At 57.2% G+C, this 118,107-nt stretch overlaps 4 protein-coding genes, 1 long non-coding RNA gene and 2 other non-coding genes across 26 annotated transcripts in view; 4 read left to right on the top strand and 3 right to left on the bottom strand.

Annotated features, from left to right (window-relative positions):
• The window catches only part of SPATC1 (spermatogenesis and centriole associated 1), a 34,349-nt gene extending 21,390 nt beyond the window's left edge, over positions 1 to 12,959 (bottom strand). Inside the window, exon 1 of the mRNA XM_043484455.1 lies at positions 12,749 to 12,959. Coding sequence (XP_043340390.1) covers positions 12,749 to 12,959 — 211 coding nt within the window. The remainder of the gene's footprint in view (positions 1 to 12,748) is intronic.
• TRNAG-UCC lies at positions 500 to 572 on the bottom strand. Its single transcript has one exon. It is a non-coding gene; the product is annotated as a tRNA-Gly (tRNA).
• LOC122451475 lies at positions 4,584 to 29,188 on the top strand. The gene is made up of 3 exons (XR_006272415.1): positions 4,584 to 4,741; positions 12,751 to 12,945; positions 28,539 to 29,188. It is a non-coding gene; the product is annotated as an uncharacterized LOC122451475 (long non-coding RNA).
• Positions 29,105 to 29,211, top strand: LOC122451571. The gene has a single exon (XR_006272465.1). It is a non-coding gene; the product is annotated as a U6 spliceosomal RNA (small nuclear RNA).
• A 2,925-nt stretch (positions 29,212 to 32,136) lies between these two features.
• GRINA (glutamate ionotropic receptor NMDA type subunit associated protein 1) lies at positions 32,137 to 35,445 on the bottom strand. The gene is made up of 7 exons (XM_043484402.1): positions 35,278 to 35,445; positions 33,867 to 34,254; positions 33,674 to 33,786; positions 33,406 to 33,606; positions 33,161 to 33,289; positions 32,919 to 33,062; positions 32,137 to 32,839 (listed from the first exon to the last, which is right to left on the bottom strand). Exons 2-7 carry the CDS (start codon positions 34,228 to 34,230, stop codon positions 32,690 to 32,692), a joined length of 1,101 nt encoding a protein of 366 aa, XP_043340337.1. The 5' UTR covers positions 34,231 to 34,254; positions 35,278 to 35,445; the 3' UTR covers positions 32,137 to 32,689.
• A 2,831-nt stretch (positions 35,446 to 38,276) lies between these two features.
• Positions 38,277 to 45,322, top strand: PARP10 (poly(ADP-ribose) polymerase family member 10). The gene is made up of 10 exons (XM_043484266.1): positions 38,277 to 38,667; positions 38,744 to 38,998; positions 39,070 to 39,306; positions 39,385 to 39,968; positions 40,083 to 40,304; positions 40,424 to 40,520; positions 40,709 to 41,356; positions 41,445 to 41,578; positions 44,498 to 44,669; positions 44,741 to 45,322. Exons 1-10 carry the CDS (start codon positions 38,490 to 38,492, stop codon positions 45,085 to 45,087), a joined length of 2,874 nt encoding a protein of 957 aa, XP_043340201.1. The 5' UTR covers positions 38,277 to 38,489; the 3' UTR covers positions 45,088 to 45,322.
• Positions 45,323 to 45,579: 257 nt separating this feature from the next.
• Positions 45,580 to 100,064, top strand: PLEC (plectin). Of its 20 annotated transcripts, none has more exons than XM_043484195.1 (34): positions 45,580 to 45,780; positions 47,030 to 47,228; positions 77,221 to 77,282; positions 77,559 to 77,573; positions 77,658 to 77,747; positions 78,557 to 78,634; positions 78,715 to 78,807; positions 79,634 to 79,800; positions 80,432 to 80,547; positions 80,619 to 80,725; positions 80,811 to 80,930; positions 81,009 to 81,104; positions 81,276 to 81,403; positions 81,645 to 81,738; positions 82,194 to 82,348; positions 82,424 to 82,694; positions 82,783 to 82,860; positions 82,953 to 83,114; positions 83,392 to 83,496; positions 83,674 to 83,769; positions 83,971 to 84,096; positions 85,017 to 85,169; positions 85,247 to 85,401; positions 85,481 to 85,607; positions 85,780 to 85,963; positions 86,053 to 86,210; positions 86,326 to 86,504; positions 87,210 to 87,348; positions 87,449 to 87,805; positions 87,878 to 87,961; positions 88,117 to 88,221; positions 88,332 to 88,430; positions 89,270 to 92,650; positions 92,748 to 100,064. In XM_043484195.1, exons 2-34 carry the CDS (start codon positions 47,036 to 47,038, stop codon positions 98,958 to 98,960), a joined length of 13,686 nt encoding a protein of 4,561 aa, XP_043340130.1. In that variant the 5' UTR covers positions 45,580 to 45,780; positions 47,030 to 47,035; the 3' UTR covers positions 98,961 to 100,064. The 20 variants fall into 20 exon arrangements, with proteins under 20 accessions (XP_043340130.1, XP_043340129.1, XP_043340137.1 ...); XM_043484192.1 differs by lacking the exons at positions 45,580 to 45,780; positions 47,030 to 47,228 and adding exons at positions 69,689 to 69,788; positions 70,337 to 70,405; XM_043484202.1 differs by lacking the exons at positions 45,580 to 45,780; positions 47,030 to 47,228 and adding an exon at positions 48,779 to 48,911.
• The last annotated feature ends 18,043 nt before the right edge of the window (positions 100,065 to 118,107 follow it).

Below are 118,107 nucleotides of genomic sequence, written 5' to 3'. Positions count from 1 at the left end.
TCATAATAGCCAAAAGGAGGAAACAAAAGTCCATGAACTGCTGAATGGATAAATGAATGTAGTACATCCATTAATGGAATATTATTCATCCATAAAAACAACCTCCCCCATCTCCCACCTAGAAGTACTGATTCATGCTATAACATGGATAAACCTTGAAAACATTATTCTAAATGAAAGGAGCCAGCCATAAAAGCCACTTATATATGAATCCACTTATATGGAATGTCCAGAACAAACAAATCCATAATAGCAGAGAGTAAATTAGTGGTTGCTTACAGCTGAAGAGGATTGAGTGGTAGGAATGTAATTGCTAAAGGATTTCTTTTTGGGGTGATGAAAGAGTTCTAAAACTGATTATGGTGGTGTTTGTACATATCTGTGCATATATCAAGAAATATTAAATTGTACACTTTAAATTGGTGAATTGTATGGTATGTATGTGAATTATATATTTTGTTTGTTTATTGGCCTTGCCTTGTGGCATGAGGAATCTTAGTTCCCTGACCAGGAATTGAACCTGTGCCCTCTGCGTTGGAAACGCAAAGTCTTAACCATTGGACCACCAAGGAAGTCCCATGAATTATATCTTAATAAAATTGTTATTAAGAGATACCTGAAGTAACAGGCAAATTTGGCCTTGGAGTACAAAATGAAGCAGGGCAAAGGCTAACAGAGTTTTGCCAAGAGAACACACTGGTCATAGCAAACACCTTCTTCCAACAACACAAGAGATGACTCTACACATGGACATCAGATGGTCAATACTGAAATCAGATTGATTATGTTCTTTGCAGCCAAAGATGGAGAAGCTCTATACAGTCAGCAAAAACAAGACCGGGAGCTGACTGTGGCTCAGATCATGAATTCCTTATTGCCAATTCAGACTCAAATTGAAGAAAGTAGGGAAAACCCACTAGACCATTCAGGTATGATGTAAATTAAGTCCCTTATGATTATACAGTAGAAGTGAGAAATAAGGGATTAGATCTGACAGACAGAGTGCCTGAAGAACTATGGACAGAGGTTCGTGACATTGTATAGGAGGCAGTGATCAAGACCATGCTCAAGAAAAAGAAAGGCAAAAAAAAAAAAAAAGAAAAAGAAAGGCAAAATGCTTGTCTGAGGAGGCCTTACAAATAGCTGAGAAAAGAAGAGAAGTGAAAGGCAAAGAAGAAAAGAATGATATACCCATCTGAACGCAGAGTTCCAAAGAATAGCAGGGAGAGCTGAGAAACCCTTTTCTAGTGATCAGTGCAAAGAAATAGAGGAAAACAATAGAATGGAAAAAACTAGAGATCTCCAAGAAAATTAGAGATACCAAGGGAACAGTTCATGCAAAGATGGGCACAATAAAGGACAGAAATGGTATGGACCTGACAGAAGCAGGAGATATTAAGAAGAGGTGGCGAGAATGCACAGAAGAACCATACAAAAAGGATCTTCATGACCCAGATAACCATGGTGTGATCACTCACCTACAGCGAGACATCCTGGAATGCAAAGTCAAGTGGGCCTTAGGAAGCATTACCACGGACAAAGCTAGTGGAGGTGATAGCATTTCATTTGAATTATTTCAAGCTCTAAAAGATGATGCTGTGAAAGTGCTGCACTCAGTATGCCAGCAAATTTGGAAAACTCAGCAGTGGCTACAAGACTGGAAAAGCTCAGTTTTCATTCCAATCCCAAAGAAAGACAATGCCAAAGAATGTTCAAACTACTGCACAACTGCACTCATCTCACACGCTAGTAAATAATGCTCAAAATTCTCCAAGCGAGGCTTCAACAATACATGAACCAAGAATTTACAGATGTTCAAATTGGATTTAGAAAAGGCAGAGGAACCAGAGATCAAATTGCCAACATCTCTTGGATCATAGAAAAAGCAAGAGAGTTCCGGAAAACCATCTACTTCTGCTTCATTGACTATGCCAAAGCCTTTGACTGTGTGGATCATAACAAACTGTGGAACATTCTTTTTTTTTTTTTTGGAACATTCTTAAAGAGATGGGAATACCAGACCACCTTATCTGCCTCTTGAAACTTCTGTATGCAAGTCAGGAAGCAACAGTTAGAACTGGACATGGAACAACAGACTGGCTCCAAATTGGGAAAGGAGTACATCAGGGATGTATATTGTCACCCTGCTTATTTAACTTATATGCAGAGTGAGTGAGTGAGTGAAAGTTGCTCAGTTGTGTTTGAGCCAGTGAGTGAGTGAAAGTTGCTCTTTGTGACCCCATGGACTATGCAGTCCATGGAATTCTCCAGGCCAGAATACTGAAGTGGGTAGCCTTTCCCTTCTCCAGGGGATCTTCCCAACCCAGGGATCAAACCCGGGTTTCCCGAATTGCAGGTGGATTCTTTACCAGCTGAGCCACAAGGGAAGCCCTATATGCAGAGTACATAATTTGAAATGCCTGGCTCAATGAAGCACAAACTAGAATCAAGATTGCTGGGAGAAATATAAAAAACCTCATATATGCAAATGACAGCACCCTTATGGCAGAAAGTGAAGAGGAACTGAAGAGACTCTTGATGAAAGTGAAAGAGGAGAGTGAAAAAACTGGCTTCAAACTCAACATTCAAAAAATGAAGATGATGGCATCCGGTCCCATCACTTCATGGGAAATAGATGGAGAAACAATGGAAACAGTGACAGACTTTATTTTCTTGGGCTCCAAAATCACTGCAGATGGTGACTGCAGCCATGAAATTAAAAAATGCTTGCTCCTTGGAAGAAAATCCATGACAAACCTAAAAAGCAGAGATATTATTTTGCATATAAAGGTCAGTCTAGTCAAAGCTATGGTTTTATCAGTAGTCATGTATGGATGTGAGAGTCAGACCATGAAGAAAACTGAGCACCAAACAACTGATGCTTTTGAACCGTGGTGTTGGAGAAGACTCTTGAGAGTCCCTTGGACAGCAAGGAGATCCAGCCAATCCATCCTAAAGGAAATCAGTCCTGAATATTCATTGGAAGGACTAAAGCTGAAGCTGAAGCTCCAATACTTTGGCCACCTGATCGCAAGAACTGATTCCTTGGAAAAGACCCTGATGCTGGGAGAAGGGGACGACAGAGGATGAGATGGTATCACTGACATGAGTTTGAGCAAGCTCCGGGAGTTGGTGATGGACAGGGAAGCCCGGTGTGCTGCAGTCCATGGGGTCGCAAAGAGTCAGACACGACTGAGCCACTGAACTGAACTGGAAATTGTTATTAACAAAAAGACTCATTGACGGCATTTAGGGTTGCAGTGAAGACACTGTCAAGGTTCAGGGGCCAGTTAAGTGCATCCCTGGATGGCACTGCACGATGTGTGGGTACAGCTCCTGGGGGAGTGTATATCCACTGCTTGGAGCCAAGACTGTTGTGGCCTCAGTTGTGGACACAGTGTCCACAGGTTTTTGACCCATAAAGGTCAGCGATGAGAATCTCAGGATCAGCCTGTTGAAATTTTGGCTGGGGGTGGGGATACTTGAAAGCACAGAGTCCTCACCACTGGACCACAGGGGATTCCCATGAACAGGAGTGTCCTGAGCCAACAGTGTCCTTGATCCCAGATTAAGCCTTGGTTTAAGGGATTTCAGTCCTATATAGTTTTGTATTCTCAAGCAAAATGTGCAGGTGATTGATTGTTTTAACCTTACTATAATTTATGTTTTACTGATTTAGATTTGTGAGTTGAAATGTTCCTAGGTACTTTACTACATGTTTTGTTGTTTAGTTAATTCGTATCTGATTCTTTTGCAGTCCCACAGAGTATAGCCTGCCAGGCCCCTCTGTCCATGGGATTTCCCAGGCAAGAACACTGGAGTGTGTTGCCATTTCCTTCTTCAGGGGATCTTCCTGACCCAGGAATCGAAGACACATCTCTTGCATTTGGAAGCTGGGTTCTTTACTGCGGAGCCACCAGGGAATTCCCATGTTACTACACACAGTGTTAGAAACTTAAAGAGAGCCTAGATTCACTTCACTTATTTATTTTACACATAAGAATTGTTTAGGGTTCCGAAAGCTTTGTTTGTTACATAGAACAATTAAAGTTTTTTTCTTTTTGAAAAGCAAATGTCTTATATTTACCAATGAAGTTTACAGTGTTTTAACTGTTTCCTACTCGGGTCTCCTGCCCCTCATCGCATCGGTCAGCAAGTGGCCGCCATATGGTCCCGCCCTCGGGCAAGCCCAAGCGTCTTCTCCCCGGCCGGCCTCGGGCTCTGGGCGACTGCGCCTCGGCAGCCATCGCTCCAGGGCCTGCCCACCGTCCGCGGCCTCGCCGGCCTCCGGCCTCGGAACCCTGCCTCCCGCACGAAAATGCCGGCCCCACGAGGACCCCGCCCGGCCCACACCCGGGTAAGGGCGGCCCGGCCACCAAGACCCCAGTCCTCGTGGGGACGGAGACGTGGGACAGTCGAGGTGGCGGAGGTCCAGCAGGGTGCCCGAAGAGGGTTGGGCGCCCTGGTGGGCCCTGACGGGGCGGGGCGCGAGCGTAGGGGCGGAGCCAGAGCAAGGGGTCCGCTCGAGGGGCGGGGCCTGTGGGCGGAGCTAGAGCCCAGGGGCTGCCCTGGGGGCGGGGCCAGAGGGTCTAGCAGGGAAGGTGTTGCTTAAGGCAAGACCTCGGAAGGCCCAACCGACCAGTGAGCAAAGGCTGCCGGAGCCAAGATTCAGAGGGCCAGCGGGCGGGAGGACGAAAGAGAGGAGGGTGTTGACAGATCCTGAGAGGCGGCGTGTTGTGAGGTGGGGGCAGAGGTCCTGAAAGGGAGGCAAGGGCTGAGGGTGGGCTTGGGTCCTGGGGGGTGGGTCCCTAGAGGGTAAGTTCTGAGCGGGGAGGGTTCTGAGGGAGAAGGATTCTGGGCGGGGAGCTTCTGATGGCGGGTGGGTCCCGAGAGAGGGGAGGGTTCTGAGGGGGGTGAGTTCCGAGGAGGGACGCATCCTGAGGGGACTGGTTCTGAAGGGAGACAAGGGTTCCAAGAGGAAGGCAGTTCCTGAGGGAAGGATGGCTTCCCACTAGGGGTGGAGCTAGGCGGGCTTAGGTTAACTCCCTAGGGTGGGGTGTTGGGTCAGGGGTGGGGTGTAGGGTTGGGGTGGGGGGATGGGGGTAGTATTAGGCCCGAGGTAGGAAACTGGGACTTGGGGGAGGATGGGTCCTGATGGGGGGACCACAAGAACACCTCCTGAGGTGAGGAAGGAGGCCCTGACCTGGTGACAAGGTAAAGACCTTGGGTTAATGAAAGCTCCGGATTCGGGGGAGGCAGATGGAGATTGTGTGGAGCAGTGCTGGTAAAAGGCCTTTTGAAAAGAGGGGAAAGACTGCTACCTGCCTGAGGAAACTTCCACTAGCCTGCAGACCTCAAGGGAAGACAAGGGGCAGCAGGAGTGGGGGCCTGGGTGAGGACAGGCTAAGGTGAGGAAAGAGTTTTAAGTAGGGGAGGGTGCCCAAAAGAAAGAGCAACAGAAGCTCCTGCCCTGAGAGCCCTTCCTAGCCTGACCACCTGCCCTGTCCTGACCACCTCTGTAGGGAGGAACCACTTTGACGGGCAGTCACTGTTTTAGTGACTTGAGCCTTCAGTGTAGTCCTCATTTCCTCTTTGCTCCAAATGCCTTGAATCTCCATCCATCTTCAATCTTCGAGACATCCTGACACAGTCCCTGAGCCCTCAGGAACACGAGGCCCTGCAGTCTTAAACCCATCCTGGCTCCACCTCCCACCTGCCCCATTCACAAGGCCAAGGCATCTCTTGGCCTTTCTTCCCTGTGAAGTTAATTCAACCCATAGCCAATAGTTTACTGATTTCCTGTCACTCAGATTGCCCAGTCTGCCCACAAAGTTGTACCTTCTGCCTTGCTTGCAAGATCCCTGCCAGCCTCTAGATCTCTAGTACCCTGGTCTCTTTATTTTCATCTATCTGACAGCCCAGCTGGTTCCTGATTCCTTCTCTGATGTGCCCGAACTCTTGCTGAGAGGCCCTTAGCTCCGCCTGCCTGCTTTCCCCAGTGTCTGCCCCCACCCCACCCATCAAATGCTGCTGGAGAAGGTTGGTGGCTGCTGCCTGTATAATCCATATATGCCAGCATCATTTGGGCCCATTACACACCTCCCAGGTTCTCCATTCAGTTCCTTCTGCCATTTTTACTTTATTTCAGACTTTCCTCATCTTTTTCTCTCCACCACTGCTCTCAGAGAATGAAAGTTTTACAGAGAAAATTAAAGCCATGGTTCTGGAGTTTCTTTAGCTTCCCACCTGGCATTCTCATGCCCCTTTCCTTCCTCCTTCCCTTCTCAGACAGGGGAAGAGATGTTCTTCCTTCAGTTAAGGCAGCTCTGCTCTAGAAATTATCCCTTTTTTCTTTCGTATCTTCCTTCACATCGAAATAAACTCAGATCACTGCCGTCCGGAAAAGCAGCTCTGGACTCCAGGCCCCTCTCCAACTAGTGCCCCTCCAAACCCTACTTCATGAACTAAGTGTCAACCATCTATTCTCTCCATTTTCTCATTCACTCGTCACCTCACCTGGTGGGGCTTTCCTACTTATGATGGGGTTGAAGTCACTCTAGTCAAGGTTAATAGTGCCAAACCATTAGCACTTTTCTTGCCTGACCTCTCAGGCAGCCTTTACTTTGTTGACGATTCTGTCCCCTTTGAAGCTGTCTCTTGGCATAATGGTGACATCACATTTTCGAGGTTTCCCTTGTCTGAATGTTCCTTTGCCAGCTTCTCTACCTGTCCTGACTCAAAGACTTGTTCCCGCAACCTCTTATTACTGTTCCTCTCTCTTCGCAAATAGTCTCACCCCCTCCTGTGACTTCAGTTATCAACAACTCTTGGATCTTTTCTCTCTAGCCCTGACTTCTTCTTTGAGCCTCAGGCTCATATCTCCACTGCCTCCTAGAATCTCCAGGTGGGTGTCTTGAGAATATCTTAGAGCAAAATACAACTTATTCTCTTCCTCCAAGACTGGATTTCCTTCTCCCAGGCTCATCCTCATCAAGAACACTAATGGAGGCTTTTATATAATATGTCAAAATAGTTAAAAGTTATCAATCAAGCTAACAAACTATTAAATTATGTTCTATCTGCTTACCTGAAAAATAAAGCCCTGTGACAACCTGGAAGGTCAGATTTGATAAGACTCTTGTACTCCCTGGGGTTCTGTGCCGGAATGTGGTGGCTTGGGGAGAGCCACCCCCTGGCCCCTGGGCCTCATCCTACACCCCTTCTCTTTCACCTGGGCTCTGTCCTGCACCATGAGGGGCCTGGCACACATGCTGTGAGCACCCACAAGCCCAAGCTGACATCCTGTGTTCCTCCTAATGGGAGAAGGGTCAGAGGACTAGACTGCAGGGTTTAGGAGGTTGTGCTGTGCACAAGAGTAAGGGAAGAGAAGAGTAAGCCCAGAAAGAGGAATCGAAGGTCAAATTCATAAGAGCATGTTGAGACTAAGAGCCTGACTCTATGAGGAAGGCCAAGCACAAGGAACAGGCAGGGGGAATAGGCAGCGTGGGGAGGTGAGCGGCTGAAGATCCGCTGAGGCAGCTGCAGAGATCAGCCCCGGCCGCTGTGGGAGTAGGGGGCTAGGCAGTTCCAGGAAGTGAACTTCCTCAGTCCCTCAGTCCCCTCAGCCAAAGAAACAGACACATTCTGGACTCTCATCCCTCACATCTCAGCTGTTCATTTTCTTACTAAGTCACTTGACTCAGTCTCTCGCCACCGCTACTTCACACCATCATCTCCTATCTGGATGACCCAAGAGCCGCAGTCTAATTCATTTCCCTACCTCACTCTCATCTCCCTTGACTCTATTTCCCCACAGCAGCAGGAACGGTCTTTCTGAAGCACAAATATGATTACTCCTTGTAGGAACCCGCCAGCGTCTGCTCACTGCCTTTGGGAGCAAGTCCAGGCTCCTCAGTATGTCATTCACAGTCCTCGGCATCTGAGCCCTGCTGGCCTCTGACTGCATTAGCACCTCTCACTGACCCCAGCTCCCTCAAGTACACTCACAAATGCAAGCAGTACATACACACCTCACACTAGCACATAGCATAAACATACTCTAATACCCACACACCACACACTCATACATGTCCCACACTAAAACACACATTCACAAACGTACTTACACATACTATTCTATTGTATCAAAGTATATGATTACCCACATACTATACACTTAGCAACTCACAAGACACTCACATATGCCACACATACTGCACTCACACATTCACACGCACACACCTTTTTTCATACTTGTGCAACACACACTCCCAAGGCACACATATTATGCATACTATTCACTTACCCACCTATACCACACACTCCACACATACATCACACTGTACACTCATGGGTCATACACACTAACACCATGTTCACATGCTCACACACACCCCCCACTCTATACCCACACCCACACACTAAACACCATGCACACTGAAGGCTTTAACCACACAATCTATTTCTCACTCCTGCAACCTTTGGCCCAGGCCTTTGCACAGACTATTCTTCCCCCTGGAATGTCCCTTTCCCCCTTCAGGGCTGGCTGTCTGGGCTCATCACCAGAAATCTTTTCCTAGCCCTCCAAGCTTGACCCTTCAGAGTTGGGAGAGCAGAAGTGTCCAAGAATTCTCTCAAGAACCAAACCTAAAAGGAGAAGGCTTGCTTGGTTAGCTTGGGAGTTGGGAATCACAGTCTAATTTCTTAAAGTGTTCAGTTCAGTTCAATCACTCAGTTGTGTCTGACTCTTTGTGACCCCCATGGACTGAAGCATGCCAGGCTTCCTTGTCCATCACCAACTCTGGGAGTTTACTCAAACTCATGTCCATTGAGTTGGTGATGCCATCCAACGATCTCATCCTCTGTTGTCCCCTTCTCCTCCTGCCTTCAATCTTTCCCAGCATCAGGGTCTTTTCAAATGAGTCAGTTCTTCACATCAGGGGGCCAAAGCTTCAGCATCAGTCCTTCCAATGAATATTCAGGACTGATTTTCTTTAGGATTGACTGGTTGGATCTCTTTGCTGTCCAAGGGACTCTTAAGAGTCTTCTCCATCACCACAGTTCAAAAGCATAAATTCTTTGGCGTTGTTTTCTTTATAGTCCAACTCTCACATACATATATGACTACTGGGAAAACCGTAGCTTTGACTAGATCTCTGCTTTTTAATATGTTGTCTAGGTTGGTCATAACTTTTCTTCCAAGGACCAAGCATCTTTTAATTTCATGGCTGCAGTCACCATCTGCAGTGATTTTAGAGCCCAAGAAAATAAAGTCTGTCACTGTTTCCACTGTTTCCCCATCTATTTGCCATGAAGTGATGGGACTAGATGCCATGATCTTAGTTTTCTGATTGTTGAATCTTAAGCCAACTTTTTCATTCTCCTCTTTCACTTTCATCAAGAGGCTCTTTAATTCTTCTTTGCTTTCTGCCATAAGGATGGTGTCATCTATTTAACTGAGGTTATTGATATTTCTCCAGGCAATCTTGATTCTAGCTTGTTGCTTCATCCAGTCCAGTATTTCTCATGATGTACTCTAGCTGAGTTGAGTTGAGTTCAGTTCAGTCGCTCAGTCGTGTCCGACTCTTTGCGACCCCATGAACCGCAGCACACAAGACCTCTCTGTCCATCACCAACTCCTGGAGTCCATCCAAACCCATGTCCATTGAGTCAGCGATGCCATCCAACCATCTCATCCTCTGTCATCCTCTTCTCCTCCTGCCCTCAATCTTTCCCAGCATCAGGATCTTTTCCAATGAGTCAGTTCTTCACATCAGGTGGCCAAAGTATTGGAGTTTCAGCTTCAACATCAGTCCTTCCAATGAACACCCAGTGTATAAGTTAAATAAGCAGGGTGACAATACACAGTCTTGACGTATTCCTTTCCCAATTTGGAACCAGTGTGTTGTTCCATGTCCAGTTCTAACTGTTGCTTCTTGTCCTGCATACAGATTTCTCAGGAGGCAGGTCAGGTGGTTTGGTATTCCCATCTCTTTAAGAATTTTCCACAGTTTGTTGTGATCCACACAATCAAAGGCTTTGGCACAGTCAATAAAGCAGAAGTAGATTTTTTTTGGAACTCTCTTGCTTTTTCGATAATCCAGTGCATGTTGGCAATTTGATCTGTGGTTCCTCTGCCTTTTCTAAATCCAGCTTGAACATCTGCAAGTTCACGGTTCATGTTCTGTTGAAGCCTGGCTTGGAGAATTTTGAGAATTACTTTGCTAGCATGTGAGATAAGTGCAACTGTGCAGTAGTTTGAGCATTCTTTGGCATTGCCTGTCTTTGGGATTGGAATGAAAGGCAGGACTTTTCCAGTCCTGTGGCCACTACTGAGTTTTCCAAATTTGCTGGCATATTGAGTGCAGCACTTTCACAGCATCATCTTTTAGGATTTGAAATAGCTCAACTGGAATTCTATCACCTCCACTAGCTTTGTTCTTAGTAATGCTTTCTAAGGCCCACTTGACTTTGCATTCCAGGATATCTGGCTCTAGGTGAGTGATCACACCATCGTGATTATCTGGGTCATGAAGATCTTTTTTTGTATGGTTCTTCTGTGTATTCTCGCCACCTCTTCTTAATATCTTCTGCTTCTTTTAGGTTCATACTGTTCCTGTCCTTTACTGTGCCCATCTTTGCAGGAAGGTATCTCTAATTTTCTTGAAGAGATCTCTGGTCTTTCCCATTCTATTGAAGTGTAACATTTCTTAAATATTGTATCTCCTCGAGCATATAATTTTTGTTGCCCTGTCTGTTATCTCAGAATCATGGATGATAGACCCTTTCAGAGGAGAGAGACCTTTGTGCTTGTGACCAGTAAGGGAGGACTGTGAAGCCCAGTTCCAGACCACAGCCAGGCTGGGAGGTGGGAAACCCAGTGTGTAGAAAGCAGGGGGAGGCAGCTTCCAACTGGAACTGGACTGTAGGGGAAGAAGCCCAGACCTGAGGGGGAGTAGCCTCAGGTCAAAAGGTCAAGTTCTTAATCAGGAGCATGCCTAGTTTAGAGTGAGCTGAGTTCCAGGGACTCCTTGGCCTGATTACCACTTCTGCTGCTGCCGCTGCTGCTACTAAGTCGCTTCAGTCATGTCCGACTCTGTGCAACCCCATAGACAGCAGCCCACCAGGCTCCCCTGTCTCTGGGATTCTCCAGGCAAGAATACTGGAGTGGGTTTCCATTTCTTTCTCCAATACATGAAAGTGAAAAGTGAAAGTGAAGGCACTCAGTCATGTCGGACTCTTTAAGACCCCATGACCTGTAGCCTACTAGGCTCCTCCGTCCATGGAATTTTCCAGGCAAGAGTACTGGAGTGGGTTGCCATTGCCTTCTCCAGATTACCACTTCTAGTGGAGAGAAAAGCCCAGGTGGGCAGGCTGGCTGGAGGGCAGGGCCTGAACCAGACTAGGAGCTGAGATGGGGGAGGATGACCCAGCTGAAGGTGTTCTTGGAACTCAGAAAAAGGAGGGTTATCAGTCCCAAGTGCCATGCAGCGACTTCCCTGGCAGTCCTGTGGTTAAGACTTTGCCTTCCAGTGCAGGGGACATGAGTTCAATTTCGATCCTTGGTCAGGAAGCTAAGACCCCACATACCTCACAGCCAAAAAACCAAGTGGCATGCAGAGTTTGAGAAGGATGCGGCACCTAGGAAGCCACCTTTCTAGAACAGCGGAGTGTCAAGGTCCGCCGCAGAGCTATAGAGCCTTAAGTGGTAGAGACTGAAAGAGCAGAGTCCTCTTTCAGTGAAGGAGGCTGGCCTCACACCTGTTGATGAGCGGAGTGGAGGTGGGGGCAGCAGGATGGCAAGGAGCAGGTCCTTTGAGGGAGTGGGGGTCTCCACATGGGCGCTTGGGCGCCAAGTGTGGGTGCAGAAGTGCACTGGGAAGGAGGCACACAGCTTTCTCCAGGACAGGAAGGAAATTGCAGAGAGGGAGAAGATGTGGATATGACAAATGCGAAGGCATTTCGTCACCTCCTTACCAGCATGCTCTGACACCCTATTGCCATACCCTGGGAAGTTCTCTGATTGCTTCAATACCAGCCATTCTGTGCTCACAGCTTTCTGTTCTTTTGGTGCATCCCTTTTTGCCATCCCCACGGTCAACTGGCTTCCTGGCCTCTGGCCCAGTCCCTAAGCTCCATGCCTAGCCCTGAAGGTCATCACTTTAACTGCTTTTCTGCAAACAGCTCTAACTTCTTTGCTGGTTTTTCTGTCTCACCCCGCTCTCAACATCCTCTCCAGCCCCAGGGGTGTCATGCATTAGTGATTTCAAACCTCAAGCCTCAGTTCTGGTTTCTCTCCTTGGCTTTTAGACTCAGGTGGCTAGTTGCCTTCTGGTCACCTCTGAGTGGAGAGGAACGGGGGAGAGGCCTGGGGTGCTGAGGGAGGGACGGAGGGGAGGGTGGAGGGGTGGGGTGGAAAAGCTGAGGGTGGGTGCTGTGTCGGGTCCAGTGGGGCAGCACGTTTGGGTTTCAGAGCTGGAAAATTCAGTGTGTGGAGCTGCTTGCAAGTTCACCTGAGGGGAAGGTTCGGGCAAGGGTTCCTGCTGTCAGGTGAACGGGGCTGGTACCTAGTTTTGTCCTTTTATCTTGACTGTCCTATGTCCTCACCCCTCCCCTCACCAGGGGCCTATGGACCCCGAGTTTGTTGCTGTCTACACCCTTCCACCCAGACCTGAACACACAGACTCCCTCCCTTGTGGTTACAGTCTCACCCTTCCCTCCCTGCTTTTCTTGAACTCGGGCCTCTTGCAGTTACCCTGGTGTGGAGATGCACTGGCCGCCGCCTCACCAAGCCCGCTGCTGAACCCGCTGATGCCCAGGCCGCCCGCCTGTGTCTTGATCGCTGACTTGAGCTCGTAATTCTCCCGAATGAGCCGCACCAGCTTCTTCAGTTCCTCATTTTCCCGCACCAGCCTCTCGATCTGATGCCGAAGCCCCTCATAATTGGTGAGTAGAGACATGCCCCAGGGCAGAGGGAAGGGTGCGGCCCTCAGGAGGACGCTGCACCTGGAGGCTGCCCAGGGCCTCGGGCCTCGCCCGGGCTGGAGGAGGGCACCAGAGTTTGCAAGTCGCAAGGCTGGCCCAGTGGGCCTGGGTATTATGAGGTCAGAGACTGCACCTCCTCCGTGCTGTCTCTGCTCTAACAGGCTCAGCTCTCCGTGCCTCCGGGACTATGCGCCGGCCCCCTGCAGCCTGGAATGTTCCACCCCTTCCCTGTCCAGCCAGCTTTCCTCTCAAGGTGCCTCCTCTGTGGAGCTTCCCCATCGCTGCCCTCTAGGCTGCCCCCACAGATGTGCCCTCTGTCACAGCACTTGCCTGGGCCTATGCAGTTAGCTCTTTAGCCCATTTCACTCACTTCACGTCGAGGGCAAGGACTGTGTGACTCACCAGCATCCAGCAAAGGGCTGGGTGCCGTGAAGGTAGATGACCAGTGAACATCTGTTGAATGAAAGCTCGCCACCTTCCTTCCTGGAGAGGGTGCCCTTTCCTCGGGATCTTGGATTTAGTTGTCAGCCTCCTCCTGGAGACATTCTGTCTTGGACACCTGGACATCAGGCTCTGCTTTCTTCTGGCCCCAGGTGCTCAGAGCCTTTCTCTGGTGGCTGGCCCAGGGGCTCCCTTGTCCAGGTACTCAGCTTCCTACAGCTTGGAGTTTCCGTTTCTGTTGACTCAGCTCCCCTATTCCAAATTCCCCTGTGGTGCCCCTCCTGTGCCCGTTATTCTCCGGATTCTTGAATTTTCCTATTGTCCTTCAAGAACCCAAGACTGTATTCCTCATCAGTTTCTAAGAACGCAGATTTCTGAGTCCTTATAGCACTTCCCTGTTTTAGAGCCATCTACTGAGAAATTTGCAGGTCTAACCTTGGCAGCTGAGTGAGGCCATGTCCTTGTGACCTCCACTGGTTCTGCGAGTGTCTGCTCTTGAACAGGAGGAGGTGGTGACATCTTGGTATAAGTCAGAGTGCTCACACTTGACAAGAGAGTGGGGGTGAGGACGCACTCGAAGATCAGCCAGGGCTGGGGTCAGTCTGAGCTGAGCATTCTACCTGGACCTCACAATGGGAGGCCTACCCCCACCCTCCTCCGACACCCCAGACTGTAATCCAGGCTGAATCACTCTGGCCCTGGGGACCAGGGCTGAGCTTTCTTCAGGGGAGATCTCTCCATGTGCTCTGCTTTTAATAGAACATCTCTGCTGGGATCTCCTCCAGCGTGTGAAAATAAGCTTATGATGGTCCAAGCCTCTTCCACCTCCAGTATTATCTCACTGTTGGCCTCTCCTTGGGTTGATGCTTTCTTTGCCGTCTGTGATGCTTACATTTTCTGGGTCAGCTTGGCTGGGCTATGGTGCTGCCTAGGAATTTGGTCAAACACTAGCCTAGTCATTGCTATGAAAGTTGACTTTAAAGTAAAGTAGATTATCCTCAATCATGTGCGTGGGCTTTATATTGGGTTAACCAACCAAAATCAATCATTCAAAAGCCTTAAGAAGAGAAAACTGAGGTTTTTCCAGGGAAGAATTAGTTGTGCCTCAGCACTGTTTTAGAAATTGTCTGAGTTTCCCGTCTGCTGGTCTGCTCTGCAGACTTTGGACTTGCTATTTCCAATTGTGTGAGCCAGTTCCTTAAAATAAATCTCTTAATATGTAAGAACTCTGATACACCATCTGTATTTCCCTTTGTACCAGTACTGCTTTCTTTATATATATATACATATATATATGTATATATATATAGTGTCAACTGTATGGAGGGCATTGTGCTAGAAATTGAGGGTTCAATGTCATAATCAGGCATTGTTCCCACTTTACTGGCCATATTGAGTACAGAGGAGAGCAGCTGTGAATTGAACAATCACACATAAATGTCAAATTACTGCTGTGATGAATGTGTGGTGCCCAGAGAAGGTGGGTGGGTTAGACCCAGTCAGCTAAGGGTAGCCTTCCCAGAGGAAGTGATGATTGAAATGATATGAGGGAAGTCTCTGGTGGGAGAAGAACTTTCTAGCAGGCATGACAGCCCATGCAGAGGCCCTGGGGCAGTGTGCTCCACGGAAGGAAACGAAAGAGGCTGGCTGAAGTGATGGGCCAGAGGAGGGGAGTTGCTGAGTGTGCGGAGGAGGACAGAGGGCCCAGAATTTGACCGGGTCTGGTGGCCGTGGGACTGTTGATCTTCATCCTAAGGGCCTTGTGAAAGCTTGAAGGGCTTTAAGAAGGGAGTGTGGGAATGGACTGGAGAGAAAGCCGCTGAGTGGAACACAGTAAGGAGGCCGCCATTTACCCAAGCAAGTAACACAGGTGGCTTGAACACGGGTGGTGCCAAGGAGCGAAGTGGATGGGGTTGAGAAAATTTTGGTGGGTACTGGGTGGACTGGTATCCAGCATGGGTGTGAACAGGGGCAGCATCACCGTTGCTCGTATGTGTGCTAGAGCCGCTGGTGACACCAACCCAGAGGGAACAAGACCAGGTTTAGAGCAAAGACCCCGAATCAGGTTTGGAAGTGGTGCTGAGAGTGGGTGCCCTTGAAACCTCAAGGAGTTCATTCAAGGAGGCAATGCTTCCTGCTCCGGTCCCAGGGGAGAGCCCGCCATGTATGCTAGAAAGATATCATTTGGGGTTCATCAGCTTTTAGACGGCAAATGAAGCCATGGGAGTGGGTGAGGTCACCCAGGAATCAGTAAGTCAGAAAGGCAGGCTTTAGGCCTCCTGTGCCTCAAATAGCAGCACAAGCCTGAAGACAGCACAGGGCAGAAGTGCCGCAGGGACTTGCCTTCCCCTCAGGCTCAGCAGGAATTCTCTGCAGACAAAGCTTCAGTGTTTTCCCACTCACTTATGCTGAGTCAGACACCCCCTGGTGTTGGGCCACTGGCTTTTGCACAGTTTGTCCCGGTTCAGATTTACCTCATTAGATTCTGCTCGGCGTGCCAGCTTGGCGAGGCCCTCGGGGATCTTTGCTCCCGTCTTGGCTGAGGATGCTTTGTAGGTTTAACAAGCTTCCTTTGAAAGCCATCTTCTCAAGAAGATGGTTGAAGAACAGGGAACTTTATTTAACCTGGAGCCCTCTGTCTGCACCCCCTTTCACTTCCCATACCCCTTGTGGGGAGGGATCAGTCGGCATGTGGCCAGTGCACATCGAGCAATACTGGCCACCTGATCATTTTAGCCCTGTTTAACCGCAAGGTCTGCGAGCTTGCAGTCACATCTGGTGCTGATGGGGAGCTCCTGGGAGGGCTCTGCCCACTCTGTGCCCCACATGGTCAGCTGGCTCCTAACTACCAGCACCCTCCAGTACTGCTGACAGTCCTAACACCTGCTCCTCACCCCAGGCAGATGGTACAGACACCTTCTCCTCTGGGCGAGGCACCGAGGCACCACCCTCCAAGCACCTGGGCTTCCCATGTCCCCATGACCAGCCCATGCTTCCTGCCTTTTCCCAGTTGTCAAGGTCGGGGTTTGGGGCAGGCTGCCGAGTCTCTGGCTTGCTCTTCCTGCCTCCAGCCTCAGCCTCTCTGCACAGCTGCCAAGAGGTCTTTCTGGCCCCCTGTTGGATGCAGGCTCCACTTGGGGAAGACTCGGGTGCTGTTGTGGGAGGACGAGGGCCACAGCACACACTGCCCTGCGTCCCTGAGCCCGAGACAGGCCCTAGAACAAAACAGGTGCTCAAGAAACACACAAACTTTTTTCCTCTTTTCTCAAAGAATTCCCACCACAGAGCTGGAGAAGACGCATTGGCTCATGGTAGAAACAGGCCAGGTGCTAGCTGAGTGTCTGAGGACGAGCCTCTGGGTTTCTGAGGGCACGGCTGCCCCTCCCTGCGTCTAGAGGCCTGGGGAGGCAGGGGCCTGGGAGGAGCAGGGGACTCTGCGCACCAGCCTGGGGTCCTGCCGGCCAGAGTCAGGGAGAGAGCCTCAGAGGAAAGCCTCTCCAGGTGCTGGTTAGAGGCAGAGTGTTCTGGGAATGAGACCTTGGTCACCAACGGGGGTCATCCCATCACCCGTCGTAAAGGGTGGGAGTTAGAGGCCAGGACAGGGCAGGAGGGCTCTGTCAGGCCCTGGAGCCCGGCAGCATCTCCTGTAGGGCCCTCTCAGCCTTTCACCAAGCATCATCTAAGGGGAGCCAGAAGGAGGAGGGCGGGGCAGCGCTACAGAGAGGAGGGGCTGGGGACCCGGGCTGCTGGGGGTGTGTGGCTGGGGTTCAGGCCCTTGGACTCCAAAAGCCTCAGCCCAGACCTGTGTCACTCCTCACCCTGACCCTCCGTTGATGTCTGCTCCTACTGCAGATCCCAGTGTGGGAGCCCGCCTCAGGTCCTCGCATCAGCAGCGTCAGAGTGCTTGCGCGTCGGGCCTCGGCTTGGCCGCGTGACCCCAGCAGCCCCCATCTACGTGCCTCTATCCCTTCATCTGTCATGGTGGGCGATGTGCTACCTCCTCCTCCTGCTGTGTGAGGCCCAAATGAGGTGACGTGTGTAATACAGCAAGGGCTGCGTCTGGCGCAGGGGAAGAGCTAAATGCATTTTCTCACCAGCCCAGAGATCTTGACAGCCTGCCAGGTGCCAGGCATATTGTGGGGACAGCAGGGAGCAAACAAGGAACCTCTGCTCTCTCTGGCTCCATTTCCATGGCCAGCAGCTGCCCAGGGCAGGGCAGGCCTGAAGCTGGAGGGGGAGCGGGAACCCCAAGCTCCCTGGCCCTGTTCCTTGACTGGAGGGCACTCTCAGAGCCTGGGAGGGGAGACAGAGGGGCATGGAGGTGGGGGACCCTAGCCAAGGACTGCCTGCCAGTATGGGTGAGGGGTGACTGTGGACATGTGGCCTTCTGAAGCCTCAGTCCCCGTCAGCTAGCCCGTGACGCTATCTCGCAAGGCTTCTGTCAGGACCATGCATTCGGTCATCTGCCCCACTGCCGGCGTCGCTGCCATCTCTCACCGCTGCCCAGAACCCAGCAGACGGCTGCTGCCTGCTGGCGGGTGCGTGGGCTAGCGACTGAGAGAAGGAGGTGAGGTGGTGGTGATGCAGGGCGGCGGGAGGAGGAGTGATATGGGGAAGGGTGAGTAGGTGGAGTTGAGGCCCGCAGTGCAGAGAGGTCAGAGGGCCTCTCTGACAGGCAGCTCTTGGGAGGAGACTGGAGGTGGGTGTGGGACAGGAAGTGAGGGTGTTGAGGGCAAAACCTTCCTGATGGAGGGACAGCCAGTGCAAAGGCCCTGGGCATACGAGCAGGTGTGGTGCACTTTTGAAGACCAGCCAGCAGGCCTGCAAGGTGGAGGGGAACGAGCCCTGAAGAGAGAGGTGGCCACGTAGAGGCAGAGGTGAGGTGTCGAGGGGAACACAGGGACTTTGGATCTTACACCTGGTGAGATGCTGAGGCTCGGAGGTTGTTGAGTAGAAGAAGGAGCTTAACAGGCAGTTCACATGATGCTATGACCTGGGACTGGGGCTGCAGGACCCTCGCCACTGTTAGGTCCTTGGGTCCACTTCCAGCACTTCCTGGGCTCTAAGTGAGCCCCACAGAGCAAGTTCATGGGCCCTGCCTGGCCCTGCCTCTGCCCTCGCTCCTCGGCCCCTGGGTAATGTCCCGACGGCCCCGCCTGCCCACCCCTCCCCACCCGCACCTCCTCGTACACACCAGCTTCTGCCTGCCACATGCCTCCCCAGCCCTTGCACAGCTCCTGTGAGCCGTGTCCATCCCTTGCTCCAGGTGCCTCTGCGACAGGCCCTGGCCAGCCCTGCAGCTGAGGGCAGATCCGCTCCCAGCCCTCAGCTCAGCCCAATCTGAGTAGAACCGTCGGGGGCCTTTCATCAGGAGTCTCTGTGAGCATGGAGGGAAGTGGCAGGGGACAGGGCCACCTGGTTTTAGGCCTGAACCTGGAGAGCAGTGTTTAAATCTTTGCTTGCCTTTTGCTGGATGGCTGGGAGAGACACCATGAGGTCACCGCAGGCAGGGCTGTCACCTTTGGGGAGTGAGTTTGTCTTGAAAGTCAGATGACCCAGAGGTGAGGTCAGGGCCTGCATGTGGGGCTCGACACCCAGTTGCGGTGACAGACTTTGGACACTTGGGATCTTCATCTGCCTATGCTCAGGGCTCGCAGAGGAACAGCTGCTGTAATGGGAGCAACTTGAGGCCGGCAGGCACACACCGGGTTGCGCTGATAAGGTCACCAAGCTGAGGGTCAGATAGTGGGATTGACACAGGATTAGAGCCCAACCTGAGGGCATTGGCCATCCCCATCATCTGCCACTCAGGCCTCCTTGCCCTTGGCCCGGAGGCCTCCCCAGCTCCCATGCCTGCAAGTGAGAGCCCTGGGTGAGGATCTGGGCCAGGGGTCAGCTTGTTCACCGTCACCTGGGCTCTGGCTGGATCTGGGTGGCACACTTGCCCCTACTTCTTCCTGTGATTTTTTTGGCCAGCCCTTACTGCCTCATCCTAGGAACATGTCTCTTCTCTCTTCCCTTCTGCAGCAGATGAGAAGTAAAGACTTTCCCAAACCAGTTTCCTCAGAATCTGCCGTGGAGTCCCGGGTTTGTGACCTGAGGCCCTTTCTAGAGCTAGGCTCATTTGCTTGGTGATGGTGACGGACACCTACTTGGGCCAATCAATGTTCAGCCTCCCTGCTCCAACCCTCTCTCACTAGCATCTTCCACCACAGCACTTCTGGCCTACATCCCTCAGGTGGAGACTCTGATCCCAGGACCCTCTTCAGCCTGTGTGGGTCCTTGGGCCACAGCCTGAGGAATTTCATGATACAATTTCATGATGTCGTTGTTGTTGTTATTTAGTCTCTAAGTAGTGTCAGACTTTTTTGCAACCCTATGGGGTTGCAAGCCCACCAGGGGTCCTTTGTCCATGGGGTGAGTACCCTTATTTGGTTCAGCTAGATCTCTTAGTTTGTGGTATTACTGGAAAAAGTCTGGTTATAGGAGGGAATCCTAAAAAAATACAATTTTGCTAAAATGCTTGTTTTGAAAATGTGAATTTGTTTCAACATGATTGATATATTTGGGAACAATTTGAACACAGCCAGATTTCTTTTTCTCTCTTTTTGGCTGCACTGTGTGGCATGAGGGATCTAAGTTTCCTGACCAGGGATCGAATCCATGCCCTCTGCAGTAGATGCGTGGCGTCTTCACCACTGGACCTCCTGGGAAGTCTCAAACTTCCTTTGTTTACATGAAATTTTGTTTATGAGAAATAGGTGAAAACAGAAAGTAAAAACTGGACCCAGCTGAATGGACCACAACCACCTAGAAAGGCGCAAGACACACACCTCAGACATCTGCCAGCTGCTTCAGTTCACCAGTCAGCACTGTGCTGAGCCACACCCCCTACATCCATGTTACAGTTTCCCATCCGATTTCAGACACTGCACAATAACCCACAAGCCACAACCTTTCCCCCACCCACTTCTGTAAACTGGCTTCACGTCTTCTTCAAGGTAAATCCCACATTTATTGTAGTATTCCTGTATTTCTTAACCACGTAACATGTGTAAACCTGGGTTGTCATTTTTATCACGTTGTTAAGACTTTTTGAGTGTATCGTTGGTGACATTTTTGCATACTGTACTTCTAGCCCCATTTTCCTCAAAAGCCTTGTGGCTTTTCCTGTGCTGGTTGGACACAGCGGAGCTGTTGCTGGACTCTGGTGGTTCCCGAACCTCTGGAAGCCACAGTCTGTGAACTGATGCTCAGCATCCTGCCTGCTGCCTCCCGACGTCCCCGGGATGGAGTGCTTCTCCAGGCGGCCGGGACACTCTCCCAGGCCCCTTGAGAGAATCCTTGGGAGGACTAATCCTTTTTCTGTGGGTGTCACCTGCACCTTGAGGGAGCTCTCCCGTTGCCACCGCACCTCCACACTGGACTCTGACAGTGCTGTGTGCTCTTTAATACACAAAGCAATCCAACAGGGACGAGACTTATTGAGCACCAGCTGTGTGCCGTGTACCCTGCTGGGCACCCAGGTGACTGTGATGGTACCACACACTTTATGGAGAATTACAGTAAGTGGGGCACACAGGCCAACAGGCAGACAGCGAGCACACGGCAGGCGAGGGCTTGACTGGGGACACTGCAGCAAAGGCCATCTGGCCCTGGTGGGGTGTCAGGGGCTCATCCCAGAGGAGTGATTTGATGTTTGACTTACTTACCAGCAAAGTGTGAAGTGATCCAGCTGCTATATATCTTCTCCAGAACTCAATGTTGTCAGACTTCTTTTTTTCCAGTTGATATTAACTAATATCTCGTTGCAGTCTTGATTTCATTCAGCCAGTCAACAAATGTCTATTGAGTGCTTACTTTGTGCCTGGCACTGCTTTAGGACTAGATGTGCAACGCCTTGATAATTTATGAGATAAACATGTCATCATGTTTCATGGCCATTTGTGAGATACACATTGCTGTGTCTATCAGGGGGTCTTCTTAGTCTATTAAATATCCAGCCCCATCTTCAAGACGACCAAAGACCACCCTTGCAACCATCTGTTCAGACATGCAGGGAACACAGATGGCCAGCAGTGGGGCTACAATCATCTTTTTCTGAAACAATCATGGAGTGATCTTTTAAAAAACTATTTATTTGTTTATTTGGCTGCACCAGGTCTCAGTTGTGGCACGTGGGATCTTTAGTTGAGGCAGGGGAACCCTTAATTGCTGCATGTGGGATCTAGTTCCCTGACTGGGGATCGAACCTGCGCCCCCTGAACTGGGAGCACGGAGTCTTAGTCTCTGCACCACCAGGGAGGTTCCCATGGAGCAATTTATATAGCCATCAAGACTACGTGTTTGGATCTTAGGTGCTAGCCCACACACAAGAGGATGAGATCCACACTGGGCAGGGCTTCCAAATCCTACACCTCACAGGGGCCATATATCTTGCAACAGTTGCATAGACCTAGCTTCCAGAGTCTCCGTAAGGGACACGCTCTGCTTCAGGAGTCACTTTCCTCCAGGAAGCTCAGGGTTATGGCTTTTCTCAGGCATTCATGGTTCATTTCTAGTTTCTCCCTGTCTACACGCAGCAGCTTCCAATAGGGGCGATTGTTACCATAAGCAGTGTCCCTATTTAAATCATTAACACTCTACCTGTATCTGGTTACCAGGGAACATAGCTAGAGAGTTAACCAAAGGTCAAATTCTCAAGCAGAAGAGGAAATGGTTTGTTAACCTTTTGCCCACATTCATTGGAAACAAACAAACAAACAAACTTTATTGAGGTGTAATTCTCACTCAATAAAATGTACCTGTTTTAAGCGAACAGTTTGATGAGCTTTGGAAAAAGTGTGTACCATGTGATCACCACTACAATGAGGTATGGAATTTTTCTGTTACCCCCAAAGTTTCCCTGTGCTTTTTTCTAGTAATCCTCACTTCCCATCCCTGGTCCTAACAGGTTAGTCTTCTTTGGAGGTGTACATTCCTTTGTGTCTGGTTTCTTTTGTTCAGCCTGGCGTTTTTGAGAGACATCCTTGTGGTTGTGTGCATTACTAGTTTGTTCCTTCTTATGGCTGAGTAGTATTCTGTTATATGACTATCACAATGAGTTTATTCCTTTACCTGTCCCTGGACATTTCAGTCATTTCCTTTTTTTGGTTATTATGAATAAGGCTTCTATGGACACTTGTATATAAATCTTTGGATAAAAATATAGGAATAGAACTGCTAGATCATACAATTCAGTTCAGTTCAGTCGCTCAGTCGTGTCTGACTCTTTGTGACCCCATGGACTGCAGCAAGCCAGGCTTCCCTGTCCATCACCAACTCCCGGAGTTTACTCAAACTCATGTCCATTGAGTCGGTGATGTCGTCCAACCATCTCATCCTCTGTTGTCCCCTTCTCCTCCTGCCTTCAATCTTTCCCAGCATCAGAGTCTTTTCAAATGAGTCAGTTCTTCGAATCAGGGGGCCAAAATATTGGAGTTTCAGCTTTAGCATCAATCCTTCCAATGAATATTCAGGACTGATTTCCTTTAGGATTGACTAGTTGGATCTCCTTGCAAGGGACTCTCAAGAGTCTTCTCCAACACCACAGTTCAAAAGCATCAATTCTGAGGCACTCAGCTTTCTTTATAGTCCAACTCTCACATCCATACATGACTACTGGAAAAACCATAGCTTTGACTAGATGGACCTTTGTGGACAAAGTAATGTCTCTGCTTTTTAATATGCTGTCTAGCTTTGTCATAGCTTTTCTTCCAAGGAGCAAGCATCTTTTAATTTCATGGCTACAGTCACCATCTGCAGTGATTTTGGAGCCCAAGAAAATAACATCTGTCACTTCTTCCCCATCTATTTGCCATGAAATGATGGGGCCAGATGCCATGATCTTTGCTTTTTGAATGTTGAGCTTTAAGTCAGCTTTTTTACTTCCTCTTTCACTTTCATCAAGAGGCTCTTTAGTTCTTCTTTGCTTTCTGCCATAAGGGTGGTGTTATCTGCATATCTGAGGTTATTGATATTTCTCCCAGCAATCTTGATTCCAGCTTGTGCTTTATCCAGCCCGGCATTTCACATGATGTACTCTGCATATTTCTTTGCATTGATCACCGAGGAAGGCTTTCTTATCTCTCCTTGCTATTCTTTGGAACTCTGCACTCAGATGGGTATATCTTTCCTTTTCTCCTTTGCCTTTTGCTTCTCTTCTTTTCTCAGCAATTTGTAAGGCCTCCTCAGACAACCATTTTGCCTTTTTGCATTTCTTTTTCTTGGGGATGGTCTTGATCCTTGCCTCCTGTACAATGTCATGAACCTCTGTCCATAATTCTTCAGGCACTCTGTCTATCAGATCTAATCCCTTGAGTCTATTTCTCACTTTCACTGTAAGGGATTTGATTTAGGTCATACCTGAATGGTCTAGTGGTTTTCCCTACTTTCTTCAATTTAAGTCTGAATTTGCCAATAAGCAGTTCATGATCTGAGCCACAGTCAGCTCCCAGTCTTGTTTTTGCTGACCGTATAGAGCTTCTCCATCTTTGGCTGCAAAGAACATAATCAATCTGATCTCAGTATTGACCGTCTGGTGATGTCCGTGTGTAGAGTCTTCTCTTGTGTTGTTGGAAGAGGGTGTTTGCTATGACCAGTGTGTTCTCTTGACAATCTCTGTTAGCCTTTGACTGCTTCATTTCGTACTCCAAGGCTGAACTTGCCTGTTATTCCAGGTATCTCTTGACTTCCTACTTTTGCATTCCAGTCACCTATGATGAAAAAGACATCCTTTTTTTTGGTGTTAGTCTTAGAAGGTCCTGTAGATCATCATAGAACCATTCAACTTCAGTTTCTTCGGCATTACTGGTTAAAGCATAGACTTGGATTACCTTGATATTGAATGGTTTGCCTTGGAAACAAACAGAGATCATTCTGTCATTTTTGAGATTGCACCCAAGGACTGCATTTTGGACTCTTTTGTTGACTTGAGGGCTACTCCATCTCTTCTAAGGGGTTCTTGCCCACAGTAGTACATATAATGGTTATCCAAATTAAATTCTCCCATTCCAGTCCATTTTAGTTCACTGATTCCTAAAATGTCAGTGTTCACTCTTGCCATCTCCTGTTTGACCACTTCCAATTTACCTTGATTCATGGACCTAATATTCCAGGTTCCTATGCAATATTGTTCTTTACAACATCGGACTTCACTTCAATCACAAGTGACATCCACATCTGGGCGTTATTTTCGCTTTGGCTCCGTCTCTTCATGGTTTCTGGAATTATTTCTCCACTCTTCTCCAGTAGCATATTGGGCACCTACCGACCTGGGAAGTTCATCTTTCAGTGTCATATCTTTTTGCCTTTTCATACTGTTCATGGAGTTCTCAAGGCAAGCATACTGACGTGGTTTCCCATTCCCTTCTCCAGAGAACCACATCTTGTCAGAACTCTCCACCAAGACCCGTCCATCTTGGGTGGCCCTACACGGCATGGCTCATAGTTTCATTGAGTTAGACAAAGCTGTGGTCCATGTGATCAGTTTGGTTAGTTTTCTGTGATTGTGGTTTTCCTTCTGTAAATATCTGTTATAAACTGCCAGATTGTTTTCCAAAGTGGTTATACCGTTTTACATTTCTACCAATGGTAAATGAGAATTCCAGTTGCTCTGCATCTTTGGCAATATGCTAATGTTAATCTTTTAATTTTAGCTGTTCAACTGAATGTAGAGTGGTATTTCATTGTAGTTTTAAATTGCGTGTCCTTGATGGCTAATGATTTTGTAAATAATTCATGTGCTTACTGGCCGTTTGCATATCTTCTTTTTTAATATGTAGTTTTTAAACTTGATATATTGTATTTCCATTTTTATTCAATTAAAGAAATTTTCTTTTTTTTTTTTTGGCTTAGAGGCTTGCAGGATCTTAGTTCCCCGATGAGGGATCAAACCTGCACCCCCTGCAGTGGAAGCACAGAGTCAACCACTGGACTGCCAGTGAAGTTCCTATGTATCTTCTTTTATGAGCTTCCTAAAAATTTTTGCCCATTAAAAAAAAATTAGGTTGAGTGTCTTCTAATTATGACGTTCCCTGGTGGCTCAGAGGTAAAGAAACTGCCTGCCAATGCAGGAGACTGGGTCAGAAAGATCCCCTGGAGAAGGAAATGGCAGCCCACTCCAGTATCGTTGCCTGGAGAATCCCACGGACAGCGGAGCCTCATGCACTGCAGCCCAGGGGGCTGCAAAAGAGTCAGACAGGACTTATCAACTGGATAGCAACAACAACACTTGTAAATCTGGATACAACTGTAACCCTTTGCAAATACATGTATTGCAAATATTTTCTCCAAGTGGTGGCTTGTCATTTCATTTCCTTTTCAAGAGCAAAAGCTTTTATCAAAAAATTTTTTAAATGGTCTGTGCTTTTTGTGTCCTATTTAGGAAGTCTGTCTCCATTTTATCCAGAAGTTTTTTTATAATTTTAGCTTTCATATTTAGGTCTATGGTCCATTTCAAGTTAATTTTTGTATCTGCTGTAAGGTAAGGGTGGAGGTTCTTTCTCTTTAATACCGATATCTAATTGTTCTATTACCATTTGTTTAAAGAAATATGTATAGTATATTTCTGGATTTTCTATTCTGACCACTGATCTGTATGTCTCCCTTAGGATACTATTATACTGTCTCGATCATTACAGCTTTACAGTAAATTTTGAAATCAGGTCCTCCAACCTTGTTCCTTTTCAAAATTGTTTCGGCTTTTTGAAATCTTTCATGTTTCCATATATACTTCAGGTGTTTGTCAATGTCTACAATAAAGCCTGATAGGATTTTCACTGGAACTGTGCTGAATTTCTAGATCAATCTGGAAAGAACTGATATCACTATTGAGTCTGATGCGTGAACATGGTACATCTACTTATCTTTCAAAATCTCAGAAATGTTTTGTAGTTTTCAGGAGACAGGCATTGCACATATTTTGTTGTTTACCACTGTGAAGAGACAAAGCAGACGTGAGACTGCCATTCTTAGAAGGGTCTGCTTGGCCTTGGTCATCTGGGAATTTTTCAGAGAGTTCCCATAGTTCTCAGAACTGATAAACTGATAAGAATGGCATGCTGTGCCCAACTCTTGGTTCAAACAATGAGGCTTATGCTGAGCTTGTGATCTCCTTCTGAGAGCCTGGAATTTTGGTTGCTGCTGGGCAGAGGGTGCCTGTATGACACCGCCTATGAGAAGCTCAGCACTAGGTTTCTAATCTGCTTCCTTCATAGACAACATTGCACACGTATTGTCCCAACTCATTGCTCAGAGAATTAAGTTCATGCTGTGTGACTCCACAGGGAGAAGACTCCTAAAAGCTTGCACTGGGTTTCCTTCACATTTTGCCCCAAGTCTTTTTTCAGTGCAGATTTTGCTTCATATCGTTTCTGTGTAATAAATCATTGCCATGAGCAGGAGTATAGCTGAATCCTGAGTTCTAATGAATCAACAAACCTGAGAATGATCTTAGGGAGCCTCTGCCACAATCTCTGTGCATTCTATGGTTTTGTGATATACATATAGTTTTAAATTTTTATGTTTGTGGCTATGTATAGTTTATGATTTTTTTTTTTTTTTAGTTTGTGATTTTTTTATTGTTGACCTGTATCCATGACTCTGTCAAACTCTTTTGTTAGTTCTAGTAGGTTTTCGGTAGATTTCTTAGAATTTTCTATGCACATGATCATGTTGCTATAGATAAACATGCCTTTTTTTCCTTGTCCTATTTTGCTGGTTGGGGCCTCCAGTATAATATTTTGCTGTTGTTTTTGAGGAAAGCTTTAGACGTCTTTATTGCTTGGGGGGCAGGGCCTGGGTATGGGCAGTCAGCTTCCTCTTCCCCATCACAGGCGTCCTGTGGGCGGCACTGTGCTCCCAGGTGCAGAGGGTGGCCCTCATGGTTGTAGACAGTGGTCCACATGCTGGATTCCCGATTCACAATGACCTCAACGACCTTGCCACTGTCTGTCCTGTGGAGAATCCACCTGTTGTAGTGGAAAGTGTCTCAGGGCCGCAGATGAGTGGGTTCCAAGCCAGGCGTCTGCTGGTTCCTCTTCATCAGGAGGCTGCAGCAGTTCTGCGAGACCATCCACGCTAATGCAGGGACCTGGTGGCAGAGAAGGTGCCCGTGTCCAAGAGTCCCCTTTTTATAAGGACACCAGTCATGTTGGATTAGGGGCCACCTTACTCCAGCACAACTATCTTTTTTTTTTTCCCAAGTAGAAGTATAGTTGATTTACAATGCTGTGTTAGTTTCAGGTGTACACCAAAGTGATTCAGTTATATACGTATAACGCACACGTGTGCTCAGTGGCTTGTCATGTCCGGCTCTGTGCAACTCCATGGACTGTAGCCCACCAGGCTCCTCTGTCCATGGGATTCTCTAGGCAAGAATACTGGAGTGGATTGCCATACCCTCCTCCAGGGGATCTTCCTAACCCAGGGATCAAACCCGCGTCTTTTATGTCTCCTGCATTGGCAGGTGGGTTCTTTACTCAGCTCTCTGGGGTCAAACCCTGTTTCTGGATTGTTCACATCCTTGATTCCTGGTTCACCTTAAGGAGTGGCAGATGGCTCCTCAGCAATCACCGTGGGGGTGGTGGCATCTGCTGGGCCCCAGGCATCGCGTTCCCTTTTGGGAGCCCTCACTCACATTTGGAGGCCCGAAATAGCTGATGGCTGTGACATTTCTTGCCCACCAATATGGCAGGAAATCTTTCATTTTACAAGGCTTTATGAAAGTGGCATAGATGGGAGTTGAGATGTTCGGCTGTGTGTGTGTGTGTGTGTGTGTGTGTGTGGTGGGCGTTGTTTGCATCTAGGGAGTTCTGCAAGGTCCGCAGTTCCTGACAAGCCTGAGACAAAGCAGAACTCAGGAACACAGAACGTTTTGGCGGCAGATGGGCCAAGCCATGCTGCTGCCTGGGGCGCAGTGTCTGGGCCCGGTGGGGAAGGGCAGCCTGGGGAGCCACAGCACCGGCCATCAGTGCCTCCCCTCCCAGCACCCCATGCCCCCCAGGCCAGGTCCTCACTGTGGGCCTCACTGTGGGCCTCGCTGATCCTCCTGCCTTTACTCAAACCACTTCCAGGCTCTTCACTGGAAGGTCCCAGTGGTTCATCCCTGCCTGCAGAAGAGTCTGGACTCGAGCTCTGTGTCCACAGCTGACACGCCAACCTCGACCCTCCACTACGCTCTCACCTCCTCGCTCTTCTACCTGCTCCCCTAGATGGGCCTCCACAAGTGTCCTGGGCTTTCAGTTCTGCTGCCTGCACTCAAGTGCTTCCCACTGATGCTGATGCTGACCAGAGTCCAGAGTCTGCAGTGCTCTCTGCCCAGTCTTGGGGCAGTTGGTGCCTGGGTGGCTCACGCCGCATGGAGTTCCCCACTCCTTCCACGGTCTACGCCGACAGCACACCCACTCTGGACTAGATGCTGGCCTGAGTGTCAGGATGTGCAGGTCGCGTGCCTGTCCTGAAGGCTCCTCCAGCTCCAGAGGCTGAGGGCAGCACTGGTTAGCAGGGCAGGCGGCACAGGGCAGCTGCGGGCTGCTGAGCGCGTGGGGGTCCTGTGCTGCCCACACGGTGCTTTTCATCAGGCGCAGTGATGGTGCTGAGATTCTGTGTCCTTTAATCTTTCTTTAAAAAATAGTGGTTAGTGCTCGCTTCGGCAGCACATATACTAAAATTGGAACGATACAGAGAAGATTAGCATGGCCCCTGCGCAAGGATGACCCGCAAATTCGTGAAGCGTTCCATATTTTTTGGGAGGGGGGATCGGGGTGGGGAATACATGTAAATCCATGGCTGATTCATGTCAATGTATGACAAAACCCACTACAATATTGTAAAGTAATTAGCTTCCAACTAATAAAAATAAATGAGAAAAAAAATAGTGGTTGATGTGGCTGCGCCGGGTCTTAGCTGTGGCCCAGGGACCTTTGGTTGCTGGATGTGGGATCCAGTTCCCTGACTGGAGATGGAACCGCCTGCACTGGGAGCATGGAGTCTTCACCTCTGGAGCACCAGGGAAGTCCCATGCATGGTTTAATGGACTTACACAATTAGTCGTGTAAATAAACATTTTGATTGAAGAATAAATTAGTCCTCCTCAAGGCTCCAGAGGAAGCCCACCGACACCCTGTCCCTGGGTGTCTTACACAGTAAGACAGGCTTACTGTGTATCTCTGGGGGGCCCAGGAGGGGACACAGGAAGGACTTGTTTGGGTGAACAGGGTGGGGAACTTGTCCTGAGACTGTGTATCTCAACAGCAACTTGTTGGGAGGACAGACTAGGTAGGGGCCAGCTAAAGCTGCCCACTTTGAAGAGCCAGCAGCTGCTCAGATGAGGCAGGACAGGAGGCACACAGTAGGTCTTCTTTATGGCATGGACAATGCCCACATCTGGCCTGTGTTCAGACGTTACGACAGAGCAGTCTTCTCTCTCGATCCGATCTGGCACAGAGGGGCCCTGTCTGACCTGGTCTCATGTGAAGCTGCACGTTCTACACCGGAGACCACCACGGCCGTATCTGAGTGCGCCAGGCCAGCTCCAGGATCTGGGGGCTGCCTCAGCTCACCTGAACAGTCTCCCTGGCTGACCTCACCTCTCCTGTGGCTTCTTCACACTCACCCACCCGGTTAGACACAAGCTGCCCCGTATCTCCTTCCCAGCGGCGGAGGACACAGCAGACAGCAGGCCAGACTCCATTGGCAGAAATGCCCTGCCCGCCTCGACTGGGCCCCTGTGGCCACTGCCAGCCGCCCTGAGCCTGCTCCCGTCTGCCATCTGGTCTGCTTCCTCCCTGTGCCTGTTGGAGCCCAGCCCCTCTTCTGGACACTCTCTCCCTGGACTCATCTTCCTGAGCACACGCTCAGCGGTGGCTCCTGCCAGTCCCCTTCCCCAGCAGGGCAAGCTCAAGGCCTCATCCGTGTGCAGCCCTGACCTCCCCTTCCGCAGCGGCCCAGCTTCTGGACCTTGGCCGGACCCACACCTCCGGCCCCTGATGGTCCCCAGGAGCCTCCGCCAAGGATTCGCCTAGCCAAGATTTTGTCCTCCTTGCATTCCCTGAGCAGACACTGGCCCTGCACACTTGGCTTGGGGTTCACTCCTGAGCTGCCCCTCCTGCCTCTGCTGGGGTTCGAAGCCCAGGAGCGCTACCTGGAGCAGGTGTCTGCATGCTTGGCTCCCGCAGGCAGGGAATCCTGGATGAGAGCCGCACCTGCTCCAGGAGAGGTAGGGGAGGGGAGCGGCGACACCTGCCTGGCACGTGAACAAAGCAGAGTGACTGAGGGTAGTGGTGCTGGCATGGAGCAAAACCGCCGTGCAGGGAGCTGGACTCTGGGAAGGCAGCGTGCAGCCTGCCCAGGGAGGTGGGGCCTGCCCGCGGCTCAGGACGAGCAAGGTCCATTTCGGGTTGAGGGGCATAGGGACAGTGGAAGGCCAACTCAAGCAGCCTTCAGGGAACATGGACTTCGTGCTGCCGGCTGCTATCAGGTGTGGTCCGCGTGTCGGTAGCATGCCTGGCAGCGGGCAGACGCTTGGTGGGGGTGAGCTGTCAGCTGAGCATAGGAGGCCTCGGGGAGGGGCCGCAGGTGGGGAGGGGGTGGGGCAGGATGGACGAGGGCGGAGGGGACACGCGTTTCTGGCCTGGGGGGGCCTGTGGACGCTGACAGGGCTTACGTGGGAGCGGCAGGGGCGGCGCAGGTCATGATGAGGTGCCTGTGAGCGTGGGGGTGCTGGTGGAGAGCGGGCGTCCATTCAGAGATGCTGTGGTACTGGCGCTGGTTAATGGACTGGGTTAATGGGGTGGCGGGTAGGAGGTGGGGCAGCCCTGGGAGAGGGGTCTCAGGCCAAGTGGACAGCAGGTCCCACGGGCGAGGGCTGGTCAGGAGTGTCCACTGGGCTGGGGGCTCAGGAGGGCTCAGGGCCACAGTGGGACCCCTCTGTGAGGAGGGCGGGGATAAGGGCAGCTGGCTGACAGCGGGAGGAGGGCGGGGATAAGGGCAGCTGGCTGACAGCGGGTGCACATGTCAGAGCTGAGGAGGCAGGGGTAGGCTCTGGAGGGGGGGGACAGTGGGAGCCACAGGAGGCCATGCAGGACCAGCTGGGGCTGAGGCCACGGAGGGGTGGGGTCTGGAGAGACTGCTGGAAGGTGCCAGAGGCATGCCAGAGGGCCTCAGGGTCTCCATCCCACTTCACCCTGGGGGCCCTGGTCTGCAGGTGTCTGGGGGGGCATGCAGTGCCACCTGTCAGGTGCCCACTGATGGGCTCCTGGAGGCCTTTCAGAGCCAGAGGAGCAGGACAGTCCTGCCTGGGGGGGGGGCAGTCAGTGACCCGTGCCGCTGCCCCTCAGGCCTGGGGGAGGACGGTGAGGTCTCACAGGACCCTCCGTCATGCCAGGCAGGTCCCAGGCATGAGTGGCAGACAGCATGTGATCTGGGAGCCCCGGGTCCCGTCCATCAGCCGGGCCTCCTGGCACAGCACGCAGGACATGGCTGGGAAAGCTGCAAGGAGGTGGAGGCGTGGAGAGGCTGCTGCCCTCACCCTCTGCCAGAGCCAGGCCCTGCCAGCAACGCCTGTCCAGCTCCTGCCTGTCCGGGTCCTACTCGCCGCCTCACTCTGCTGACGCCCAGACCCCTCCCTGCCTCGGGGAGGAAGTGGCAGTGAGGAGTGAGGAAGGGAACACAGAGCGCAGAGGGTCCCGTTTATTGGAATTTTACAGACAGCAGAATGAGGGGAAGGCACCCTCCTGACCTGGACTGTTCCCTCCTCTCTGCCCTCAGGGCTAACATAGGGACGAGACCCTCACCCCGCAGGTCCCCCAGAGGGCAGCACTCCAGTGGGGGGTGGGAAGGCTGTACGCCAGGCCGGGGAGCAGGGACAGGAGGGGAGACGTGCACCCTCACCTCGTGGCTCCATCGCTCGCCCCTGAGGCCTGGTGTTGCCCCCAGACCCTGGAGTAGACTGGCAGACAGGGCTCATGCAACACTGGGTGGGCGGGAGGGGGCACGGAAACCCGGCCCCGCTGCCCTGTGGCAGGGTGGGACGGCTGGGAGGGGCCATGCTGGCCGCGGCGGGTCCAGACAAAAGTGTCTGCGGTGTACACACGGGAGGGTCGGGTGGCTCCCTGTCCCAGGCAGCACACGGGGATGAGAGAGGGGAGCTGAGAGGAGCTGCCACGCTGGGGCAGGGGCCAGGCCGGGCATGCCACCTGAGAGGCCCCATGTGAGCGGGCTCAGGCTACTCCTTGGCGCGGCCAATGATGGTGAGGATGTATAGGAAGATGTTGATGATGTCCGTGTAGAGGTTCAGCGCAGCAAACACATACTCCTCCGGGCTCAGGGACAGCTGCTTGTTCCCCAGCAGCAGCTGAGTGTCCACTGCCAGGAACTGGGGGTGACAGAGCGGCCGTGTCAAGGAACATGACCCCTGCCCAGCCCCCCGCCTGGGCCACGGCTCCGGCACTCACGCAGGTGAACAGCAGAGCGCCCAGCGAGGCATACACGATCTCCAGGATGCGGTTCCGGATGAAGATGCAGAGGATGGCGAAGAGAATGAGCACTACCATGCTCACCAGGAGCACGCCCATGCAGGATGTGAAGTCATAGCGGGTCTGCGGGCACAGACGCACACAGGAGCCACTGGCTGCCGCCGCCCCAGGGGGCCTCTGGGCCCCGGGGGTCGGCAGCCCTGCCCCTGGGGGCCCCTCACCTGCATGGAGAAGATGACCACTGTGAAGCAGACGGTTGTGGTGATGCCTACGGCCATGATGACCGCCTCGGTATTGTAGAAGCTGGCGATCATGCCCACCATGTAGGACAGGCTGACAGTCAGGATCGACTGTGGGGAGATGGTGTTTCAGCACCCAGAGCCACGGCCCCTCCCACCCCGCCCCATGCCCTCTGTTGCTCCAAAGCCTGAGACGTGGGATGCACAGGCAGGGCCCTGGGAGTTACCAGCGCAACAAGGTTCCAGGGGTGCTTCCGCCGGAAGTCCCCACAGCAGCTGAGGACAATAAGGGAGACGAAGAAGACGGCATAGGAGACATAGTAGGTCCAGACGTTTTCCCGGACAAAGCCCTTCACCTCCCCGACGAAGGTGAACACAGCCACGGTGGACAGGGTCACGGACAGCTGCAGGGTCAGCACCAGGAACACCTGGGGAGGGAGGCGGCTCAGAGCCCCGCCAGCACAGCTGCCCACATCCCCAGCCCCCAAGGCCCACCTTGCGGATGAAGGCCTGGCGGATGCTCTTGTCGTCCCAGTTGGTGGCAGGGAAGTCCTGGTTGTCATAGTAGGATGGTGGCCCCTCCTCGTGATAGTTCCCATGATGAGGTGCTGAGGAGCAGGACGGGCAATCAGCACCCCTTACTCATGTGGGAACCCCTGCCCGCTCCCTGCCCCGCCCCGATACTCACAGCCAGGGTCCTGTGCTGGGAAGGCCTGTGGCTGTCCGTAGGGGTTGGGGGGAAAGGGGCTCTGCGGATATGGCCCCTGAGGGTAGCCCCCTGGTGGGTAGGGGCCCTGGGGGTAGCCCCCTGGGGGGTAGGTGCCCTGGGGGTAGCCCCCAGGGGGGTAGGGGCCCTGAGGGTAACCACCTTGGGGGTAAGGGCTGGGGCCCTGGGGATACCCTGGCTGGCCATAGGGGGATGGCTGGAATGGGGCCTGTGGGTAAGGGGCCCCTGGGTAGGGTGCCATGGAGGGCTGGGGCCCTCCGGGATATCCAGGGTTGGGGGGAGGATAGCTGTCCCCAGACACCAAGAAACTCTTTTCATGGGACATGGCCTCAGCTTCTGTGGTCTCCCCCTAGAGGACAGAGAGAGAACAGTTAGCCTGCCGCGACAGAAGCCAGCGGGGGAAGGAGTGGGGGGCAGGGGGCACCTGCTGCCGGGATCCAGGACGGAAGGAGGGGGATTATGACCTCTGCCCTAGGGCAGTGGGGAGTCCCAAGCTGGGGGCCAGGAGAGGCGGGTGGGGGCCGGGTGGCTGCGCGGGCGGCTTCAGGAGGGGCTGCCACAGGCCGACCCCAGAGGGGAAAGAGGGGAGGGAGGAAGGGATGACTTTGTCAGCCTCGGGATTCTGGGGCTTCCGCGGTTTCTCACAAGCACCTCGAGGGGCCCTGTAACCGCTGCTGGCGTCTCCGTCTCCGGGGCAGAGCTCATCCTGGGTGTCGGCCGGGGGCGCGGTCGGGGAGGTGTTGGGGTGTGCCCGGACCCTCCCCTTCACATCCCGCCCCTTAAGCAGCTTTAAGGGGCCAGGGCAGGCGGCTATTTCTATCCCAGGAAATCCCCACGCCATCTGTGACCAACCAGAGCCCTGAGCCCCTCTCCCAGAGCAGGGCCCGACCGTCCCTCGCTCCCGGGTTGGGGCAGCAGGCCTGGATCGGCTGCCGGGCTGCCTGCCGGCGGGGTACGCCAAGAACAGAGGGTTGCGGGGGTGTGTGGGGGATGGAAGAGACCAGAGGGCGTGCAGAGGAACAAAGCGGACGTGGGGGCGAGGCGGGCGGCGGCAGCGGCGGCCACGGACCCCGCACCGAGGGCGGGGTGGGCCTTCTTGCCCGTTTGGGGGGCGCTCGAGCGGCGGTCCTACTGTCCCCGCAGCGCGCCGCCCCCGCTCGCCTGCCCGCGCGGGGTCCTCCGGCTCCCCGCCCCCGCCGCCGCCGCCGCCGCCGCCGCACCCCACTCCCGGGGCCCTGCGGGCCGCGCGGCGGCCGGACCGACAGAATGACCCACCGCGACGCCCTTCGGCTGCGCAGGGCTCGCGCGGGGGTGGCAGCGGCCGGCCGGCTGAACCGGTAGACACGCGGCTGTGCTACGGCCGGGGACTCACCAGTCGCGGGGCGCCTCAGGACGCTGCGCCCACTGTCCGCTGCGCGGCCGCGGGATCGGCCACCGCTTCGTCCGCACTCGCACCCGCACCCGCACCCGCTACGCTGCCGGCTCGGCTGGGCCTGCGCCTGCGGCTCGGGAGACGCAGCGGGGCCGTGTGACGGGGCGGGCCCTGGGGCGGGGCCTGGGGCGGGGCCGCGGGCGAGGCGGGGCCGCGGGCGGGGCTCTGCGGGAGCGAGGCGCCTCTCCGGTTGGACCCTGTCCCATTCCCCCGCCCTGCTGGCGTCTTTCTCGCGCTCCGTCCACCGAGAGTTGGGCTTGGGCTCAGAGCTGTAGACCTGTAGGCTGACACCTACTTGGGTCAGAGAGTTGAGAAATTTATTCCTAAATTTGGGATTTGCTGTCTTGACTAGCACTCTCCGTCCCTCCTTGACCTTGAAACCCCACTTTCCATTTCATTCAAATCTATCCCAGATCAAGAGACCTAATTGTATAATTGCTCAATCCTCTCTATTAAGCTAGTCTAGGTCCCTACTAGACCATTTATTCTCACTTCACAAACTCACAAGCAGTAAGGGTGGCGTTGTTAGCCCTGTTTCTCTGCTTCGAGATGCCCCAGGACCAGAGGTCAAGTTAACTTCCCCCAGCTTCAGTGGTCTTGACATTGTGTTATACATTGTATAGACATGGTATTGTACATTGTGTTAGAGCGCAATGAGTTCCACTTCAGTTCAGTCGCTCAGTCGTGTCCGACTCCTTGCAACCCCATGAACTGCAGCACGCCAGGCCTCCCTGTCCATCACCAACTCCCAGAGTCTACCCAAACTCATGTCCATTGAGTCGGTGATGCCATCCAACCATCTCATCCTCTGTCGTCCCCTTCTCCTCCTGCCCTCAATCTTTCCCAGCATCAGGGTCTTTTCAAATGAGTCAGCTCTTCTCATCAGGTGGCCAAATTATTGGAGTTTCAGCTTCAACATCCGTCCTTCCAATGAATACTCAGGACTGATCTGTTTTAGGATGGATTGGTTGGATCTCCTTGCAGTCCAAGGGACTCTCAAGAGTCTTCTCCAACACCACAGTTCAAAAGCATCAATTTTTCTGCACTCAGCTTTCTTTATAGTCCAACTCTCACACCCATATATGACTACTGGAAAAACCATAGCCTTGACTAGATGGACCTTTGTTGACAATGAGTTCCATGAGAAGACAAAGCATAGAGCAGGCAGGGGTGACTTCAGGTTTTGTACAACTAGAAGCTCATACAATTTGAGGGCCCTTTTTTAAAGAAAAAAAAAAAAACTAAAAATGACAAATGTGAAGTCGAGGTCAAGGCTTTAGGAGGGTCCTTGAAGACTTTTAAGTTCAAGTTAAACCTGCCACCAAGAGCCTAGTAAGGTGAGTTGGGGGGAGGGGTGGCCAGGTGGCCCTGTGGGAAAGGCTGGTTTAGAAGAGGGAAGGGCCAGTACAAAGGCATCAGGGAGGGAGGGTCTGCTACACTGGACGGCAGAGCGTGGGGGATGCAGGGGGCTTTCGGCCAGCAGGGACTGGGGCCTGGTCAGTCCAGCCTGGCAGGTCTTCCAAAGGACTTTGGCTTTACCATGGTCCAATCTTTAGCAGCTGTTGGTGTGACTTATAAGGCACACCCTGCCCTCTGTTGAGGATGGACAGTGCAAGAGGGCAGGAGTGGCAGAGAGAGATCAGTTCAGAAGTCAGAGACATGTCTAGATGAGAGATGACAGAGGCTCAGACCAGGGTGGGGACAGCTCAGGGTACAGGCTGGACAGGCCCTCAATCCCTTGCAGAAGTAGCAGGGGTTGAGCGGAGTTTTTGTGGCTGAGGGCTAAGTGGGGGGGGTGGGTGGGTGGGGGTGGAGAGCACTGTGGGCACAACTCTTCCAGAGGCTGGAAGCCAATGGAGTATGGGCACCAGGGAAGGGGCGACTGGGTGGCAAGAGGGAATGTGGGTTCTAAAGGTGCAGCCAGGCGAGAGGCGTGGCAGTGCTGTGGGCCAGCAGTGATGGGGATGTACCCCTCCAGGGTCAGGAGCTGAGCTGCTCGCCCTTGCAAGGTGGGAGGTCAGCCACCTTTGAGTTGTTGAAGGGTGAGTGCAGGTGCGAGTTGAAAGCCAGCCTCATTCATTTGAATCAGTTCTAATGAGACGGATGAAACTGGAGCCCATTATACAGAGTGAAGTAAGCCAGAAAGATAAAGACCAATACAGTATACTAACGCATATATATGGAATTTAGAAGGATGGTAATGATAACCCTATATGCAAAACAGAAAAAGAGACACAGATGTACAGAACAGACTTTTGGACTCTGTGGGAGAAGGCGAGGGTGGGATGTTTAGAGAGAACAGCATCGAAACATGTATATTATCTAGGGTGAAACAGATCACCAGCCCAGGCTGGATGCATGAGACAGGTGCTCGGGCCTGGTGCACTGGGAAGACCCAGAGGAATCCGGTGGAGAAGGAGGTGGGAGGGGGGATCGGGATGGGGAATACATGTAAATCCATGGCTGATTCATGTCAGTGTATGACAAAAACCACTACAATATTGTAAAGTAATTAGCCTCCAACTAATAATAAATGAAAAAAATTAATTAATTAATTAAAAAAAAAAAAAGAAAGCCATCCTCAGCCAGACCCAAAGTCTCTTCAGTGGGGGAAGCGAACACAGAGGCTTGAGGTCTTTGAGTTGGGGGCAATGGCTCAAGAACCCAGGCGGATTTACTAGGGAGGGTGATTGGCTTGGTGTCTTGAGGTTCACAGGGAAGGGCCAGTGGGAGGGGAGGACCTCCAGGGGCCACTCGCCACATCCTGCCAGCCACTGGGCGGGGGTGAGACAGATGACAGGACAGGTGGGCTGAGGGCTGAGGGAGTGGGGGGCGGGGGGCAGGGCTGGAATATCCTGCAGGAGGAGCCTGAGGAGGGAAGCACCTGAAAGGCCACACTCGCCCAGCACTGCCGGCTCCTCCCTTCCTGCAACAGTTTCACTTTTGCTTTCCTGTCCTAGGGTGCGGGGAGGGAGTCCCGGCTGAAGGCCCAGACTGGGGCGGCCCAGGCTGGGGTTGGGGAGCATAAGTGGGGGGATGTAGGTCGCCTGCACGGTGAAGGGGGCGTCAGGGAACGCTGCCAAGGGACCCGGGCTGCGTGAGGCGGAACGGTGGGGCTGCTGCCTGCCCCCTCTTCCGGCCCCAGGGCAGCGATGGGGGAGGCAGAGGCACAGGCGGGAGCGGCCGTGGAACTCAGTGGTCTGCCCCCCAGCGTCCAGGACGAGCTGCTCATGCTCTACTTCGAGAACCGCCGAAGCTCGGGGGGTGGGCCTGTGGCGAGTTGGCAGAGACTCGGCCGCGGGGGCATCCTCACCTTTGAGGAGCCTGCAGGTGAGGGACCAACGGAAAGGGGCAGCCTGGGCCCCGCTGGCCACCGGCCCTGACTGCACACTCCCCTCGCCCACAGATGCCGCGAGGGTCCTGGCCCGGCCGGAGCACACTCTCCAGGGGGCTCGGCTGAGCCTGCGACCAGCCCCACCACGCGCCCCTGCACGCCTGCTGCTCCAAGGACTGCCTCCAGGCACTGCACCCCAGCTCCTGGAGCAGTACGTTCAAGCTCTGCTTTGTGCCGCCGGGCACCCGGAGCAGCCTTGCCAGGCCCTGGCCAGTCCCCGACCAGATCGCGCTCTGGTGCAACTGCCCAAGCCCCTTTCTGAGGCAGGTAAGAGGCGGGATTGGGGCGGCCTTCCTGTTAGGGGAGGCACCCTGCGCTGACTTGCATCCTCCCCACAGAAGCTGGCGTCCTGGAGGAGCACGCCCGGGCCCTGGGCCTGGAGGGGGCTGAGGTCTCCCTGGCCTGGGTGCCCCAGGCCCGGGCAGTGCGTGTGCTAGGAGGTGGCCCCCCTGCAGACCTGCTGCTGCTAGAGCTGTACCTGGAGAATGAGCGCCGCAGTGGCGGGGGGCCCCTGGAGGGCATGCGCAACCTCCCGGGGCACCTGGGCACCGTGGTCTCCTTTCGGCACTGGCAGGGTGAGTGGGGCAGGACAGGGCAGTCCCCCACCATGGCTTGGAGCCCTGATGACCTTCTGTTCTTTCCCTTCTTCCAAGTGGCCGAGCGGGTGCTGCAGCGGGACCACCGGCTGCAGGGCTCAGAGCTGAGCCTCGTCCCCCACTATGATGTTCTGGAGCCTGAGGAGCTCGCCGAGGATGCCGGTGGAGGGAGCCGCCCAGGAGAGCTGGGGCCTGGGGCCCCCGGGCATGTTCTCCAGGAGGCAGGAGGACCAGCAAGGGTACAGAATCATGCTGGGGATGTCACACTGGGCTCTGAGGAGGCGCCAGGGCAGTCAGGAGCCTCTCTGAGCACAGGCCCTCGCTGGGACAGCTCATTCCTGGCACGGGCTGGGCCTGTCAGCTCAGGGCCCTGGGGGTCTTCAGAAGAGGAGGGGCCGGGGAGCCCGAGGACTGTGGGGTCTCTGGACCCAGTGGAGATCGCCGTGAGGTCTTCAGAGCAGGTGGCGTCAGCGAGCCTGGGGCCCGCGGGGTCACTGGGGCAGGAGGGCCTGGTGGAGACGGTGCTGGCGATGGAGCCGGGAGCAATGCGCTTCATTCAGCTCTATCATGAGGACCTTCTCGCCGGCCTGGGAGACGTGGCCCTCTTCCCGCTCGAAGGATCAGATACGACTGGATTCCGGGTGAGCAGCCTCTGAGGAGTCCTCACCTTTGATCCTCCTCTGCCACTGGGGGCTCCGGGTGTCCTTCCTGTACGCTAAACCTGCCAACTGCCCCCGCACCCCATGGTCCTGCAGCTCTGTGGAGCCCTGGCCCCATGCCGGGCAGCTGAGGAGTTTCTGCAAAGTCTGCTGGGCAGTGTTAGCTGTCACATGCTGAGCCTGAAGCACCCAGGCAGTGCCAGGTTCCTGCTGAGCCCAGAGGGGCAGCACCTTCTCCGGGAGCTGGAGGCACGGTTCCAGTGCGTCTTTGGGACAGAGCATCTGGCTGGGGCCGTCCTGGAGACAGACCTGGAAGAGGTGGACAAGGAGCCTGCCCCGCCCTCTGCTTGTTATCCCTGCCCGGCGCTGCCTCCACCCTTGCTCAGACGCCTTGGGGGGGCAGGTGTTCCAGGGGCCCTGATACTCTCTTCCAACAGGTGGGCCCCACTGAGGCCCTGCAGGCCCTCCCTGGCCTCTCCTCTACCCCGTGGCCTCCAGATGATCCAGACGGTGACCAGGAGAACGCAGGCCTGGGTAGGGCTCCCTGGGGCCCCAGGACATCCTGCAACCCTTTCTTGACTTCATCTTCCATGCTACTCTGCACTGTGCCCATCTGCTGAGCAGATACCCTCCAACCCCTGTTTCCGTCTTCCTCCCGGCCCCTGACTGCCCCGTCCTGGCTGGGTTCGACCCTTGACCGGGTGCCTCTCCCTGCCCCCCAGAGGAGGTCCAAGAGCTGCTGGCCACCCTGGAGGGCCTGGATGGGGAAGACTGGCTGCCACTGGAGCTAGGGGAGGAGGAGCCTGAGGGGCAGCTGGAGGAGGAGGAGGAGGCGATGGCCCCCGGATCTGGGGAGGGGCCCTCAGCCCCCAGCACAAGAGAGCCTGGGCGGCTGCAGGAAGAGGCTGAGCTGCAGCTGGCGCTCTACCGGTCCCTGCAGCCGCGGGGCCAGGCGGCCGAGCAGGAGGAGGCTGTGCTGCAGCGGGCCCTGGCCCTCTCCCTGATGGAGCCGCCGCCCCTGAGTGGGGGACAGGAGCTCCTCCGGGGCCAGGGCCCGGGTGGCTGGGCCCAGCTGGAGGTGCACGCCGCCTTCGAGCAGGATATGGATGAGCTGGACCGGGCCCTGGAGGCTGCCTTGGAGGTGCACCTCAGGGAGGAGCTGGTGGGGGCCCCGAGCTGCATGCTGCCAGCGGAGCTGTGCGCCCACCTGGAGTGGTACCACGGCGTGAGTGTTGTCCTGCGCGGTGGCCACATCGTCCTCCGCGGCTTTGGGGTCCAGCCTACCCAGGCGGCCCGCCACCTGGCAGCGCTGCTGGCTGGCCCCCGGGATCAGAGTTCGGCCTTTCCCTTGGTTGCTTCCTGCTCCACGCGTGAGTCCGCAGCCTGGAAGGGGACAGGGAGGACAGGGGCGACTGGTGCCCCGGGCATGGCCCGCAGCCTTTTTCCTTCCTGCCTCAGTGCCACAGCAGAGGCCGAAGGAGCCCCTGGGCAGGCTGGAGCGTCTTGCTGAGAGCAGCAGTGAGTTCCAAGCAGTGGTGCAGGCCTTCTGTGACACGCTGGACACGGCCCGTGGCAGGATCCACGTGGTGCGGGTAAGGCCACTCTGTCTTGCCGCCTCTGGCCTCCGGGCTCCTGGCATATTTTGCTTTGCAGAGCCCGTGGCCAGAAGCCGCCCAGCGGGTTGAAGGCCATGATGGGCAGGGGAGCCCGGGCTTCCTTAGCTCCTTTTCCTGCCAGAAGGGTGTTCCCAAGTGTGGAACAGGGAGACAGAAAGCTGTGGAAGTTGGGGGTCCCAGCCCGGGTCCCCACTCTGCCAGTGACAGGTGCCTACTGCAGCCTCCTTGCCTAGAGCGTGGGGTGCTGGCGCCATCTCGTGGCTGCTCTGAGGATTGCGCCTTCTGCAGACTGCACCTCTGGGGGCTCCTCTGCCTCCCACGGGTGTGGCTCCAGCAAGAAGAGGGCTGGCTGCAGCCTCCTCCTGCATTCACTTGTAAAAAGTGGCAGCTCTGAGCCTGGTCTCGTTGCAGAAAAGGCTGGGAACTACTGGTGGGGGGCCAGAAGGAAAAGGAGGCTGGGATGGAGGGGCTCGCGAGGCAATGGGGTGGACAATGGAGGCAGCGGTGTCCCGAGGGCCGGTAGGGCCAGAAGGAAGGGCTGAGGAGGAGGCTGAGCCGGGCTGGTCGGCTGGCGCGAGAGTGTGAGAGCAGTGCCCAGAGACAGGATAACTGAGCACGAGCTGGGCTGCACGCTCACGGCCGAGGGGCAGGGATCTGGGGCCAGCCGAGAGCTGGGAAGCCAGGCGGCCCCTTGACTCTTGAGGCACTGAGCTGTGGTGGGTGGGCCTGGGAGTGGGGGTAGCATCATCAGCAGCCTGGATCTGGTCAGAAATGCAGAACCCCAGGCTTTCCCCAGCCCTGGCCTGGTCAGCCAGCAGCAGCACCACCACTCTCCTGGTTCTGCTGCTGTAACTCCAGGGGGAGGACTCTGCTTCCATTTCTCGACTTAGCAGCCATCACTCTTGCCCTTTGCGGCGGACAGACCTCCTGCACTCGGGCCCCAGGCTCCTCTTGAGGTTTGGCTAGTTGCCTGTGCAACTTCTTCCAGCAGGACCTCTGTGACTGACGTGGTCTGCTTGAGTCTTTTCTCCACTTAAGTTTAGAGACTGTCTCTTGCCTCCCTCCAGAGAAGATGTGGAGGACAGGCTTCCCTTCCCCCCATCATTTCTTCCCTCTTCCATCTCACATTTGGTCAGTTACATTATTTTTATGTTGGCAAGGTTGACAAACCAACATCATCGTCTGACTGTCATGAAGCTCCATGCTTGGGCCATCAGTTCAGTTCAGTTCAGTCACTCAGTTGTGTCCAACTCTGTGACCCCATGGACTGCAGCATGCCAGGCTTCCCTGTCTATCACTAACTCCTGGAGCTTGCTCAAACTCATGTTTGGGCCTTAGGTTGATCAATATATTAGGTTGATCAATATATTATGATAATGAAAAAATATTTACCACTGGACCAGAGAGGGCAAAGGGGAAGGAAAAACCTAGTTATTAAAACCACGTTGCCTGAAAGAGAATATTCTAGGAGTCAAGGATGAATGGCCATTAACTTCATTTACTCTGTTCGTTTTTCTTTGTGGTGCTTGGCTGCTGAGTTTCTCCTGGTGACTCCGTCTCCCTCTTGCATAGATTCCTTTTCTGTTTAGTAGAAGTATCTCCTTGAGTGAGTAATAAACAACTTAGACTTTTAAATTTATTTTGCCTTTTGCAACTACAACTTGATATTGATATTTTTTCAAACAAAACATGCTATGTGTTTATTAAAACATTTCTATGAACTTAAGCACAGCTGATTCTTATGTGCCTTAATCTGTACTTATTTTGTTTGCACCATAAATAGTGTGGCTGGGTATAGCAATCAGGATGAAAATATGTTTTCCTTCAGATCTTTGGAAGATCTTTTTCTTTTTCTTTCCTCCTTAAAATTTTTTTGTTCTTGGAAAGGTAAGAAAAAAAAAAGAACCAACAAAACCCTTCTGTGGCCTCTTAGCATCCAGTATTAGCGGTGAGAAGCCCAGTATGAGAATGTGAGATTTTTTTCCACCTTTGTATATCGACTTTGGTGTGTGTGTGCGTGTGTGTCTGCTCTTGTAGAGTAGTTTCCTTTCACTTTGAAGGCTGATGTTTTCCCAGCAGGTAGGGGCCATAGGTGTGCCTTTCCCATTGTCCTTGGTGTTTCTTCCATCTGAAGATGCCGCCTTCAGCTCAGAGAAACTGTCTTCCATCAAGCCCTTATTTGCTCCCATCACCTGTCTGGCGTCTTCTCGTCGAGTTCCTACTACTGAGATGTTAGACCTCCTGGCCCGCCCCTCTCCCACATCAGTCCTTTCACAGTTCCCAACTCTTTCTTTAGCTCTGCATTCTGAGTCACTTCCTGATCTTTATCTTCGTCTTATTATTTAGCCTACCCACTGGATGCAGTTCAGCAATTCCATCCTTAATGTAAGAACACTCTAATTTTCAGACTGTTTTTTTTTTCACAGTAGGTAGTCTTGTTTCATGGATACAATATTCTTTTGCATCTGTCTGAAGTGACTAGAATTTCTTTAGAAACTTTTTGAGTCCCTGAGTTGGCTCCTCCTTGTTGACTACCAGGTCGGTCACCAGGTCTCCCATCACTGGGAAGTCTGGGCTATCTCCTGGCGTTGGGGGTGAAGTTCTGCCCGCAGTGCAGGCATGGGGCTCAGCTTCTCTCTGTAGAGGCCTGGCTGTGGGCTCTGGGTTTTGGTTAGTGGATGGGCTGTCCACCTGCAGGCCCCCTGGAAGCCCTCCAGTGCCACTTGGGGCCCCGCGGAGGTGGCGAAGGTCAGCCTCATGTGGGCTACTGAGTAGAGCACGGCAGGAGCTCTGAGGTCTCCCCAGGCTCTGAACTCCTCCCAGAGGGCTCCTTGGGGCTCAGCCCTGTCACAAGCGGCCGGGCCCTGACTGATTCCCCACGCCCACCTGCCTCAGGTGGAGCGCGTGATACATCCGCTGCTGCAGCAGCAGTTCCAGCTGCACCGGGAGCGCCTGGAGCAGTGCTGTGAGCGGCAGGCCGAGCAGGTCCTGTACCACGGCACAACGGTGCCCACCGTCCCCGACATCTGCGCGCGGGGCTTCAACCGCAGCTTCTGCGGCCGCAATGGTGAGGCCTGGGTCCCTCCGGGGCGTGGGCTCTGCTCCCTGGAACCACCCTGACCCCCCCACCCCCCACAGGTGCGCTCTACGGACAGGGCGTGTACTTCGCCAAGCGCGCCTCCCTGTCGGTGCTGGACCGCTACTCGCCCCCGGATGCCGAGGGCCACAAGGCAGTGTTCGTGGCACGGGTGCTGACCGGTGACTACGGGCAGGGCCAGCGCGGGCTGCGGGCACCCCCTCCGCGGCCCCCCGGGCACGCGCTCCTGCGCTATGACAGCGCGGTGGACTGCCTCCACCGGCCCAGCATCTTCGTCATCTTCCACGACACCCAGGCGCTGCCCACCCACCTCATCATTTGCAAGCACAAGTCCCGGTCTCTCCCCGAAGACGCTCCTGCGCTCCTTAGCCTCTCCCCAGCTACCTGACCCTAGAGGCCCCCCTCGGCCCTGCCTCCCGCTCCCTAGGCTCCGCGCCCCGCACAGCCCTACCGCCCCGCCTCCTGTCGCGGTGCTGTGTCCCCCCCCTTGGGCGGGGTTTCCCCCACCCCGGCTTGGGCCGGGCCGACCACCAGGGGTCAGCAGAGCCCGGGAGGAGGGTGGCCGGGCCAGACCTCGCCCGAGCGCGATTGTGTCGTTTGAATAAACGTGCCTGTGAAACCTGGCTTGGGCCCTGCTGGAGCTCCGGGTCAGGCCTCTGTTTTGAGGGTGGCTAGGGGCGGGGCCGAGGCAAAGCCACGGGGACTGGGGGTCAGAGGCCGACCCGGCGCGCCCCCGAGCGACCCCGCGTCGCCCTAGTGTCTCGCACGCTCCCCTAACGACGTCTCCTTGGCGACGGGCCGCCCTCTGCGCGCGGGGAGTGGGCCGTGCCCGGCGCTGGAGGCGGGGCCGGGGGGGGGGGTGGGGTGCTGTCCGAGAGAAGCTGCGCTGGCGCTCCGGCCCCGCCGCCACGGGGACCCCCAGCCCCGCACGCACTCGGGCGCCAGGACCGCACGGGCGGCGCTCGGTTAGGGGCCGGGGCGGGGCTCTGGGCTCGCCCCGCCCGCACAGCCTGCGCAGCTCTCCCGGCACCAGCAGTCCGGCCGCACGGGCCGAGCCCAGCAGAGCTGAGCCATAGCGCGCGTAAGATCTGGGCCGGGACGGGGAGGCACGCGGCGGGCGGGAGCCGCGCTTGAGGTGGGGGCAGCCCGGAACCAGAGGCTGCGTCGAGGCCCTTCCTCCCTCGGGAGGATGCCACCTCCGCGCGCGGAGACTGCGGAACTGGACGGGCGGTGCCTGGGGTGTGGGCAGGAAAGGCTGCCGGCGGGGTGCGGCTGGCGGCGGGGCGCCGGGCGGGGGGCTGGCCGGGAGGCAGGGTGCGGAGGGGCTGTGCGGGGCGGGGCGGGCCGGGGTGGCCCCCAACTCGGTGCCCACCGTCTCCTCCCAGCCTACAGCCTGGGGGCAGAGGCACAGAGCCCACACTGGGCGGCCAGCCCAGCCGCGCCAGGACGGAGCCCCATTCACCTCCTGCTCGCCCGCGCGTGGGGGCCCGGGCGCTGAGGGGCGTGCGCGCGTCGGTGCCCGTGCGCTTCTGCGGCCCCCGTCGGGCGTGTGCGTGCCGCGCAGGGTGGGCTGCTGGAGCGGCGGCCCAGGCTCCCTCCCAGCCTCGCTGCAGCAGAGCTTCCGCGGCCCACGCCGATGCGGCTTCAGTTATTTATAGGGCTTCACTGCGGAGACCGAGGTGGGGCTGCGCTGGGGTGGGGTAAGGCGACGGGGAGCCCTGTTGGCTCGGACAGCTTGCAGGTAGAGCTAGTGTCCCCGGTTTGAGGTCTGGGTCCTTCCCTGAAGGCCTCTGAGGGGAGGGGCAGCAGCCAGTGGTTCCCCATGGCCTGCCTTGCTTGCTGATCGGAGGATTAGGCGAGACAGGGTCCAGGTTTGGCACGGAGGGGCCGGAAGCCAGTGTCCGAGCGATGGGGTGGAGGTTGGGATCAGTGGCCTCTGATGGGGTGAGCCCCTGGGCGATGGTGTGGAGGGGCCAGTGTTTGGGTGACACAGACAAGGGAGTGGCAGTGAGTGTTGGGGGTGTCAATGTCTGGGCGCTGCAGGGAGTGAGGTCAATGTCTGGGGTGGGGGGTCACTGTGTGGGTGTCTGAAGGACGAGCTGGAGGGGTGAGGCCAACCGTGGATGGTGGGAGAGGGTCGTGCGTCCTGTCCCGGTTGGGAGGCTTCAGCGTGTGGAAGAAGGGGGACGTAGGAGTAGCGTGGGTGTTAGTGTCCAGGTGACAGGGTGCCTGTGTGTGGGGGGGTCCCTGTTTAGGCTGAGAATGTGTAGATCAGTGTGGGGCAGTGTGTCCCCACACACAGGTGTGATCCCCTCCTGCTTTCTTTCCAGGAGGCCATGTCGGGCGAGGACCAGGAGGTTCGGGCAGTGGTTGAGGATGGCTCCAACGGGGGCAGCGGCTCGCCCAGCCCTGGGGACACGCTGCCCTGGAACCTGGAGAAAACCCAGCGGAGCCGGCGAGGTGGAGGTGGCCCCGGAGGAAATGGGAGTGTCTTGGACCCTGCCGAAAGAGCAGTCATCCGCATTGCAGGTAACGCTCAGGAACTCGGCCTGTCCGGTTCATCAGCTCTCGCCCGTTGGCTGAGCCCTGCTGTGTGCTCTGTGCCGGGCTTCGGGATTCGGAGGAGAGGCCCGAGGGCGGCTTGCCTCTCGGTCCCGGGTGACTGAGCGCAGCACAGCGCCACCTGCTGGCCGCGCCCGGTTAGCTGCACCAGGCCGGAGGTGGAGCTCGCGGAGGGTGCCTCGCCGCTCTCAGGACGAGCCCTCAGGCCCCAGTGATGGTGACACTTCCTTAGGTTGCTGGGGCAGAGCCGCCTCCCAGGGAGTAGAAACCTGTGAGGGCAGGAGAGGAGGGTCCACCTGGTTGGTGGAGCCCCAGCCCCTCCCCGAGCCAAGGTTCCGCCTGGCCTCCAGTAGCTGCCATCCTGGAGGAGGACGGGGAAGGTCCGGGGTAAGGACCCTGACCGTGTGGGCTGGCAGCGGACAGCGGCTGCGCCCTCTGGGAAGTAGGTGACCCAAGGCCAGAGGCGAGGGGCGGGATGTGCTGCGAAGGGAGGAGCCAGCTGGGGGTCTCCAGGTCAGCCCCGTGGGCAGGACAGAATGATGATGAGGGGGTTGGGGGGGGTGGCGCGGCGGACGGCGCCCCTGCAGGAGGCCGGGAGGGTGGGCCGACGTGGGTGGGAAGAGGCCAGGAAGCCCAGTGCTGGGCGGGACGGTGCAGGAGGCAGCGAGGGACGTTGTGGGTGGGAGCACAGGGACAGCTTGTGGGGGTGCGGGGAGCTGGAGGGTGCCGCTCCCCGGGGCCTTGTGGGCGCGGCGGGACTGCGATCTTTTTCACATGTCACATCTGGATGCGAAGGAACGAGGCCCTCTTTCATCCAAGGAAGGTGAATCCCGAACGTGCTATCGCAGCCCGGACCCCGGCGCTGTCAGCGCCCCCACCCCATCCCTCCGTGCCGTCCCGCGAGCCCTGGAAGCCGGGGCTTCTGTACATGGGGTGCGCAGCGTTCCCAGCTGGAGGGGCGCTGCCGGGGCGTTCCGGGGGAGGGCGTTTCTCAGCCCTGGAAGACGGGGCTTGCCAATCTGATGGGTAGCAAAGACATTGTCTTTTTAAAAAATCATATTTTCTTCTGTACATTCCCGATTATATACGTTTTATTCGTAGTTAATTTTTTTTTTCTTTTTAGCGTAAGAATTTCATACTGAAAACACTCGGTCTCCAAGGTTACAAAGGAAAGCTCTCGGTAGCGACGGCGGGGGCGGAAGCGGGTGGGCGCGCCAGGGGCGGCCAGGTGAGCTTGCTGGGTCTGGCGGACAGCGAGGAAGGCGGCCCCTGCCGGGCCGGGCGCGCAGATTTCGGGACGTCGTTGGGCCGACGGCCGGGTCGGGGGCGGGAAGGGGGTGTGCGCCCGCCGGGAGGCGCGCGGGGCGGAGACTAGGAGCCTCGGACGCCGGGAGGCGCCGGGGCGCGCGGCCGCCTCTCCCCGGGGCCCCGCCCGCCCGTGGGGCATCCTGGGTGCGGGGCGGGGCGGGGGCGGCCCCTTTAAGCGGCGCGCGCGGCCGCAAGGGCCGAGTGGCCGCCGGGGACCAGAGGCCGGCTCTGCGCGGCAGCGCCCCGCGCGTCCCGCGCCCGCCGCCGCCATGGCCGCTCCGCCGCCGCCCGACGAGCAGGACTTCATCCAGGCCTACGAGGAGGTGCGCGAAAAGTACAAAGGTACGGCTGCAGCCCCCGCCCACCCTGCGGGCTGCCTGCCGGCCGGCCCTGACAAACCCTCCGGCCAGGCAGTCCGGCCTCTGACACCTCGTCTGCTGGGGTCGTCCCGATCGGAGCCCAGACCCCCGGCCACCCCCCAGCCTCACTCGACCGGCGCGGCCGCCGGCAGCGCGCTCGGCGGAGCCTGGTGGTCATGCCCTTAATAGGGCATGGTGCGGCGCGGGCGGGTGGGGTGGGCCGCCCTGGCCAGTGTCCTGTGTCCGGCGTCCGTGCACAGCAGACACGTGGGTCAGCCTGAGCTGTCCCCTGCCCCTCGGCTGGGCGCGTCCCCTAGGAGCGCGGGTAGCCGCCTATGTCTGGCAGTGGGTCGCATAGCTGCTGTCTTTCCTCACCTCCCCAAATTGGTGAGCACCTAGGCCGGCGCCCAGCCTTGGCAGGGACCCTGTGATGCCCCTTTACTGTCCGCTGGGGAGCAGCCGTGGGCTGGGGAAGTCGGGTCAGCCCCCTCTTCCTCTCTACAGGAGCCCACTCGGGGGCTTTGGCAGACCCCTGCCCCTGCTCAACCCGCCAGGGGCCCCTGGGTCTGCCCAGGCCTTGCTGCTGTCTGCTGCTCGCAGCCCAGCTGCCTGGGGCGTGAGCTCTGAGCAGGCATGGGCGCAGTCCTGGCCCCTGGCCCGCGGAGGCTTAGCGAGGGTTGAGGTGGGGCGCTGGGCAGGGCTCACCCAGAACAGGTCCCAGTGCACATGGCTGGTTATGCTGGCTCTGCCCCCAAGGGCAGTTCAGGGAGAGAGGTCCTGCTGGGACCTTGCCTGGAGCCCTGGGCAGCCGCTGTCCACCCACTGACCTCACCCAGGCAGGGGAGGTTTCACCGGGCCCTAGGCTCATCTCTGCTGGGCGGTCGTCCACTCACAGCTTCCCAGGCCCTGGCCGGGTGGACGTGCTGTGTGCTTCTCCCGCCAGCACTGTGGCTGGCCCGCTTGCCTCTGTGACCAGTTGCTTGGGCTGGAGACACTGCTTTGACTGTGAGCTCATGAGCCTGCAGGGAGGGAAGGTGTGTCTTGGGCGAGCTGGCCTGGCCCAGGGGCATCCGTCTGGACACATCCAAGGCAGGGGGCAGCTGCCCACCTGGGCCGCAGCCTTCCTGGCAGGCCCCAGGATGGACTGTTCGTGAACTGGCCGCTCTGAAGGAAGTGGGGATGCCGCACAGGACGAACAGCGCTCTGTCCAGCACCTTCCCGTGTGGCTCCAGAGCCCGTCAGGGCATCAGGCTGGAGTGTCCCGGCCTGAAAAGCCCTGGCCCTCTGCTCCCTGGGGTGGCACCCACCTCTCAGGAGCGAGGCCTGACAGGACCCTGCGGGCTTCGAGGACAGGTGTGGAACTGCCTTGGCCGTGCCCCTCCCCGGCTGGCCTGGTTGCTGCCCGCGGGTGCAGGGCGCCGGCCCGAGGTGGCCAGTGCCGTGGCTCAGCTCTGAGTGCGGCACGGGCCTGGGGCGGCTGAGAGCGGCGAACTGGGGAAGCAGGTGTGGGGGCTGCTGGATGGGATAGGGAAGGCTTCTGGGGGACCCGAGTCTCTCAGCTCCTGGCTTGAGCCTTGGGAACAGGTAGGGGGCTGGGCTGGGCCCTTGCTGGTCAGGGCCATGGCCAAGGCCCGGGGATGGCCTCGAGGAGGCAGAGGAGGCCGGGCTGTGGGCTGTGGGCCTGAGGCTGTGAGCCCTTTCGGCCCATGGAAGCCTGCGGCCTGGCCCATAGGCCCCTGGCGTGGAGGGCTGCCCTCCGCGGGGAAGAGGGGTGAGGCCTGTTGGGCTGGAGGCAGGGAGGAGGCAGGGGTTCTCCTCTCGGGGGCGCAGTGAGCACTAACAGACTTGGCCCTCAGGGACCCCTGCTCAGCTCTGCACACCCATTCCTGGTCACTCACTGGCTGGGGAGGGCCTGGCGCCGCCTCCTGGCCTTGTCCCTGCTGGCATTCGCCCTGCCCCCACCCTTGTCCTGTTTGCCCTCTTGGATGCACCTTCCCCATCTGCCTCCAGAATCCAGCCTCTGCAGACCTCCTGCCGTGACCTTCGTGCCCTCTCCAAACCCCGGGGCACCTCCCTGTCCACACTGGGCCTCACTGTCCACACTGGACATGTCACTCCCCTGGAAACCCCCTGCGCTCCCCAAAGCGTCCTGCTCCTCCCAGGGCCTTCTCCACTTCCTGTCTGCCGGCCCCTGGCTCCAGAGCAGATCCCAGCGGGGCTGGAGAGCTAGGCTGGGCAGCGGGAGGCTGCAGAGGCCCGTGGTCTCTGTGGGAGGGCAGGGGTGGGGAGTTCAGGTGATGCAGGCCAGGCTGTGGGGGTAGGGTATGTGGTGAAAGAGCCCCCCAAAGCCCCATGGCGGCCCTTTGCACATGGGTCCAGAAGCCTGTCCAGGCAGATGGGACACAGAGTCCAGGAAAGGGGGTAGGCGGTCCAGTCAGGAGGGTCTGGGCAGCCTGTAGAGAGTTCAAGGCTGTGTCTCAGGGCTGGGAGCCTCAGTGTGGATGGGGAGGGGGGGCTGGAGGGTGCCCACCAAGCTGCTGCGGTGGTTCTGGAGGGGGCACAGATGTGGAGCAGGGAGGGCAGAGGTGAGCAATGTCAGCGGGGGTGTTGTGGGGGCAGGTCCTCCAGGCAGGGCTGGGGTAGAGGGTCTGCTGGAGGCACCCTCGGGAGACCGTCTGGCTTAGAGAGGGTGGAGCTGGGAGGCAGCGGCAGTGGTGTGGGGAGTGTCCTCGCATCTACAGGATGTGTGCCCGGCTGGAGGGCTTCCCTCACCTCCCTGTCCAGCCCTGGGCATCCTGTCACGTGTCCCACCCTGTCCCATCCTGGACTCGGTTATCTGTGTCCCTGGCACCAGCCCCAGGCTCTCAGCCAAGATTCAGGGTGCTTGCATGGGGGAGCAGGTGATCGCATGGGGTGTCATCTCTGGTGGCCAGAACTCAGTGGGCAGGATTGGAGTCTGGCAGTTATTTGGGATTCGTTGGAGAGGGCTTTTGGTCTGTTTATAGTCAAAAGCTAAAAACAGACGGAAAAGCACTATGAGAATATAAAGAAAAAAGGTGAAAGTCACACTTTGGGTCCCTAGTCTCACTGGCTGGGGTGACCATAGTGTGTGTGTGTGGGGGGGGGGGAGAGAGAGAATTCAGTGGTTTTAGCAAATTAGTAGACTTGTGAAGTCGTTCGCACCATTGATTTCAGAACATCTACAGTCCCCAGCTCCTGGCAAATGCTGATCTACTTTAGGTCTCTGTGGATTTGCCTGTGTAGGACATTTCATATTAATGGAATCATCCCACTTTGTGTCTGGTTTCTTTCGTGTGGTGTAATATTTCTTCCATGTCATAGTGCGTGGTTCTTCATTCCTTTTTATGGTGCTATGATATTCTGTGGTATGGATAGACTCTGTTTGGTTTGCCTCTGCCTGGGGTGATGGGTTTGGGGGCTGTTCCCACCTGTGGCTGTTATGAGTATGCTGCTGTGAACACGTGTCTGCGGTGTTTGTGTGGATGTATGTGCTCATCTCTCTTGGGTACCAAGGAGTGGAATTGCTGGAACATGTGTTAATTCTATATTTAACTGTTTGAAGGACTGCCAGATTGCTTTGCAAAGCAGCTGCACTGTTCTGTGATCCCATGAGCAGCGGGTGAGGTTTCCCGTCTTTTCACGTCCTCACCAGCACTTATTATTATCTACCTTTAGGGCTCCCCTGGTGGCTTAGACGGTAAAACGTCTGCCTGCAATGCGGGAGACCCCGGTCTGATCCCTGGGTGGGAAAGATCCTCTGGAGAAGGAAATGGCAACCCACTCCAGTATTCTTTCCTGCAAAATTCCATGGATGGAGGAGCCTGGTAGGCTACAGTCCATGGGGTTGCAAAGAGTTGGACACGACTGAGCGACTTCACTTTTGATTATAGCCATGCAATCCTAGTGGGTGTGAAGTGGTTTCTCTTGATTTTGAGTTGCATTTCCTGACGATGTTGAACATCTTTTCTTCTGCATATTGGTTATTTCTGTGTCTTCTTTTGAGAAGTGTCTGTTCAGAGACTTTATCTGTGTTTACCTTGGGTTTTTTTCTTGTTATTATTGAGTTGTTAGTGTTCTTCATGTATTCTAGATATAAGTTCCTTATCAGATAGAGGATTTGCAAAAATACTCTCTGGTTCTATGGGTTGTCTTCTATTTTTTTGATGATGTTCTTTGAAGCACAAGAGATTTTAATGGCGAGTCCAATTTATCTATTTTTTTTTCTTGGTTGCTATGCTTTTGGTGTCATATTTAAGAGACTGTTGCCTATTCCAAAGTTATGAAGATTTATATGTATGTTTTCCTCCAAGAGTTTTATAGTTTTTGCTCTTACATTTTGTTCTTTTATCTATCTTGATTTTTTTAATATGGCATGAGGTAGTGATCCAACTTTATTCCTTTTTTTTTTTTTTTGGTTGATTCTTTGTTCCCAACCAAGGATGAAAGCCAGGGCTCCCACAGTGAAAGCGCTGAGTCCCAGCCACTGGACCTCCAGGGAAGTCCCTCAACTTTACTCTTTTGCTTGTGGATATCCAGTTGTCCCAGCATTATTCACTGAAAAGATTCTTCTTCCCCCACTGAATGGTCTTGGCACCCTCATGCTTTTTAGTGGATACAGTACTAAGTATTCCATTATGTGGAAGTATTACCTCACCTTATTCATCTGGTCCCTTTACATTTGGACATTTCAGTTCAGTTCAGTTGCTCAGTCATGTCCAACTCTTTGCAACCCCATGAACCGCAGCATGCCAGGCATCCCTGTCCATCACCAACTCCCAGAGTTTACTCAAACTCATGTCCATTGAGTCGGTGATACCATCCAACCATCTCATCCTCTGTTGTCCCCTTCTCCTCCTGCCCTCAATCTTTCCCAGCATCAGGGTCTTTTCAAATGAGTCAGCTCTTCTCATCAGGTGGCCAAAGTATTGGAGTTTCAGCTTCAACATCAGTCCTTCCAATGAACAGCCAGGACTGATCTGTTTTAGGATGGACTGGTTGGATCTCCTTGCAGTCCAAGGGACTCACAAGAATCTTCTCCAAAACCACAGTTCAAAAGCACCAATTCTTCGGTGCTCAGCTTTCTTTATGGTCCAATTCTCATACCCATATATGACTACTGGAAAAACCATAGCCTTGACTAGACGGACCTTTGTGGACAAAGTAATGTCTCTGCTTTTCAATATGCTGTCTAGGTTGGTCATAACTTTCCTTCCAAGGAGTAAGCGTCTTTTCATTTCATGGCTGCAGTCACCATCTGCAGTGATTTTGGAGTCCCCCAAAATAAAGTCAGCCACTGTTTCCACTGTTTCCCCATCTATTTGCCATGAAGTGATGGGACCAGATCTCATGATCCTAGTTTTCTGAATGTTGAGCTTTAAGCCAACTTTTTCACTCTCCTCTTTCACTTTCATGAAGAGGCTCTTTAGTTCTTCACTTTCTGCCATAAGGGTGATGTCATCTGCATATCTGAGGTAATTGATATTTCTCCCGGCAATCTTGATTCTAGCTTGTGCTTCCTCCAGCCCAGCGTTTCTCATGATGTACTCTGCATATAAGTTAAATAAGCAGGGTGACAATATACAGCCTTGACGTACTCCTTTTCCTATCTAGAACCAGTCTGTTGTTCCATGTCCAGTTCTAACTGTTGCTTCCTGACCTGCATACAGGTTTCTCAAGAGGCAGGTCAGGTGGTCTGGTATTCCCATCTCCTTCAGAATTTTCCACAGTTTATTGTGATCCACACAGTCAAAGGCTTTGGCATAGTCAATAAAGCAGAAATAGATGTTTTTCTGGAACTCTCTTGCTTTTTTGATGATCCAGCGGATATTGGCAATTTGATCTCTGGTTCCTCTGCCTTTTCTAAAACCAGCTTGAACATATGCAAGTTCATGGTTCACGTATTGCTGAAGCCTGGCTTGTAGAATTTTGAGCATTACTTTACTAGTGTGTGAGATGAGAGCAATTGTTTGGGCCTATCATTAAAAGTGATTGTATTTTGGGACTTCCTTGGTGGTTGGTCCAGTGATTAAGGGTCCACCTTCCAATGCTGGGGACTCGAGTTCGATCCCTGGTTGGGAAGCTAGGACCCCACATGCCGCGGGGCAGCTAAGTCCATCTACCACAACAAAGATCCCGAGTGCTGCCACTGAGACCCGATGCAGCCAAATAAATGAAGAAATATTTTTAAAAAATGATTGTATTTCTAATTTGGCCCCTGGTGTAGATGAGCCAGCAGGGCTTGCTCCCCTTCTGTCTTCCTCCCCACTCCTCCGGGGGAGCTTGGGTCTTGGATTAGCTGGGGAAGGGTCTTCCCAGCTGGATGGTCAGCACTTGGCAGGGACTGTTCCTGCTGCCCTAGGGCCAGGAAGGAGGAGGGGGCGTCTGCTACCCATATGCATCCTGGGGTGGGGTGCATCCAGGGCCCGTGCTGCAGGGAGGAAGGGCCTGGAAGGACCCTGGAGGCTGGGAGATCTTGGGCAGGCTGGTGGTCAGATGGGCCTGGGGCAGCATGGGGGCTGGGGGCCATGGAGTGGGGAAGGCATGGCTTGGGGGGCTGGGGTGCATGGCTGGGGTGCAGGGGAGGCAGGCGCCAGGAAGTCAGAAAGAAGTGTCCACATCAGGTGTCTTTGGGTGGGTGTGTGGCTTTTATGATCTTGATCCAGGTCTTATTTTGTCTTTCAAGTGAGTGTATATTTTGAAGTTTTGAAATGTATCTTTTTCCTCCTTTCTTATTAAATAAATGGCTACATGGGAATTTTATCAAACAGACACAGGGTTAAGCCTCAAGGGGCACGCCTGAGCTTTACTGTTATTACCACCACAGGACCTCGTGGGGGTTTTCACAATACAGATACCCCCCAGCATACCCCCTGCTTTGGGTTCCTGTGGCTGCTGTAACAAATCACCACAATCTGGGTGGCTTAAAATGACAGAAGTTTTCCCTCACAGTTTTGGAGCCAGAAGTCTAAAGTCTAGGTGTCGGCACGGCCGAGCACCCCCAGAAGCTTTGGGGCAGTTTATGTTTCTGGCCCCCCCAGCTTCCAGTGGCTGCATCACTGCAGTGGCCCCTCCGTCTTCAGTATGGCCTCCCTTGCATCTTCTCTTCTGTCTCTTGTAAGGACACTTAGGACTGGACTTAGGTCTTCCTGATAGTCTAGGATGATCTCATCTCAAGAGTCTTAACTAAGTTAAAACTGCAAAGACCCTGTTTCCAAAAGTAACTTTCACAGCTTCTGTCTGTTTTTGGAGTCATCCTTCAGTGCACGGCCACCTGCCTTCTGAAATTCATGTCTGTCACGTGCAAAAGATATTTGCCTCTCCCAGCATCCCCAAAAGTCTTATAGCCACAACACTCAGTCCAAAATCTCACCTAAATCTCATCCAAAGCCCCACATCTCATCTAAGTTGTCTGTATCAGGTATAATATAAGTAAGATTCTGCATACGGTCCACGCTGGGGTGAAACCTGTCTCAATTTGTGGACCTGTGAGCTAGAAATCAAGTTGTATACTTCCAAAATACAGTGTTGGAGAGGCAGAGAGTAGACAGCCCCACTCCCAAAGGGAGGAAGAAAAGATAAAGGGGTCACCAGTCAAGCCTGAAACCCAGCAGGGCAAGTTCCAATATGGCTGAAGGCCTGAGAACACCCATCTGGGGCTTGATGCTTTGCTCTCTGTACCTTCATCTCTGCCAGCCTCTGTCTCTGGGCCCAAGGCTCTGCCCTTGGAGTCATCTTTCACTTTTTTTTTTTTTTTAATCTATTTATTTATTAGGCTGCTCTGGCTCTTAGTTGCAGCATGTGGGATCTAGTTCCCTGACCAGGAATCGAACTTGTATCCTCTGCATTGAGAGCTCGGAATCTTAGGCACAGGACCACCAGGGAAGTCACGATTTTTCCCTTGATGGGCGGCATATGTTTGAAGCTGAGTAGCTGCTCTGTCGCCCCATTTCTTGCCTGCAGAACCCCTGAATTCCAACATCTTTCCTTCATCCTCTTCTATCCAAGCTGGCAGTGTTTCTGCTGATACAGCACCCTTTTTGACCGTGTGGGTCTCCCGTGTATGCCACAGGGACCCATGCCATCAGGGAGGAGGCTCCTCCTTCCCAGGCGGCCCCTCTCTGACCCCAGCTTGTGCTGAGATGGTTGGATCTACGAGTCAGACATCAGCTCTTTTCAGAGGACGACTGTCTAGTCACGTCATTGGCTTTCTGTCCTCACAGCGAGTCTCCCCACAGTCAGCTCTCCTGAACCTGAATAGGCGTGAAGTTCCCGGATCAGCAGCACTGGCTCTCTTCTTGTTTCACAGTTCCTTCCACGATTGACGTCCTTCCTCCTGCACTTTACTGCAAGGAACAGGTAAAAGCCAGGTCACACCTCCCAAACTTGGCTTGGAAACCTCCTTAGCTAAAGATCCAAGTTCATCTCTTGCAAATTCTACTTTGCACCTGGCAGTGGAACTCAGCTCAGCCAAGTTGTTTGCTGTGTTTAATAAGGACCACCTTTCCTCCAGCTTCCGGTGATTTGTGCTCAAGGCAGTCCAGACTTTTTCTACCACACTCCTCAAGTTCTCCAGCCTCTTCTGTTACCCAGTTCCAAAACCAGCACCACGCTTTTAGACATTTGTCACTCCTGGTAAAAATATCTTCATTAGTTTCCTGTGTCTGTCATAACAGATGACCACAAACGGGTGGCCTGAAACAGCAGAAACTTCCTCTCCCCTCTGGAGGCCAGAAGGCCAGAGTCAAGGTGTTGGCATGGCATTGGCTTCTCTGGAGGCTCCAGGGAAGACCCTGCCTGCCTCTGCCTCTTCCAGGGTCTGGGGGCTGCAGCATGCCTTGCGGCTGCATCCTTGCAGCCTCCGCCCCTTCTTCACGGGCCTGTCCTCTGGGAAAATCTCTTCTGCCTCTTATAAGGGCACTGTCATTGGATTTAGGTCTCACCCAGATATGCCAGAGTGATCTCGTCCTGATACCCTGAACTTAATCACATCTGCAAAGACCCAATTTCCACTTAAGGTCACAGTCACGAGCACCAGGGGGCTTGACGGGAGCACACCTTCCAGGGCTGCTGGTCAGCACCGTCCCTCCGGGTTGCCTGAAGTGGTTGGTAGGTGTTCTGTAAAACCTCCGCAGCTTTATGTTTTATGCTTCTTTTTAAGAAAAATGTGCACAGTATTTTATAGTATAATTTAGTTTATGTGTAACTTGGTAATCTAATATTGTGAAGTATTTAGGTGCAAACATAATTACGGTTTTGGACTCTGAATTTTAAATCATTATAACTAAGATCAAACACATCTTTATTAATCAAAATAGGAATGATTACAATCAACACATTTTTGCCAACAAGAAATAAGTTTATTCCTATAGTGTAAAAATCCATGCTTTGGGATTCAGTGAACTCTTGGAAAGCATTTTCTGCCTCCTCCTGGCTGTGGAAGCGTTTTCCCTGCAAAAAGTTGTCAAGATGCTTGAAGAAGTGGTAGTTGGTTGGTGAGAGGTCAGGTGAATATGGAGGATGAGGCAAAACTTTGTAGCCCAATTCATTCAACTTTTGAAGCTTGGTTGGTTGTGTGATGTGCGGTTGGGCGTTGTCATGGAGAAGACTTGGGCCCTCTTCATTGATCAGTGTTGGCTGCGGGTGTTGCAGTTTTCAGGGCATCCCATCGATTTGCTGAGCATACTTCTCAGATGTAATGGTTTTGCTGGGATTCAGAAAACTGTAGTAGATCAGATGGGTAGAAGACCACCAATCTCTACCATGACCTTTTTCTGGTGCAAGTTTGGCTTTGGAAAGTGCCTTGGAGCTTCTTCCTAGGCCAGCCACTGAGCTGGTCGTTGCCGGTTATCATATAAAACCCACTTTTTGTCACTCGTCGCAATCTGATCAAGAAATAGTTTGTTGTTGTTGCGTAGAATAAGAGAAGACAATGAGGACTTTTTTGATTTGCGATCAGCTCACGTGGGCTAAGTCAGCTCATGAGGCACCCACTCATTCAGTTTTTTCACCTTTCCAATTTGCTTCAAATGCCAAACGACCTTAGAATGGTCGACATTAAGTTCTTTGGCAACTTCTCGTGTGGTTGTAAGAGGATCAGCGTCGATGATGGCTCTCAGGTGGTCATTGTTGTTGTCAACCTCCAGTGGCTGGCCACTACGCTCCTCATCTTCAAGGCTCTCATCTCCTTTGCAAAACTTCTTGAACCACCACTGCACTGTACATTGGTTAGCAGTTCCTGAGCCAAATGCGTTGTTGATGTTGTCTCCTCTGCTTTACAACCCATTTTTAATGCGAATAAGAAAATTGCTCCAATTTGCTTTTTGTCTAACATCATTTCCATAAGTCTAAAATACAGATAAACAGCAAGTAATACATTACTAGCAGAAAAACAAAAAGGGGGAAATGCACATTAACATGATGTATAGCATAGTCACATTTATTTAAGAAGGTATTCTGATATCAAACAGCAAATGTCAACAGTGCAAAAACCACAATTACTTTTGCACCAACTTAGTGTTTTAGACATGTGTGACTTGTTTTTATTTAATGTTACAACAAATACGATCCTTCTATGGCATTAGTTCATGATTTGCATGATAATCATACCTCTTTATTTTGTATTATTTATGTATTTGTGTCTTTGGTCGGCGGCAGGTGTACTAAGGGAGAGAACGCACACGAGGCGTCTCTTGGGCAAGGGGAGTTGGTCCTGCACCGCCGCAGCGTGTTAGCGGCCGGCGGAGGAGCGTGACTGGGCTCAGGCACACATGCCGCCCGCTGGTCTCAGCACCGCCTCACTGTCGTGTCCTTGGGCAGCTTCCCGCTCAGGACCGCCTCCTATTGAAACTGATCTTCTCCCGTGGACCAGTAGATTTGGTCTAGTGCAGCTTTTGTGCTGTTGGAAACTGCTGCATAGAAGAGCTGTGTTGCTGGATCATGTGTGTCTATGGCTGTTGTTACAAATGGAATTTCTGGGTCAAACCAGCAAGATTTAAGCTCCAGCTGCACCATGGTGCCGTTTTGTTTTTGTTTTGTTTTTTCACCTATCAGATTGGCAGAATTCCAGAACCCCGGTTTCTGGATTGTATTGGTGAAATGGTGGGAACCAGGCCAGTGAAAGTGTCTGTCAGGCCTAAAAACCGCAGTGCGTCTAAGGGCAGAGGATGGGGGCAGTGACTGAGGGAGGGTGGGTGCAGGTCTGCAGCGGGGGACCTCCCGACAGTGCAGGCAGAGGGTCACTTTTTGTGTTGAAAGAGGGAAAACCGAGAATCATGTTTGTGTTTACTTGATTTTTTCCCCATAAAGAAATTTCAGAGATTTGAAGAGGAAGCCAGTCCTGACCGTGAGTTGCATACTGTGTGCAGGGCAGGGAGGGGACGAGATGGGGGCACTTTTCCCTGTGTCTGGGGAATAATTCCTATTCAAACACAATGTTTTTACAAGGTCCTAAGGTGTCTGCTCTGGAGTAGGAAATAGCAACCCCCTCCAGTATTCTTGCCTGGAAAATCCCATGGAGAGAAGAGCCTGACGGGCGACAGCCCATGGAGTCGCAGAGTCAGACACGACTGAGCGACTAATACACACAGGTTGTCTGCCAGGTTCTGCAGTGCCTGAGAGGGCTCGCTCCCCACCCCCACCTTGCACCCCGAGTCAGGGCTGCAGACAAACAGCAGCGTCTTGCCGATCTGATATGAAATCATGTGAGCAGGTAAACGAGGCAATTATTAACAGAGTTGGCGTGCGGGGCAGGTGTGCCTGTCAGGAACGCAGTTCTAGCTTGGGCGCAGTGGTCCTGTGGGGTTGGACCCCTGCACTGGGAACGTGAGTCTGCACATGGGTCTGGGTCTTTCTTTGTGCTTGTGGGGCTTTCTGAATTTAAGTCCTGACGGACTTTTATCAATCTGTGCCAGAGAAGTTTATATCGTGCGCTGCGAGTGCAGGGTTTCTCCCACCCTCTTTTTCTAACTCACCATTGTTAGCCTATAAGAAATCTCTCCAGTCTTCAGAAGGATGTTGCAGGCTGGGCGTTCTAGTGAGCTCCCTGTTGGTTCTGATGGGTGGTTGATGGTGCTGGTTTAGGTGCTGAGGAGGCAAAGGACATTTGTCATCACTCTGTGGTCAGAGCGGTGTGTGTACGGTTTCCTTTCCTCCTCACGGGCCTGGATCCACCTTGCCAGCAGCTGAGCCTGGAGGCTCGCTCTGGCCTCTGGCCGCGTGGCTTTGGGGACATCCCAGCCACCATGCTGAGTCTTACCGCCCAGCTGCTCCTGCTTCCAGTACTTCCCACAGGGGAGGCCTCTGGGGCAGTGTTGCTGTCAGACTCAGACGGAAGTCTGGTCTCCTGTTAACAGCTGGCCCTCCCCACCCGTGGTTCGGCCACTGGGGACTTTAGTAATTTAAGGTCCAAAAAGTAAAACTTGAATTTGCTGTGGGTGCTGTTTACATAGGATTTACACTGTAGTCACAGTTATCTGTGTGCTTCCAGTGGCTCTGGCTCAGACAGTAAAGAATCCGCATGCAGGGCAGGAGACCTAGGTTTGTTCCCTGGATCGGGAAGATCCCCTGGAGGAGGAAATGGCAACCCACTCCAGTATTCTTGCTTGGGAAATCCCATGGACAGAGGGGCCTGGCAGGCTAGTCCGTGGGGTTACAAGGAGTCGGACACGACTGAAGAGACTGACACTATTTATGTAGCACTTGCACTGTATTAGCCTATATGCAAACACATCTTCAGTTTTTATAAGGGACTTGAGCATCCAAGGATTTGAGTGTTGGCTGGGGTTCTGGCACCAGTTCCCCTCAGATCCTGAGGGACCCCTGGACCTCCTTTCCCAGTTTATTGGGCCACTTTGTGAAAATCAGAAATCCCAGTGAGTTTTTATGAGTTGTCAGCAATTTTGAGATTGATACATAGGTTTTCTCCTTTAATCTATTAATGAGGTAAACCTCCGTTAATAGAGTGCCCCCGTATGATTACGGGGAACCCTACATAGAAGCCGTCTGTGGCTATCACCTGTCCACCAGTCACTAGTGAGCCGCCGCAGGGCAGGCTGTCCCGGGGTGGGCGCAGCATGAAGCTGGGGAGTGCTGGTGGGGAACGCGGACTTGAGGGCAGGGAGGGCCTTGGGAGCAGCGGGACGGTCGGGCTGGCAGGCGGGGTGTGTGGGGGTGGGGTCCCCCTTGCCTTTGGCCCGGGGCCACACCTGCCAGGGTCTCAGGAGACTTGTGGGGCACTTTGTCCCAGACAGAGGGGCTGGGAAGGAGGGGGCCTGGCTGTGGTGGAGGAGCTCAGCTCCAGTCCCAGGGACCAAGGGGGTGTGAGCTGCTTCTTTGCTCATCAGCCTGTACCTGTGGGTGCTGCTGGCTTCACCCCTGTGGTGTCATCACGTGCCCCCGAGTCCAGACCCAACACCTGGCGGGCCTGCGGCAGGAAGCGTGGACGCCTGAAGGTGGCAGCCCGCCTGGGGAGGGTGTGGGCCCCCAGGGAGGAGCCTTGGGTGAGGACGGAGGGAAGACTGGGGTGTAGGCCTGTGGGAGCCCAGGGTGCCTGTGCCCCACAGCCCCGCACAGAGGACCAGGGTGGAGCAGGAGGCGCAGCCTGGGGCTGACCTTGAAGCGGTGTGCCCGCGGCACCATGAATGAGGCCGAGCTCACCCCACTGGCCAGTGCCAGCCGGAACATTCTCCCCAGGGTGCCGGCAGTGATGCTCGGTGTCCAGGAGGCTGATCCTGTTAGCCGTAGGGCTGGTGGTGGGGACCCCGCAAGATGTGCTGGGACCCAGTTGGTGGCAGATGGACAGACCAGACGGTGGAGCCACCAGGACCCGTGGGGCTGACCCACGGCGGGATGACCCCAGAGTGCTGGCTGGATCTGCTGGGTGGTGGGTGGTGGCACCTCCAGAGCTGGGAGATAGGAGCACCCCGAGACAAGCCTGGTGGGGACCTCCCAGTGGGGAGGCGGGGGCTGGCTGCCACTTGGGGGGGGTCATGTCACCCGACGGGCTGAGGTGACCCAGAGGAGCAGGTGGGTGGAGGAGGGCCCCCAGCTGAGGGATAACGTGGAGAGCATGGCAGGTGGGGAAGTGAGCCGTGATGAAGCGCCCTGCCTCTGCCCAGTGGGACCCACCATTGGGCCTCACCCGGAGCGCTGGCTGGGAAGATCGCCAGGAGGTCCAGACTGTCGGGCCTCTCCTGCAAGGAGTGCGTGGCCATGATTTCGAGGTCAGGAAAGCCACGTGCAGAGGCGACTAGCAGGACACTCCGAGGGTGGCCAGTGGTGAGGGTCGGGGACTGTGTGTGGGGGCTGGGCCTGCCAGGCGCGCCTGGATGCAGCTTGCTGGCCTGGCAGTCTGGCTGGGGTCAGCGGGGTCAGGAGATCGAGAGCTGGAGGCTGGAGGGGTGAGGGCTGCGTCGGATGGGAGCATGCGCTGGCGGCCAGGCCCTGCGCATTGATTAGCCGAGGCCCCGCCCCGGCTGGAAAGCCCCGCCCCGCGCCTCCCGGCTCCTCCCCCAGGCTGCGGCTCTGGCCTGGGCAGTGCAGTGCGGGGCTGGACTCTGCGTGGCGGCGGCCGCGCCGCCCTCAGCCCCAGCGGAGACATGGACCCCTCGCGAGCCATCCAGCAAGAGATCAGCTCCCTCAAAGGTGCGGGCCGAGGCCGGGGACCGAGACAGGAGATGGGGTTTGTGGACCAAGCTCTGACCTCTGCCTGGATGCACTCCCCACAGAGCAGCGGTCGGAGTCTGCAGCTCTGGGCGCAGCTTTGGGAGTGGGGAGCTGGAGCCTCAGGAGGCCCGGCCCATGCCCCGCCAGGACTGCACCTGGTGCGAGGTCCTCCCGAGGCTGGCTGGGAGGGCTCCAGCGGCAGTCCCGCGGCCCCGCAGCCCTGCAGCCCTGCAGTGTGTCAGGGGGCGGGGCGGCTGCGGCGGCGGCGGGGGCGGGGCGGAGGCGGGAGCTGGCCTCTGCTGGCGGTCGGGTCGGCACTTTCTCCTCCTGCACTCTGTCGAGTCCCCGCCCAGCTCGTCGGCCTGCCCCCAGCGTCCGAAGGGACTCGGCCGGGCCTGGGGAATCACTGGGGGGAGGCTCCAGGCGGGCTGGCTCCGGGCAAGTCCACACTGCAGTTCTTTGTTCTGGGATGGGGGGGGGGGCGGCTGGGGGCTGCCCAAGGGCGCCGACTGGTTGCCCTGGAGACCCGGAGGGGCCTGGAGTGGGGTGGAGGGGGCCGCCCTGTCTGCCCGCCCAGGCCCTGCCTTTGCTGAATCAGCGGCTGCGGTTCCCGCAGTGTGGGGGCTGGGCAGAAAGGGGCGTTCTCCCCCCTGGGACCTCGGAGGCGCGGGGGGTGCGCTGGGAGTAGGGCCGAGGGAGGTGTGCCGCAGCCGGCTGCGCGGGCCAGGCCGGGAACATCCTGCCCCAGGTCCCTTCCTGCTCCTCCCCTCAGCCGGCGAGGCCGGGCTGGTGGGCGGGAGGGGGACGCCCCTTCGCGCCCCGCCCCCTTTATTGAGCACCGCGAATTGCTGCCCTCTCCTGCCGGGGATGGCAAGGGTGGGGGTGACGGGGCTGAGGCCAGTGCAGGGCTGTTTGGGAGGAGAGACCCTTGGCTGGGGGCCTTGGGTGCGGCTTGAAATCATTTTGGGAGGGGGGATGCTTTGGGGTTGGTTTGGTGGGGGACTTGGGGGTTGGGGGGTTAGATCGGAGAATCAAACTAAGAAAATGTGCGTTGGGTGTACGGGGTGGCTGGGAGGGAGAGGAAGTCAGCGTGGGGCTGTGGGGTGGGCAGGGGGAGCAGCGGTGGTCTCAGGGAGGGCTGAGGGACAGGCCAGGAGTGGCCTTCCGCGGGCGCAGGGCCAGGCCGGGCTGCTGGCCTGAGTACTGGCCTGAACCCACAGCTCGTGTTGGTTCCGAAAGCCACAGGTCCTGGTGGCCCGCAGGGAGCGCGGGCGCCGCTTGGCCGAGGGGGCGCCGCCGCTGCCCATCCCCGCGACCTCCCAGCCGGCACCCCGCCCTCCCCGAGTCGGAGTCCGGCCGCGCTGGGCCCCTGCCCGCCGGCGGAGGAAAAGCGGCGCCGCAGAGAGCCGGTGGGCAGGGCTGTGGGCACAGTTGGCTGTGCCTGCCGTTTCCTCTGCCACAACTCTGGCTCGCGCGCGCGCGGGTGTGTGTATTGGGAGCGGTTCTGCAGTGCCATGGCAACGGCCTCGGAACCCCGCCCCCACGCGCCGCCTGTTGGCCGCCTGCCCGCCGGCGCCTCCCACCTCAGGATCCCCCCACCTCCGCCCTATTTCTAATCAGTTCCCGGGTTGGCAGTGCATGGTGGGAATGGGTGTGTCTGCTTGGTGGAGGGGGCAGCCCCAGGTGGGAGAGTGGGGTAGCAGGCGGGATGGGGAGGCGCGGCGTGTCTGCGGTTGGAGCCTCAGCAGCGAGAGCCTGGGGGGGACCACTGGGTGTGGTCGGGCCAGGATCCAGGGTCCTCACGTGGAGCATACAGTCCCCTCCCCATTGCTGGCCCCCCATCACTGGGGCTCCCAGACCCTGGTGTAGTTGGGCTCCCATGCATCTGTCCAGCTGGCTCATAGGAGGCTCTGGGGGGTGAGGGGGGCTGGGGGAGGCGGACTTGGTGACATTGATTCCCTGTGGCAGCTGAGAGCTTCTGGCCTCTGACAGCTGGCCTGGGGTGGTGGGGGGTGGAGGCCCCACTTCGAGCCCCCCACCCCCACCCCAACTGTGCCCTGCTTGGAGTCCTCTGGACTCGGAGCTGACTCCATGCTCCTGGACCACCCTTGATCTGGCCCAGCATGGCAAGTGTTAAAAAGGGCGGCCAGTGTCTGGGTCTGATATTTGGAAGTGGGGGCTCTGTCCCTTCGTCTGCCTGATGGACAGCAGCCAGTGGTGCCTGCAGCCTGCCTGTCTATGTGCTGTAGCAGCTGCCCCTGCCATGCTCCCAGACCCCTGACCCCAAGACTCCAGCTCCCTCCTCCCTCCTCAGACCCCAGGCCCCCAGTACCTCCTCTCTCCTCACCAGACCTCTGCCCTCCATGACCCCAGCTCTCCTCCTCCCTCCTCAGACCCCGGAGCCCCCAGCACCTTCACTCTGCCCTCCAAGACTTCAGCCCTCCTCCCTTAGACCTGGAGCGCCCCCTGCCCAAAGGGCAGCACCCTCTTCAGGTCCTTGTGACTCCTGAGGCCCTGAGACTGCAACCGCGGCCTGAGGACCCTCCTGCCCTCTCTCCTTCCGCTTCCCTCTGCCACCCTTTGGACTCTGGGTCCGTGGCTGCTCCCGCCGGTCCACCCTCCCCCTAGTCTTAGAACCTTGAAGGAAGTGTTTAGAAACTGATGTAATTACTGACGTGGAGCCTCAGGCCGGCTCTGCGGGAGGGGGCCTTCCTCGGGGGTGGCCCCTCTGCAAGGTGCCCCCCCCCCCCAGAGGGGCCCTGTGGGCTGAGGGTGGGAGGGGCCGCCCTTGCTGCTGAGTCAGAGGGGGCCGGCCTGGGCGTCCTGAGGGCGGGCGGGCGGGAGGCTCGCGCAGGCGGTGGGCAGGCCGCAGTGCCGGCAGGAATCGCACGGAGCCAGAGAGCCCGGCGCCGAGAGCTGCAAGCCCGGAGCCCGCGCCCTCGAACTCAGCGCTTCGCGCAGCAGCCTGCCCGCCCCGGGGCCCGTTTGCGCGCTGTGTGCAGGGCGTCTCCTGGCCTCTTCTCTGGGCCCCGCCCGCGCCCTCGGCTCACCGGCTCCGCAGCCATGGTGGCCGGCATGTTCATGCCGCTGGACCAGCTGCGGGCCATTTATGAGGTGCTTTTCCGAGAGGGCGTGATGGTGGCCAAGAAGGACCGGCGGCCCCGCAGCCTGCACCCTCACGTGCCCGGCGTCACCAACTTGCAGGTCATGTGCGCCATGGCCTCCCTGCGGGCGCGGGGCCTGGTGCGGGAGACCTTCGCCTGGCGCCACTTTTACTGGTACCTGACCAACGAGGGCATTGCCCACCTGCGCCAGTACCTGCACCTGCCCCCGGAGATCGTGCCTGCCTCTCTGCAGCGTGTGCGCCGCCCCGTGGCCATGGTGATGCCCGCGCGCCGCACCCCCCACGTGCAGGACGTGCAGGGTCCTCTGGGTTGCCCGCCCAAGCGGGGGCCTCTGCCCACCGAGGACCCTGCCCGAGAGGAGCGGTGGGTCTACCGCCGGAAGGAGCCTGAGGAGGGGGCAACCGAGCCCCCTGTGGTGCCTGCCACCACCCCAGGGACCCTGGCGAGGCAGGGGCTGGAGCCTGCCCCACCCACAGGTAGCTGCACCCTGGCCCCAGCTGGAGGGTGGGGGTGTGGGGGGCCTGGGCCTGGGCCTGGTGGTCGGGGTGGGCAGCAGGTGTGCAAAAGCTCTGCTCCTGCCAGCAGGCGGCGCTCTCTCTGCCTGGGCACTCTTGCCAGTGGATGCCGGGGCTCCTCCTCCTGGCTTGAGGATCTTGGGGTGGGTAGACCAAGGAGGAGCCCGTGGGTTACTGCCACCCATAGCCAGGCACACCCCAGGGCTGGGGGTGGGGCTTGCGGTTCTCGGACTGGCAGGACCAGCTGTCGGCACAGCCCTGGCCGGCACCCTGGGCCCTCTCGCCAGCATCACCTGTGCCCTGCCCGCCCCCTCCCTGCCCCAGGGATTTGTCTGCTCCAGGCTCTCTCTGCAGGGGGTGGGGACGTGCCGAGGGGGTGCTGGGATGGGACGCGGTATAGCCGCTCTCCAAGTGTGGATGAGTGCCTGGTCTTTCTGAGCCATGGGTTTGTCCAGCAGAGGTGACATCTGCCCCCGGGTTGTGTGGCACAGATGTGATATGGTGGCTGGGTGCTTGGTCAGCCTGGGGTGGGTGATGGCCTAGCAGGCAGCCCTGGGCTGGGACAGGAAGAGCAGACCTGTGGCTGTGGCAGTGCGGGGCTCTGCCTGGGGTCTAGGTGGAACCATCCCAGGGAGACCTGGGTCCCAATGGACTGGGTCCTGTTGTCCCAGGGGCCAGCACCTCTCTCTGTGCCCCGCGTTGTGGCAGCCCCTGGCCCCTAAGGACCTGTGCTGCACCACGCAGGTGGGCAGAGGATCGTGGGCAGCTCAGGCTCACACCTGTGCTTCTGAGCTCACCGGCCTCTGTGTCGAGTGGGGGTAGCAGATCCCCAACACAGGGTGGGCTCTATGTCTCTCCAGCTGGGAAGGAATGTGGTCTCTGGGGGTGGGTGGGGGCCTGGAGTGAGGCTAGCAGGGTGGGCGGGAGTTTGCCAGGTGGATGAGTTGGGGGTCAGGGGACCCAGGCGCAGGCCCAAGTTGGGCCTGGACTCACTAACTAGGGTCCAGGCGTGGGAGCCCATCTCGGGGGGTCAGGGAGGTTGTGGGTGGCAGGGCTGACCATGTGGCCTCTCCCACGCCTGTCAGTAGGGTGACTGTGTCCCCCACCAGAGACAGTAGTGCTGGGCTGGGCAGCGGTCAGCTCTGAGAGCACCTGATGGACAGGCTCCGCCCAGCCTACTCCCCGACTGTCGCCTTGATGGGGCCCCTGCCCCACTCTGGCTGGCAGAGCAGACTCTCCCCCTTCCTGGGTCGTGGGTGTGGGGAGCATGGACCCCCTCCTTTTCTCTCCTTCCTTCCTTGTCTGTGGCCTGGCTGGGCTGGCGCTGGGCTGAGCGGCTGGGCGGGCAGTTGGCTGCGGGCCAGGAGGGGGGACTGGGTGTGGCTCAGCAGGCTGGGGGGGGCTGCCCCCACCCCTGAGGGGGTGACTCAGTCTTCCCTTCCCGGCCGCAGCCGCCGCCGGTGGCAGCTCAGAGTTTCCAACAGGAAATGAGTTCCAGCTCCAGGCTGAGTCAGGGCCAGCGGGCGTGGGCTCCCCCTTCCCCGCGGTCCCCCAGGCCAAGGGGGATCTGAGCACCACCCTGGGCACAAGAGGACGCCCAGAGCGCCTCGGGTGCTGGGTGGGGCACAGGGCTTTGGCCAGGTCTGCAGGGGTCCTGGTGGCTTGGCTAGAAAGGTTCTGATGACATTGGGAACTGTTGACTTCTCAGAGTTTTAAACATTATCAAGGGGGGCTTCCCTGGCAGTCCAGTGGCTGTTACGCTGCGCTCCCAAAGCAGAAGCTGCATTCAGTCCCTGGTCAGGAAACTAGGTCTGACAGACCCCAATGGAGACCTGGCACGGCCAAATTAAATGAAGAAATAAATACTTTAAAAGTTAGCCAGCGATGCGTCACACAGACCCCTCACTTGCTCACAGCATCGCCCCTCTGGTCCATCTGCAGGTCAGCACATGGCCCAGCCGCCACGCTTGTCACAGCGGCCTTGCTCAGGTGGACCGCCTCTGCCCGGCCAGCCTCAGCCAGGGAGCCTCCGACCCCCTCCCCTGTGCCCTGGTGGTCGGCTTATCCCTGTGGGAAGTGTCCACTTGTTTGTTCCGCCACTTACCAGTCAGTCCCAGGCTGAGTCCCTGACCAGAAGCCCCCTGCATGTGGGATGGATGGGCTGGGTGAAGAGCAAGTGGTCCGGGAGGGTCCCTGTTAGAGAAGCCCTGAGCTGAGCCCTGACCGAGGAGGACGGCGCTCAGAGAGCTGCCCAGGAGGACGGACAGGGTTCCTCTGGGGTTACTGGAGAGATGGACCTAGGGGGAATGGGTTTCATACATGAATTTCATTTCTCAGTGAGCCTGGCTCAAAACTCAGAAAGAACTGGAACTCCAGTAGAGAAGAGGTGCCGTCTGAACACGCTCACCACTGTGCTCCAGCAGCCTCTATGCTGCGGGTGCAGGTGCCCTGCGATGCTGGCTGCTCCTGGCCACGCGTCACACCTGACTGTCCCACGGGCTTGTCCGCAGGTGCAGAGCCCTGCCGCTCCCTTTCACGGTGCGTGGCGCCCCTGCCAGCCCTCCGTTAGTCTCCAGTTTTGTGTCCAGTGTCTGCGGGTAGACCCGCAGAACTCTGGTGGGTTTTCTAAGCAGGTTACAGTACGATTAGGTTTGTCTTTTACCCGGTCTTGCAAAGTGGCTGGGCAGGCTAGCAGCACAGAAGTGCAGAGGTTGGTACTCAGCTAGAAGTCCTTTTGTCAAGGCTGAAGGCCTGGAGGCCGAGGCAGGGGAGGGGTCTAGCAGGGGCTGGGGTGGTGCAGGCTGGTGGGGCCGGTGCTGGGGGGGGAGGCTGCTGGGTGGGGTGGGCCGGCCGGCAGGCAGAGGGCCCTCCAGCCACACCTGAGGGCTCAGGGATTGCAGGCAGGCTGGTCCTACCCGTCGGTCCACTGGGCTTCACTCTGCCCGGCTCGCTGACTAAGGGGTGGCCGTGAGGAGGAGCCAGGCTCCCAGAGCTGGGTGGGGAGGCCAGGGCTCTCGCGAGCCCTCCCTTTGCCTCCCACCCTTCCCCTCCTTCCTGCCTTCCCTTCCTCTCCTCTGCCGCTCCAGAACAGCCAGGCTCATGGTCGGCAGCCATGGACAGGTACAGCATGGAGGAGCTGATTCAGCTGGGCCAAGGTAGGGCAGGGCTGGGCTGGGGTCGGGCCAGGGTGCAGGCCTTCGGACGGGAGGGGTCCAGGCCTCCAGCTGGGGCTGGACTCTCCCCACCAGCCCGTGGCCGGGGCCCTGTAGGGGCAGGACTGCGGATTCCGGATGAGCATGGCTCTGTCTCGGAGGTGCCGCCTGTGGTGTCTCAGGGCCCCAGGCCTTGCTCCAGGCTTTCATGCCTCCAGGAGGTGGTTCCCCCTGGTGTCAGAGCACGGAGTCTTCCCAGGAGGAGCCTAGCCCTGGCCTTCAGAGCTGGCCCCTGCAGGCCGGTTCCCTTCAGAATTGAGTTTCTGAAGCATGGGGTTGATGGGCAGGAGGCTTGGGTGGGCCTGGCCCTCCACCCCCTCCCCATTGCCCCTGGCCTCCCCACGTGGGCTGGGGTACCCCTTCCCTGGCAGCCAGAGACCAAGTGTGGTTTGCTGTGCTCTGCTGCCGGCTGCCCACATGCTCCAGGCAGTCGACCAGGGCTGACGTCACGGCCTCTCGTGGCTGGGGTGAGTTCCTCGCCGGTTCTGTGCCTCAGTTTCCTCAACTGTGTGGTGCGGTGACGTGCGGGGCTTACTCCTTGGAGTTCTCAGAGGGTCAGACTAGAATGGTGCCTGCGGGCTTCCTCCAGGGAGTTCTCAGAGGGTCAGACTCGACCGGGAGGAGGGGGCAGGACCGCGACCCCCACCTGCTGTTTCCTGAGCGCACCTTGGCCCTGGGATGTCTGAGACCCCCGGCTGCCAGGGTCTGTGTGGGCCCAGGGCCGGCACCTGAGCGTCCTGGGTTGGGGGGGAGGCCTGGCCCGATTTGGCCTGAGACCTGACCTTGGGAGGCCGTCCTGCCCGTCCATCTGGGCCAGGTGTTGTTTGGTGACCTGGCGGGGGCAGGGTGGTGGTGCTTGCCAGGGTGGCCTTTCCAAGTGCTCCCCCACTGCTGTCCATGCCCCGCAGGGTGGGCAGGGCAGAAGCTGCACCCCATTCAACAGGGGTGGGAGCCCCCAGGCCCGAGGGCCACCCTGCTCCCAGGTGGACCCCGACACCCAAGGCTTCCCCTGTTGGACTCACCGTGGGAGCAGGCCTGGCGCCGGTGCCCTGGCTCCGCACGTCATGTTCTAAGTCGGGACAGATGACGGGCCTGGCCTGCCCTCCTGGGATATTTATATCCGCGGGCCCCCTGCCCACCCCCCTCCCCCACGGACACAGCTCTGCTGACAGCAGCAGTGCCCGTGCCCTCCTCCACGCACCGTCGCGCTCGCTGCCGCCTCCGAGGGGCCTGTGACCCTCCCTGCACCCACACCCACTCGCTGTCGGACCCGTGGGCCCCCGCCACTGTCCCCAATGAAGATTGTGCCGGGTAGGTGGGGCTGCCTCTGAGAGCCCAGCGGGCGGAGGGCGCGGGGCTCTGCTTCCAGGCGCTGCAGGGCCCACCCTCTCCCTGTCTGCCGTCCGTGGTGGGGCAGGGGGGCATCGGGTTGCCCTGTCTTTGACAGCGGTTGGGTCTGCTGCGAGCCTGAAGGCCAGCGAGGACCCGGGCGCTGGCAGCTGTCCCTAGGGGCACCCTTGGAGGCAGAATGGGGTGCGGGGCGCCACGGTCACCCCCTGTGGGGGCGGGGGAGGCCCGTGTGAGGCCGTGAGGGCCCGGGCTGGACTGGGGGTGGGGGCTGCGCTCAGCCAGGCGTCCCCGCAGGCCCCTCCTCCTGGCGGGTGTGGCCGCGGGTGAGCACGGGTTAAGCCTCCGCTAACCTTGAGCGTGTGAGCCGCGCAGGGCCCGCGGAGCGGCGCCGCCGTGGGAGGTGGGGCGGGTGGGGAGCGCGAGTGGCCGGAGCGGGAGGGAGGCGCGGGCGGGAGCGCAGTTGGTGCGGCTGCGGCCGACAGTGGTCGGGCGGTCCCGCAGGGGGTGGTCCCCGGTCCCGGGCGCCCCCAGCCGTCCTCCGCTTCCTCGGGGAAGGAAGGGGGCCTGACCGGCTTCGAGCAGCCCTTCCGAAGGGCGGCTCCGCCTGCCGAGCGCGCAGGCCAGCGCCTCCAGAGCCATGGAGCCCTCGGGCAGCCTGTTTCCTTCCCTCGTGGTCGTGGGCCACGCCGTCACCCTGGCCGCCGTGTGGCACTGGCGCAGGGGGCGCCCACGGGTGCAGGATGAGCAAGGTAAGGCCGCTGGTGGCCATCCCCCCGGGTTGCTGTTTTTTGCCGCCACCCGGCCAGGGGGCTGAGGGCGGGGCGGGCGAGGGGCCGCCTCCCTCCCGCCCCTGAATTTCCCTATGCCCGCCCCTTCCTGTCTTGGAAGATCGATTGGGCCCGTGGCCAGACAAGGTGTGGACCCCCGGCCCGCACCCTGCGCTGAAGATCCCTCCTGCTTGTCTGGGCAGGGCCGGGACTCTGCCTCCGTCAGCCTGGAGCCCGCTGCTGGGCAGGGTGTGAAGGGAGGGCTGGGGGAGGTCTGGGCAGCTGGGGAGGGGGCGGCAAGGGGCAGGGACCTTCCGTCCCGGAGGGAGGCCCTTCCCTAGCAGCCTGTCCGGGGCGAGCACAGGTTGACTGTCAACACGGAAACCGCAGCGGGCAGGTGCAGGTATCCTGGGGACTGAGGAACGGCCGCCGCAGGAGGTGGGGCTGCGGGAGCTGGACAGGTGCCTGAGCGCCCTTAACCAGGGCCCAGTAACGCCTCGGGACCGGCGGCCGGGCTTACGCTGCCCTTCCCCCGGCTCCAGGTCACCCGCTAGAGGCTATAGCCCTCGGCAGTGGCGCCCGGCCCAGGACTGGGTGGGGCCTGCCTCCACTCCAGTGAATGAGCAGGGGACTGGGGTTCTGGCCAGAGGGACGGCCCCACTGGGGACCTGCAGGGCGGCCCGGCGATAGCCTGAGGCGGGGAGGCTTGCCCTCGGTGGGGGTGGCCAGGGCCGCCCCTGGTGGGCCTGCTCCACGGGAACCTGGCCGAGGTCTGAGTCCGGATGGGGCTCCTAGGCGTGGCTTTGGGGGCTGGGGAGCGGCTGGTGACTCAGCTGCGCGGACGTTCAACAAAACGGTTCAATAAAACGCTCAGGCCAGCGAGTCCCCCCTCGGTTTGGCCCTCCCACCCTCAGCTTTTGTCTCCTGTGCCCACGTGGGCACCGGGCTCCCCTTCGGCCGCTGGCCTGGCCGCTCCCTGGTCCTGTTGTCCTCGGCGCCCCTTTCCGGTGCTTCTGCTCAGTTCTCAGCCCCCTACTCCGCACACCCGGCCTTTCCCGCGAATCCCGCGGGAGCCGGAGGTCGTCCCGGGAACGCCAGGCTCCGGCAGTTCCCAGCCTCTGTCCTGGGGCAGCCTCCTCCCCTACTGCCCCCAGGCCCAGCCGGGTCCTCTCCCTCCAAGCGGGGGCGCGGCTTCCAGGTCCCCGTGGGGCGGGGCGCCCGCCGGGGGCAGGTTCTCAGCGTCCGGCCCGGCGACTGCGGCGGGGGAGGGTGTGGCGTGCTGAGCCGGCGGCCTCGCGCGTGGGCCAGGGAGCCGACGCACCGTCCTGTTTGCTGTCCGCAGGGCGCCCGGGCTCATGGCTGCGCCTGGCACACGGGGGGCGGGCGTCGCTTTCGCCACGCAGAAGGAGGTCGTGCTGGAACGGCCGTGCTGGCTGGATGGGGGCTGCGAGCAGGCGCGCAGGGGCTACCTCTACGGGCAGCTGTGCTGCGTAGGTGGGTGCGGCTGGAGGGGCGGTGGTGCCGGAGGGGGCACCCGACTCCGCGAGCGCCCGCGAGCGCCGGGGAAGGCCGCGGGGGCCGGGGGCGGTGCCCGGCCCAGGCGCAACCCCGCCCCCAGGCTCGGTGCGGAAACACCTGGGGAGGAAGGCGGGGTGGAGTCCCCTCTGCCCCCGTGTTCCCTCCGGAGAAGGGGGTGGGGAGCGGGGCGGGCCGGCCGGCCGGGGCCGCGGGTTCCGGGCACGGGGCTGTCGGCAGTCTGCCCGCGGGAGGTGTGGGGTGGGAGGGGACGGGGCGTGGTTTCAGTCTCCGCGCCGCCCTGCGCTCTCGGCGTCGGCTCCCTTCTCGTCTCCAGGCTTGCTATCCCGGGAGCGGCCCCACTAGCCGTAGATTCTTGCCTTAGTTTCCAAATCTGTGTAAGGGGGCAACGTTACTTTTCAGAGGGTCGCGGGCAGCTCTGGGGACACTGGCCTGGTGGACGGGGCAGGAGCAGCAGTGCTGGGGAGAGCCAGCCGAGACGTGCAGCAGCCTGGCCTATGGGGGCGGGCCGTGCGGGGCTGGGCCGGCCGGGGAGTGGTGGGTGGTCTCTTGACTTGAGGACCTGAATGGGATGGCCGGGGAAGGGTGGGTCCTGCAGCCAGGCATGAGGGACTGGCCGGCAGGGCTGCAGGGAGCGCCTTAGAGGACACTCTTTGAGATCCTGGGGGGGGAGTCTGGAGGCAGCAGGGCGTGCTCAGGGGAGGGATCCGGGCTTGGAAGGTGGAGGTGGAACCCTGTACTGGTCAGCAAGCCAGTATCCTTGGAGCGCCTGAGTGGCAGAGAGGACGCTGGAGAGGGGCTGGGGAGGGGGACTCCCCAGCTTGGACGCCTGGCCGGGGTGCCTGGCAGTGGGGTGAGCCATCCTTGGTGACCCTGAACTGGGGCGTTGGCCAGTGCGAGGTCTGATGTGGGATCCTGGAGTGCCTCTGGGGGGTGAAGGGCTCGTGTGTGGGGCCTCTCCCGGCCCTGCATAGAAGGGGGTTCTGTCCAGAGTTGGGGAGTGAGGTGACCTGTGGCAGGGCCCCTGGGGTAGGGGTGGGGGCAGTCAGCTCCACCTGGCTGGGGCCCCCTACTCCCTGGGGTGTGCCCCCCCCCCCCACAGAAGGGCAGCGGCTGGGTGGGGTGAGCCTTTCCTGGAAACGAGGCCCGAGGCGCCATGGGGGTGGGGCAGCGGCTCCCAGCTGGATCACATCAAGCCAAGTCTCTGACTGGAAAATTCTGTGGTCAGGGTGGTGCATTCTTTCCTGCAGTGGCTGGGCAGCTGGGCAGTCCCTGCGTGGCCAGCACCACCGTGTGCGAGACGAGAGGGAGCTGGGTGGCACCCCTTTGCCCTTTGTCCTACCACTTTTACAACCTGAGTGGCTGATATCTGTGCGCCACGCCCGCCTGCAAACAGCCCCCCACCCAGGCTGCCCCCATCACCCCAGGTGTGGCTTCCTCGCCTGTGAGTCACCCTGCCTGGGCCCTCTCCCCTCCCCTGACTCACTGGCTGGGCCCCCTCAGGGTGCTCCCCTCTGACCTGGGCCCCCCCTCCCTGACGCAGGGCAGAGTTCCCCAGCTTAGGGCTGGTGAGTCAGCGCTCAGCTATTCGCCCCCTCCTGCCCCGCAGAGCACTCTGCCTTTGGATGGGGGCACTGCTCCAGGACGGGCCTGGTGGGCCGCCTGGGAGGAGCTCAGCCCTCACTGAAACCTGGTGGCTCTGGAGCCAGGGGTACAGGGGAGCCTAGCAGGGTGTAGGGTGTAGGTCTCTGAGGAGTGATTTAGGAGGGCTTCCAGGGAAGGCAGCCAGCCCCCCCAAGCCAGGTGTCACTCCCCTTGGGAGTCCCTCCTTAGAGCCCCTCTGCCTGGCAGTTTGGGCAGGCATGGGGCCGCCTTGGGTCAAGTCTGAGCTGGTGCCCCCCTCAAGACGCATGACCTTGGGCTCCCTGGCCCAGTGGCGCTCAGGCACCCCTCCCTGTGGGGCCCCTTTGGAGTGGCCCTGGGCACAGTGTGAGGCTCCCTGTGACCCAACACTTGTCTGTGGGCCTTGAGGTGCAAGTCCCCTGGCACCCGGGCTCCCTCAGGGGGTGCTGCAGGCAGGGTGGGTGAGGAAACCCCTGGGTTTCCTGTTTCTGCCTGGCTGTAGGTGTGGCCGTGGGGGAGGGGCCGCCTTCCTGCTTCCCGCCGGGACACTCCCTCTCTGGGGGTGTGCAGGCTGGGGTGGGGCTCCCGGGGCGGGGACAGCGGCTAGGGAGTTCTGCGGCCAGGGAGTGGCCCTCACTGGGCTCCAGCGGAGCTGAGTGAGCAGAGCCCACCGAGTGAGCGCGTGTGCCCGAGCTGAGCACCTCCGCCGTGGTGTGCCCCACAGCCGCGAGCGCAGCACCTGGGGGAGGGACGGAGCGCCGAAGGGGCAGGGCAGCACCATGTCTCAGCAGCGGCTGCGGGTGCCCGAGCCTGAGGGCCTGGGTCACAAGAGGACCAGCTCGGAGGACAACCTCTACCTGGCCGTGCTCAGGGCCTCAGAGGGCAAGAAAGGTAGCGGGACTCCACGCCGCTGGGCAGGCAGGCGTGGGACAGGAAGGGCCCAGTTCCTGCCGCAGTAAGCCTGGCATCGGGTGGGGTGGGGCCCAGACTGTGAGGCTCTGAATTTGGGGGACAGACTCTGAGACCAGCGTTGGCCCAGGTGCAGAGTTGCTGGGGGGCCAACTAACCATGCCCCACACAGAGAGGCTGGCGGGGGCTTCTGGGCCTTGGGCGGTTGGGGGCGGAGGGCTGTCCATGCCCTGCAGGGGGACAGAGCTTCCCCTCGCCTAGCCCTGCCCAGTCTGGGTCCGGGCCTGCTCAGGCCCCCTGAGGCAGCCTGTGTAGGGGCGGGGCAGGCCAGGACTTGTGTGCTGTGCCTCCAGCTGTGGCTGCCAGCTCCAGACCCTCCCATCTTGGGAGACCCAGCAGTGGGCACCTGGGGCCTGGCCCCCCCGGCTTCTATCCAGGACTACCTGGGGCCTTGTAGGGTGGAGGGCAGTGTGATTCTGAGTGGCACCAGCCACTGTGTCTGCATGGCGGTCACCTCCCGGGGGCTTGCGGGGCTTCTTCCAGGCCCAGGTAACCTGGCCTTGTCTCTCCCAGATGAACGGGACCGTGTGCAGAAGAAAACCTTCACCAAGTGGGTCAACAAGCACCTCATCAAGGTTGGTGGTGTGTGCGCACATGGTTGTGAGCGTCTGTGCAGGAGTGCCTGTGTGTGTGTGTGTGTGTGTACAGGGTTGCGGGGGTGGAGGAGGATGCCCTGGCCGCCCGGCCCAAACAAGGGCTGGAGCCCGCTCTGCATCCACGCGGTCGGGCCCGCTTTCTGCCCCGGGACCCACCACCCACCTCTGAACCTGTCCTTTCTGTCTGCTTCCTCCCCTGGCTCGCTCATCTCCTGTCTCTTTTCTCCTCCTCCTCGTCTCTCCTGGTCTCTGTAGCACTGGAGGGCAGAGGTAGGTGCCTCCTCGGGGGCGGGCGTCTTCTGTGGGCCCCCTGCCTCGAGCCTTCTGGGCCAGCCCCACACTCTGTGCCTGCAGGCTCAGAGGCACATCAGTGACCTGTATGAAGACCTCCGTGATGGCCACAACCTCATCTCCCTCTTGGAGGTGCTCTCCGGGGACAGCCTGGTACGTGTGTCTGCCCGCCCCTCGGCAACCCTGCCTGCCTTCCCTCCTGGGGTCTTACCCGTGACCGCCCCCCCAACTCTGTGTCAGGCCTGGCCTCAGCTCCCCCCCAACGCCTCCTGGTCAGTGTCCATCCTGGCCTGGGAGCCGCCCGACCCCTGCGCCTGGGCGCACGGCCCCGCCGCCCACCGTGCTCCAGCCTTGACACTGTAACCTCATGCTCTGCTCTGCTTTGGTTTCTCTGCTGCTTGGACTCTGAACTTTGACCTCTGCCCTTTACCCTTTGCCCTGCTCTGGCTGGGCAGCCAAGAGAGCGGGACGTAATCAGGAGCTCGCGCCTGGTGAGTGGATGTGCCCGCTGGCCACGGCGGCACGTGGGCTCCAGGAGCCCGGCTCACCCGGCCGATGGCGCTGGGGTGGGCAGATGGCCCTGCTTCGAGCTGCCCAGCAGCCCACCTGCCGCAATGCCCGGGGCCGGAGACCCACAGGGGCTGCCACCGCTGGCAGGAGGACCCCTCCCCCAAACCACTACCCTCCGCCCGCCCGTGGCTTCCTGGCTATTGTGTCCTCCCCGCCCCCTCCTTCCTTCCCGCAGCAGGCCTTGGACTTCCCAAACTGTTGCTGGGCCTGGCTCCTGAGCCAGCAGACCCCCTCCCCCAAGCTGGGGTGGGTGACCCGGGGTAAGGGTCATGCACGGGGGCTCAGGGGTGCCGACCAGCGTGTCCCCCCTCCCAGCTGGGGTGGGTGACCCGGGGTAAGGGTTGTGGATCCCAGGGGGGCTCAGGGTGCTGACCGGCATGCTCCCCTTGCAGCCGCGGGAGAAGGGGAGGATGCGCTTCCACAAGCTGCAAAACGTGCAGATCGCCCTGGACTACCTCCGTCACCGCCAGGTGAGGTGCCCAACTGGCCACAGGCCCCGGCCCCTTCTCTGGCTGACTCGTGGGTGTGACCGAGGCCCGCTTGCTTGCAGGTGAAGCTGGTGAACATCAGGAACGATGACATTGCCGACGGCAACCCGAAGCTGACCCTCGGCCTGATCTGGACCATCATCCTGCACTTCCAGGTAGTGCGGCTGCCCAATTGACCCTCTGCCACCTCCAGACTCTGCAGGGTGGGCCTGGCACCTGGTTGGGCATGCGGCCTGGCCCCTGGAGCCTTCCTGTCAGCCTGCGCTGCAGCCCTGTGCTAACTCCATGGCTTGAAGGCCTAGGCCTCTCCAAGGCCTGCCTATCCCATGCCTCTGGCCCTGGCTCTCCCTGCAGAGGCACGGGTTCTCTGCTCTGTGTGGCCTCCCGCCACAGGGAAGGTTCTGGAGAGGCACCCGCTGCTCGGGCTGACTCACCCACTGCCTGCCCAGCCACACAGGAAGCCGCAAATCTGAAAGCTGGGCAGGCAGAGCCTGGCTGGCACGGCAGCTGAGTCATACAGGCAGGCAGACCGACAGACAGATAACTGGGAACAGACAAGCTAGCAGACTTAGGCCCAAAGGATTGGACTGAGTACAGGGCCAGGCTCGGGCTGCAGCCACACGTGCCCAGTCCTAGGACCCAACCTTGGCCTGCAGCCAGAGAGGCCCTGACCATCCCCTACCGCCTGCACCTCATGACAGTCTTCTCTAGGCCTGGGGCTTCTGGGCGAGCCCCTTGCACATACCCTCCACCAACTCTGATCCTGCCTTGGGGGGTGCAAGGTGTAGCTGGGCTGAGGGAGCCCAGGGCACCCACATGTGGCAGCTGCTGCCTGGGGTGACCTGGGCTCTTGACGCTGAGGGGTGGTGGGTCCCAGCGGCTCCTTGATGTGGGCAGGACCCGCTTGGCCTCTGCTGGCCGGTGGCTCGTCTGCCGAGGGGCCTGTGCCTGAGCCCTGCCTCCTGCCCACTGTGCGGGCAGATCTCAGACATCCAGGTGAGCGGGCAGTCAGAGGACATGACGGCCAAGGAGAAGCTGCTGCTGTGGTCCCAGCGCATGGTGGAGGGCTACCAGGGCCTACGCTGTGACAACTTCACCTCCAGCTGGCGCGACGGCCGCCTCTTCAATGCTATCATCCACCGGCACAAGTAGGCCGCCGGGCGGGGCGGGGCCATGCGTGTGGTGGGCGGGGGCGCCCGAGTCCCTCGGCCGGGCGACTGCAGACATGCTGGGGCAAAGGGGACGGCGAGAAGGCGTGTGCTGCGCACGGGGAGCTGCTTCCCCAGGAGATGGGCTCTGCTGCCAGCTGCCTCCCCGGGAGGCCCAACCTGGCCCACACCCTTCCCGCCGCCTCCTGGCCCTTCCTGGTTTCGTTGAGGCCAGAGGACCTCGGGGCTGCTGGTTTTCACAGCCACGAGCACTGGTCCCACACTGATGCCCCAGAAGAGGCCTGAGTGGGGTCAGTCCTTGGGGGAACCTCAGCCCCCACCCAGGACCCAGGGCCTGGTGGACAGGGTAGCTGCAGGGAGCCCAGACAAGCACCCCACCCTGGGCCCCTGTGCCCCGCAGGTCCCAGGAGCTCCTGGGGGCGGGCCCTGCACGTGGGGGCGGGGCCTGCACATGGGTGCCATGTCGGGGGTTGCTTCTCAGGGTGACCGTGGGCTGGGGGCTCTGTGTCCCGGGGATCTGCAAAGGGTCTCTCTGTGTGCTGACCTTCCCAGGGGGCCTTGCTGCTCCCGTGTCCCTGCCTGCCTGCCCCACCTGCTCCTTTGCCCCCAGGCCCATGCTCATCGACATGAACAAGGTGTATCGTCAGACCAACCTGGAGAACCTGGACCAGGCTTTCTCTGTAGCAGAGCGGGACCTGGGGGTTACACGTCTCCTGGACCCTGAGGGTATGTGCCACTGCCCCCTCCTCCCTCCCTGCTCCCCCCGCCAGCGCCCCTCTGACACCCCTCCCTTGCAGACGTGGACGTCCCTCAGCCCGACGAGAAGTCCATCATCACCTATGTCTCGTCCCTGTACGACGCCATGCCCCGTGTGCCAGACGTGCAGGACGGGGTGAAGGCTAATGTGAGTTCCAGCCGGCAGGGCGGGGTGGGCAGGGGGCAAGTGGGCCCCGGCGGCCCCTCATGCCTGTTCCCCTCCCCCCGCCCAGGAGCTGCAGCTGCGCTGGCAGGAGTACCGGGAGCTGGTGCTGCTGCTGCTGCAGTGGATCCGGGCACACACAGCTGCCTTCGAGGAACGCCGCTTCCCCTCCAGCTTCGAGGAGATCGAGGTGGGTTTCCCTGCTCTGCGGAGTCCTGTGTCCACTGTGGGCGCCCAGGTTTCACTACTGACACCTCCCTGTCCCCAGATCCTGTGGTGCCAGTTCTTGAAGTTTAAGGAGACAGAGCTTCCAGCCAAGGAGGCAGACAAGAACCGGTCCAAGGGCATCTACCAGTCCTTGGAGGTGAGGGGGACCTGGAGTTGAGGGAAGCCGCCCAAGAGCCTGGGGCCCAGGGGCCCATCCAGCAGGCTTGGCCTGCCTCCTCACTAAGCTGGGGCCAGGGCTGTTTCAGGGCAGGTGGGCCCGGGGCCTGGGTGCCTGCTGGCCTCAGCCTGAGCTTGGCCCTGCCCACAGGGAGCGGTTCAAGCAGGCCAGCTCAAGGTGCCCCCTGGCTACCACCCGCTGGACGTGGAGAAGGAGTGGGGCAAGCTGCACGTGGCCATCCTGGAGCGGGAGAAGCAGCTCCGCAGCGAGTTTGAGAGGTGGGCGGGCAGGCAGGCGGGAGGGCGGGTGGGGCCCTGCAAGGAAGCCACCCGAGGGTGAGTCACTGCCTGGGGAGGAAACCCCCACCGCCGGGCTGGGAAGCCCACACTGGGGCCAGCTCAGCTGTGGGCCGCAGCCCGGCAGGGAGGCCCGGAGCAGGAGGGAGCTGTGCTCTGAGGCGGGAAGCCTGGCGGGCCGTCGCCACTCATGAGGGGGGGCCGTGCTTGCTCTCGACCGCAGACTGGAGCGTCTTCAGCGCATTGTGAGCAAGCTGCAGATGGAGGCCGGGCTGTGCGAGGAGCAGCTGAACCAGGCCGACGCCCTGCTGCAGTCGGTGAGGGCTGGTCCTGGGCAGGGAGGCTGCACAGAGGGAGGAGCCCCAAGCCTGCCACGCCCTGCAGCCGCTGCTCCTGCCTCCTGGCGTGGGGCCATCTCTGACCGCTAGATTGGGCAGAGCCGGCTCCTGGGCACCAGGCCTGCCCTGAGCCGCCTGCTGGCTGGATGTGGCAGAAGGGGACCCAGACCGCGGGGCCTGGGCTGGGGCTCTCTCAGGGAGGACTTTGCTGGGGTGGGTGATGGGCGACAAGGCTGAGAAGCACTTGGCTTTGGGACCCAGTGGAGGCCTTTGCACTTGACCCTGGTCCCCACAGAGAACTGGGCCTGGGGGGTTGATCAGAAGCCTTAGAGACACGTAAGGTGCTGGCTAGGGAGGAAAGGGAAAGGACGGGCTGGGCCCAGAGGCGGGGGCACAGGGTGGCCAGGCTCTGAGTGAGGGTGATTGCCTTGCAGGACGTCCGGCTGCTGGCCGCAGGCAAGGCACCGCAGCGGGCGGGCGAGGTGGAACGAGACCTGGACAAGGCTGACGGCATGATCCGGCTGCTGTTCAACGATGTGCAGGCTCTCAAGGATGGGCGGCATCCGCAGGGCGAGCAGATGTACCGCAGGTGGGACACGCCCCTCCAGTGCCTGCGGCAGGCAGCCCTGTTCCACGACCCCCCTGACCCCTGCCCTGCCCACAGGGTGTACCGCCTGCACGAGCGTCTGGTGGCCATCCGCACCGAGTACAACCTGCGTCTGCGGGGCACACCACGGCACCCCGAGCTCGAGGACTCAACCTTGCGCTACCTGCAGGATCTGCTGGCCTGGGTGGAGGAGAACCAGCGCCGGGTGGATGGTGCTGAGTGGGGCGTGGACCTGCCCAGCGTGGAGGCACAGCTGGGCAGCCACCGCGGCCTGCACCAGTCCGTTGAGGAGTTCCGGGCCAAGATCGAGCGGGCCCGCACCGACGAGGTGAGCGGGCAGCAGGTGTGAGGGTGGTGGACGGCGGGGGTGGGCAGGTCCTGGCCGCCGCAGGCCTCACCCTGCTGGTCTCCCTCAGGGCCAGCTGTCCCCCGCCACCCGAGGTGCCTACCGGGACTGCCTGGGTCGGCTGGACCTGCAGTACGCCAAGCTGCTGGTGAGTGGGGGCCAGGCGGGAAGTGGGTGCGGGGAGGGGTCCCAGGAGGAGGCAGCAGCTGACACAGCCCCCGCCTGCCTGCCTGCCCGCAGAACTCCTCCAAGGCCCGCCTCCGGTCCCTGGAGAGCTTGCATGGCTTCGTGGCGGCCGCCACCAAGGAGCTCATGTGGCTGAGCGAGAAGGAGGAGGAGGAGGTGGGCTTCGACTGGAGTGAGCGCAACAGCAACATGGCCGCCAAGAAGGAGGCCTACTCGGTGAGGCGGGGCCCCTCGGTGGGTGGCCGGGCCCCACGGTCGGGCGGGGCCCCTCGGTGGGTGGTGGGAGTCCTCGGTGAGGCGGGGCCCCTCAGTGGGTGGTGGGTGGCTGGGCCCCTCAGTGAGGCGGAGCCCCTTGGTGGGTGGTGGGGGTCCTCAGTGGGTGGCCGGGCCCCTCGGTGGGTGGCCGGGCCAGCCCAGGCCCAGGGGCACTTGGTGGGAGCTGGGGTCCCTAGTGCTGCCTTGGCACTGCCCCTGAGGCCTCTGCCCTTGTCAGGCCCTGATGCGTGAGCTGGAGCTGAAAGAAAAGAAAATCAAAGAGATCCAGAGCACTGGGGACCGCCTGCTCCGGGAAGACCACCCTGCCCGGCCCACAGTGGAGGTGAGAGGGGCCTGCAGGGACCTCCTGCAGGCGCCACTGGGGGGAGGGGCAGGGCTGGGGACCCACCTGGTCTCCCCTGGTGGGGGCGGGGCTGGAGGGCCCCTGGTTGGGGCGGGGGCTGGGGCACCCCGGGCCACGAGGCGGGCAGGGCCTGACGGGCCGCGTGCTGTGTGGCAGTCCTTCCAGGCAGCCCTGCAGACCCAGTGGAGCTGGATGCTGCAGCTGTGCTGTTGCATCGAGGCGCACCTGAAGGAGAACACCGCCTATTTCCAGGTGAGGCCTGGGCTCCCCCCATGCCCAGCCCACTGCAGTGGCCTCGAGGTGTCCCTTTGCTGGGCTGCAGGTGTGCACTGGGTCCGTACACTGTCTGTCTCACTGACCTCAGTCAGCACTGTTCCCAGGCATTGGCCTGGTCCCTCGCCCTACACTGGGGCAGCCGGGGCCGGGGACTCTGACCCTTTGCTGCCGCCCCAGTTCTTCTCAGATGTGCGGGAGGCCGAGGAGCAGCTGCGGAAGCTGCAGGAGACGCTGAACAGGAAGTACACCTGTGACCGCTCCATCACCGTCACGCGGCTGGAGGACCTGCTGCAGGACGCCCAGGTGAGCCGCTCGGCCGGCCCAGGGCTGTGCAGCGGGTGAGGGGCAGCCGCGGCTGCCCGGTGGCGCAGCCGGTGGGGCTGGAGGGCAGCTACAGCCGTGGGTGGTCCAGGGCTGGGGACGGCACGGGGGGAGGCAGGCCTGCTGTCCAGGCTGATGTCCGGGGAAGGTCCCTCTGGAGGCAGAGGGTGGCGACTGGAGGGACCAGCAGGGGTCGGAAGAGGTCAGACCGTGGGAGGTCAGCATAGCGGGATGGGTATGAGTGGATGAGAGCTTAGAGGCAGGGGCCTGGCATAAGAGTAGGTGGCTGCCCAGAGCCAGTACGAGAGCCGACCCTTGGGGCCGCGGGAGCGAGGAGGGGCCTGAGTCAGCCGCTGGGCTGTCAGTCCTGCACTGTAGGAGGCCCACCGGCATCCCGAGCCGGACAGTCTGGGGCAGGTGGGGCTGAGGTGGACACAGGTGGCCGAGCATGGTGCTCAGGCCGGGCGAGACGGAGGAGGGGGGCCAGGGGCCCTGCTGGCCAGGACAGGCGCAGGCAGCTTCCACGTGGACTCTGACCTGCGGCCTGGGGTGGTCCTTGGTTCCTCGGAGGGGCTGAACCGGAGGAGGTGTGCACCCTTCCACAAGGACCAGGGAGGGCAGAGGGGAGAGAGAGAGGATGGCATGGCACCCTCCCCGAACGACGGAGCTGTGGTGGGGGTGGGGAGGGGCACTCGGTCCTGCCCAGGGAGGAGGGTGTCAGTGGAAGCCCAGGGGCCTGTCCTGGCGAGTGCCCAGCCCCACCACATTCCAGGGACCGTGGGAAGGAACTCCTGGTCTCAGGGCAATGTGGGGCAGCGGGGGGCACGTATGCATTTCCTGGGGCAGGCACGGGGGTCCTCATAGAGGGTCTCGGACCCCCCTAACTCCCCCTGTCCCCGCAGGACGAGAAGGACCAGCTGAACGAGTACAGGGGGCACCTCTCAGGCCTGGCCAAGCGGGCCAAGGCCATTGTGCAGCTCACGCCCCGCAACCCCACCCAGCCCACACGGGGCCGCGTGCCACTGCTGGCCGTTTGCGATTACAAGCAGGTGGAGGTGAGGACCTGGCTGGGCGGGCTGGGCCGTGGAGGGGGCTGGATGTGGCCACACGGTGATGTCTCTGGCTGCCGCAGGTGACCGTGCACAAGGGTGATGAGTGCCAGATGCTGGGCCCCGCACAGCCGTTCCACTGGAAGGTGCTTAGCGGCTCCGGCAGTGAGGCTGCCGTGCCCTCCGTGTGCTTCCTCGTGCCCCCACCAAACCAGGAGGCCCTGGAGGCCGTGGCCAGGTGTGTGGTCCTGGGCGGGGCAGCCGGCTAGGTGGTAGGGCAGGTGCCTGGACACCTCTGACTGTGCCCTGCCCGCCAGGCTGGAGGCCCAGCACCAGGCCTTGGTCACATTGTGGCATCAGCTGCACACAGACATGAAGAGCCTTCTGGCATGGCAGAGCCTCAGCCGTGACGTGCAGCTCATCCGCTCCTGGTCCCTGGTCACGGTACGACGGCCCTGCCGGGTGCTCAAGGCTGGTGGGGTGTGGGGCCTCTCCACGGCTATGCTCACCCCCTGGTCTCTGGTCATGGTACAGTGGCCCCGCTGAGCACTCCAGGCTGGTGGGGTGTGGGTCTCCCCGCGGCCACACTCACCCCTGCCTGCCCACCTGCCTGCAGTTCCGCACGCTGAAGCCCGAGGAGCAGCGCCAGGCCCTCCGCAACCTGGAGCTGCACTACCAGGCCTTTCTGCGGGACAGTCAGGACGCCGGCGGCTTTGGGCCTGAGGACCGGCTGCAGGCCGAGCGCGAGTATGGCTCCTGCAGCCGCCACTACCAGCAGCTGCTGCAGAGCCTGGAGCAGGGTAGGTGTGGGCAGCCAGGGGGTGGGGGTGAGGGACTCGTGGGGGGCCATCCATGGCCGGGCAGCGTGCGAGCAGGACCTATTCCCCAGGTGAGCAGGAGGAGTCGCGCTGTCAGCGCTGCATCTCGGAACTCAAAGACATCCGGCTGCAGCTGGAGGCTTGCGAGACGCGCACGGTGCACCGCCTGCGGCTGCCACTGGACAAGGAGCCCGCGCGGGAGTGTGCCCAGCGCATCGCCGAGCAGCAGGCAGGCCCCGGCCCCTCCCCGCCACCGCACCGTACCCCGCCCCCCGCCCCTGGCTCCCAACGGTGCTGCCTGTCGGGCTCGCAGGCTCAGCTTGCCCCCTGCTCTGTCTCCTCAGAAAGCACAGGCAGAGGTGGAAGGGCTGGGCAAGGGGGTCGCCCGGCTCTCTGCTGAGGCCGAGAAGGTCCTGGCCCTGCCCGAGCCGTCCCCTGCGGCCCCCACTCTGCGCTCAGAGCTGGAGCTGACCCTGGGCAAGTTGGAGCAGGTCCGCAGCCTGTCCGCCATTTACCTGGAGAAGTGAGTGTGCCGGTCAGCGGCCGGGGTGGAGACCAAGGGGGTCTTGAGCAGAGCGGGAGGGTGCGGACAGGCTGATGGGCTGGGCGATGAGGAGAGTCCATGAGGGATAGCAGGCGTGGACCTGGCTGGGGTGACGCGGGGTGGCCGAGGGATTCTGTGTGGCTGGCTTCCTGAGGATGGGCTGAGGGGTGAGAGCAGTTGTGGGAGGACTGGCACCCCTGCCCACAGGACACCAGGAGGTCAGGGGGGTCACCAAGATGTGGAAGGCGAGTGTGCAGAGGCATGGGGAGCCCAACAGGGTGAAGAGTGCTAGAAGGGGGCATGTCCAGTGAGGGTCAGAACTTGGCTTGGGGGGCACTGGCAACCTCAGGGGAGGAGCTTCTTGGTGGAAGGTGGGGTCTGGTGGGCTGTGGGTGACATAGCAGAGACCCAGGGTGCTGAGAGGGCCCCCTCCCCGTCTCGTGCCCTGGGGAATGTGGAGTCCTTCCCAGGACCCCTTCCTCCTCTCCGCCCTCACTTCCAGACATGGGCACCTTTTCCCGCGCTGTCCATTTCAGCATACACGTTCACGTGGCTCGTAGATTGTTTTCAGAAGCTTCGTGGGAACTCCGCACGCTCAGTCCCCCATGAGCCTCCCTCCAGGGCATGGCCTTGGTCCTCAGTCTCTTACCCAGCCTGTCTTCATGTGGCCCTGCCGTCCCCCAGGCTCAAGACCATCAGCCTGGTGATCCGCAGCACGCAGGAGGCCGAGGATGCACTCAGGACCCACGAGGAGCAGCTCAAGGAGGCCCAGGCTGTGCCCGCTGCCCTCCCAGAGCTTGAGGCCACCAAGGCTGCAATGAAGGTACTGCCACCAGCCCGCACCCCACCACCAGGGCCTGATGGCGTCAGGGGCGGCAGCTGGGGCCTCAGGCTGAAACAGCTGCTCTGCTCTGGCCCAACAGAAGCTGCGGGCCCAGGCAGAGGCACAGCAGCCTGTGTTCGATGCCCTGCGGGACGAGCTGCGGGGGGCGCAAGAGGTGGGCGAGCGGCTGCAGCAGCGGCACGGCGAGCGGGACGTGGAGGTGGAGCGCTGGCGCGAGCGGGTCACGCAGCTGCTGGAGCGCTGGCAGGCCGTGCTGGCCCAGACGGACGTGCGGCAGCGTGAGCTCGAGCAGCTGGGCCGCCAGCTGCGCTACTACCGGGAGAGCGCGGACCCGCTGGGCGCCTGGCTGCAGGACGCCAGGCGGCGGCAGGAGCGGATCCAGGCCGTGCCGCTGGCCGACAGCCAGGCCGTGCGCGAGCAGCTGCGGCAGGAGAAGGTGCGCCCGGGCCGGGCGGGCGGGGGGCGGGCGTGGTGTGCCCCGTGATCGCTGACCACTCTGACGCCCCAGGCCCTGCTGGAAGAGATTGAACGCCATGCGGAGAAGGTGGAGGAGTGCCAGAGGTTCGCGAAGCAGTACATCAATGCCATCAAGGTGAGGCTTTGCGGCCTCGGGCCCTAGGGGAGACGTGCAATGGGCTGCGACCTCTGGGGGCCCCCCAGCCGAGGCCATGCTGGGCAAAGCATGCAGGCAGGTTCAGGGGCGGGGTGGGGCGGGCAGAGCTGGCAGCCATTGGTGTGTCTCTACAGGACTATGAGCTTCAGCTGGTCACATACAAGGCACAGCTGGAGCCGGTGGCCTCCCCGGCCAAAAAGCCCAAGGTCCAGTCGGGGTCCGAGAGTGTCATCCAGGAGGTGAGGCTGAGGGGCTGTGGGGCTGGTGGGTGGGCGGAGCCAAAGCCACGCAGGGCCCGCTGGGCTCTGGGCAGGGGCAGGGCTGACTGTGGGCACGCCTCTCCCCCCAGTATGTGGACCTGCGGACCCGCTACAGTGAGTTGAGCACGCTCACCAGCCAGTACATCAGGTTCATCAGTGAGACCCTGCGGCGCATGGAGGAGGAGGAGGTAGGACTGCCAGGGTGGGGAGGCCATCCCGTCACGCCCCCACCCCCCCCCATGTGGCCCCTGGGATGCGTCCAAGGGCACCTGGCACAGTGCTGCCCACCCCCTGCGCCTGGGCTGCCGGCGCCCCCGCAGCACGGCCCACCGCACGCGGCCTGGCGCTGCACGGCTGTCTCCCCAGTGGCTGGCGTGTGCCCCCGGACCTCCCCCTGGCTCTGTGTGTCCCTTCTTGGGGTTCTGCATTGGCCTTTTCACTTGGCCGCCTGCTCTGCAAGGACTCGGGCTTGTTCGGTCGTGGGGGCTGAGAGGGGCGCCACGGCAAGGCAGGGCACTGGCCTGTCCATCTCCTCCCGCTCCCCGGGTGAGCCCTCTGTCTGGCCTACCTGCAGCCTCTTCCCTGAGCTGAACCGCAGAATGTCAGGTCCACATGATGCCCACACTGGCCACCTGCCCTGCCAGGTTGGGGGGCCAGAGCAGACCTCAGGCATCAGCAGTGCTCAGGCAGGGCTGTGCGGTGGTCATGGTTCCTGGACCCTGCAAACCTCCTGCTTTGCTCTCTCTCTCTCTCTGTCTGTCTGTCTCCATCGCCTGTCTGCGGGAAGAGGGGAGGACGCCTGGGTCTCCTTCCCCGGGCTGGTGAGCACTGTGGGGCCAGGCTGCGCTCGCTGCCCCGAGTGCCCCGGGGGGGTGCACGTGATTCCCCTCAGCCAGGTCATGACCTGTGTCCTCCCCCGAGCCCTGCACCACGCTGAGCTGTAGTGGCACCGAATTGCGTCCCAGGAGCAGCTGCGGTGTGCTCACCGCTGTCTCTGGTTCTCTTCTTCTCTCTGCCGTGGCCGCAGAGGCTGGCCGAGCAGCAGCGGGCGGAGGAGCGAGAGCGGCTGGCTGAGGTGGAGGCTGCGCTGGAGAAGCAGCGGCAGCTGGCTGAGGCCCACGCCCAGGCGAAGGCTCAGGCGGAGCGTGAGGCCCAGGAGCTGCAGCGGCGCATGCAGGAGGAGGTGGCACGCCGGGAGGAGGTGGCGGTGGATGCACAGCAGCAGAAGCGCAGCATCCAGGAGGAGCTGCAGCAGCTGCGGCAGAGCTCGGAGGCGGAGATCCAGGCAAAGGCCCGGCAGGTGGAGGCGGCCGAGCGCAGCCGGCTGCGCATTGAGGAGGAGATCCGAGTGGTGCGCCTGCAGCTGGAGACCACGGAGCGCCAGCGTGGTGGGGCGGAGGGCGAGCTGCAAGCCCTGCGGGCGCGGGCGGAGGAGGCTGAGGCACAGAAGAGACAGGCCCAGGAGGAAGCAGAGCGCCTACGGCGGCAAGTGCAAGACGAAACCCAGCGCAAGCGGCAGGCCGAGGCTGAGCTGGCCCTGCGTGTGAAAGCCGAAGCCGAGGCAGCACGGGAAAAGCAGCGGGCATTGCAGGCGCTAGAGGAGCTACGGCTGCAGGCTGAGGAGGCAGAGCGGCGCCTGCGGCAGGCAGAGGCAGAGCGGGCGCGACAGGTGCAGGTGGCGCTAGAGACAGCTCAGCGCAGTGCCCAGGCTGAGCTGCAGAGCAGGCACGCCTCATTTGCTGAGAAGACAGCGCAGCTGGAACGCACCCTCGAGGAAGAGCACGTGACCGTGGTGCAGCTGCGTGAAGAGGCCACGCGTCGGGAGCAGCAGCAGGCGGAGGCTGAGCGCGCCCGTGAAGAGGCCGAGCGCGAGTTGGAGCGCTGGCAGCTTAAGGCCAACGAGGCGCTGCGGCTGCGGCTGCAGGCGGAGGAGGTGGCACAGCAGAAGAGCCTGGCGCAGGCCGAGGCGGAGAAGCAGAAGGAGGCGGCGGAGCGGGAGGCACGGCGCCGCGGCAAGGCGGAGGAGCAGGCGGTGCGGCAGCGTGAGCTGGCGGAGCAGGAGCTGGAGAAGCAGCGGCAGCTGGCGGAGGGCACTGCGCAGCAGCGCTTGGCAGCCGAGCAGGAGCTGATCCGGCTGCGCGCCGAGACGGAGCAGGGCGAGCAGCAGCGGCAGCTGCTGGAGGAGGAGCTGGCGCGGCTGCAGAGTGAGGCGGCCGCGGCCACGCAGAAGCGCCAGGAGCTGGAGGCCGAGCTGGCCAAGGTGCGGGCTGAGATGGAGGTGCTGCTGGCTAGCAAGGCGCGGGCTGAAGAAGAGTCGCGCTCCAGCAGTGAGAAGTCCAAGCAGAGGCTGGAAGCTGAGGCTGGGCGCTTCCGTGAGCTGGCGGAGGAGGCCGCCCGCTTGCGCGCGCTGGCAGAAGAGGCCAAGCGGCAGCGGCAGCTGGCGGAAGAGGATGCAGCGCGGCAGCGGGCGGAGGCCGAGCGGGTGCTGGCCGAGAAGCTGGCCGCCATCAGCGAGGCCACGCGGCTCAAGACGGAGGCGGAGATCGCGCTCAAGGAGAAGGAAGCCGAGAACGAGCGCCTGCGGCGGCTGGCGGAAGACGAAGCCTTCCAGAGGCGGAAGCTGGAGGAACAGGCAGCCCAGCACAAGGCCGACATCGAGGAGCGGCTGGCGCAGCTGCGCAAGGCATCCGAGAGCGAGCTGGAGCGGCAGAAGGGGCTGGTGGAGGACACGCTGCGGCAGCGGCGGCAGGTGGAGGAGGAGATCCTGGCCCTCAAGGCGAGTTTCGAGAAGGCGGCCGCCGGCAAGGCGGAGCTGGAGCTGGAACTGGGGCGCATCCGCGGCAACGCAGAGGACACACTGCGCAGCAAGGAGCAGGCAGAGCAGGAGGCGGCTCGGCAGCGGCAGCTGGCCGCGGAGGAGGAGCGGCGGCGCCGGGAGGCCGAGGAGCGCGTGCAGAAGAGTCTGGCGGCTGAGGAGGAGGCTGCGCGGCAGCGGAAGGCCGCACTGGAGGAGGTAGAGCGGCTCAAGGCCAAGGTGGAGGAGGCGCGGCGCCTGCGCGAGCGGGCCGAGCACGAGTCTGCGCGGCAGCTGCAGCTGGCACAGGAGGCTGCCCAGAAGCGGCTGCAGGCGGAGGAGAAGGCGCACGCCTTCGCAGTGCAGCAGAAGGAGCAGGAGCTGCAGCAGACCCTCCAGCAGGAGCAGAGCGTGCTGGAGAGGCTCCGCGGTGAGGCCGAGGCTGCCCGGCGTGCGGCGGAGGAGGCGGAGGAGGCGCGCGAGCGGGCCGAGCGTGAGGCAGCGCAGTCCCGGCAGCGCGTGGAGGAAGCGGAGCGGCTGAAGCAGGCGGCGGAGGAGCAGGCGCAGGCCCAGGCGCAGGCGCAGGCCGCCGCTGAGAAGCTGCGCAAGGAAGCCGAGCAGGAGGCGGCGCGGCGGGCGCAGGCGGAGCAGGCGGCCCTGCGGCAGAAGCAGGCGGCCGACGCGGAGATGGAGAAGCACAAGAAGTTCGCGGAGCAGACGCTGCGGCAGAAGGCGCAGGTGGAGCAGGAGCTGACGGCACTGCGGCTGCAGCTGGAGGAGACAGACCACCAGAAGAGCATCCTGGACCAGGAGCTGCAGCGGCTGAAGGCGGAGGTGACGGAGGCCGCGCGCCAGCGCAGCCAGGTAGAGGAGGAGCTGTTCTCCGTGCGCGTCCAGATGGAGGAGCTCGGCAAGCTCAAGGCGCGAATCGAGGCGGAGAACCGCGCCCTTATCCTGCGCGACAAGGACAACACGCAGCGCCTCCTGCAGGAGGAGGCCGAGAAGATGAAGCAGGTGGCGGAGGAGGCCGCGCGGCTGAGTGTGGCGGCTCAGGAGGCGGCTCGGCTGCGGCAGCTGGCGGAGGAGGACCTGGCTCAGCAGCGGGCCCTGGCGGAGAAGATGCTCAAGGAGAAGATGCAGGCAGTACAGGAGGCCACGCGGCTCAAGGCCGAGGCAGAGCTGCTGCAGCAGCAGAAGGAGCTGGCCCAGGAGCAGGCCCGCCGGCTGCAGGAGGACAAGGAGCAGATGGCTCAGCAGCTGGCACAGGAGACGCAAGGCTTCCAGCGGACCCTGGAGACTGAGCGGCAACGGCAGCTGGAAATGAGCGCGGAGGCCGAGAGACTCAGGCTGCGCGTGGCCGAGATGAGCCGGGCCCAGGCTCGCGCGGAGGAGGACGCCCAGCGCTTCCGGAAGCAGGCGGAGGAGATTGGCGCAAAGCTGCACCGCACAGAGCTTGCCACTCAGGAGAAGGTGACGCTGGTGCAGACGCTGGAGACCCAGCGGCAGCAGAGCGACCGGGATGCCGATCGCCTGAGGGAGGCCATTGCAGAGCTGGAGCGCGAGAAGGACAAGCTCAAAAAGGAGGCTGAGCTGTTGCAGCTCAAGTCTGAGGAGGTATCTCGCAGTGGAGGGCAGGGACCTGGGGTGGGGTCTGCTCTGGGGAGGGTGCGCCCGGCCAGGTGTCCCTGACCGCTCCCTACCCTCTTGACAGATGCAGACGGTACAGCAGGAGCAACTGCTGCAGGAGACACAGGCCTTGCAGCAGAGCTTCCTCTCTGAGAAGGACAGCCTGCTGCAGCGGGAACGCTTCATCGAGGAAGAGAAGGCCAAGCTGGAGCGCCTCTTCCAGGACGAGGTGGCCAAGGCACAGAAGTTGCGAGAGGAGCAGCAGCGACAGCAGCAGCAGATGCAGCAGGAGAAGGAGCAGCTGCTGGCCAGCATGGAGGAGGCGCAGCGGCGGCAGCGCGAGGCTGAGGAGGGTGTGCGGCGCAAGCAGGAGGAGCTGCAGCTCCTGGAGCAGCAGCGGCAGCAGCAGGAGCAGCTACTGGCAGAGGAGAATCGCCGGCTGCGTGAGCGGCTGGAGCACCTGGAGGAGGAGCATCGGGCCGCACTGGCCCACTCCGAGGAGATTACCGCTGCTCAGGCGGCGGCCACCAGAGCCCTGCCCAATGGCCAGGACGTGGCCGACGGCCCAGCCGCAGAGCCAGAACATGCCTTCGAGGGCCTGAGACAGAAGGTGCCAGCCCTGCAGCTGCAGGAGGCAGGCATCCTGAGCACAGAGGAGCTGCAGGGGCTGGCGCAGGGCCGCACCACGGTGGTCGAGCTCACACAGCGGGAGGATGTGCGCCGCTACCTGCAGGGCCACAGCAGTATCGCCGGGCTGCTACTGAAGCCTGGCAACGAGAAGCTGACCATCTACGCAGCCTTGAGGAGGCAGCTGCTGAGCCCGGGCACCGCTCTCATCCTGCTTGAGGCCCAGGCGGCCTCAGGCTTCCTCCTGGACCCAGTGCGGAACAGGCGGCTGACTGTCACCGAAGCCGTGAAGGAGGGCGTCGTGGGCCCCGAGCTGCACCACAAGCTGCTGTCGGCTGAGCGTGCCGTCACCGGCTACAAGGACCCGTACACCGGGCAGCAGATCTCCCTCTTCCAGGCCATGAAGAAGGACCTCATCGTGCGCGAGCACGGCATCCGCCTGCTGGAGGCCCAGATCGCCACGGGCGGCGTCATCGACCCCGTGCACAGCCACCGCGTGCCCGTGGACGTGGCCTACCAGCGTGGTTACTTCGACGAGGAGATGAACCGCGTCCTGCAGGACCCCAGCGATGACACCAAGGGCTTCTTTGACCCCAACACGCACGAGAACCTCACGTACATGCAGCTGCTAGAACGCTGTGTGGAGGATCCCGAGACAGGCCTGCGGCTGCTGCCACTCACTGATCAGGCTGCCAAGGGTGGTGAGCTGGTCTACACTGACTCGGAGGCCCGGGACGTGTTTGAGAAGGCCACTGTGTCAGCACCATTTGGCAAGTTCCAGGGCAAAACGGTGACCATCTGGGAGCTCATCAACTCCGAGTACTTCACGGCCGAGCAGCGGCGGGACCTCCTGCGGCAGTTCCGCACGGGCAAGGTCACCGTGGAGAAGATCATCAAGATTGTCATCACCGTCATCGAGGAGCACGAGCAGAAGGGCCAGCTCTGCTTCCAGGGCCTGCGCGCCCTGGTCCCTGCTGCCGAGCTGCTTGAGAGCGGGGTCATCGACTGGGACCTCTTCCGCCAGCTGCAGCTGGGTGAGCGCTCCGTGCAGGAGGTGGCTGAGGTGGAAGGTGTGCGGCGGGCCCTTCGGGGCTCAGGCGTCATTGCAGGTGTGTGGCTGGAGGAGTCGAGGCAGAAACTAAGCATTTACGAGGCTCTGAAGAAAGAGCTGCTGCAGCCGGAGGCAGCCGTGGCCCTGCTCGAGGCCCAGGCTGGCACCGGGCACATCATCGACCCTGCCACCAGCACACGGCTGACTGTGGACGAGGCGGTACGCGCCGGCCTGGTAGGTCCTGAGCTGCACGAGAAGATGTTGTCGGCTGAGAAGGCTGTGACCGGCTACAAGGACCCCTACTCGGGGCAGAGCGTGTCCCTGTTCCAGGCCCTGAAGAAGGGCCTCATTCCCAGGGAGCAGGGCCTGCGTCTACTGGATGCCCAGCTGTCCACGGGGGGCACCGTGGACCCCAGCAAGAGCCACCGTGTGCCCCTGGATGTCGCCTGTGCCCGCGGCTACCTGGATAAGGAAACCAGCACCGCTCTCTCAGCGCCCAGAGATGACGCCAAGACCTACTATGACCCCCGTACTTGGGAGCCGGCCACCTACAGCCAGCTCCAGCAACAGTGCCGCCCCGACCCGCTGACAGGACTGAGTCTGCTGCCGCTCTCAGAGGAGGCAGCCCGGGCCCGGCAGCAGGAGCTCTACTCCGAGGTCCAGGCCCGTGAGGCCTTCCAGAAGGCCACTGTCGAGGTCCCTGTGGGCAGCTTCCAGGGCCGGGCAGTGACCATCTGGGAGCTCATCAACTCTGAGTACTTCACAGCTGAACAGAGACAGGAACTGCTGAGGCAGTTCCGCACGGGCAAGGTCACTGTGGAGAAGATCATCAAGATTGTCATCACCATCGTGGAGGAGGTGGAGACCACGCGGCGGGAGAGGCTCTCCTTTAGCGGTCTCCGTGCCCCAGTGCCGGCCAGCGAGCTCCTGGCTGCCGGCATCCTCAGCAGCTCCCAGTTTGAGCAGCTCAAGGACGGCAAGACATCAGTCAAGGACCTGTCAGAGCTGGACTCTGTGCGGACCCTTCTCCAGGGCAGCGGCTGCCTGGCTGGTATCTACCTGGAGGAGTCCAAGGAGAAGGTGACCATCTACGAGGCCATGCGACGGGGTCTGCTCAGGCCCAGCACTGCCATCCTCCTGCTTGAGGCGCAGGCGGCCACGGGCTTCCTGGTGGACCCTGTGAGGAATCAGCGCCTGTACGTCCACGAGGCCGTGAAGGCCGGTGTCGTGGGCCCCGAGCTGCATGAGAAGTTGCTGTCGGCCGAGAAGGCCGTGACCGGCTACAAGGACCCCTACTCGGGCAGCACCATCTCCCTCTTCCAGGCCATGAAGAAGGGCCTGGTTGTCAGAGAGCACGGCATCCGCCTGTTGGAGGCCCAGATCGCAACGGGTGGCATCATCGACCCCGTGCACAGCCACCGCGTGCCTGTGGACGTGGCCTACCAGCGTGGCTACTTCGATGAGGAGATGAACCGCATCCTACAAGACCCCAGCGACGACACCAAGGGCTTCTTCGACCCCAACACGCACGAGAACCTCACGTACAGGCAGCTGATGGAGCGCTGCGTGGAGGACCCCGAGACGGGCCTGCGGCTGCTGCCACTGAAAGGGCCAGAGAAGGCGGAGGTGGTGGAGACCACGCGGGTGTACACCGAGGAGGAGACGCGGAGGGCCTTCGAGGAGACACAGATCGACATCCCCGGGGGTGGCAGCCATGGGGGCTCCACCATGTCCCTGTGGGAGGTGATGCAGTCTGACCTGATCCCCGAGGAGCAGCGGGCCCAGCTGATGGCCGACTTCCAGGCCGGCCGTGTGACCAAGGAACGCATGATCATCATCATCATTGAGATCATTGAGAAGACCGAGATTGTGCGCCAGCAGAACCTAGCGTCCTATGACTACGTGCGCCGCCGCCTCACGGCCGAGGACCTGTACGAGGCCCGGGTCATCTCCCGTGAGTCCTACAGCCTGCTCCGGGAGGGCACCAGGAGCCTCCGTGAGGTGCTGGAGGCCGAGTCTGCCTGGCGCTACCTCTACGGCACAGGCTGTGTAGCCGGCGTCTACCTGCCTGGCTCCAGGCAGACCCTCACCATCTACCAGGCCCTCAAGAAGGGGCTGCTGAGTGCCGAGGTGGCCCGCCTGCTGCTGGAGGCACAGGCGGCCACGGGCTTCCTGCTGGACCCGGTGAAGGGTGAGCGGCTGACCGTGGATGAAGCCGTGCGGAAGGGCCTGGTGGGCCCCGAGCTGCATGACCGGCTGCTGTCAGCCGAGCGGGCTGTGACCGGCTACCGCGACCCCTACACAGAGCAGACCATCTCGCTCTTCCAGGCCATGAAGAAGGACCTGATCCCCGCTGAGGAGGCCCTGAGGCTGCTGGATGCTCAGCTGGCCACGGGCGGCATCGTGGACCCACGCCTGGGCTTCCACCTCCCGCTGGAGGTGGCCTACCAGCGTGGTTACCTCAACAAGGACACGCACGACCAGCTGTCAGAGCCCAGTGAGGTGCGTAGCTACGTGGACCCCTCCACGGACGAGCACCTCAGCTACACACAGCTGCTCCGGCGCTGCCGCCGCGATGAAGCCAGCGGCCTGCTCCTCCTGCCACTCTCAGATGCCCGCAAGCTGACCTTCCGTGGTCTGCGCAAGCAGATCACAGTGGAGGAACTCGTGCGCTCTCACGTCATGGACGAGGTCACGGCGCAGCGGCTGCAGGAGGGCCTGACCTCCATTGAGGAGGTCTCCAAGAATCTGCAGAAGTTCCTCGAGGGCACCAGCAGCATCGCTGGCGTCCTCGTCGATGCCACCAAGGAGCGGCTGTCGGTGTACCAGGCCATGAAGAAGGGCATCATCCGGCCCGGCACGGCCTTCGAGCTCCTGGAGGCGCAGGCAGCCACCGGCTACGTCATCGACCCCATCAAGGGGCTCAAGCTGACTGTGGAGGAGGCCGTGCGCATGGGCATCGTAGGCCCCGAGTTCAAGGACAAGCTGCTGTCGGCCGAGCGTGCCGTCACCGGCTACAAGGACCCCTACTCCGGGAAGCTCATCTCCCTCTTCCAGGCCATGAAGAAGGGCCTCATCCTCAAGGACCACGGCATCCGCCTGCTGGAGGCCCAGATCGCCACAGGCGGCATCATCGACCCCGAGGAGAGCCACCGCCTCCCTGTGGACGTGGCCTACCAGCGTGGCCTCTTCGACGAGGAGATGAACGAGATCCTCACCGACCCCTCGGATGACACCAAGGGCTTCTTCGACCCCAACACAGAGGAGAACCTCACATACCTGCAGCTGATGGAGCGCTGTGTCACCGACCCCCAGACGGGGCTGCGGCTCCTGCCGCTGAAGGAGAAGAAGAGGGAGCGGAAGACGTCCTCCAAGTCCTCAGTGCGCAAGCGGCGCGTGGTCATCGTGGACCCCGAGACGGGCAAGGAGATGTCTGTGTACGAGGCCTACCGCAAGGGCCTCATCGACCACCAGACCTATCTGGAGCTGTCGGAGCAAGAGTGTGAGTGGGAGGAGATCACCATCTCGTCCTCGGATGGCGTGGTCAAATCCATGATCATCGACCGCCGCTCGGGCCGCCAATACGACATTGATGAGGCCATCGCCAAGAGTCTCATCGACCGCTCAGCACTGGACCAGTACCGCGCTGGCACACTGTCCATCACCGAGTTCGCTGACATGCTCTCAGGCAATGCCAGTGGCTTCCGCTCACGCTCATCCTCTGTGGGGTCGTCGTCCTCCTACCCCATCAGCCCGGCCGTCTCTAGGACCCAGCTGGCCTCCTGGTCTGACCCCACGGAGGAGACAGGCCCTGTGGCTGGCATCCTGGACACCGAGACCCTGGAGAAGGTGTCCATCACAGAGGCCATGCACCGCAACCTGGTGGACAATATCACGGGCCAGCGGCTGCTGGAGGCGCAGGCCTGCACTGGGGGCATCATCGACCCCAACACTGGCGAACGCTTCCCTGTCACCGACGCTGTCAACAAGGGCCTAGTGGACAAGATCATGGTGGACCGCATCAACCTGGCCCAGAAGGCCTTCTGCGGCTTTGAGGACCCGCGCACCAAGACCAAAATGTCGGCCGCCCAGGCCCTGAAGAAGGGCTGGCTCTACTACGAGGCGGGGCAGCGCTTCCTGGAGGTGCAGTACCTGACGGGTGGCCTGATCGAGCCCGACATGCCGGGCCGCGTGCCCCTGGATGAGGCCCTGCAGCGCGGCACGGTGGATGCCCGCACTGCCCAGAAGCTGCGCGACGTCAGCGCGTACTCCAAGTACCTCACCTGCCCCAAGACCAAGCTCAAGATCTCCTACAAGGACGCGCTGGACCGCAGCATGGTGGAGGAGGGCACGGGGCTGCGGCTGCTGGAGGCCGCCGCCCAGTCCAGCAAGGGCTACTACAGCCCCTACAGCGTCAGCGGCTCCGGCTCCACCGCAGGCTCGCGCTCCGGCTCGCGCACCGGCTCCCGGGCTGGCTCTCGTCGCGGCAGCTTCGACGCCACGGGCTCAGGCTTCTCCATGACCTTCTCCTCCTCGTCCTACTCCTCCTCAGGCTACGGCCGCCGCTATGCCTCGGGGCCCACTTCCTCCCTGGGGGGCCCCGAGTCCGCGGCAGCCTGACCCCTCCTGCTCCCCGCCTCCCGCTCTGCATGTGGCCTCCCGCCCAGGCGCTGGGGTCTCTCTCTAACGTTGAAAGGTGTCTTCCTCCCAAGCGGTGCCTAAAGTTTAACCAAAAAGACTAGACTAACGTATTAATATATACCTGTTGTCCAGACAGCCTGTCTCCCGGGGATGGGGCCAGTCCAGCCCCACTGACCACCCCATCCCCCGGGTCTCCCTGCTCCTCTTTACCTGCCACTCACCACAGCCAGGTGCCTTGGAGGGTCCAGAGGTGGGCCCCCCAACTCAGCCCTCCCATCTCCCCAGGGGGTTCCGTCTGGGTGAGCTTCCCCCAGTCCTGTAGACCAGCCCCACCCAACCCCCAGCCCGACCTGCCTGGGCAGCGGATGTAGCCCCCAGCAGCAGGGCCGTTGGGACCAGCACCTCTATGTCTCCAGGACTGACCCTCTCGCTCTGCGCGGGCAGCAGTGAGTCCTGGTCACCTTCCTCTCCTCGGCTGCTCAGGAAGCCCCTTCCCCACGGGAGGGTGAGGTCCCCGAGCAGACCCAGCCGGCCCAGCCAGGCCCCCCAGACCCCAGGCCTCTGGCTTCAGCCTTCTAGCCTCAGCTCCCTAGTAAGTGCCTTCTGTGTCCCCCTTTGCACCCCAGGCCCCAAGGACCCAGACCTGGGGTGGGAGACAGACCCTCCTGGTGAAAGGCTCGCCACTGCCCAGCTCTCAGGCGTGCCAGCCAGGTACGGCGGGGCCCCCGTAGGCTTCTGCCCACTGTGGGCCAAGCGCCCCCCCCGAGGCCTGTGGGGCAACCCTTCCCCGGGTGCTGCCTGCCTGCCTCTCCCAGGGAGCCTCAGCCCCCAAGTGGGCCTGGGATGCGGCCCGGGCGATCCATGCCAACCAGGCCGCCGGCCAGTGCCGCCCGCTCCTGCTCCATCGCCCGGGCCCTGGCGGCTCCACCCCTGCCTCCACCCTCTGACTGAGCTTTGCATGTTCCACTAACCCAGGGAGGTGGCGGGTGGAGGCACCCGGCTTCGGCTGCCTCCGAGGGCAGAACACTAACCTGACCACGGCGGGCCTGCCGCGCTCGCCCCAATAAAAGCAATTCCAACCTCCCCGTGGTCCTGTGTCCCTTCTTGTCCAGAGCTTAGGTGGCGTGTCGGCTAAGGGTGCTGCAGCCCCAGGCTCTGAGCTTGGTGAAGATGCTGGCTGGAGGCCACACTCTCAGAGAGTGCCCCGGGCTAAGGGGCCCAGAGCACAGAGGAGGTGGAGGCCCGGCCAGCTGGGGTCTGCATGCCCAGCACCCAGGCTGGATCTGTGACGGGAACTTACACCTGAGGTGACGTCCCTTGGTTGGTCACTGACTGTGCCCCCCGGGTACATGGTCCAATTTGGCCAAGGGTAGCCATCCAGAGAAGAGGGCGGTCGTGAGCACAGGTGGTGGTCAGTGGGCAGAGCGTCAGCATCTCTGCTGCAGCCTCCCCTCCACACCCCTGCTCATCACGTTCAGTTGATTCCAACTTCTCCAGGATTCGTTCTGGGAGAACTTTAAAGAGGAGGGTGAGTGGGTCAGCCACAGCCCCGATGAGCTGTCTCCCTGCTCAGCCCGGGGAGGGCCAGGCCCTCATCCCCGGGGGTGAGTCCTGGTCCCCTGGTCCCACACCCTTGGGCTCTCCTCTCTTGCCCACTTGCAGTTAGAACTGAGCCTGCCCAGGGCAGCAGCCCTTCTTCTGCATGGTAGTCAGGGGCCTCCTGGCTGGGACGGTGCTGCTGTGCTGGGTGGCCTCTGAGGCCGTGAGTTGAGGGAGCCCGCACCCTGCCCCGGACAGCCATGTATTCCCTCGCCAACCGGGACCATGAGGGTCTCACTGACAGGCTGCAGGGACAAGCAGCACACGCCCCAGCGGGTCCTGGGCCTGTGGGGGGTGGGCCTTCTCAGCCTCCCCTCTTGGGGTCCTTGGCTCGAGGTCCCACCCACATGCCATCCCACGGGGGTCAGCCGCGCCAGGCCAGCAGCTTCCAGAGGGCCTGGCATCCTGTGGCCCTGGATCCATGCAGCCCCCCTTGATGGAAGGGGCTCTGAGGTTCGAGGGGGTGTTTCCAGGGACCTGGGGGCGACCGAGAGGCAGGGCAGCAAGCTGAAGTGGCTGTCTGCTCCTTGTTGCTACCTGGTCTCTGGTTGCTGTCGCCTCCGTGGTCTTGCCGGGAGGCTGCTGTGCATAGTGAGAGGGGCTGGGCCCGGCTGGGAGGGGCACCTCACCAGCCTGCACGGGGCCACCTCAGTGGGAGCCCACGTGCAAGCACGAGTGACCAGTGTCCCACAGCCAAGCCGCGTGGGTCGGGTGGCCCAGTGGCTGCTCTGCACGGTGCTCCTAGCAAACGTTGGCATGACCTCACCCCCATGTCCACCCACACCTTGTCCACTCCTGCTCCTCTCAGGCCCTGACCCACCAGCCAGGCCATGCCGCCCAGGAGCCACTCTCCTTTCCTCTCAGGGGGCGGAGGGAACGGGGAGCACCCACTGCAGGGCCAAGGCTCTGGCCCAGGGTTCCTTCGCCGCTGTCAGCCCAACACACCATGCCCACCATGGTGGGCCAGGCCAGGCTTCCTCCTTCTCCAGTCTATAGTCACGGGGACCCCCTGCAAGACTGTCATCTAGTGGTAGTGGGGGGCACGGGGTGTGTGGGCCACCTGCCTGTCACTCCCTGGCTCTGTGTGGGCCTGAGCTGGTGTCCACCCCGCTCACCCCAGGCCCTCGGCCAGCTGGCTGGTTTTGCGTCGGTGCATCTGACAGGGACCGTCAGCTGTGCAGACCCACCAGCCTCGGGAGCAGCCTAGGACCGGCCCTGGGGAGACCACACGTGCTCCATCCTTGCTTCCAAGCCGGGGCTCCCCTGGGCCTCTCCAGAGACCCCAAGTCACAGCCTTGCTGCCTGTGTTCTTTTAAGGGTGGCACAGGCCAGGACTTAACCCTGACCCATGCCCACCACACCTGTGCGCTCCTCCACCCTGTATGCAGCCTGAGCGCCATCCGCCCCAGGTGCCAGGGCTGCCAGTGTCCACCCCCATAGGAGACGAGTGGGTGGGCATTGCAGCCCCAGACCCCACTGTGGAGGGTGCTTCCTGAGACCATGTCTCACACCAGCTGTCTCAGGTCAGTTCCCAGACGCAGAGCCCAAGACAGTGATCCAGGTGCTCCTGGTGGGGTGGGGGGCTCCCAGGAGAGGGTGTGAGGAAAGAATCCGGGAGGGAGAGCCACTGGGTGAAGGTGCGGTCTCTGCAAAGCCTCCTGTGGCCTGATCCTGGGGTCCCAGGCCTCAGAGAGCTGTTTCTCCAGTGACAAGTGGTCTGGGCTGATATCCCCTGCCTCCCAGCCACGGGCTGCGGGCTGCCCTGGGGTGGGCACCTTGAGGGGGGCAGCTCTTGCTGAACAGGCTGGTGCGAGTCTGTGGCAGCTGGGGATGGGCACACCCACCCCCAAACAGGCCCTGAGTGGATCTCCAGCTGTACCTGCTCCAACAGACCCAGATCCCGAGGAAAACCCTCCTGTAACTCTTCCAGCTGAGACCTCAGGCACCTGAGGGCACGAGAAAGGAAAGGGAACCCTCAGGTGAGAGATGAAGCCACACTTCAGCGTGGGGCGACGCTGCCCCAAGGAGTCTGCTGAGCCTACCCAGCCCAAGCCTCGGGTCCCAGCAGCCCCTTGGGCGTGGGGCACGCCCTGGGCTGCACAGGCTGGCGCTGCGTGACCCCGCCTGCCCGTGGCTCTGCTTAGCAAGCACATCTCTGGGCACACCCCACCACGGCAGACGCTGGCGGGGGAACCTCCTCAGATCAGGAAAACTCCGCTGCACATTCATAACCTCAGGTCTTTGTCTTGTGCTTCCTGGGGAAGCCCACACAGAGAAACGTTAAGTCCCTGGCCCCAGGTTGGCTGTGTCTGTGCCTGGCATGAGTGAACACAACCTTCTCTGGGCATCTTGCCTCCAACACCTTGCAGAATTCCCACAAATAAAACCCAGTCTTTGAAATACCATCTCACAATTCAAAATTGTAAGACAAGGGAACAAATCAGCATAAGAACAAGTGAACAAATCAGCATATGAACAAATCAGCATAAGCAAAAGCAGAATTAAGACCCAAAGGACTTAGGACATTGGAATTATTCAATGAAGAATATATATTGATAGTAAGTGTGTTGAAAATGACTGTGAAGTGAGAATTTATAATATAAATGAGACTTATTGATTATAAAGGAGAAGATTGTAAATGAATTTAGTTGAACTACTAGGAATGAAGGGCTTCCCTGGTTGCTCAGCTGGTAAAGAATCCTCCTGCAATGCAGGAGACCTGGGTTCGATCCCTGGGTTAGGAAGATCCCCTGGAGAAGGGGAAGGCTACTCACTCTAGTATTCTGGCCTGGAGAATTCCACAGACTGTATAGTCCATGGGGTCGCAAAGAGTCGGACAAGACAGAGCGACTTTCACTCACTGGGAATGAAACACAAACCATTTAAAACTCAATGGATTCATTCAACAGTAGATTAGACATAAGTTGAAGGATGTTAAATTGGAAGATAAATCTGAATGAATGACTCAGATTTCATCCCAGGTAAGGGCAATGAGAAAGAGAATAACAGACAGCTCATAACAAAATACTCCAAACTGGTTTAACTGAAGTTCTAGAAGAAGATTTCAAAACACATGGAGATAATTTTTGAAGAAATAAAAGCTGATAATTATTTTCCAAATTGATGAAAAACATGAATCATTATATTAAAGAAGCACAGTAAAACTCAATCATGGCAAGTGACATATTCGTATCAAAACACACTAACACAATTATAGAGAACTAAAGACAAAGAAAAATTTTTATTGTTACTTTTTAGCCATACCACGAGGCTTGCAGGATCTTAGTTACCCAAGCAGGGATTGAAATCGGGGCCATGGCAGTGAAAGCATCGAGTCCTAACCACTGGACCACCAGGGAATTCCCTGAGGAAAAATTTGAAAGCAGCCCAGAGTGAAAAAGAGATTACCTACAAAGCGATGACGTTTAAACTCATTAGCAAAAGGGGGAATCTTAAGTACGGGCCATGCATCCTGGATCTTCTGGAAATGTGGCTCTGGGGGCCTGCCGCAGGTCCACTGGGTCACAATCTGCATTTTAACAAACATGCACTTGAATGCCATTTAAAATTAGCTTTCAGAATATAGTTCAAGATGTACAGAAAAATAGCGATGATACAGAAAGTTCCCATATATTCCACACTCAGTTTTAACATCTAGTAGCATGATAAATATGTCACAATTAGTGAATCAATATATTATTGTCACTTAAAATTTGTATTCTATTCAGGTTTTCTTATTTTTTACACAATGTTCTCCTGTTACAGGACCTCTCCTGGACACCGCATTATATTTAGTCATCATATTGCCTTAGGCCCCTCTTGGCTTTGACAGTTTCGCAAACTTTGTTTGAGACAGTTTTGAGGACTGGTTATGTATTCCCCACACTGATGCTTGACAAGCACAGGGCGAAATTTATGCCAAGTTTTACCACTTAAGAAATAAGGTGAATAACAACAATAAAAAAAGAAATAAGGTGAATAACAATGTCCCCGTTTCCCACTTCTATTCAGCATTGTGTCTGAGAGTCTAGCCCGGACAGTAAAGCAAAAATGAAATAAAAACAAGATTGGAAAGAAAGCAGTAAAACTCCATTTGGAGATGACATGCTCTTATATATAGAAAATCTTAAGAAATCTACTAAAAAACTATGAAAGCCCATAAACGAGTTCAAGTTTGTGAGATACAGATCAATATACAAAAGCCAATTATATTTATATACATTTATAATAATCTGAAAATTAAGAAAAGAATTCCATTTAAATAGTATCAGAATAAACTTGGGAATAAATTTAGCAAAAGTCATGAAAAATTTATATTCTGAAAATTTAAAAAAAATTAAAGAACTAAATAAATAGAAAGACATCTCATGTTCATGGATTGGAAGATTTAATATTGTTCAGACAATAGTATTCAAATAGATCTGCAAATTCAATCTCGATAAAAATTCCACCTAGGAATTATATGAGATATCTAAATATTTTCTCCCACATTATGGATTTTCTTTTCACTTTCTTGATGATATCCTTTGATATATAAAAGGATTGATTGACAAATCAATCCTAAAATTCATACGGATATTAAGGAATTCAGAATACTCAGAGCAATCTTGAAAAAAATGAACAAAACTGGAGAAATCACACTTCCCTTTCAAAATTTACCTCAAAGCTACAGTAATCAAAGCAATGTGATATTGGCATCAGGACAGACATACAGTTGGATAAAATAGAACAGCGAACCCAAAAATAAGCACATATTACCTTAGTTATATGGTTATAATTATGGTTCACTGATTTTTGACAAGGATGCTGTTCTTTTCAGTAGGGAAAAGAACAGTGTTTTCAACAAACGGTGCTGGGAAAACTGGATATCCATCTGCAGAAGAGTGAAACTAGACCCCTACCTCACACTGTACACATAAATTAACTCAGAATGGATCAAATACCAAATGTGTTTTAGAAGAAAATGTAAATATTCATGACCTTAGATTAGGCAATAATTTTTTTGTTTGTCTTTTGACCCTGCAGGATGCTGGATCTTAGTTCTCCATACAGGAATCAAACCCAAGCCCCCTGCATTGCAAATGCCAGATCTTAACCACTAGATGGCCAGGGAAGTGCCCTAGGCAGTAAGTCTATATAACACCAAGCACAAATGACCAGTGGAAACAACAGATAAATTTGACTCTATAGAAATTTAAAACTTTTATATATCAAAGGATATCATCAAGAAAGTGAAAAGAAAATCCATAATGTGGGAGAAAATATTTAGATATCTCATATAATCTGAGAAGGATCTTGAATTCATATACCTACAACTCAATAATAAAAACACAAAAGTCCAATTTTAAAATGGGCAAAGGAGCTCAACAGAAATTTTTCCAGAGAAAATCTGCACGTGTCTGAAAAGCATATGAAAAGGTGTTTAATGTCATCAGCCATCAGCCAGGGAGATGCAAATCAAAACTACAGTGAGATACCACTTCCCAGGCAGTACAATGGCTGTGATAGAACAGACCACAGGAGAGGCTGTGGGGAAATTGGGACTCTTAGACGTTGTCGGTGAAAACGTAAAGTACTACTGCAGCTTTGAGAATCAGCAGCTTCTGTCAGTTTCCCAAAAGTCAAACATAAAGTCAGTATGTGACCCAGCAATACCCCTCCTACACATCTATCCATGAAAAGTGACATGTGTCCACACAGTAACTCATACACAGGTGCTCACGAAAGCCGAAAAGCAGAAGCATGCCATGATGGAGACGCGTTCTCCATCAGACAATGATGGAGAAATAAAAGGTAGTGAATCCACACAGTGGAAGATCACTTAGCTAAAATAAGAAGAATGGAGCACTACCCCATGGATGAACCTTGAAAATATTATGCTACATTAAAGAAGCCAGTGATAAAAGACCACCTATAAAAAAAAAAGACCACCTATAATATGAGGCCATTTATGACAAATGTCCAGAATAGGTAACACCCACATGCCAAGAGGCAAAAAAAAAAAAAAAAAAACCTACAAAACATTTCTGAGAGAAATTTAAAAACTCATCAGTGGAGAGACAGACTTTGTGCACAGATGGGAAAACTATACTGCTGAGATACTTCTTTCCAATCCAGACTGCAGAGTCAGTGCAGCACATCTCAATTCCAGCAGTTTTTTTTTTTTTAAAGAAATTGACAAGCTAATCCTAAAATTCATATGAAGATGCAAGGGAAAGAGTGGCCAAGACAAGCTTGAAAAGGACAAGCAAATTTGAAAGACTTACCTCTCTGACTTTAAGACTTACTGTGAAAAAAGTGAAAGTCACTCAGTTGTGTCCAACTCTTTGTGACTCCATGGAACAGTCCATGGAATTCTCCAGTCCCCACAGGGATTGAACCCAAGTTTCCTGCATTGCAGGAGAGTTCTTTACCATCTGAGCCACCAGGGAAGCCCAAGAATACCGACATGGGTAACCTATCTCTTCTCCAACTGATGTCCCCGACCCAGGAATCAAACTGGGGTCTCCTGCATTGCAGGCAGATTCTTTACCAGTTGAGCTACCAGGAAGCCCTACTTACTGTAAACGTATAGTAATTGAGACAGTGTGGAACTGATGTCAACATACATCAATAAAGCCCAGAAATGGAACCTTGTGTGTATTGTCATCTGATTTGAAGTAAAAAATCCCAAAAATCAGTGCGTGGAGCAAGGGTAATTTTTCGTCAAATGATGCTGGAGCTACTGGATGTCTACATGCAGAAGACGAACCTCACACTGTTACAAAAATGAACTCAGAATGGATCATTGCCGGGGTCCAGCCTCGGCAGGATCCAGGGGATACCCTCAGGATGAACGATGTCGGCAAGAGAGAGAGAAGACACGTGAGACCAGCCTTGATAGGGCCAAGTCTGTGTTTTACTTTTTGACAACCGGTTTTATGCCCTTTCACAGAATGTTTTCAAGGTACAAGATGCTTATTCATGATTACACAGGATTAGTATTACATCATTTTGATTTTTAGGAAAAGCAGGATTTTTTTGCTTTCTAATTTTATAGTAATTCTTAGCACATGATCTTCTGGCCTTGGGGCTATTAACATTTTATGCAGGTCAGGTGATTGTAAACCTATTTTCCGTTTTCATGGTGACCTTAACTGAAAGGTAACAGTGTCATAGGGAAATAGTACAGAGTAGAATTATATTCTTACAAAAATTCATCTTTCTGCAAAAGTTGTCAGTTGCGTTTATCTAAGAAGTTTACCCGATACTGAGTCTGCGACTTTGGTGAGGCAGCTTCTGCCTAGCACTCCTGACTGACAATTAACAACCATCTCATTGCTACCACACTAAGGCTAAGTTCTTATTTCTCTAGATCTTTAACTATATTAACAATGGTTTTTATAACACAACCTTAGCACATTAAAGGCAAAAATACAGCAAGCATAAACACAGCAAGCAAATCACAACCCAATAACCACCTATAGAATAATTTTTCTTATGTTTTCTAATAGGACTCCTTTACCCCTTAAAAGGGCTCTATATCTATTAGGGCTTTTATATAATCAGGTTCTTTATGCTATTTTATGATTAGGATATTATAAGCAATCATGCATATTAGTACCAAGCACATAAATGCATTTGGCTAACAAACTACCAGCAAAGGAGTTTAAATTAAAACACTCCTTTCACCCTGAATAATCTCATAAAATACCACCACCTGGGAAGCTTATTGATTAAAGTTCTAAATTGATTCTTATTTGGGAAGAGATCGGGGAAGGCCTTCCTGCCTGTGTCAGAGAAATTAGGGAGTAGTCCATTGAGGCAGGCATCAGAAAGACAGATATCATCTCTAAGGTGAGAGCCGGGGGCAGCTTTTCGAAATCCCTGAAAACCTGATCTGCCTTGCCTGTCAGGCTTTCTCCTCGTGACCTTGTCATGGGTGGGATCTTGTGAGCTGGCCTTTTTGAAAACCCCTGAAAACCTGACTCGCCTTGCTCGTCAGGTTTTCTCCCTTACGGCCTTGTTAGGGGTAGGGTCTCGTGAGGTGACTTTTTCGAAACCCCTGAAAACCTGATCTGCCTTGCCCATCAGGTTTTCTCCCTCATGACCTTGTTATGGGTAGGGTCTCGTATGTTGGCTCCCAGCAGATCATAACTGGGATTTAAAACTACAAAAATCTAAAAGGAGATATATGAGAAAAATGTTTGTGAGCTTTTGGTTAAGCAAAGGGTTCTTGGACATAACACCAAAAGCATGGTCAATAGAGGACAAAATTGAAAAGTTAGATTTCATCAACATTAAGAATTTATGGGAATTCCATGGCAGTTCAGTGGTTAGGACTCCCCAGTTTCACTGCCGAGGGCCTGGATTTGATCCCTGGTTGGAAAGCTAAGATCCCGCAAGGCAAGCCAAAGCAGCACGGCCAAAAATAAAAAGCCACAGACTGGGAAACAATACTCGTAAGTCACATCACTGATAAAGAACTTGCATCTGGAATATATTAATACAAAGAACTCTCAACACTCAATAAAAGGAAGTCATCCCAGCCTGAAAATGGGCAGAAGCTTTGAACAGTCACTTCAGGGATGAAGATGCAGAAATGGTGAACAACACATGGAAAGATGCTTGGCTTCACCTATCGTCAGGGAATACAAATTGAACCTGTGATGACAGAACATCACACACCCACTAGAAAACCTGAAACAAAGCGAGTGCTGGTGGAGAGGTCAGGCCGCTTGAGCTCTAATGCGAAGCTGGGGGGGGGGTGGGGGGATGGTGGATGCTTCACTGCTTTGGAATGTCCCTTCAACCAGAGTATTCCAGCATCTACCACAGTCCGACACATTCACCCAGCAGGAAGCAGTGTGTCCATGCAGAGACTTGGATATTCAGAGCAGCCTTACTGGTAATGGCCCCAAACCGCAGGGTAACCAGATGTTCATCCACACGTTGGTGGGTAAACACACTGGGCTATGCACACCAGGAAAACAGCGCAGCGGTGAAAGATGTTCACTGCTGATGCCTGCAGCACCATCGCTGACTCTCAGGACACTTACGCTAAACGAGAGCTGGACAACAAGAAAGCACATGCTGTTTGATCCCATTTACACAAAGTTCTGGAAACACACATAACTCAGAGCGACGGGAAGGGGCTCATTGGCTGCCGGGGGCCGGAGGACACTTGGGGGCACGGGCAGCTGACAGTCAAAACGTACGTATGAACAACCCCTGGGACCTGGCATTTTCACAAATAGGTCTCTACAGGGAGACTCTCACACAGACCCGAGGAGTCGTGGCCAATGCGCCTCATTCTTGGATGGAGGGTAAAGCTGGAAGAAAGCCACTATCAATGAAAAATTAAACAGTCGATCTGAGAAAGAAATGGAAACTTTTATTTGAGCCAAATTTGAGGATTATAAGCTAGAAAGAGCATGTCAGAAAACTCTAAGAACTGCTTCTGGGATAGAAATCGAGACACAGGCTGTGTAAGTTGTGTGCAAGCAGAGGGCTGCACCTCAGACGTATTATTGACAGTTTCCGTAACCCAGGACTAAGCACATCCCAGTGGGTCACGTGACCTCTTACAAGCTCAAGGAGGAATGTTATCTTTTAGGGAGTTGTCTCGTTGGTGCTGGAGAATGTTGCTCTTTGCGGTTAAGCAGGTATTTCTGCTGCTGGCGGAGTTTTGGTGTAATGCAGATACATTATGCACCCTAGGGGAGAGGCTTCTTGTTTAACTTTTTCTTTTCCTGCCATAAAGTGTGAATTGCATTTCATACCATGTAGCCCAAGTTACTTCCAGAGGGCGGGATATTCACATATTGGAATAACCAGAGGTTAAAATGAGAGAGAAAAGATGTGTTTAAAATATCAGACATCAGTAACGTGTATATGGAAGCACACCTGGCTTAACATGTGTTAATCCACAAGGGTGTGGATCTCGGTTCATTCTGGACTTGGTTAAATAATCATGTTACAAATGAAAGAGTGATCCTTAAAAGAATGGAAGTACAGAGTCCTGGCCAGAAGCAGGGCAGAGGAGGAGCCTCTGACAAAGGGGTCCTTCACAAACAGGCAACCCCCGCGGATCCAGGCCGGGGACCGCTGAGAACGTGTGTTATTTGGCAGACAGAAGACAGCCTCTCAGGCGGCTCTGAGGGACAGCTGCGGTGAGGTGAAGGAGGAGCCAGGATTTATAGCACTTATTGCAACACAGACCTGGCAGTCAGAACATCAAAAGATACTGTTCCTTAAAGAAAACCAGACAACTCAGGTTTCTTTCTATGCGTGGGAAGACACGAGCGGCAGGGCTCACTGAAACCATTCCTTTGATCTGCACCTTGGCTACCTGGGCCCAGCGTTCTCTGCTTGCTCACCTGGGTCCCTGCAGGCTGCTCCGTGGGGCGGGTGTGGCTGCTGGCTGTCGCTGCCACATCCTTTGTTTACTGATACATCGGGGACATTTTGTGTGACCTTCTCCACCCACCCGTACTGCAGAACCGGTTTCTCTTCCCCTGTTTCTAAGGGAGTTTGTCTGCTGTTGATTCTCCTGGTTCTTCAAGGTCCTTGGGTGACCGCATAATATCACAGATTTTATTGTCGAGGTGTCCAGATTTTATTGATCGAGTGTCCAGCAGTTCTGGAAGCCCAGCGGGCGTCATACTCGTGCTGCTGGCAGGCCTGGCCTGGCCAGATGGCTGGGCTCCAGTTGGTCTAGGAATGGCTTGAGTGCCCAGACGTAGCCAGAGCACTGGCACCCTTGGGGGCCCCACCTTCGGGGCTGAGGCGGAGCCATCCCCCGCCCGGAGCTGAGTCTGTCCTCCAGGCCAAGCCCTTTGGGGACCCCACGCGCTGCTGGCAGAGGGCCTGACCTGGGGCTGGGGGAGCCCAGGCCAGAGGCAGCCTCACATAGCCCTGTTCAGTGAGCAGCGGACCGTCTTGCCAACAAAGGGTCCTGGGAAGACAGGGTGTCCCTGTGCAGGAAGGAAGTGCGATGCTCACCTCACACCGTATACAAAAATTAACTCAGAGTGGGTCAAAGATTTAATTTTAAGACCTAATACTATAAAGTCTTCTCTAGTGGTCCAGTGGCTAAGACTCAACATTCCCGGTGCAGATGGGCCTGGGCTTGACCCCTGGCCAGGGAACTAGATCCCATGTGCTGCAGCTGAGACCTGGTGCAGCCAAATCAATAAATATATATTTTTAAAAACCTGTTAAACACAGAATAAAAAAGATGCATGACTTTGGATTTGGCAATGACTTCTTAGGTATGACACCAAAGGTACAGGCAACAAAAGAAAAAAACAAGGGAAATGAGACTTTATGAAAATTTTAAAATTTTGTTTATCCAAAGACACTATTGGCAGACTAAAAAGGCAACCCAGAGAATGGAAGAGAATATTTACAAACCACATACCTGAGAAATGATTATAATTTAGAACATGTAGAGAACTCCTAAAACTCAACAGGAACAAAACGAACAACCCAGTTCAGTAATGGACGAAGAGTTTGAACAGACATTTCTCTAAAGAAGATATAGAGTAGCCAGTTGTTGTTAGGTCACTCAGTCATGTCCGACTCTTTGTGACCCTGTGAATCGCAGCATGCCAGGCTTCCCTGTCCATCACCAACTCCCGGAGCTTACTCAAACTCATGTCCACTGAGTCAGGGATGCCATCCAACCATCTCATCCTCTGTTGTCCCCTTCTCCTCCTGCCTTCAATCTTTCCCAGCATCAGGGGCTTTTCCAATGAGATAGTTCTACGCATCACGTGGCCAAAGTGTTGGAGTTTCAGCTTCAGCATCAGTCCTTCCATTGAATATTCAGGACTGATTTCCTTTAGGATGGGCTGGTTGGATCTCCTTGCAGTCCAAGGGACTCTCGAGAGTCTTCTCCAACACCACAGTTCGAAAGCATCAATTCTTTGGCGCTCAATGTCATAACATCAGGATACGGAATCAACATACAAGGAGTCACCTCCCCACATCTGTACAAGCCCTGCAGGAGGCAGTGTGCTGAGGGGCCAGGGTCTCACCACCTGCTCTGACAGGGACAGCCTCTCCTGAGCGACCACAGCCAAGGGGAGAAGGGGCAGGAACTGGGAACGGCTCCCCTCTTCATCCTGGCCTAACCTGAGGCTGGTGGACGCAGACAGTGGAGACACAGGTTTGCCCTCCACCCACTCTCCAGCCTGGCACTTCCCACTCTCCACCGCCTCCAGGGGCCTGAGAATGGAGCGTGGCCACAGCTACACCAGGGTGGAGGGGCCACTCCAGCTGGTCCTCTGGGATCAACTCTATCTTCAGGGTTGGTCCAGGCTGGCCAGCAGGAGTGAGGAGACCTCCAGGGTTCCTTGAGTGACCGCGAGAGCCTCCTCTCCAAGGAGGCAGGGCGGTCACCTTTTTGATGCAGACAATTGCAACCCATTTTCACTGTAAATATTCAGTCATCTCCCACAACTGATGGCTAAATGGGTGTTTATTAGGAGAGTTTTGAGCATTTTTTGGCATTGCCTTTCTTTGGGTTTGGAATGAAAACTGACCTTTTCCTGTCCTGTGGCCACTGCTGAGTTTTCCAAATTTGCTGGCCTATTGAGTGCATCACTTTCACAGCATCATCTTTTAGGATTGAAATAGTTCAACTGGAATTCCATCACCTCCACTAGCTTTGTTCGTAGTGATGCTTCCTAAGACCCGCTTGACTTCACATTCCAGGATGCCTGACTCTAGGTGAGTGATCACACCTTCATGATTATGTGGGTCGTGAAGATCTTTTATAGTTCTTCTGTGTATTCTTGCCACTTCTTCTTAATATCTTCTGCTTCTGTTAGGTCCATACCATTTCTGTCCTTTATTGTGCCCACCTTTGCATGAAATGTTCCCTTGGTATCTCTAATTTTCTTGAAGAGATCTCTAGTCTTTCCTGTTCTATTGTTTTCCTCTCTTGCTTTGCATTGATCACCGAGGAAGGCTTTCTTATCTCTCCTTACTCTTCTTTGGAACTCTGCGTTCAGATGGGTATATCTTTCCTTTTCTCCTTTGCCTTTCACTTCTCTTCTTTTCTCAGCTATTTGTAAGCTTTCCTCAGACAGCCATTTTGCCTTTTTGCATGTCTTTTTCTCATGGATGGTTTTGATAACTTCCCCCTGTACAATGTTGTGAACCTCTGTCCACAGTTTTTCAGGTGCTCTGTCTATAAGATCTAATCTCTTGAATCTATTTCTCACTTCCATTGTATAATCATAAGGGATTTGATTTAGGTCATACCTGAATGGTCTTGTGGTTTTCCCTACTTTCTTCAATTTAAGTCTAAATTTGGCAATAAGGAGTTCATGATCTGAGCCACAGACAGCTCCTGGTCTTCTCCATCTTCGGCTGCAAAGAATATAATCAAGCTGATTTCAGTGTTGACCATCTGGTGATGTCCGTGTGTAGAGTATTCTCTTGTGTTGTTGGAAGAGGGTGTTTGCTATGACCAGTGTGTTCTCTTGGCAAAACTCTATTAGCCTTTGTACTCTATTGCCTCTGTACTCCAGGTATCTCTTGACTACCTACTTTTGCATTCCAGTTCCCTATAATGAAAAAGACATCTTTCTTGGGTGTTAGTTCTAGAAGGTCTTGTAGGTCTTCATAGAACCGTTCAACTTCAGCTTCTTCAGCATTACTGGTCAGGGCATAGACTTGGATTACTACAGTAATTTTAGTATTGAATTGTAGTATTTATGAATTGTAGTATTGAAACCATATTGAATGGTTTGCCTTGGAAACAAACAGAGATCATTCTGTCATTTTTGAGAGTGCACCCAAGTACTGCATTTTGGACTCTTTTGTTGACTCCATTTCTTCCAAGGGATTCTTCCCTACAGTAGTAGATATAATGGTCATCTGAGTTAAATTCACCCATTCCAGTCCATGTTAGTTCACTGATTCCTAAAATGTCAATGTTCACTCTTGCTATATCCTGTTTGACCACTTCCAATTTGCCTTGATTCATGGACCTAACTTTCCAGGTTCCTATGCAATATTGTTCTTTACAGCATCGACTTTACGCCCATCACCAGTCACATCCGCAACTGGGTGTTGTTTCTGCTTTGGCTCTGTCTCTTCATTCTTTCTGGAGTTATTTCTCCACTGATCTCCAGTAGTATATTGGGCACCTGCCGACCTGAAGAGTTCATCTTCAGTGTCTTATCTTTTTGCTTTTTCATACTGTTCATGGGGTTCGCAAGGCAAGAATATTGAAGTAGTTTGTCATTCCCTTCTCCAGAGGACCATGTTTTGTCAGAACTCTCCACCAGGACCCATCTGGAGGCTTACAGTATGACTCACAGTTTCATTGAGTTAGACAAGGCTGTGTCAAAGAATGCTCAAACTACCACACAGTTGCACTCATCTCACACGCTTGCAAAGTAATGCTCAAAATTCTCCAAGCTAGGCTTCAACAGTATGTCAACCATGAACTTCCAGATGTTCAAGCTGGATTTAGAAAAGGCAGAGGAATCAAATTGCCAACATCCGTTGGATTATCGAAAAAGCTAGAGAGTTCCAGAAAAATATCTACTTCCGCTTTATTGACTACGCCAAAGCCTTTGACTGTGTGGATCACAAAAAACTGTGGAAAATTCTTCAAGAGATGGGAATATCAGACCACCTCACCTGCCTCCTGAGAAATCTGTATGCAGGTCAAGATGTAACAGTTAGAACTGGACATGGAAAAATAGACTGGTTCCAAATTGGGAAAGCAGTACATCAAGGCTGTATATCATCACTCTGCTTATTTAACTTACATACAGAGTACATCATGAGAAATTCTGGACTGGATGAAGCACAAGCTGGAATCAAGATTGCCGGGAGAAATATCAATAACCTCAGATATGCAGATGACACCACACTTATGGCAGAAAGTGAAGAAGAACTAAAGAACCTCTTGATGAAAGTGAAAGAGGAGAGTGAAAAAGTTGGGTTAAAACTCAACATTCAGAAAACTAAGATCATGGCATCTGGTCCCATCACTTCATGGCTAACAGATGGGGAAACAGTGACAGACTATTTTTTTGGGCTCCAAAATCACTTCAGATGGTGACTGCAGCCATGAAATTAAAAGACGCTTGCTCCTTGGAAGAAAAGCTATGACCAACCTAGACAGCGTATTAAAAAGCAGAGACAGTACTTTGTCAACAAAGGTCTGTCTAGACAAAGCTATGATTTTTCCAGTAGTCAAGTATGGATGTGAGAGTTGGACTACAGAGAAAGTTGAGTGCCGAAGAATTGATGCTTTTGAACTGTGGTGTTGGAGAAGACTCTTGAGAGTCCCTTGGACTGCAAGGAGATCCAACCAGTCCATCCTAAAGGAAATCAGTCCTGAATGTTCATTGGAAAGACTGATGCTGAAGCTGAAACTTGGGCCACCTGGTGTGAAGAACTGACTCATTGGAAAAGCCCCTGATGCTGGGAAAGATTGAAGGCGGGAGCAGAAGGGGACGACAGAGGATATGATTGGATGGCATCACTGACTTAATGGACATGGGTTTGGGTAGACTCCGAGAGTTGGTGATGGACAGAGAGGCCTGGTGTGCTGCGGTTCATGGGGTGGCAAAGAGTCAGACAAGACAGAGGCTGAACTGAACTGAACTGATTACTAGTAGAGTTTCCAGCAGGTGGCAGCACAGTGCCTGCTTCTTACAGTCTCTTACTCCAGCTTTCTTTCTTTCAGTCTTTAAATTACCATCCTCTATTACTTAAACATTTCTTAATGGAGATGGAGTTGATTTATAATGCTGTGTCAGTTTCAGGCATACAGCCCAGTGATTCAGTGACACAAAACTGTGGGCAGCGTGGTGTCTGGTCTGGGAGGCTCCACGCTAACTGGCTCCTGAGGAAGACACGGTCCAGTTGCCGAAGGGCCGGTGCTCCGACGTCTGGAACCAGCCACGCTTCAGCAGCAGGCGCCACTCGGGCAGAGAACTGAGCAGTGCTCGTCCTGAAGGAAATCACCCACTGGGGATGTTAGACACGGGACTGTGGCCTGAGTCCTGTCCTCAAATATAGCAGCCACAGGTGCAGTGCATTTGGAAACTTATTAAATATATATTCTTCCAAATGGTGACATTTAAAAAAATATAGCGCCTGGGTACCTTGTGATATATGATGCTCAGAAGCTTATGTATTTTGCTTCTGCTTCAACCTGTTTGCACAGGAAAAAAAAATCAGCTGATGAGTGTGGAAAGGGGACACAGCGTTCATCCATCATTGTGGTGAACATGAAAGCGTGGTCTCATGGCAGTAACAACAGTGAGCGTGGGAAGATTCTAGAGTCTGGAAAAGGTAGCAATCTATGCTACAGGAGAGACACCGTATGAAAAATTTAGGCTGTGTACTGTGATTGACTACTCAGATACAGGCCTCTTCCATTTAATGGCAAGAGACTATTCCCAAGAATTAGACATTCTCCATAAAGATATCAGCTGGAAGTCTACATAGGAAAAATTATAATGTAACTAAAAGCCAGTCAGTAAGTACACATACGTATAAGTGAAGCGCTTCCCAAACACAGGGATGAACACGGATGTGAACACACCTGTTTGCAGGGGAGCAGCCTCTCACGGCCCCAGCTCACCCACCACCCACACCGGCAGGTGTCGCTCCCCAAGCTTTGCATGACGCCCTGGCAGGATGGCAATCATCTAGCCATCATGTCTGAGATTTCATCAACATTACCCCCGCACATTATTCTGTTAAAGTTTTTTTTATTGATTTGGAGTGCTATTCATAGAAAATGTTCCTGTGTAAATATTGCCAGAATGAGAACTCCTCTGGGGTCTAGCTATTAAAACCGGAGCTGTTCAAGGGTGGCCATGTTACTGGGGAGGGGATCCCTGGGTCTGCAGCAGGTGTGGCTTTGGGTGCGGCTAAGTCTGGGGTTCAGAGGAGCATCTGGACGACTACACACACGAGATAAGGGATAAGGCGGACAGTTTTCACTTGGCAGAAACCATAGGAAAATTTCATAACACGACGCCAGATCACTTATGAAGAAGGTGGTTTTCAGTGCCAAGGTGACTGCTCATTACTAACAGGATGAACTGCAAGACCGAATGACTAAGCTGGGGTAGGTAGGTGTGGCGGTTGTAAATAGAGGAGGGGAGGGCTGTGTGCTCACTAGTGCCAGCTCTGCTCCGGCCAGTGCACAGAGGGCCACAGTGCCGCCTCTTGTGGTCAGCGGGACTGTGTGACCAGTGTTGGCCAACAGGGTGTGAGGGGACGTGGCCCGTGGCCTCTTCACACCAGAGCATTTAGCTGCTGTATAAGACCTTCCAGAGTTCTCTTTCCTTAAGCCAGGAAGACCAGAGATATCCAAGAGTAGTCATGTCATCAGCCTGGCTCCTGCAGTGCAGAGGGCAGGCAGAGCCCCAGCAACCCAGGGCCATGCAGCATGAGCGAGGACAAGCACCCACGAACACATAGGACGGTAAGCATCACCGGGTGCACTCAGGATGGAATATGATTCAGCCTTCACAAAGGATGAAATCCTGATGTATGATAC

Source organism: Cervus canadensis, chromosome 12, assembly GCF_019320065.1.
Source record: "Cervus canadensis isolate Bull #8, Minnesota chromosome 12, ASM1932006v1, whole genome shotgun sequence".
Lineage (NCBI taxonomy): Eukaryota > Metazoa > Chordata > Mammalia > Artiodactyla > Cervidae > Cervus > Cervus canadensis.
The sequence above is the reverse complement of the archived record's forward strand: the minus strand, read 5'-3'. Positions and strand labels throughout refer to the sequence as shown.

Coding starts and splice junctions, on each gene's coding strand:
- GRINA (XM_043484402.1), bottom strand. CDS start 34,230: ATGTCCCATGAAAAGAGTTTCTTGGTGTCTGGGGACAGCTATCCTCCC. Junction 33,607..33,673: donor GCCAGGCCTTCATCCGCAAG/GTGGGCCTTGGG, acceptor CTCCCTCCCCAG/GTGTTCCTGGTGCTGACCCT. Junction 33,063..33,160: donor TGGTCATCTTCTCCATGCAG/GTGAGGGGCCCC, acceptor CTGTGCCCGCAG/ACCCGCTATGACTTCACATC.
- PARP10 (XM_043484266.1), top strand. CDS start 38,490: ATGGGGGAGGCAGAGGCACAGGCGGGAGCGGCCGTGGAACTCAGTGGT. Junction 38,999..39,069: donor CAAGCCCCTTTCTGAGGCAG/GTAAGAGGCGGG, acceptor TCCTCCCCACAG/AAGCTGGCGTCCTGGAGGAG. Junction 40,521..40,708: donor CCAGGAGAACGCAGGCCTGG/GTAGGGCTCCCT, acceptor CCTGCCCCCCAG/AGGAGGTCCAAGAGCTGCTG.
- PLEC (XM_043484189.1), top strand. CDS start 66,674: ATGGTGGCCGGCATGTTCATGCCGCTGGACCAGCTGCGGGCCATTTAT. Junction 81,105..81,275: donor GCATCTACCAGTCCTTGGAG/GTGAGGGGGACC, acceptor CCCTGCCCACAG/GGAGCGGTTCAAGCAGGCCA. Junction 85,608..85,779: donor GCTCCTGGTCCCTGGTCACG/GTACGACGGCCC, acceptor ACCTGCCTGCAG/TTCCGCACGCTGAAGCCCGA.